Below are 144,179 nucleotides of genomic sequence, written 5' to 3' on the forward strand. Positions count from 1 at the left end.
CCTCCGGGGGTGCCACACTCCGCCCGCTTGACCCCGGGCGACTCCGTATCCCCTCCGGCAGGGCCGCTCCGGGGGCGAGCGGGGGGGCAAGGAGAGGCCGTGCGTCGAGGGGAGCATTGCACACGCTGCCGGGGGGTCGCGGGATCTCCTCCGGGGCATGGAGAGAGAAGATAAAATTCACTCGTAGTATCGATATCGTGACAGAAAAGCAGCCAGCACCGAGGCGGGGGCGGACACCGAGGCGGGGGCGGAGGGGGGAAGTGCTGTGTAGGTTTCTGCGCCTTTCCTGGAAATTATCAGGGTGGGGAGCCGAGAAGGCTGCTTCGAGGGAGGGATAAAGGTTCATCGGGATCAGGGGGTGCCCCACTGTGACATGGCCCATAGCCCTCCCTTTGCTTCCAAGGGCCGGGAAAATACCCTGCGGGGCGCAGGGCAAAGGAAGGCCCGTAGGCACTAGGAGCAAATCCGTGACAGCCCCAAACTTCGCCCAGTCCCCGGCAGCTTTTTGGTTACTAGAAACTAATAAAAACAGTATTAGAAACTAATCAAAGCTCGCTTGATAATAAATCTGGGTAAAGTCCGGGCGCGGAGCAAGAGCAGACGAGGTGTGCGGTGCAAAAAGGGGGCCCGGGCCGGGGCCCGACGCGTCACGGCCATTTTCCGGAGTCGGGTTTCTGGCGTGTCCCCGCTTTACACAGCCGTCGCGTTTCGAGTGGGGCGAAATAAGTTCCTGGGGTTGTGCCACGGTACTACGCCCGTCGTGGGGGCCGGGGACCGCGCTCCCGCTTTTGGGGAGGTGCCTAGCGCTGATAGCGAGGCAGGATAAACCCCTATTTTCGAAGTGACCACAACCCGCAGCCACCGCTCTTTGAATAGTCCTGTTAAAGTCCTCTGCGTTTTAGGATTGGCCTTAAACGGGATTGTTTACAGTATAACACATCACGTATGAGGTAGGGGAGCGCACAGACCTCTCGGTTCAAAGAGCTGTGCCTTGAAGAGAAAAAAAAAACCCCAACCTTATATTTATTTTTTTGACTGAACACACATTGAAATGTTGTGCGCAGCTCGGCTTTCTTCCCTGAAAAAGCGGATTTTGGATCCCGTCTGGGTAACAAGGGGCCGGTTGTCCGCCTGCAGCGCCCCATACGAGAACCATTGTGTGCCAGACTCGCAGCGTTTTTTGGGGGAAGCCGCTTTTTCGGCCTGTGCGAGGTGTGGGGACAAGGGGGGAGCATGCCTGCTAGGTGGGTCCGGTGTGGACCCGGGGGGAGGCGAAAACGGGCTTGGCCTGGCTCCTGTTCCTCCTCCCGGCCCCGCAGCCTCAACTGGGGCGGCTGCAAGGCAGCGTCAGCCCCGTGTGCCGGTGGGTGAAACCCCACATGTCCCCACTCCCGCGGGTGTGGGAGCCGAGGATTTCATTGGGGCTGGGGGAAAAAAAAAACCAACAACCACCCAAAAACCCAAACCAAACCAAACCAAACAAAAAAAACCCAACAAAATAACACACAACAAAAAAATCAAAATAAAAAATCCCCCCCAAACTTCAAAACCCTCAATCTACCCCAAATTATAATAGCGGCAATAATCTGCGAAGTAGCTCCTCACCGCGCCGCCGTGGAAATGCTCTTTGCTACCGGCATGAAATTCGTTTATTTTTCTTTCCGGGCAGAAAAGTAGAGACGGGCACCCTGCTGAGAACAGTCACCTTCTAGACTAAAATATCCCCGCTGGGACTCGCGCGTGGGCTGCCCCACGCCCGGCCCCGGCCCGGCTTTCCCTCTGCTCCTGGCAATCCCCCCGGCGTGGCGCGGGGCGATAAGGGGAGGCACCCACGCCCGATCCGGGCTGGGAGCAGTAGCGGTACTGAGCCCGAGCAGGGCAGAGGGGATCCCCCTCCGGGGGATACGAGTCACCGGGCCGGCAACCTCACCAGGACCAGTTCATTTCCCCTGGCTCTGCCGGGGAGTCTCTTTAAAGCTCTTGTTCTACAGCAGCTCCACTGCCGATTGTCCTCGGCTCTTTCCTAGGTCCCCCAACCTTCTAGATCTCACCCGAAATCCCGTCAGGGCGGTCTATTCCTTGGGGGGGGGGGGGGGGGGGGGGGGGGGGAAGACAGAAAACCAAACCAAACAGCCCAAACCAAAGCAGCCCCAAAAACCCAACGAACAAACCCAGACTCAGAACCCCCTTTGAGATCTCTCTCAGTAGGCCACCACCACCCCCGAGTTGACCCGCAAACGGGGGCAGGAAAAAGGACGCCCCGAGGAAACCTCCGCGACCCACTGCAGATGGGGCCAGGGGAGCGCGCAGGGGGGCGGCGGAGCCCGGCCCCCCCTTCCCCTCGGCACCAGCCTTCCCCCGTGAGCCACCTCGTCTCGCTTGGCCACCTCTTCTCGGGAGGAGGCTGATGTGGCTGCCAGAAGGGTAAAGGTGGCGAGTGGCGAGAGGCTGACGGGCGGGCATGGTCCAGCAGACACCTATTTCCTCCCCGGAGGAGCCGAGCGGAGCGCAACTTTTTTTTTTTTTTTCCGGTCTCTGCCCTCCGTGGAGCCGCCTCTCGCCACCCGAGAGCTGCCGTCACGCGAATTCACCTGTCCCCAGCACAAGGCGGGGAGAAAATCGGCGGGGGAAGGTTTCTCCCCCGGGGGGAGGCGGGGGAAATAAATATCTTCTAAAAAAAAAAAAAGCTGGCGGCAGGAGCGGCCACGAGTAGGTGCCGGGGCGCCCGTGGGTGTGTGAGCGGGGTGTCGCGGGTGGGACTGGCTGCAGCGCGGCGGAGAGGACCTGGCGCGCCTCTGCGTGTACCTGCGGGTTTTACGCGAGCAGAGAAAGCTGAGCGCTGCGGAAACTCCGCGACCCTGCTGACAGCCGGGCGAAGGGGGTTCTGTAGGTGGCGGATGAAGCAAAGAGCTCACCCAGACCCCTCGCTTATCTTTCCGGGGTATTCTGAAGTTTGTCGTGATAAATACCAACTCCCGGCTTTTAACTCTGCCAGGGTTGTTCCAGGTTAGTGATTGGGAAGGCAGAAGGGTCTCTGGCCGTGACTTTCGCCTTTGTTTTGCGAAGGGAACCTGCTTTGTTGGAATTATTCATCAGAATTTTCTATTTCCAAAGAGCTCCACGGGGAGGCTCCGATATGCAGCTAGGGCTGATCAGAGCCGGCAAAGAAGCGACGCCCGGAGCTGGAGGAAATTCAGGGACAATTTAAGTTCCCCAATTCGCCTCCCCTCCGGGAACAACGGGGCCGGGATGAGCCTGGGGTGGAGGGGTGGGGGGACAGGCCCGGGGACACGGGGCATTTTGTTGCCTGAAGCCCAGGAAACCTGCCGACACGTTTCTGCTCTGCCTTGTCTCCTTCTGCTCCCCCGAAAACTGGAGAGACGGGAATAATGTAACGCGCCTGGGTCTGCGGTGCCGAAACAAGCAGGGGAGAAGTCCTGGTGAAATGGAGGGAAAGTAGTGGCTGTTTTTTATAGTCCAAGTGTATAATCGGATTTTTTTTCTCTCCTGATAGAAAGCAGATAAATTTATGAAGGGAGAGCTAAGAGAATAATTACAGGGTGAAGGTAGTTAAATTTTATTTCGAGTCCCAAAGGCAAAACCTGACATTTTATTGCAAACATCTGGAAGGCTTAAGAGACTGGCATGGTGTTTGTTTAAACACTAATAGAGATTTTTATTCTGTAAAACACAAACAAAGCCCATTTAAAAACACTTGAGACTGTAAATATTTTGCTGTGGTTCAATTCTCAAAGCCTGAGAAAACCGGGGGAAGGGGAGGGGGGAGGAACGAATCGACGGCATAATAGGGGTATAATTATGAATTAGTTAATAATACGCAACAATACCGTTTGTGCAGACCATAAAAATAAATTGCAGGCTTTTTTTTTTTTTTTTTTTTTTTTTTTTTTTTCCGCAGTCACAATAACTGACCCCGCGCAGCCCGGGAACATCACCTCGCTCGAGTTTCCAAGCGGCGGCTTGTGTTCGCTTTAAACTCGCCTCTTACGAGAGCTCCAGCCTCGAAATCCTCCGGTCCGTTTTAAAAGATAATCGACGTTGTATTAAAGTCCAGTAAATCACTCCCTCACGTTATCAGACGGCCTTCAGCCCGCACCCGTTGACCAGTTTTAACGTTGTTTTCAATTACTAACTTAAAAAAAAAAAAAATCCCCAGGCTAGGTCTGGCTAAAGGACCTTCGGTAAGGTTTTTCTTGCGGTGTCGAGCAGGGTTTGAAACCGACTGGGCTCAGCCCCTGCGAGCAGCACATCTGGACAGCACTCCCGCTCCGCAGCCGGCTCCCTTTATTTCTCTTTTTTTCCAAATATTACCATACATAAACAAATATTTTCAGGCTCGCTCTGCGACAACTGGAAAGCAGGAGTGAATGATTTCTTTATAAACCCCGGGGCCTGGCCCTGCGACCCTTGCTCCTGCCACTTTATTCCAGGGAGCAGTTTCCTGGATTTAATGGGAGCTACCCTTGCGAGGAAGGGTCTGGAATAAAGACCAGGCAAAGGGACGCATTCATCTCTGGCGGCCGGGGGTCAGGGTGGGATTTGAATCCAGATTGCGCCCAGGCCGACTTCAGATTTACGCCGTTCGCCGCAGGGAGCGGGAACCCGGTCCCTGACACCGCTGAGGCTCGGGAGAACCCCGGGTGCCGGCGGAGCGGCCGGATTTTGGTGCAAAGGCTGAAACGAAATTCCGTTCCCCGGCTTGAGGAGCTCGCTCTCAGCGCAAGGGACAGAGCTCCCTGCGAGGGGGCAGCGTTGGCTCCCCCCCACCCCACCCCACATCCCCATTCCCTCCCCTTTCTCCCCCGGCGCATCCTCGTGTGCGTGGGGCCGCAAAATCGCCGCAGGGGCTGCCCTTGCCCTCCGCTCGCCCTGAGGAGCGGCAATGTCTTTGTGTTTATGGCTTTTGCACCGCCCAGAGCAGAGGGGCAGAGGGACAGTAGGAGGGCGAGCTGGGCTAAATCTCCCGGGGCATCGGCGTCGCGGCGGGGAGGAGGGAGAGGAGCGGCCGACGGCGGCTGCGTGTCCCCGCCGCCCCGGACACGGCTCCCGGGACAGCGGGCAGCTGCTCTCCCGTCCCTGGTGAAAGAGTCTGGTCCCTGAGGTCTGTCGATTAGGGGGCGTGTTGGCGTGGAAACTCCGCCGGGTTTCCGCTGGCTGCCGCGGAGGTTGTGGCCAGCCGCCGGGGCCGGACGCGGCGCGGCCCGACACGCGCGGGAACCTCCGAGGTACGAGACCCCAAAGGGGTCGGGGCGGCTTCGAACTGTCGAGCCGTAAAACCACGCTTAGGGAGGTGGAAAAAGTATTTCTGAGCTCTTACATCAGCCCCCAAATTTCGTTTAAATCGCTCGGCCTTTCCACACCGTTTCCCCTCGCTAAAACGCTGTAAATAATCCTCTGTTTTCTTGGGCTCTCTTTCTAAAATCTCCCTCCAGCCTCTTGAAAAGCCTCCCTCGGCGTCTGTCTCCCAGACGAGTGTTTCCGAGGCTTTCGTGAATAGGGAAAGGGATTTTTCGATTTGGGAGCCATTTCTTCTCCTGGGGAAGGACACACCGCCGAGGGATCCCCTGAAAAAGGACCCTGCGTGTCCCTGCTCCTCGGGGCCGCCCCTCTGCCGGCTCGCCCCAAGCCCCTCTACCCCTGTCGCTCCCTCTTCCCGCGGGTCTCCGCGGAGCGGGGGAGCGGGACAGTGACAGGGGGGGCCAAACACTGCCGTGTGGCAGTGCCGCCCCCCCGGCGCTGAGGCCCCGGCGAGTGACCTGTCAAAGGCGATGTACAAGAGGGGAGGGGAAAGGAGCGGCCGGGAGGGGGTGTGTGTGTGTGTGTGTGAGGGGGGGGGGGTGTAGGGCGGGTGGTGGGGACGCACAAAACCTGCTCCTCAGCTTAGATACCAGGGTTTAGCTTTTCCGGGATTTCCCGAATAAGCGGCGCTTTTTTTTTTTTTTTTTTTTTTCTCGCTGTTGATTCGTGCTGTGACCCCCGGAGGGCTGTTGTCCCGTCGGCCAGATCCAGCGCTTTAGGCCGGAGAGAAGGGACCGAAAGGCTCCACCGTACCGTGGGCACTGTCAGGGCACTCTGGCAGCTAAAGGAAGTGCCCCCCCTCCCCCCCCGCGCCTGCCCCCTTCACGCGTGTCCAACCCCATCGCAAAACTTCGCCTAAGAAAAATCTCCCCCGGCACCGCTTGAAGCAGCTCTGCGCCTTCGGGGAGCATCGGAGAAACAGCAGCCAAAACAGAATCCCTTCCTGAAATTTGGTGTGTATCCTCGCCCGCTTTTCCACCGTGGCTCGAGCCATATGAATTCTCTCCCTTTTTTTTTTTTTTTTTTTTTTTGAACCTGTGTTCGATCCTCGGGATCGAATTAACCCCCCGGCTGCTTTCCCCGCTGTGTTTTCCCTGAGACGGTATTTCGCTTGGCTTCTATTTTTTTTTTTTAATTTCCCGTGGTCCCATCAGCTAACGAAAACACACGGTGCGTCCTTCACCTTCTCGAACGCAGCTCTCGTTCCTTTTCCCTGCGAGTCCCCCGCCCCACGCGCGACCGAGTTGCGCGGGAGTCGCTGCGGACCCGCCTCAACCCGGAGGGGTTTTCAGGGCAGAGTGAACAGGCGAGAAGAAAGAAAATTATGAACGTCGTCCAGGCAGCCGGCCGGGATCTGTTCCTAGCGGTTTTGTTCTCGTTGTAGCTAAAGTAGCAAAAAAGAAGCGGGGGGGGGGGGGGGGGGGGGGAGGGGGGGGGAGCTAAGTATTACAAAAAATAAAATCTCCCTTCCCAAAGAGAAGGCGCTGCCCCTGCCCCGGGGTGTCTGGGTTTATCTGTCCAGCTGCCTGCTCAGCCCCGCCGCTCCACGGACACGCATCGTTTTGAAGGGAAACTTCCACCCCGCCGCACACCCCCATCCTCCTTTCCCCTCCCCGAGACGTTGTTGTTGCCGGGCCAAACACCCGATTCCGCCGGCAAGTGCGAGTCATACATGGCATGAATGACGTTTTAAAAAACCACCCTCTCATCCGGCACCCCCAGGCGGTGAAACCCCCCTCGGGTGCTTTGCGTGGGGATTAGCTGGCAGCAGCCCCTGGGAAACCTGGGTGCGGCGGGGAGAAGTGCGGGAGTTGTTACCTCTCTGCATTTAGAGCTATGGGTTTCCTAACGGCTCCCCGTTCTTCAAACAGTTAATTCTCCCGCCCGGTGCTCCAGGACTCAGATGCCCAAAATTGCTCGCCTTGAAGCCCGAGTCTCCCTCCCCTCGCCATTGGGTCGCAGCTTTTGGGTCTCTCCCGAGCTCTCCCTCCTATTGGCTCGGGACAGGTTGGTTTTTTTGGTTGTTTTTTTTTTTTTTTTTTTTTTTTTCTTGACAGGCGCACGCAGCCTGCCTAACTCTTGGAGGAAAAAAAAAAAATCCCAGAAGTTTGGATCAATCAGAGAGAGACAGAAGGAAAGGGGAGAAGAAAAAAAAAAAAAAAAAAAATCCAGCCTGCAGCCCCTCTGAGCAAGTGCTGGGGACCTGGGCTGAGCACACCCTCCCGGCTCTGCCTACGGAGTATCTGCAGCCTCATGTAGTGCCTTGAGGAGACTTGAGGGCTGGTTCTTCTGGGGGTACAGCTGGGGAGGGGTGGGGGGAGAAAGAGGTAAGAGGCTCTGCCTCTGGTTCCCGAGCTCTGCGCTCCCAGCCACTGGTCGCTCATCTGCCCAAGGGTCTGGGGGATAAGATGAGTGAGAGGCGAAGATCGGCCGTGGCCCTCAGCTCCCGAGCTCACGCTTTCTCGGTAGAAGCCTTGATCGGGACAAATAAAAAGAGGAAACTGCGAGACTGGGAGGACAAGGGGCTGGATTTGTCCATGGAAAGCCTCAGCCCCAATGGCCAGCTAGGGGACAATGAAGACCCGACTCAGTGCCTGGACCTCAACCCCGGTTAGTGCAACTCTTTTCCTCTTCGGGACCCCCCCAGCCCCGCTCCCTCCCCGCCGAGCCCTGCTCGCCGGGAGAACGGCGCCGGGCAGGGCGGGCAGCGCCTCCCGGGAAACATCCGGGACTGGGGGGAGAGGAAAAGCGGGGCGGGAGGGGGAAAGGTTTTGCGGAAATTCCCTGGATTTAAATTTTTTTTTTTTTTTTTTAATTTTCGGTTTAAGGGGACTTTTCTCCCATTCACTGCGGCTCTCCCTACCCCCCCACCCCCCTCCCTTTTCCTCAACTCCACGATCTCCCGACAGGGAACGGCGTGTGTCCCCCCCCGCTTCCCCCTTCTCCCGCTCCGTTCCTGCCGGTCGCGATAGTCCTTCCCGGGTGACTTTCTCCTTGTCCTGGAGCTTCCCGACTATCGCTGGGGTGCCGCGTGGGTCGGGGGCCAAGGAGTGTGGGGCAGGACACTCGCATCCCCGCGGGGCGGGGGGGATCACCCCTCTCCCTCTTCCGTGCGCCTTGCCGAGACACCGGCCACCACCCCGAGTCTGCCCCGCGGAGACCGTGCGCCCTAACCGGAGGTTTCGGTGGAGGAGGAGGAGGAGAAGGAGGGCGTCTCATAGCAGCGTTGAGCCGAGGCTAGGGTCGCCGGCTCCGTGGCGAGCTCCCACTCGAGACCTCCCCGGGCCGGGCTCAGCCGGACAGCGAGCGGCTGGGGGGGGGCCTGATCCTTCCCCCCGGGATCGGGCCCGCCGGGGCTTAGCTGCGCAACCTCGCTCCGCGCCCGGGACGTGGCGAGGCGGGGTGGGGTGTGGGGGGTGTATCCCCTTTTTTCGCAGGGACCCTGCTTCCGGCAGGGAAAAGGGGCAGAAGGTGAGGGGGCCGCTCCGAAGAGCCCGGCCCCTGCCACCGAGCCTGGCGCCTCCCGGGAACCGGGGCGTGTGGAGCCGCTCCGGGGGCCCTGCCCCCCTTGGCCGGCTGGACGGGATTAGGGGAGAGAGCGTGCGAGGTTCTCCTCGTGCTGTTTGGGCTTTTAATTTTCAGCTTTTGTTTGCTTATTTATTTTTATTTAAAAGGCAGCCGGTAGCTGGGAGTGATCGTTTGGCTCCAAGCGAAGCCCTCAGGGTTGCTCTTGCCCCCCACGGCCGTTTCGCTCCGGTTTAAAACGACGGTCCCGCCAAAGCAGCCGCGGACCCGCGGCCTCCGCGCCCTTCTCGCCGCCCCCCCGGCCCGCTCCCCACCGCCTTAAAATGGGACGGGGGGAGCGGCCCCGCTCGAACAATTATAGCATACGGAGAAAGCGAATTTTAGGTAATTTCTCTCTACATTTCGTTTTGATATTCGGGGCGGGGAGGGAAAGGTCAAGAGATTTCTGTGCACGACCCAGTAAGAGAAAGGGCAGAAATTCCCTCCACTCTCGCCAAATCCACTCCGCTGCACATGGAGAAGAAAACACCTTTTTTATTTATTTTTATTTGGTTTTGCGTGACGTTCCTCGCGCTATCAATAAGCATCAGCTGGCCAAAACGCATAATAAAAAATCTGAATCATCCAAAGAAATTAAAAAAAAATAAATAAATAAAAGAGAGAGAAAGTGTTAGACATCGAGGTGTAAAAAATATCTACTGTAGAAAAAAACCTGTTAAGTGTTTTTGAAGGGAGCGAAAGACCGGGAACTCTGGAGACCTCGCCCCGCTCCGCTCTCAAGGAACAGCATTTGAATTTGCTTGTAGCAGCAGCAGCCCTTCCTTAGCGGATCCTAAGGAGAAGTAGGTAAAATCTCCCTCTCAGCAGAGCGCAGGGCGTAAAGGAGACGGGACAGAAGCGATCAAAATATCAAACACTAAAAAAAAAAAAAAAAAAAAAAAAAAGCCTCACGGTTTCCGAGTCTTGCCCGTTCAAAATAATAAATACGCGAACGAAACGACAAAAATCTCTTTTCTAATAACAGAGCAGATATATGCACGTGTCTGCTTTTTTAGAACTGTTTCTCATTAATTTTTAGCTGCAATAGAATATATTTTTGGACGGTCTAGAAGTTTAATTTGCCCATTTCTCCATTAATTCGAAATAAATCCGGGGAAAAATTCCCCTGCTCCAGACTGGAGAGAGGGAGAGAACGGCGGCTAATGCCTGAAACCTTAAAAAGCAAACGTGATGTTTTTCATAAAGCAAAGGAAATCAAGAACAGTTTGAGAAATCATTTTTGGGAGGTTGATAGACTTTAAATAAAGTCCGCGACTGTAATTTGCACAGTCACTTCATTAAACCTAAATCCTCCGCGGTGTACCTTTGCTGCTGGGTGAAAATTGATTAGCGGCTATATAATGACCACCAAATTCCATCTTTACAAGACCCAATTAAGAGCAAACTTTACACCTGAAGTATTTTAAACTTGCCAAATCTCCGGCGATATACTAAAAGAAAAAAACCGGGAAAAAAAAAAAAAGATAGAAAAGGGAGTTTTTATAGCGTCCCAAAGGTTCAAAACTCAAAGTCGCTGCCCCCGAGCAGCGCAGGAAATAACACAGGGCTGTTCCTTCTGCTGGAGATATTACTGGTACGGGTGGGTTTACGGAGAGGCCCCAGATATTATGGTACACGCTGGGAAATTATGTGTTGATTTTGAGTGTGATAACATAAAACGGCCTAGTCCCATTTATCGATCTCTGCGCGTAAAACCCCCCAATTTCAGCCCAGGAGGGCCTGAAAAGCTGAAAACCGCTCGCCGCGGGGAACCCAACACCGCCGAGGGAAGAGTAAGGCTCCGCTTCTCCTTTCTGCCGTTCTATGCCCTGCAGACGAGTCTAGGGATTTCTCTCCCACGTGTTGGCCACGTCTCGAGGGGATTTTCCTCTCTGTCCCCACGGCGAGTGGCTCTCTGTGCCCACGGGCGGGCGCGGCGGCGGGACGGCCCCGCTCCGCTCCCGGCGTGGGGGCTCCGCCGCCCTCGGTGCGGCTCCGCGCGGGACGTGGGGACCCAGCGCTCCTCGTTTCTCCGTTTTGACGAAATCCCTCAAACCTTTACGTGCGATTTTCCACCTTTCGGTGACAGTATTGGCCATCGCGAGTCGCCTCGAGTGCCCGAGGTGGCAGGCCAGGAGGTGCCGGGTCGGGGGGGGTGGCGTGGGGGAAAGGTGAGAAAAGTTAGAGGATAAATTTTCCCAGGTTTGTTAAAAAAAAAAAAAAAAAAAAGAATCTCCCGAGCATCCGAGTTATTTATGTCTCAGCCATGAATCTTGTCGCCAGAGTTAATGTGCTGTTTTACGAGGCTCATTTAAAAGAGGGATAAAGCCGGATTTTAATCACGTGCGGGTTTTAATCACGAAGCTGTGCAAAGTAATTCGGAATTACAGCGGCTCTCCCGCCTCTCCCACTCGGGGCGCGCCGCGCGTGGGGCTCGGCGGACCCCCCTTTCCCTCCGCCTCCCTGCTGCTGCCCCGCATCCCCCGCCGGCCCTCGGCTGTCGCCGCCGCCGATGCGAGGAGGAGGAAGAGGAGGAGGAGGAGGGTGGCAGCGGGCGCCCCTCCGTCCACTTGGCAGGTTTGGTTTCAGAGGGCAGCAAAACAATGGGCTCGGATGTCTTCTGGGTATTTATAGATTAAACCTGAGCAGCGGAAAGGTCACGGGGGGGGGGGGGGGGGGGGGCAGGCGTTGCCTCCCTTGATGTATATATTCTTTACCACCGTTTACAGCGGGGACTTTCGTCCACCCTTCCCTCTGACACACCGCGGGCGCAGGGACACACTGAGGCGGACCCGAGCGCGCCCCTATGCTCGTCCAAAGTTTAAGACTTTTTTTTTTTTTTTTTTTTTTTACGGAGGTGGGGGAGAGGGACACTGGTCTCCCCGCTGATGCCTTTCCCTCCTCGAAACCCGGCTGCTCCCTTAGGCGGCCGGGTCGCTCCACAGGCGCTTCGGAGGCAGAGCAAAACGGTGCGGCTAAAAAGTTGTAATTTCGCGGCTTTGGGACAGTCCAGTTCCTCGCAAAGGAACCCGTTAGCGAGTTTGTAAACGAATTTCGCCAGGGCAGTCTTCGTATCACACATCACATCGGTAATTTTGATTGCATATATTAAAAATGCACACATCAAGTAAAAAAAAAACCAAAACCACCAAAAAAACCCCCCACCAAACCAAAAAAAACAACAACCCAAACCAAACAACATTTTTGGGAGTTATGTTTTTGTTAATCTGCGAAGACATCCCATCGCGAATGGTTTTTCGTTCCGTATGTTTTTCGAAAGCTACATTAACGAACTACCGCGAAGCTTTGCAACGAGAGAAAACACGGCACACATTTTGAGACCAACAACGTGTTTATTACAGCTGCTTATCCATAAGATTAAGATCCGATAGCTTGACAAAGCCTTCTGCGGCTAGCAGGAGTAAAACCTCCGTCTCTTTTCCCATGGCGTGTTGTTCTCCTGCTCGTCCTGGGAGGTGACACCAATACCCACCCCAGTCCCGCTCCGCCGTGGGGTACCTGCTCTTCCTCGCCCCCGGGCAAGCCCCCTCCCCCGGCGGGGCTACGGCAGCAGTGCCGCCCGCCGACCCTCCGGAGAGGCAAACAAATTTTAAGAGTAGGAGAAATGTAATGGATAATACGTGATTTTTTTTTTTTTTTTTAAATGTATCACCACTTCTGAATGTTCATGTTGACGAATTCCCCATTTTTAAGCAGTGGCTGTTAACCCTGTGAGTAGTGAGTGATTTAATTTGGTTCCAGACGTATTTTCTCGCTCCAGCTTTTGTTTGAGCGCTCAGTGACAAGGATTTCGAGAGCTGGCAGACAACTTTTTCTCATCTCTTCCCTGAGGTAGGGTGAATTGGGGTACACCGTCCTTTGCATGGTCCTCGAGGCTCACCGATGTGCAAAGCTCCATTACAACGAGGTGTAAGACAGAGAGCATCAGCTTTGTCTTGGGCAGAAGTGCTTGGGACTGGAATTTATGGATGCGATGCCTTTCTAACAAATATATGTGTGACTGGGATCGTATGAATTCATTCCACCTGTTGGATCATCGGTTTTCTCCCTGAAGAGGGGATACCGAGCTCGGATCCATTGCTCCCTGGTGTACAAGATGGAAGGAAACGTGAAAACCTGACCCTCATAGTACCTCTGCTCCCTCCGTACTCTGGCCACAGAGTTAATGCTCTGCCGCTTCCCAGAGGAGCCAGTTGCAGGAGGCAGATGGAGCTGTCCAGAGAAGACCCAGGAGAGCCCTGGGAGGGCTCGGGAAGGGGTTGCCTTGGTCAAGTTCGTCCAGCTCTGACCTTGGAGCCGTGGGGAGACAGAGAGCGAGAAGGATTTGGCTCTGCGGTAATACGCGTCTTACTGAATTGGGTGAGCTCCGGCTGCTGGGTTTGTGAAACTCTTCCTGTAGAGAGGTGAATTGCTTATGCTGTATTAAGAAGACAAGTAATAGAATGAGAGACAAACCTTACAGAACAGTAGAGTATTAGAAAAAAAAAGGCAGCGTGGCAAACAGCATCTTCCTTTCTTTTCTATGTATTTCATATCTGCAGCATTTATTACACAGGTTTATTCCATCTGCTGGGAAGGGAAAAGCTGCTATTTCAAAAGATTTTCCTTGTCTTTGACAAGAACTTTGGGAGAATCCAAAAAGCTTCTGTTACAAGCAAAAGTCAAGTAATTCCTTACAAACCATCAATCACTTCTCCCTCCTCCCACTTGGGACTGAGCGCTTATATCAAATGTCAGCCCAGCTAACCTCTCCTCGGGCAGAAGTGTCCTGCTTTATCTGTATCTGTCTTTAAGGAAAACTGATGTTTTTTTCAGATGGAAAACTTGAAAGATGTCTTTCAAGAGTGCTACATTCAGGAAAGAGCATTTACATTGTCTTACAACACAGTCAGTGCCGCTGAAGTCACCTCTATTCACACTGTTCTTATTTTAATCAGTTGGATTCTTGTACAAATCTTTGCTTGCAGTCTTACGTCTTCAAAGGTCAAAGCGTTTTGTATTTTTTTGACTTTTATTTTTTCCTGCCTTCTGAGCTAGATTAATAAGTTTACACTAGTTTAAAAAATGCACTAAAATCAGTCAGAGCACTTGAAAAATTCCTGGATATATTGAGACCAGCTCATATGGCATTTACATCAGTTCCTGTTGCAAGTAAAATCTATTCGAGTATGATTTAAATCACCCCAGGCGTCCATATTGAGACCCGTAGTTTACACCGGTGATGTAAAATCAGGTTCAATGAAAGAAGCTTAAGTTTTCCAAAACTGACAACGTTTCAGAGATTGACAGTCTTTCCCAGAGAGGCTGAGCTTGCTGGTGCCTGTTGATGGAATTACAGGATTTTATGCTAACCCTTAGCATTCTGACATCCTCCTGAACAATACAATTACTTTGTAGTGTTGGGATGGGGAGGTACGTTTAAATCCGGGCAGCGAAAGCAGGGTGGGTGCACACACAAATGGTCAGGATCTGCCAGGCTGGGAGCTGCGTGGCTCCTTGGGAGGAGCAGCAGCGGGCGCCTGGGCGTGCAGGGAAACGCAGGCAACCAGGGGCTTCCCAGCGCTCCACTGCCTAATCCTGCCCAGAGCAGCTCTGCCTAGCAGGACAGTGAAAGATTTGGCTTTTCTAGCATATTATTTGAACTAGAGTTTCCACAGGTAGAGAGAACTGTGCAGCAACGCTGAGACATTTTTATTTTCAGAGAAAAAAAAAAAAAAACCCAAAAAAAACAGTGTAGGTTTTTGCTGCTTATTTCCAGTACTGGTTAAAATAGGTTCCAATTCCAACCTTTCTTCCTTCTGTCTCAAAATACAATGCCGTTGCATTTCTTGTGGTAAAAGCTGTAGCGTGTTTTGGTGGGAAAGGCTAGGGAAAGGTAACATGGTGCTACGGTAAAATGAAATTGAAATATCTTTGAAAGCAGATTAAGAAAGTTTAAAACTCAGAGGAAATGTAGTGCCAATTCAAGTTCTAGCAACAATATTCATGCCGGGGGCAACTTTTAATTTCTTTAATTCTACAATATCAGAAAACAATGAATCAGTAAATCAATCCAAGAAGTAGCAAAAGCACTTGCTATGATAATATTTACAGTAATATCTCCATATGCCATTTGTTCAGATGAGCTATCGATCTGACGGTATTGTGAAGATGGTGAAAGGATTGAGTCGAACCCCTGTGACAGGGGGTTGTCCAACATTTGCTGCATATTTGCAGATGCAGACTTACAGCTGCTAGAGGGGAGGCTGCACCTAGCAAATATCTTAGGCCAGCGCATCCAGATGTGCAGCAACAGAATAATTTAGAGAAGGATTTTTCATTTGGGGACTGAGTGGAAAAAAAGTGAAGATGGTGAGCAGACATTCAGGTTGGGAGGTTGGGCTGAATAACAGCTTTTTTTTTTTTTTTTTTTTACTTTATCGAGAAACAGGAAAACTTAGGTTTTGGCCAACATTTAAATATTTATTTTTAAGTTTCATCAAACTACCTCAAGTTTTTAAGTTATGCAACCATTTAAAAAATGGATCCCCAAACCTCGTTGCTTAAAAAAAATTTAAAATCTTTTTAAAAATATGAAATTAATTTTCACTTTAAAAAATCTGACATTTTGATTTAGATAATAATGAAATTGAGCATTTGGACATTCAAAGCCGCTTCCCAATTTTTATTCTTTTAACAATCAAAGCTGTTTTCCACATTCTGCAGGCTTTCATAAATAAGTTTTCATTTCTCCAAAGCTGTATTTTCTTGGTCAGTTCACCACATATGTATTAAAAAGAAAATGTCCAGCTAAATTCTTGCAGGGTAGAATTCAGTCCCTGTCATAGGGGACAATTTCACTGCACTGCATCTGCACCTGCTCATTCTTCTTTAAGGCTTTTGCTTTTTTGGGAAGGAAACCTTCTATTATTGTTAAATGGAGATTTTCAGCAATGTCTACACACGAGCTCTTGGAAAGGAGCTGGGGAATAAATTATTGCCAACCACCTTTAAAAGAACCAATTTACAGTTTCTAAAGAGTACTTAATCAACTGGTTAAGAACTGACACAAATCATATTAATAATCAGCACATTTATACGAATGCAGCCACAGCAAAAATTGTTTGAAAATCAGTGGGCCAGGGCATGCAGAATAATTATGAATGAATGACTTACAGTTCTTTAACTTCACTCAGAGATGGGATGCACTCTTGGCTAGCATTAATATTTTTCCCATGACCAATGAATTAACAAAACCAAGCCTCTGCTTTTAGGAGCTTCAGGAAATAGAGAACTCCCTGATCAGAAATCTATCCCAAAACTAAGGGGGAAACTGAAGACACCAGAGTGTCTTTGCTTTTAATGAAAGTGAAGAATGGTGCATTGTAGACTTCTTAAGAACATGCACCAGTTAATAGGAGTATTCCTAAATAAGATATCAGAAGTGCTGGCTGACTGTGTGAATGTTTACAGACAGAAAATAAAGAGAACACATCATAACATTTAGAAATGTATGGTGCATAGGAAGAGTAGGTTAGAGAGTCTTCAAAAATAGGTTCTTATTGTTTTATCCCTGAAATGCCTGCATATCAGTTCTTTAAATTTGAGTTTGATGAGGAAGAAGGGACCTTGAGAACAGAGAGATTGAAAGATAGGCTTTTTTCTTCACCTACTTGTTGCACTGGACTGTCCTCAATCCTGCTCAGAGGATGCTATTAAAAGGTCAGTTATTAAATGTTCATAGGTGTTATGGTCATCAGTTCTAGAAACATCACTTAGTTTGATGAAGAAATTATCGCAGGGCTGCCCTGTCACCCCTCTTTCAGCTTTGCATGTAGATGCACTTTGCACAGAAAAAATGCAAATGTATTTTTATTGTGCTTTAAGCAGTCTTTCTTATCAAGGTGAAAAAATGGTAGAAGACTTGTTGAGCACTATCTTGTACCCCCTTGGATCTTAATGGGTACACTCCCACTTTTTTTTAAAAAAGCAGACTTCAGCCCTGAGGTTGTACTGGACTCTGCTGTTGCCTCAACTTCTAATAAAATACCACGCAATAATTGGGATTGGCAATCCTAAATTTTTAGTCAGCATATCCTCTTGCAAAGACATGTATTGCTCCTGAGTTCTTTTATTTATTGGCTATCCACAAAAGCAGAAAACAAAGACGTTGGAAGTGCCCTGTGATACTGCAAAATCCAGTAACACAAAGGCTGTGCAGAGGCTCGCTTAGGAGGCAGCTGCTAAAGGAGGGCCTGATTCTGTGAGATGCCGAGCATCTGCATTTCAAAGGACTTTATGGTGCTGATTTTCAGGGGCACAGCTTTTGTGACCTTATTTTCAGTGGCGTTAAGAATGTGTAATTGCCACAGAGATCTTGACCTCTCGCATGATTTCTGCTCTGAGATGCCCTAAGCAGACAGCAGTAGGCAGAAAGTAGCCTCCCCCTCAGCACAACTGTCAGGATTGGAATAATTTTAATTTATGTACGGGGATTTGTTTTTTGTCTGCTGGAATACTGTGTTAGTCTGTATGAGTAAAATAATCGTGACAGTGAGGTTAATGCATGGGTGATCACTTTTATGCTATGGAAGGATCATGTTTTCCTCTGCTCCTCAGTTTTCCTGCAAATACCTGATAGTGTGAAAACTGTCAGGCTGGATCAGAAAAAGCTTCTGGATTATGACCGTCTTTGCAGTTTCTAAGTGCTCCTGCCTTTTTATTGTGTAATACAAGGCAATGAGGCTGTGACTTTTAAACTAAGAAGTTGTTGTTTTACTTCAAAAAACTTAATATTTTTATGCCAGAAGGTTGTAGGAAGCTGCAAAAATATAGAATACAGCACATGGCTGTGGGTGCCTAATGGTTTTTATTTTGCTCCAGAATTCAAAAGATAAATAGAAGATTTATTATTATAGGATTTAGGGGTTTCCTGAGTCAGGCTCCTTGGAGCAAATAAAAAAAAGTCTTCATTTACCATCAAACAACCCTAGCAAAGTCTCCATCTGCCTAGCGGCAAGCCAGTCACGTTATTCACTTCAGGGCTGGGGAGTGTTACCCACATAAGACTGTAACATCACAGTTCTGTTATGCAGGTCCCTGCAACGCTGACAGAGCAGCAGAAAGCCTACACTGCCCCATTAGAGACTGCTCGGATTATTCTGTACATAGCAATTCTGTTTACTCCACAACTCAGGAAATTGCACCTGGGCTGGGGAAAGGGAGGGCAGCTGTGGAAGTGCCTAGCAGTGTGCTGTTACAGAAATGGACAATAATTTTATGCTTTTGTGAAAATATAGTCATACAATGCAGGTTCAGGTGAAAAAAAAACACCCTTGTTCTGTTTCTTGGAACGAAAGATTTGGTTTTGAAGTGGCTGTTTATTAAAAGTGTTTCATTACCGATTGCTCGAGTTACATTAAGGTAATGGGCATAATTTATGCAGGGTAATTCAGGAATAATTTGTTTAGAAAAAATTGAGAGAAGCTTGACAGAGTACACACAGGGCACATGAGTGAGTAATCCCGTATGGCTACAGCTTTAAACAGAAAAGCAGTTCAATAAGGGTATGGAAAATGTCTGGGGCATTTGTTGTCTCTGTTCTTTTGCCATATCGGATGCCCTGCCCCTAGTTGTGCTCTCAGACACTGGGCTTCCGTAGGTACTACCTTGTCTGTAGGCTGAGAAACTGTAGAGGAATAACAAGTGAGGAACAGGAGTGCTGTAGCTCAGCGTGGATGAGGATGGGTGCCCCTTGTTGCTCTGAGGGGCTCACTTGGCGGCACAAGGGCCGTAAGGCACCAGTGAATGGATAGGGTAACCCCTGTGTTACCTCCATTTTAATGTTGAGTGGTGTGTGTACACTACCCTCCTGGGGATGAAATGGTGGTGAGACCAGGAAGAGAGGAGTTAACAGGGGCAAAGGAGTAGAAAACCAGGCAGAAAGGGGCAACACTGTTGGGAAGGGGAGAATGAGGCAGGAAAGGGAGCGGTTCAAGGCTTCATTTCCTACCCACCAGCTGCTCGCAGCACGAGGAGGAATTAGAAACTATTTTCAGACTTTCTCCCTGCATATGAGTACCCTCCTGTTTGTTTGGTTTATTACCCCCCCTCTCCCAGTAATGAATGAAATATACTGTTAAAAATAGTTTTTGAAGGTAAATTAGTACATTATACCAGACAAACGTAATAATTTGGTGTAGCATAGATATGTAAGAGGTCTGGGCGGAAAAAAGGGAAAACCCCTCAAATAAGCAGAAGCTTTCAGGAAAAAGAAGAAGGTTTCTTCCCATGGTCTTTGTTCTTCATGGTTTGAGGTGAAAAAATCTGGAATTTCAGGAAAAATTATAAAGGCTCTTCTAGAAGAAATAATTTATTGACAGTGAAATCTACAGCCCTTTTTTTTTTAGAGTAATATTTAAAATCCTGTTTGCTACTCTTTCTACTTTTATTCAGGCCTTCAGCCTTTTTATACTCAATAGATGTTACAGCTGGAGTCGTTTTGTCTATTTTATACGCAGCTGCATTGCTGTACATTATTGTTTTCCATTGTGTATAAAAAACAGGTATTTCAGTGATTGGTATTATTAATATTTAAGTTGTCAGTATAAAGAAATCTTTTATCTGCCTGAGAGAACATGTTAGTCATTACTGCTATGAGTGTAGTGAGTTATTACATAGATATATCTACAGGCAATTTCTAATTGCTAATTAAATTATACATAGCACATTTCTTATTGTTAAAGAAGTAATTAAGATAATCAGCTGCTAGAGATAATTCAGTCTTCCTCCTCTACTGGAAAATTTCTACTTGTTGTTTTGTTTATTTGTGTGTTTTTCCTGGGAGTGGAGGTGGAGGGAAGAGGGAGACAGCTTTTCTGCACAGCAGCAATGTTTTTTGCAAATGTCACTCTGGCTAGAGCCACATAATTTAAATGAAGAATTACAAATAGTAGTAATGGTTTCTTATTGCAATTATTTGTAGTTGAATGAGAATATTTGTTTAAGAACTGACCCTTAATAATTTTATTTGTGAATATTCAGACAGTTACTGAGTATTCCATGAAAATACTTGACAGTCTTGAATTAAAATATATAAAAAAAATTGCATCTCAGATAGTTGCTATTCACTGTAGCATTTATGCAGTGATGTTTGCCGTGCAGAGAAATGGGAAGAAAAAGCTTGTTATTATTATTATTATGGCCATCTAATGAAGTGCATACTAGTTATTCTGTATTTCTTTCCTGAAAAATGTGTGTTTCTTTTTTAGTCTTTTTTCCCTATTTCCACTTCCCTTTTTCTTTATTCCGGATTCACAGATGTAGTATTTTTGACTTGTCTGAATCACGACTCTTCTCCTGTAAATCAGGACGCTTATCTTTTATTTCTGAAGCGAGGGGGGGTTAGTTGTTAGCACTTGGACTGTTGCATGTACTTAGACTGTTGATTCTTTGGGACAGCCCGATGATCTCCTTTGCTTATGTTTAACACTCCAGTGGAGCATCAATCCACATTCAGGGCTTCTGGACATTACAGTTGTACAAAGAATAGTATTTTGAAGGTGTTGCTGGTTAATCACCTCCCTTTAATAAGACAGCATTCACACCAACCATTTACACTGTGGTTGGCTAAATTTTTTCCCATGTACATAGTAAGATGTGATCTTCATTTTGTATGCCAGGCTTTGCTTCTTGGAGCATAGCAGGTCAAATGCTCTTAACTTTTCCCTGGTATCTCTTGTCATTAGGGAAACAGGGGCTTCAGCCAGGATTTGCCATTATTTTACTTGTGGTCTCAGTTTGACGTGATTTAGTAATAAATTCAAAGGGATGCTCAACAATATAAGGTAGGAAGTAAAATCTTAATGCAGTGGAAACTAAATAAAGAATGAAGAAATAATGAATGTAGATTTTTGTGAAGTAGAACATAGATCTTGTGTTGTTTCAGTGTACAATAAATTACAGGTGAAATCTCCATTTTATAAAGGAATATTTTGTGGAAAAAAAAATCAAAAATTCCTGAGATATGTTTTCTCTTCCACTGTCTAAGATGTTGGGAGAGAAACCCTTTCTTCTTGTGTATCTTAAAAATAAACAAGGGAATAGAAAGCAATATTTTCTCATTTGTGGGTGCAGAGAGCAATCTGAAGATGAAGGCTTAGTTTGCAGAGTTTGCAGAGCAATTAAAAATAACAGGATTCCCAATTCATATTGTTGGCTTGGAAGGCATCCTGATTTAGTAAGGAAAGCTAGGAATCAGCCAGTGATTCCATCCCTTACACAAAGGATTTGCAAAATTAGAGATCTAACAGTTTCATTTTCATCATTTAAATTTTGTCTATCCTCACACAGATATAAAGGTTATTTTTTATGAGGACAGGACTTAAAAAAATTATTCTGAAATATTTGGGCTTTTGTTTTGCTTCAGAAGAGTCTGTAGATACCCATTTGTGGCCAGTTTCAGCAAGCAGCTAAGAAATCTAGTCCATCTTGTTACTGTATTTAAACAAAAGCTTAACAGTGACAATGACTTACACCAAATATCTAATATTCCTCGGGTTTAGTGAATGTACTTCTCCCTCTCTTTTTTGTTTTTGTTCCAGGATTTATTCTGTTTAAGAATTTGGGGCTTTTTTTTTTTGCTTTTTTTTTTTTTTTTTTTTTTTTCTTCCAGGGAAGAAATTCCCACTGCTCTTACCAGTTCAGAAAAAGTGACTGTCTAATATTAAACAGCAAAGAATTTGGATTCAAATCCTGTTTTGCTTTCTATATACTTTCTCCACATTATGTGCATCTATAAGCCTCTCTATATACATAGATTTATAATATGTACATGTATATATTGTACTAATAATATTTTGAATATATATTATTTTTTTTTTAAGACTGTAGTCTAATCTTTTCCTAGGGCCACTGAACCCATGAATTTAAACATTTAACATATTTTAAGTATTTCAGAAACACCAATCTTTTCTGTTCCTATTTTCCACTTACAGTTTGTTATAGCAACAAGTATTAGATACTGGTGTTATATTTTAGATACTACATTTACATTTGATGGCTAGAAATAAGAGAATTGTGCTCTGCGAGAGGTTTCAAGTATTTGCTACTTTCATTTTACAATGAAATTTAAACACCTGGTTTTGTATAGGGCAGAAAAAAAATTCCTTGTTTTTTAATGGGAGAAGCATTGTTTTATGCATCGATTTATACAATTAAGTTTGCAGCGAGTACTTAATATTAAGGAGTTGAAGGTAGAACTGTTGGCTGTCTTCAGTGAGAACCAATCGGCAACAGGAGCATTCCTATTTATCCAGCAGATATATTCGTGGCAACAAGGGTTTCCCTCCAGGCAAAAGTGGAGGTGAAATCCTCTTTTAGAAGGGCAATTCAAAAAATTCCCCGTCTTAAACAGAAGTGCAAAAAAATCTTTTAATGAAAGACAGATTGCAAGCGTTTGCCTAAGATTATCACTCTGCTAAACTGAAGCAGAGCAGCCAAAATTCCTGCATCATTTACATCCCATGAGCAAGGCAAGGGCAAAAGCTGGAGGGAAAATATTTGATAGAATGGGAGCAAATAGCTGTGAGGAAGAAAAAGCTGTGCTTTTAGTCACTGAGTCTCTCAGCAAAAGAAAATAATAATTTAGTAAAAGCCAAACTAAGCAAACTCTGTGTTGTGCCATGCCATAAATCCTTAAAGGGACACTCTTAACTTGGACTTAACAAAAAAGACATCAGTTCTGAAGTCCTCCAGTTTCTGTTCCATTTAAATACTCTGGCTGACATTTAAAGTGTATAAAACCATAATTTTTGTTTCTGGGATCTTTCCCTCTTTGTGTTTGCAAAGGTGGTTTCTGTTAGGCAGTTTCCTCCTTGCTATCTGAGGCCCTGATCCTGCCAAAATGTATTCATGTCCTTTATTGCGTCGACTCTCCCATCAAAATCCCTCCCAGCAGGAAAGGTGAGCTCACATTTATGTGTTTGTAGGATCAGCGCCTAATTGTAGGGGAAATGGAAACTGCACAGAGTTCTGTCTGTGGCACAAAGTAAACAATAGAGAATATGGAGTAAAATGTATTTCTTTAATACTTCGGTTATAGCAATGCTAGATGTGGTGTGTAACTCTAGTAAGGGACAGACCCTTCAGAAATGAATGTAATTTTTCATGCTATAAGTATATAGTTTTAAGCAGAAATACCTATTAAAAAAGCATGTATTGAAATTATTGTAGTTGTAAGGTGAGGAATCAGGTTCTTTTTTTTCATTTTATATTTTCCTTTCGATGTAAAACTGTCAAGATCTTTTGTTGTTTCCCACTGAGCTCCAGTGGGACTTTGATTTTATTTCCCTGGTGCATGATCTCTTTTTGCATATTTAGCAGTTGTGATGATGGAACTTAAGATAAGTACATTCAGAAATTACAGTATTTATTGTCACCTTTTATGGTGGCAACACAAGACAGAATGTTAAACAAAATGAAATTGTGACCCTGAGCTGGGAAACAGACCAGATGCAATTTAGATATTTACTTGAACCTAAAAGCTTAAACTGCATTTGAAATTAAAAAAAAAAAAAAAAAAGAAAAGAAGAAAGTGTGCTTAAAAAATTTACATGCTTTCAAAGATGCTATCAAGATTTAAAGTATGATACTGGCATGCATGACCATAATTGAAAAATCCAGTCTAAACAGAGCATATTACCTTTAACTTATGCTTGAGCTGGTTGAGAAAAAGACTGCAAACCTGCTGTCACCTTACAGACAGTAAAGTCACTGCCCAAACCTCTGTCAGACCCAATATGAAGAATGCAGATAATAGGAATTGTTAGGTAAGAAATTATCTTTCTTTCTAGGTATCAACCTGGAATAAAAGTTGGGGGAAGGTGTTTTGTTATTACTCAGGTTTTGGACTTCAGTTGCAGGAAAGTTGTGAAGAGAGGCAATCTTTATTTCTTGTTCTCTCTTCTCCCACGCTGGTGCAACTGTTTTGCTGAGAGCCATTTGCTGAGTGCAGGCAAGATGTTATTATTTAGATCTTGTAAAATAAAATACAAATGACTGCATAGTAGCACTTCAGAAAGATTTTAAAAGCATTTTCTAGAACAAAGGCCTAGTTTTGCTTTTCTTCTGGGCCCTGAACTCTTGATGACTTTTAAAAGGTATTTTGGTGAAAGCAGCAAGCTTCTTTCAAGCAGCTTGACAAGTACCTTGCATTATGTCCTGATGTGTCCATCACAGAAATGTTAGTTCCTCCTGCCCCTTCCCCAATCCTGTTGTTTACCAGCATTTTCAGCTCTACATACTTCTCCCTGAATATCCCATAGCATCCTGATTTTGGTCTCAACTCCCCTACTACAGCCAGGCACAGGGTTGTGTTTTCTCTGTTTGGCTCCTGTCTCTAGATAGAGCACATAAGAGCTACTAGCCAAGAGAGCCTCTTAGCTGGGGGTGCTAGTATGTTTAGCCATTGATTTTCACAGAATTTGTAGAAATTTTGTTACTTTGAGATCTCTATCCCTCTGTCAAAGTTGGTTGTAGCTGACCAGTGAGTCAATTTGGATCAGTGGGTCCAAAATATTAAGAGGAAAGGGAAAATTGACAGCTGATGGCCTCCTGTGAGCCCAATTTCTGAAGAAATAGAGCTAAAGCATTTGATGCATAGACAATCTATCCTGTTACCTTTTATATCCCAGTATTCAAAGGAAATGCCTTAGGGTAGAGTTATTTTATGTGCTTATGAAAGAATGACGAAAAAAATAATGTTCCACACTTTCACACAGTTTTCAATATTTGTAGAGCTTTATTCTTCAACTTTCAGATCTGAGTGCCACTTTAGGAAACAAAACCAACTGCATGATGCTTATGCACATGCTGCTAAAAGGCAATGATTCTCTGTGCCTTTATTTTCCTGACATAGGTCTTTTAAATGTTTCCTCTCCTTTTCCACAATATTCGATAAGGAGCGAGAGATAGCTAACAAAATACAGTGTATCACGATTAGTGAACAAATTAGCACCTGAAGATATAAACAGGATTTCAAAACTCAAAACTATTGGTTTATAGACGCTCTGCCTGATTCACAGATATCCGTAAGGTGGTTTGCAGGCTTGATTGGCAGCTTGCTTTGAAGGATATTGTGCTTCCTGATGGCAAAGGTGAGAGGTGTGGGCAGTGGTGAGTTTGGCCCCAAGTCCTGCTACTTACCTGCTGCTTGGCTTTAAACCGGACTTAGGCCATATGGGTTTTGATTCAGTTAATTTTGTTTCTGCTGGTATTTGAGTGTTCAAACTATGATAAATAAACTTGTTTGTCTGTGTGAGACCCATTATCCTATATTTAAAGTACACTCAAATACAGTGAAATAAAGATTACCATTTGAATGCAAAGCTTCAGCCTTAACTCTTGTTTTGAGAAGTTCAGTGTATTAAACTGTATTATTAAAACACTTTTGGGTTTTATGAATGTTATTTTACTCTCTTCATATTTCCAGAAGGAGATTTGAGTGGTTACACATTAACTGATATACAGTAACACTATCTTAATGCTAACTCTGACAAACCATTCAGGAGCATTTTCCTGGAGATCACTGTGCCTTCGCCACTGCCCTGTTCCCTGGGCTGTTTTAGAAGACCTGGTAACTCGGAAGGAAACACTTTCCCTTATTTGGTAAATATTAACATTTTTCTAACGATAATTAATACAGAATTAACCTTTCATAATTTTTTTTTCAGTGGTTTGATATAAATAGTTACCTAATCTGAGTGAAAATCTCTCTGGCAGGGAAACCCAGATTAAGAACCCATTTACCACATAAAACTAATTTAAACCCCATAGTAAGGATTTAGTGTAGTTTGCTGGCTCTTGTGTGGAACACTGGATATGGATTTCACCAGAATATTTATAGATACAACATTCCTCCTTTGTATCACCATCTGCTCGCCACCTCTGTTTCTCTAGCTGAGCTTCAGGGTCTGTACCAATGTCAGCGGAAGCTTTAAAATCTGCCATTAAAATAGCAACAACAGCAGAGATCTGCTGTTAAAATAATAGCAACAACATCCCTCTGTGGGATGCTAGGGAACACACGACTATGGACAGGCTTGATCCAGCATTCCTTCCCTGCCCTGGGAGCTTTTTTGAGGGGGAAAAAAATAAGAAAAAAAAGAATGCATGGGCTGACTCCATCTGTGTATAGATAGATGGAAATGTGGAACTACTTTCTCCCATTGTCCTTCTAGCTGCACACTGGGGAGAGAGTGGAACAATGCATGGAAATGTCATGGAGGGGATGTAAAGAGATGCTCAGCAGATGAATTCAATATAAATAGAGATAAAATTATCGATAATATTAATTTATAAGCTTTTCAAATTACTCTCCATGTCTGACTGAGCCATCTTCTAAACATATAACAGTTAATGGTAACAGGATTACAGTTGGTGGGAGCAGTCATATCTGATAGCAGTAGGACTGAACTTATGGGTCATGTGTGAAACACCCTGAAAACACAGATACAGTTGTGAGCAAGAGAACAAGATGTGAAAATGAAAGTAATAAACATTAAATGTTTGGCAAATTTTTATTTGGTTTTAAGGGAAAACCAGTGTGGCAACATCATTGGGTTTTGTCCATGACTTGTTCTTTTTTTCAAAGGGTCTATGTGGCCAATGATATAGAAGAAATTGAGAATCGTTCCTGGATAGCATCTCAGCACATGCACCTGTCTAATGAATTCACATCATGTTCAGCAGCACAACTTCTTAGCACATTTTCATGTGTTTGATTAGAAGAACTTCAGAGACAGTGTAATTCCTGACATGAAAATAAGATTGTGGTGGCTAGTATGAAAGAAAAAGATGATCACATGTTCAGTAATATATCTTAAGAGGCTTTATTTTTCATATTTTGATGGTGCTTTGACAAAAAAATAGTGTAACACTTTAAGGAGACAATCTGAAATGTGGCATAATATGCTTGTTTGAACAAAAAGGAACTAAGGACTTTAAAAACTGCCTTTTTCACAGAAGAATTTAGGACTGAAGAACTAAGATAACCATAACAAAAGGGCAAAAAGGACAAATCAAAACAGAAAGTGCCTTTGGATGATTTCTTATCCTGAAAAGTGTATGAGTGACCATTTGCAATGGATATTAATGGTGTAAAATCAACGAGGTGTTTTAGGTGCCTGGGGTGGAATAGAGCAAAGGATGTCTCTGGTGCAACAAAACCTGTGAATTCTCATCCTTCCAAAAAGAAACTTACTCTAATCAATTTGCATATAGAAGTAGAGGAATTTTTCTGATTTTGATGCAACTAATTTCTGAATAACTACGCAGAAAACCAATTCCGTGTGTAATGCTCACTGGAGGAAGCATAAAAAATAAAGTCTGGAGGACCAAGGCTGTTGTTAAGTATCAGCTGTATGTCAATGAAGTGACTGTGTAGAAAATATTAGTGCTAATTGATAACCAGACATTTCAGAACAGCAGCATTGTTGGTGGTAAAGTGTTCAGTCTCTAAAATACTCAAGATCCTGCTCAGCTATTGCATGATACAAATAGACACTTGAGTTTCATGGCATAGAAAGAATATAAACACAATTAATTAACAAATAGTGACACAAAATGGCAGCATATTAAATATTGTTTTAACAATGGTGAAGAGTAACAAGAATACTATCTTTGCATGCAACTTTATTTCCTCTTATATTGTGCAGGATTTTTTACCTTGCTTCCCTTGGGCATTCAGAAAGCACTGTTGGTTAAGTGGAACATCGGATGAAGGTGTGACCTGCTAGTGTCTCTACTGTCAGAGGGACAAAGCCTGCTGCATTTTGTTTTCGTCTAAACTGCGCAAATCTGCCAGCAAGAATATGTGGAAATGAACAGGAGACCAAGACAGGAGGGGAAAATAAGAGATCTCCATAAGATAAGGGAACACAATTTATTATTTTTAATGACAGGCATATGGAAGAGACATGTATACCACAGAAGTAACAAGAAACAGTCTACAATTTAATAACTGTAGAAGATAGCATTTATTTTTATGGCAGGTCAAGAGCCCGATCCACAAAACAGATGAAACTTTGCTTTCATGAACTCAGCAGGCCAGACCCATACCATGCAAGCCACCACTGCAGTTGGACTGGTCTTTGAAGTTAGTTGTATCTGCCTTTGCAGTATCAGGCACATGAAGTCCAAGAACATTAGGGAAAAAAATGTTAAAAAAATTACTGTAGAGAAAAGAGGAAGTAGCATAAAGGAAAACAAAGACAAAATCCACATTCTTGCGGCTATAAATCAGTTCCAGTGACCTGAGTGAATTTTCCCTTGTTGATATTATGTGAGGTTGACTCAGAAAGACAGAAGTACGAATACAGTAGCCAATTGGGCAGAACAGCAGTGAGATAGGTATTATCCGTGTAATCTGAGATAAATTCCTTTTATTTTTGTTCAACAAAAGTAAGAATTGCGCAGTGCAAGCCATACAGATGGGATCAAACTGGGCTGCATCTCTACTGTGTGCCTATGACTGCTTGTCAGTAATCTGCAAGAGCCTGAGACATGGGTTTGAGGCTTTAAATTTGGTCTTGCACATCTAGTGCCTTTTACTTCCTTGATCTATTAAGACACTGTAGGATCTCTCCTACTCACTCTGGGTTTTTGCTGAGAAGCAAATCAGGATGAAATGCCCAGAAGGTTCCTGTCCAGGCACACCTTTTCTGTCAAGGGTGTACCTGCCTGGCTAGGAAGGTTTCCATCATTATACTCGGGTACATCAACTCTGCTCCTGCTTGCTTATTCTTGGCTACTTTAAGCTACTTTCCATTCAGCTTGTTTCTTACTATCTTTTCCCCAACTGTCCAACTTCCCCCTTTTGTTTCAGAATCCTCTTTCTTTGCTTTTCCTTAGGAAACTCACCATGCTCATATTCTTAGTCCATCTTGCCTAGAGCAACATTGCTGTTTATAATTCTCTCCAGATGTTGTCTGGCACATGATCATCAGGTCAGGCATTTCCTAAGCTATTTACCTTCCATTAAAGAAAAAACCAAAAACAAATACATTTTTCTGTTTAGGCAACTGGAAAAACAAGACCAAAACACAGCCAGAACATGCAGAAATTGCAAAACAAGATATTGAAGATTCACAAAAATATTAACATGATACAATTCATGTAATGGGAGAATTATGTCTGTTAACAAATGTAAAGAAAAGCGGCATGTGAATAATATATGCAGTGTATGTGAATAATCAATATTATTAATTAAAATTATCACAGCTAGGGACTTGGGCTTATTACCTGGTGAATTTCTGCTTTCTGTGTAAGTAAAGAGCAGAATCCAGATTTTCAAACACTTTTTCCTCTTCTGTCTAATATCTAGAAATATGTCCTGATGGGGTTCTGCATCTGTTACCAAGGCATCCCAGAATTGGCAGTTTTCATCTTTAAGGAGGAAAGGAGAGGGCCGGTTCAAGGAGGACACTTGGCACCTTCTACATTTGATCATTTCACAGATAGGGTCTCACAGCAAGAAGGATTATCCTCTCTTCCTTCTGCACCAAGTGAACTCCATGTGAGGAGCAGGCAGCCCAGCTGGTCTGAGAGGATATCACTGTCTGCTACAAGGGCTAGGGCTCTGGTCAGGTCCACTCAGAATGTCTGGGTCCCTGGTGCAACCCAGGGTGACAGAAAAGGAGCTTACATCTCAAGAGGTTCTCTGGTGGGAAAAGCCACTGCCACAGACTATACATTGAATTGCTACTGAGATAGATATATAGATAGAACTATCTTTCATTACAGTTGTTTCTGAGCAAATCACTCCTGGAAGATGAGTAACCTGTGTGTTCTCTCTCTCATTCCTTATGCTAACATATCTATATTTCCATTAAAAAGACATGTATTTTAGAAATTATTCATTTTTTCCTTGAGTTCATTTATGTCAGTTGCTCAAAAGGGCAAAAAGGTCAGATCAGAGTTCTGATGTGATTATTACTGATTGCTATTGCAGATAGAAGAGAGGAATTCTTACTTTGTTATCACAAATCTTTTCATAAGATTTGATATCTTCCTTAGAAAGAGTTAATCTAAATGGGTGACAGCTGTCATAATGCAAACAGAACTGTACATTAAATTGGGTGAAAAATTCTTTATTTTTTAACCAAGATGGTAAATGGGGAAAGATTAAAGGAATTTTTTTTTTTCCTATTCATCTTTGTATATCAAAGAAGGCCGAGTAAAGAGGTGGCTTTAATTTTTTTTCCCTTAATCTCTTTCTTATGCAGCACTCATCTCAGAAATTTCCTTATACTGGAAGTCCTTATACTTACACATTCTCATTCTGTATCAGTCTACAAATCTGGCTTTGCCCACAAGTATAAAACATCCTTCAACTGAGTTCCTTATTTCAGCTGAGTTCTGTAATAATGTGCCACTCTTTCAGCCCTGCAAGATTTCCCATTGTGGGAGGCCTCAATAGTACAGAGCTGTTTGATTTTGGCTCTGTCTAATGCCAGATGAAATTCATGACAACAGCTTTTCAAGTCTTTAAAGTGCTGTCTGGTACACATACAAGTAAGTAGTGAAACAGGAAAAGAATGTGAGGGAGTATATTCATTTTCACAATTTTTTTTTTTTTTTTTTAGCCCATCTCAGAAATCTCTGTTCTTACTCTGTTTCTTAAAGCTCTTTTTTTTTAAAAAAAAGAAATTGAATATATTTAATCAGATTAACACACTGTGACATATTAAAAAAGACCTGCAATCTCCAGATATCTCATTGCATCTTTAATCCTCAAGAGTTTTGTATCTGAGCTTTTTTTGGGAAATGCAGAAACTCAACACTTTCCTTTTATCTTGACTAACAATTTTATGTGTAGAAGCTGAGCTGTATCCGCATGTTTAGAACACCACTGCTTATGACACGTCCCGGGCTGAAGGTTTCACAGTTATTGCAGTCTCTGATCTGTCCCCCAGTTGCTTTATTTTGAGAATTCTGCTTAATTCCTCATGGCCAAAATGAACAACCATCACCTGTCAGCAGGGCCTTGTAAACTGTCTTCCCCTTGAAGACGTTCAATCCACTAACAGATGAGCTGTAGGATCTTTATAGAGAGTAAGTGCAAGTCCTTAACATATCTTCAAAATCATACTTTTAGTGCCATGACTATAAGTTCCTGTTATTTAATCAAATATATTTCTACATCCAGAGAAAAGAAGTCCAAACTGTAGAATTTTCAAGCTTTGCAGCTGTCGGGGTCTTAAAATTTTTGTTTATTTGTTTATTCTGGAAGAAAAACTACCTCTTTGCATGATCTTGATAAATAGGTCTGATGACACTGTAGCTGGTCATAAACCCAGCTGTTCCTGCTGTCTTATTTGCATTCAGACTTTCGATAATAGTAGTCACTTACTCCTTTTAAGTGGGTTATCCAAGAATTCTGTGCTTTTCTTGTGGTTCTGTGGGTAAGAAGTCCTTAAAGCAATTTAAAAGTTGTTGGCTTTTGGAGAGTTGACCTGTGATCAATAAAACGTTTTGGTCTCAAATCACCCAGCATCTCTTCTCAACATGTTACCAGATGTCCCTTGCTGTCCCTTTTGAAGAAACTGACATATTATCCACTTTTTTAAAAGCATGTCCACCATCTTTCCCTTATATAATGTTTTGGTTTATGCATTTTCAGGCTGGTTCTGTTTAACAGATTTGCAGGAAATCCAGTCCCACCAATCACTGTGGATTGATATATTTTTTAACAAAACCTTTTAGTACCTTTCTGCTTATCTCAAACTGAAAGGGATCCACCAGGCCTTTTTCTTCACCAGTGCTTGATTTTTAAGATGGAAAGCTTTACTAGCAACTTTACCATTTATCTTTCCCTTACAAGTATCCCACAGAGTTTTCTTATCTCAATGAGCTTACTGTTTTCTTTTAGATAACTCTGAAAAAGCTATAGATATTTCTTTTGCCCTAAGCTATAAACAGAGTTCCATCCATTTGCCATCAATATAATTTGTTCTAAATTTCAGTCTTTCAAAATTAGGCATGAAGAGTGAGGGTACTGACTGATTACATCCAGAGAGATCAAAGTAAGAGGCTTTAACAAGCCACTAGTGACAGGGAACACATCAGTGACTGAATATGTATCACATGGTTGACAACAGTAAGAGCATCCCCTGAGCTTACTGCCTTTTGGACATTACTAGCATCTAACAAGGTGACTAGCTTTAAGTTGCCTTCTTATCTGCAAATCCTGATCACCTTGGTCTATCAAGGGCTGGATTCATGAACAGTTCTCTCTCCTGTCCTAAATTTGATTAAAAAATACTTAACAAAAAAAAAAAAAAAAAAAAAAAAAAAGTGAAATAAAAGAGGCTTGTCCCTGGATGGAACAGTAAGGATTATACGCTCTTTTAAGTCACCCTTTTAGAGGTCTTTGATCAGAATATATCTGCCATCTTCAAACACCGGCCTTTTAGGATGAAAAGGAGGTATTTGACTAATAAAACTGCCACCCCTTTTCCTTTTGATGGCCAGAAGAGCAGTATGGTGTCTGTTCTCGTATTGCATCTCAAGCAGCTTTCATTGTTGGGCTGCAAAGGAGCTTCTTGTAGTTTTACAGTTGGGTTATTATATATATATATTTAACTGCTTGTAAAACTTGTTGACCTAAGCTGGTCAACCATTTAACATTTAAAGGCATCATCTGAATTGGTTCATCTGTTCTACTGGCTTTCCAGCTGTTCCTTTTCTAACGTTTAAACTTAAAGGCTGTTATCCTACTCCTTTTATCTGATACTTTTATAAACAATTCAATGCTGCCTGTTGCAATAGCAAGTATCACCGTCTAGTGAGATACCAAATCTTCAGATAACTTTTCAGGCTTCTTACTATGTTTAGTTTCCTTCCTTGCTTCCTGTGTTTCATGCTCTATATTGTTGCCCTATCATTCTGCGTTAACTCTAGCTATTCTTAATTTCTCCTCTTTTAAATAACTTATTGTTGCCTTTCTGGGTCTCCAAGCACTGCTGTGTCCTGTGCTCTTTGCAGGCCAACTGCAAATTCGAGTGACAAGAAATTGCTTGTTAACAGAAGGTACCGACCACTAAAATGAAAGGTGCTTTCAAAATGGAGAGAGATGCTGAGAGAATAGGGAAGGGAGGGCATCGTAATTTTAAAAGCTTTACTGGCCTGGCCAGCAGGGTTGATTGCTACCCTGCCTGACAGTCTACACAAAAAGCAGCTGTTTGTCTGCCTATCTGTGGCAGATCATTCAAATCAAATGAAGGACAGGGTTTAAAACACTGCCTGAACCCAAGCTGCAGCATGCCCCGTTCAAAATGGTGTCTCTGCACGTTGCGCACCCACTGACAAGAGGAGGGTGTCTGCTAGGAGTTTTATTTTGTACATATGGAGGGGGCCTCACCATCCGGGGTAACTTGGCAGTGCAGAAGACTTTGGGTGTCCCCAAAGCTTTTGCTCTCTTTGAAAGTCAAGGCAAGGAAGGCACCCTGCCTCGCTAGAGAGGTTTCTGCTGCCCAGACGGGGGAAGTGCTGCTTGTTATTAAGTCTCTTGAAACTGAACAGTTGTGAAAGCATGTTTGAAAGCAGGATATGCTCTACAGAGATATCCAGGGCTCATAAGAGATTTTAAAGGAGTTTAAAGAGGAAATCATACCTGATCAAGAGAGGTTGAAGACAGTAATTTAACAGGGGAACTCTACATATTCTGAGGGTGTTGCTTTCCTGTGTATTGATTTTCTGTGATTCAGAACTGAAAAAATGCATTAGGATATTAAAACCAGAGCTTCTGGAGTATGGTTTGGATGAAATCATGAAGTGGGAGAATGTGGCAAATTTGCCCACGCAAAGCCCAGTGTAAGCTTTTCCTTAAAAAGTCACATCAAAGGCATAAACATTGCAAGATGTAAAGCATGACAAATGTGCAAGAAGAAAAATACCTCTCCCTGTTCTTTCCAGCTGAGCCTACAGAGGAGAGTATAGGATAAGCTAGAACAGTAAACGGTCTGGGATGCCAAAGGGAATAGCAAATCAACCTAATTCAGGATCTAATGCAAACATTAAATTACTCTTGCAGGCTTTGTTGCAAATTTACTGTCATATCCACCTATTTGAGAGCTGTCTTTATCATGAAAGCTGGTGCAGATGTGCCCTCCTGATAATACTTCTCCTGTCAACAGACATCCTCTGGTTTCATACCATTTGCAGGGAAAGGTAAAGGGCATTCTGGAATTTGGTCTGTCTGCATTGAAGGAAAAGGAAGTTGTTTTACCTGTCAGGGTTTTTTTCAGCTTTATTTCTGATTCAAACTTCCACAGGTTTTGAAGCTCAGAGGAGCTGAATAGATTAGATAACTGATCACTCCTGTGATCTGTGATGTCTTTATCTTCTTTGTAGTGCAACTCAGAGAGAATTTTTGGCCTTCTAGCTTTAGAGAAAATTCTTTCACAGTAGTAGCTTTTTATTTTTAATATGGGTAACCACAAGTACATTATGTACTTTAACACTGCAGATCAAACCTTTTCCACTAGCAGCAGGGATATGCTGCAGACCACAAGGAGTGTAGACTGAATAACCTCCTGGTGGCTTCTAGTGACCTTTGTAGGGTTTTCTTGGTATTATGCTGATTATCTATACTATTTTACTGTTTTCTGCCAATAAATGAAATTAGTAGCCTATATGTTTCTTTTACAATACAAAGCAATATTCATTGTTTGTATATTTGCTATCATATGGTATTAGGGAAAATACATATGTTGAACTTCTATTTATTTTTTTCCTTTTAATATTAAGAGGGTCAAAGCCTCATACAGAAAATGGGCTGTGAATCTCCTCCTAAAGTCATCATCATCATCATTATCATCCAAAGCCAACAGCTTCTTCACTGTTCAATGCTTTAATACAAAAGCCTCTAAACTCAGTGAGTGTAAGGACTGAAAGAGATATTCCTTCTTAGTGAAATAATCTGAGATGCCTGTAGCTTTATGGTATCCTTGTGTGGAGTAAGGACTGATCTTTGGTCCTAACAACATTCTTGGTTACTTTGATGAAAATCCACAGAAACCTGCCTACCTTCTAATCATGATAAGTAACAGCAGTTTAGATATATGGAGTTTAAGGACCAAAGAGATCATCACATTGTCTCATTACCTTTCCATCTATCACAGACTGCAGCATCTTACTTGGTCACCTTTTTGGCTACAGAGTATCTTCTAGAAAAGCATGTAGGCTTCATCTAAAACGTTCAGAAGCTGGAGAATTCAGCACTGCCTGTAGCCGGAAATATCACCCCACTGCTAAGAACATGTGTCTTCTTTCTCTCAGAAGAGGGCTTCACCTTCTTGCATCAATTCTTGTCATTCTTTCCTCCAGGAAATTAAAGAATTCTCTTAGATTGCATGTTTTATACTGTAAGCATATTCCTGCATTGTAATAAACTCACCCTGTCTTCCTTTGGTGTATAAAGCAGGCAGAGCTCCTTGCATCTTTCTCTGTAACACATTTTTCTCCAGACCAGAAGTAATTTTGCTGTTTCTTTTCTCTTTCCCATTGAGCTTTCATACATCCTTTAGAAAATGTGTGCACAGGACTGTATACAGTATTCTAGTAGTAGTGCTCTACTTTACAAAAGTAGATTAAAACTACCCCAAATCCCACTTAATACTCCCCAGTTTGAACACAGTTACTTGCTTTTGTTCCAGAGCATTAGGCTGGGAGTTCATATGGTGTTGCTTGTCACTATGACCCCCCACTCCTTTTCTGACACACCACCATTCAAAACACAGTCCTCAGTTTGTAGGTTTGGCTCCCATTCTTTGTTCCTAAACATACAACTTTGCATTTGCCTGCTTTAGCATGCCCTGTTTAACAAGATTTATGTTCCATAGAATTATGTGATATAGTTTTATTTATATCTTTATTCTTCTGTTATTTTATGAATGGGATCCCTTCCTGGCTTTCACATTCTTCTTGCCCAGAAGGAATATCAGGCTCTTCAGCAGAGCTCCTCTGCTCATCCCATTCACTTCATATCAACACTCTTCTAGTCTTTTAGCGTTCCTCTGCATTTCCAAGATAAGTTTAAGACCATCACAGCAGGCCAAAGTTCTCTTCAGCCAAGTCTTTTAGAATTGTTGTGCACAAGTGATCGTGGCCTGCCAAGTTGAATATGCTTACTCCTAGGGGACTAATCTGAATTTATGTAGCATCCTCCTCTGTTCCTAATAAATATAAATGTTCTTCATCATTCTTACATGGTGCTCTCTTACATCTGAGTCCCAGGCATGAGTAATTGTTATTTTGTATTTATATTAATGTATCTGAGTGCATTGATTTTATTAATTCAGCATTCTTAATTTTATAGGCTACAAGCTAATATTCATTACTGGTTTCTGATGAAGAATGTTATGCCTGTAAATTCCCTGATACATTTAACGCCTATTAATCCGGACTTCCTTGCTGATTTTGGCTAATTTACCCTTGGCTCATTCAGATCATTTAAAGCTCTAGCCCAAATTGCCTCCTTTGCCCATGGCTTCCCTCATGCTACGGGTTCCTATGGACCCCTACTTTTTTCCTTCAAAATTGTATTGGGATATTGAAAGGAGTCACTTCTAAAGACAAATACTCATGCACTTTTAACCAACTTTTCACAGGCTTGTGAACACAATTTGACCCTTAAACTGTTAACCACAAAAAAGTGTTAATCTTCTGACCTCTGCCTCAAGCAAACTATTTTTATGAAAGTGATTATCTCGATGGAAGCACTCACACATGCTATCAGGAAGCCTTGGTACATGCTAATAGTTTGCTGTAATACTAGAATTGCAGCTGCTTCTGGACTGGCGGCTCTCAGTCCTGCTGCCATTTATGTGGACACAGGACTTCCATTCTTTGGTCCTGCGCCCTGGTGTTGGTGACTACCAAGTCACCCCTGTTGCATGGTAGGGTGTCATATCCATCTTCAAGCTCTGGAGGGGATCCTGATGTTTGCTCAGTTCAGAGAATAATACTATAGGCTTGAATTCTTCCTAAGCCTACTCTTCCCACCTGCAGTTGGGAATCAGAGTACTGCTATAATTGCACACATTTAAACACTTATGGGAGGGAACTGTTTTTTTTTTCAGGTCAGTGATAGAAGAAAATGACAGGGGAATGGAAGAAATAGGGGAAACATTCAGTTACAACTGACAATCACCTAGGGGATTCATACTAATTTCTGCTCAGTACCCCCTCAAAAAAATTGGGGAACAGAAATTATTTCTGTCATTCAAGGCTTCAGAGGCTGAGAGACTGAAAAATTGCAACTACTCAGTGTAGAGAGAAAAGATAAATACCAACAAATGAATAGGAGACTAAATATTTTGTTCTAGTAATACAACACCAGGGAGACAGATTTAAGAACAAAATGCCTGGTGCATGTAGCAGGGATCATAACTCAACTGAGGGTTCCAGGTATGTCTGCAGTAAAAACCACAAAATATGCATAAAACACAGAATATAGTCTTTTTCCACATGAAATGGTTCAAAATGTTGGCACGTGTCTGTGTGAAATATCGTATTATATAAATACATAAATAGGTGGCACCGTGGTCTCTATTGTAATCCTAGAGAGCTGTTCCGAAATATACTGTGCTTGCTCTTTGCTCAGGCATGATTTTCCTTACTTTTCAAAACTGGACTAAAAATGGTTCAGCTGTTTGTAGAGACAAGGTGAGGATCCAGTGAGCAGTTTGTGCATCCTAAAACAGAAATATTCCCCCTTTCCTGAAGGCTTGTAGGTTGGAACAATAACTAGACATTTTACAGAGGGATATTTTCATTGCACTCAGATTTGGTACAAATTACCTCTGGCTCATGTTCATTTAAGGTTTCTCTGGGCTTGTCCCATGAGCACGCTGCTTTGGTGGTCAGACCCCAGCCATGCAACTCCTTTACCCTGCTATGGGAAGGAGTTTGGGAAGATGCAGCAGTGGCAGGGATGTCTACTGCTATTTCTCCTTTTTCCATGGAGAAAGCAAGAACTAGAGAAGGGGAAAAATGGGTGGTACCTGTGCATATGAATACACATACATTTTCATTTACACAGAACACTGAAATACAGGGAAACAAGTGGATTTTTCTGAGATTGCTTCCTTTGCTTCATTAAAAAACAAACATTTCCCAATCTTCTTCCATGTAAAACACATCCCCAAGCCCCGTATTGTCTTTAGAAACAGGCATATGTTCTGCTCAAGTTCACTCATTTCACTTAAGAAAGCAACATATGCCAAACCTGATCCAAAATGTTTTTCACAACACACATCAGCATTACCTCATAAATCATGAAGGGCAGCACAACCAAGATCATTTCCCATCTCCCTTAGCCCTTAGATGTATTTACAGTGTAAGTGACTGAAAATCTTTATTTTACCAAGAAAAATGTAAGGGTTCTTGAGGCTGCCAGAGTGACTAACAGTGGGCAACAAATGAGGCAGAGGACAGCAAGACAGGATTGAAATTTTGCACAAGCAAACATACATCTGTCACCTCAAAAGCATTCAGAACTTGAATATTATCCCAATTCTTTCTGTACACATCACTGGTATATAGACGACTTGGTATGGTGGCATTATGTTTGCAACATGGTGGTAAGAGATGGTGAAAATAAAGGAAAAACTATTAAAATCCAGACAGAAGTCAGACATCCAAATGGCAGGAGTGTGGGACAGCAGGAGCAAAAAGCTAGACGTGAATTTATAGTGAAGTGCAGCTGGACTGCTCTGATGCCTTCCTTTCAGAAAACTGGCAGGCACAGTGCATTCCCAAGTGGACTATAGGTATGTGGGAGGGAGTACAGAAGCGGTAGCCTAGCTTATGTATCTGGACCATCAGAACAATGAAAATCTCTCTCTGCTGTTGCATTTCCAACTATCCTCATGGCTTGGTCAGTGACAAGATTGCAGATGAAATGAGCTGTTTTGGCAGCTTACCACTTGGAGTCTTCTTGTTGGACCTGTCTTCCTACTGCCTCCATCCTATGCAATTAGATCATGTGCCAAAGGGCCTTCTGATCTGCTGTTGGAAACAGTTAAAATCACCACCACAGATGACAGGGTTTAAGGACTCTTTTAAATAGTCACGGTTAAAGCAATATTTTATAGTTTCTTTTCATTAACACAGTTACTACATACTCAAATAGTTACTCAGGAGCTCCTGAAATCTTTTGAACTTTAATGGTAATGCTGAAAGTACATTAACTAAGGACTTTGCTACAGAGGGATATGCTGGAAAGTAAATATGAATCAATTTTTAATGTGTTAGTTAGTTTACATGGAAATCCTGGGCAGCATTCTCTATAGATGATGTAAGTTAAATCAGATCAGGTTAATTTTAATTTTTGGTAGGGTTTTCCACTTAAGTGGCTTAATGCAGTTTAGCAAATCCACTTTGAATTACCAGCTACATTGGTTTAGTATAGTTTTCCTGAATGTCTCTGTAGATGTCCCTTGAAGAAGAATTCCTGTAAAGGTGGTCAGTTTTGAAGCAGCATGAATATTTTTCCCAGTGTTTTTGAGATTGATTTAAAAAATAAGGACCTGACTTAAGGAAAAGTGAAACAATCTACTCTTTACCTAGCTTGGAGAGTTCCTTGTAAGGTTTAGTGTTGTCTTGCTCAGTAACATTGCTTAAATAATTCTTTCTAATAGAACCTTTCTGAAGCCAAAGGAGGAGTTTTTCAAACACAGATTACATCCAGGCAAGCTTCTGGTGATCAAAGAGGGGCTAATATATGCAAGAAGGAAAGCTCTGACTGTATGAGTCTGGAGAAAGGAGGCTAAATGAGATGTTTTGCAGAGAGCCCTTCTTTGGAAGTGCAGTTTGCTGTCTTGATCACTGTAATTAACATGTACAGAAGTTTTCATTAAAAAAAAAGTCATGATGGAAAGGAAAGTGGTATGAAAAACAATATCATAAAAATAATGGAAAGCAGGGCATTTGGAAGATTGGAAAGCAAAACTACTCCTGCATAAGGGAAGCATCAGGAAGGCATAATTCAGGTCCCATTAACTATGTAAAGTGAATTACAGAGCAAAACCAAACCCGAACTGGAAAGGTTTTCTGTGCTAACTATACCAGCGGTTGCTGATGGCTCTAAATTAGAAGTCAGTTTTAGCTAATATGTTGCTAATTTTTTCCTCCTCTGTTAAAATGTTTTTCATTTTCTGGTGCACTGAAAATATCTCTGAACAGGACCTTACAAATACATGAACTTTTACCACAACCCATGGAGGCAGTGGTACGAAGAATGCTGGGGAAAATTGCTTTTGGCTTGAGGGATACAGAAGACAATGAGAAGCTTCTTTAAAAAAAGCCCAATCTAGTTTGCATTTTGTTGTGGAGTGGACCCAGGACCTGGTTATGGGAATCATCCCACAAAGAAACCAGGCCAGCATGTCTCACTACCAATTTGCACTATCCAGTGGAAGAAGCACCAATATTTTCTGCAATGTTGGTGGGGAACAAAAAGTGTAAGCGAACAGACTATCACATACTGCTCTGCAAGAGGAGGACAGCTTCACTGCTTCAGTTTTCCAAGGCAAAGTAAAAGGCTGGAATCCTTCTGTCCTCTGGAAGAGAAAAACTTCAACTTGCCTTCAATGCTAGAGCTGGGGAAAATGGTGTGTTGCTGGAAGAAATAGAAAACTAGCAGTTTATAGCCAGGCTGCACAGCATATTGCTCCTATAGATTTTCAGAACAGATTTTTTTTTTTTTTTGTCAGCATTCACAGAATAACTACTATTGGCCTTTAATAAGGAGAAAAAGCTATTTGGAGTAACTACTGTACAGAAACTAAATGTGCAGACGCTTAAATCCAGAATTCAGCACCTGGCCTGAGCACTTGGGCCAAGTAGTGGGCAGGGAAGTGGGGTGGGAGGAGCAGAGGGAAGGAGTCCCTGGGGACTGCTTTGAACCTTCTCCACAGAATCTGCACGGTGTCTTTTGTACCAAACAGCAGCTAAGCAGGCCCTGCTGCCAGCAGCCTCTCTGTTTATCCTCCTTGCAACCTTTGTCTGCTTTTCTGCCAGACCCCACACAGCCCCGGGTCATGCATGTCTCTGTTTGGGCTCCTTTGAACTGAACAAGTGCAGTGATGATTCTGAGTGGGGATTTTTGCCCATGAGTCATGAAACACGACATTTATGATTCACCAAGTCCTTCTGCAATTGTTTTTTTTTTTTTTTTTCTGAAAATTCTTGTGGCATTGTTTCTCTGCTGCTTTTCTGCTTTAGTTTGCTCTCCTCATTTGGCAACATACCTCAAGCAGTTTTTTGTCAGCCTGGCTAACAGTTGTTTTCTGTGTCTTCTGTATGGTACAGGACTTCATCAATACTTTGTGTCTTCTGCTGGTTTTCATCCTGATGTTCTCCAGCATTTTATGGAAGGTGAACTCCCCACCTTGCACACACTAGCCTTCATGCATAGTCCTGAGGCTTGTCTTTGGAGGCTGAAAATTGAAAAACGAGGGCAAAAAACCTCCTTAGAAACAACTTCCTCAATCAATAAATCAAGACAAATTTTTCAAAACTGCCTGTGGGTTTTTTTGAGGAAAAACCTGAATCACTGTGTGTGAGTATTTGGTTTGCATGGTGTTTTATATATTTCTCAGTGTTTGCCTTAAAAAACCTGTTTTAATTGAATGCAATTCCAAAAATTGTATGGGCAAAACACTGGTTAGACATTAAATCTTACTGTATGTCTGAACTGCCTTTGCGTGCAGTTGGATGGATGGTGATTACAAACAATTGTACAGCCAGAATGCTGTGCAATGCTGAGAATTCAGACCACAGGGTACACTTCTGAAATTCTCCTACTTCCCAGTTTTTGGTAAGACAAAAGAAAAGAAAAAAGAAAGGAAAAAAAGAAAAAAAGAAAAAAGAAAAAAGAAAAAGAAAAAAAGAAAAGAAATGGTGAAGCTGTTGTTATGAACTGAACTGCTTGTGTTACATGTCTAAACTACGCCATGCTTCTGCCCTGGAGTCTGTAAGTGCAGCTTCTAATGACATTGTTCCAGCTGCAGGAATCTGCTCAGCGAAAGAGGAGGAGGAGAAGGAGGATGGCTGCTGGCCATTTTTGTTTTCTAACGTGCATGTGTTGAAGAAAGAAGAATCCCTCGTGGGATTTGATTTAGATGATTTTGGCAGCTGTAAATTACTCACAGCATGCTGCAGAGTTTGTGCTACGAGATATTTTCAGTGCCATCAAAATCTCATGCTAAAAAAAAAACCCCTCACTAAACTCGAACAAAAATAAGGCAGCAAGACAGAAGATCGCTGCAGATGACTTTCAGCTGGCTCATGCCTGCCTGCTCTATAGGAGTTTTAAGGAGCTGGGTTTACCACTTAGGGAATCCTGAAGAAACGACAGTGAATGACACTGAAACGTTGGTTTTAATTCTTAATGACAAAGAAAGTATTTTTCTTTAGACTTTGCATTACATTAAGGTACACTCACAAAGAGTACTGTCTGTTTGTCTTAAGGTTATGCTGCAGCACAGGTTTTTAGAGGAATTGGGGAGTAATGAGTTAGTGCTTTCTAAAACATTGTTTGCTTCTGTGGTTATGTCCTGAAGGCCATTTAAGAGTGATTCTTAGTCAGAGGGCAGAGCTGCTGCTTATAAATTGTACCTCCAAAATAAACAAACAAACAAAAACCTGTGCTAAAATTAAAAATATTTTATAATCTTAGGAGTGCTGTGGGCAAATACACCTGTTTTATGGAGGGCTACTCTTAGAGTTATTTTTGCTTAAAAAAATAAAAAAAAGGGTATATTTTTAGAACTTCCTATTTCAATAGAGCCAGAGTAGCAAGAGAAGTGAGATGGCTTTTCATGAGGAAAGGTGTTGCTGTGATTGCAAGAATAAAATCTATTTCATCCTCTTGGAAGGAGCTCTGCTTGAGTGTCAAATCCCAGGCCAGCTTGAAGGGTTAGACACACACCACAACACCGCCCCCCCCCCCCCCCCCCCCCCCCGCAACCAAGAGAAACAAGGGCAAACAAAAAAAAAACCTCCCTAAACTTGCTTTGCTTGTAAATTGGGAAATTGAATTGATTTAACCTAGGAATGACTGAACTGTGGGGAACACAGATAACCTTGCTGATACTTTAGTTTTTCAGAGCAGTCGTGGTCTCTCAGGACCTTTTACACTGTAACAGACCTGCAGCCGTACAGCCTTCTGCACCCAATGGAGACTGCAGCAGGGCAGGGCACCTGCAAAATCAAGTGTTATGGTGGAAAAGGTACAAGAGCTGCTCACTTTTCCTTCCCTTGTCTGGATCATTCCAACATCTGTACTTACTCCACAGCTTTTCTCAGTATTTTTCTCTTTTCTGTTTCACTGTACATAATACAGAGTAAAATATTTTAGTAGGTGGGAATATACAAGACATTTCAGAAAATTATATGGATATTTTAATATTTACATTTTCACAAATGTCAGTACAAAAAGGGATGTAATAATCAAAATGAAACAGGGAATTAGACATAGTTTCAATTATTAAACAATAATAATACCTCTTTGATACACTTCTACTTCCACAAAATGGCTTTTTCTGAAGAAAAACTATTTCATCAGTGTGTTTTGACCAGCTTCAGTCATAGTTTCAACTTACCATCACTTTCTCAGATGGACTAGAACATCAAAGACTCAAGAAAAATGCTGGTATCTTGTATTACTGAATTAGTGTTCACGAATGTCCAGCCTCCTTGCTGCCTTCCTTCCCTCAGTGGATCCTTTGCTGCAGGTACAAATGCACACATACCCACACACTCAGCCCTGTGACTGGGCAGTGGACAGCCAGCCAGCTTTTGGTCTTGTTTGATGACGTGAAGTGCTTGACTCCTGCAGAGTTCTTCTTCAGGCTGAACAAAAAGCCAAAGAAGAAAACACATGTCAGGTGTTCATCCCACATTTTCCCCTCGGGGCCAGGGCAGGACTTCCAAAGTTAGTTTGGTACCATGGGTTATGGTGGCTACACAGGGTGAGAAGGGTCATCGCGGTTCATAGTTAACAAGCTTCAGCATGGTGCTGAGGGTGCACAGGTATAAAGACAATTTTTGGAAACTTGGATGTTTCAGTCACAATCTCTGTTTTACAAATGCTCCTAAATATTTTTGCTACTGAGAGTCATATGCGAAAGGAAGGCATGTGTGGAGGAGTCATGGTTGCCCTGGAGCCTGGTAAGACACTGTGGTTATAGGTTTCTCCTCAAGAGACTGATGTTAAGAGAACCATGGGACACAGCCAAGCGTTCTGCTGGCAGTCCCTCAACCTCTTTTGATCAAGAGATATTGATGGTTGAGGAAACAGCGGACAAACAATGTGGACGGCAGTAAATTCTGTTGTTAATGTTCCTTTTGCATAAGCTGTCTTGACCTTCCCTCTCCCTACTATCAGGGGAATTTTGAAGGCTGTGCAAAATGTTTACTCCTGTTTCTCTGTTGGATTAACAGCTGCAGAAGCTGGGGCAGCTAAGAAGTTTTAATCCCTGGGTTCCTGTGAGTGCTTTCTGATATTGGAGGCTTCTATTGGTGGAGAAGAGAGAGGTCATACCTCAGTTTGGGGACAAATGATATGACAGTGGTTTCCTGCTATCATCTGTTGTCTTGCACTTTGCATCTTTTTCAAATAAATCCATAATCACCTCTACCTGAGCGTCCGCAGGATGGTGAGGAAAGTTCTGGCTTTGGTTGTCTGAGTAGGTCCATTCCAAGGTCTTTTGCAAGAGCTTTATAATTTGAGATGGAGATGTAGAAATATTTTCTCCAGTATATTACACTGGAGAGCTCATTCTCCTTTGGTTTGTGGTCTGAGTTAATAGCTGTGCAGAAAGAGAGTACAATGGAGAATAATTAGAAACCTCTAATATCATTGTAAAGGAGGAAAAATGCCATTAAAATAGATAAAGTAGCTGTTGTGATTGAGAACTAGAATTCCTTTGTACTGAGTTAAGGGCACACAAAGAAATACAGTGGTAGATTAAGTTTCAATATTAGATGTTTTATAGATTTCCTCTATAATCCAGAATATGTGGCTTTGTGCCCACCTTAATGTCTGTTTCATACAATGTGGGCATCTCACAGAAGTATAGAAATTATACCTAGGGAGCACTGGGAAGGTGTTCAAACCATTTAGCATGTCAGAGTAATTTCTGAATTTTTTAGAGTCTTTTTTCTCTTTATGTTTTTCTTTCATGTTTTTTTTTTGTCTTTCTAACATCCTTTTAATGTCATTGTGTCTATTTTGCTTTATTTTTTGCTCTGTTTTTTTGTTGTTTTTTTTTTTTTTTTTTTTAAAGCTGTGCTGTTATAGTTCTTTACTGTCTTTTCTTCTCCTAATCTCTTTTCCCACTGATCTCTTTAGTTTTTTCCCATTCTCCTTCTCCTGTGTTTTCTCCCCTTTCTTACTGCTGTGCAACCTGCAGTGTTTCCTCTGAAAACATCTGGACTCAGGATGGTCTTAAAGAGCTTTTGGGGAAATATGAGCCAACAGATCTTTCAGGGAATCCTACAGCTGAAGTCTTAATTTTAGCAAATAAAAAGTATTGTATCCTTCCCTGCGGCAGGAGAGGTGGCTCCTGAGTGTTTGCATTGGCTTTCAAGCCACATAGGAAATTCCTGAGAATGTTTTCAGTGATTCAGTTTGTTGGTTAGTAAGTCTGGAGTCACTGAATTGTGTATGTGTGGGCAAATTTTCTTTTTGCTTTATTTTTCCCCTATTCCTTTATTTAATTACATCTTTGGCTTTTTGTTTTTACTTTTCTTTTCCCCTCCCTTCAATTATTTTTCTCCCTGTAACACCACCACATCATCTATTTCCATCCACTATGTTCTTCCAGGTTCTTTCATCTTGCTTCTTCTACCCTTTTTCTCTTTGGATTCGTATTGTCCCTATCATATTTTGCTTGCTCCACTTAAAACTACTGAGAGCAGAGAACCATATGCCTCTAAGGAACAGGTTTTTATGATATTAAAAATTAAAATTTGGAGCATTCAGCTTAGGAGGTCTGAAGGTTAACTCTCCTGAGACAATAACTGAATTTGACCTAAAATTCACCTGTGTTTCTCCTGTAATTGTCCCTGCTGGATGCTCTGACTTCTTTGCTAAGCGCTCAGGTAGCATGCAGCCTTAGAGAACATCAGCAGCTGTTGCTTGCCATTGCCCATGGCAAGGAAATGGAAAAGGACATGTAGGGATACTGGCTGGGAAAAGGGATTTGCTGCACAGGGTCCACAGTGGCTTTTAGATCTCTTTTCCCTTGGAGCCTGGTTTCTTCCTTCCACACCCAGGAGAGCCCTGTGCAGGGTGGGATGTCCTTTCTCAGTGAAATGTGTGGGTGTGAAAGCTATTGAACTGGTGCTAACATTAACACGGTGAAATTGTTTTAAGAATACGTGGTGGATCTATCTACTGTAAAGCCAATGGTGGTGCTGTAAGCAATAATGTGAGGTGGATTGTGATCAGCCCAACTCTGCCTTCTGTGGGAGGGTTTCATTTTGTACAGGAAGGCAGTCTGGCCAATGGTGAATGTTAATGGATTTACTGCTACTTTGAGGTAGCAACTGTGGATTAATCATAACCCCTATGAGGGAATGGCTCAGATTTGAGCAATTCTGGTAAATGTGATTCAGCTTGGACTTCCCCAGGATGCTTCTATGACAGCTGAGCACAGGCACAGGGGAATATTCCTGGCAGGGGTTTCAGTGCATTGTATGCAAGTAGATGTGTGTGTGTATGCTCTTGTGAATATGTAACCCTTGTGTAAACCCCCTCCGACCAATCTTGGTCTAAAATAAGTAAGAAATTTCTTGAGATCATTGAAGAAGCTGGAATATAATAGTTTCTGTGAGACATTCTGCAGAGAATTGCTTTAAATTGCTTGCAGAAATTAAAGCATTTATTGGGATATTGGGATCTGTACTAAAGCAGTCTGTGCTACCACAGAGGTTTTCGCTTTCTGGTGGTTTGTACTATCAAGGCAACCATGCTGCCTTTTAAAGTTTGAAAGCTCTGTTCATTCTTAGGCAGACTGTGCTGGCCTGTGTGACTGGTTTGTATGAAAGGTAATACCCTTTTTGCTCAAGAGCTGTACGTTTCTGACAGATTCTTTTGAGTGCTTTGCAAACCTTTGAAATAAAAAGCAGTGGAGTATTTGCATAAATAAATGGGAGGAAATCACATGCAGTAAATCACCAGGAGTGCATAGACAGACTAAGGATTGTGAAAGAAATAGCAAAAAGTGTGAAATAGCAATGATACTATAAAAGAGATATAATAAAATCAGAAAAAATAGTGGGTCAGGTGCTAAGCAGCCTGGAGGTTGCTTTGCTCCACTCCAGCAGCTCAATATAGCAGTTAAACAAACATTTTATAGCTGGAGGTATATATACTCTAGTTTCTCTGAAGCTGAGTGCTGTGCCACTCTCACTGTGAGAGTGAAATAGTAGCACACAGTCCTTGCATCGGCAGTCTGCAGGACTCATTCAGTGGGTCAGTGTGTGGGAACGGGACAGAAGCAGTATTCACTGCATGTAGGTTTTCCTGTTCAGCGTTCCTGCTCAGTTCCTTTCCAGTTCCCAAGCTCCTCTGCCCAGTCCTGTGTACAGCAAGAGTGGGGGAACCAGAAAGGGATGCTGAAGTCTATGGAGCATCTCCTGACAGAACTGAGGCAACTGGGAAGTTATTCTTACCTTTTAAATACATTGCCTCCTGCAAGCAAATATGGGTTTTCATGCATTAGTGGAATGTCATGGGAAATTAGGCATTAAAGGCAAAAAAAGCAGGGGAAAAGTTTCCCAGGTCAGCCTCAGCTCTGACCCCTGGTGTCTGCGCATCACAGAATCACAGAATTGTCTAGGTTGGAAAAGACCTTGAAGATCATCCAGTCCAAACATCAACCCAACATTAACAGTTCCCAACTCCACCAGATCCCTCAGCACTGAGTCGACTACTCTTAAACACTCCCAGGGATGGGGACTCCCCCCCTGCCCTGGGCAGCCCATTCCAACTCCCAACAGCCCCTTCTGCAAAGAAATACTTCCTAAGAGCCAGTCTAGACCTTCTCTGGTGCAACTCGAGGCCATTACCTCTTGCTCTATCACTTGTTACTTGGTTCAAGAGACTCAAACCCCCCTCTCTGCACCTCCTTTCAGGGAGCTGTAGAAGGCAATGAGGTCTCCCCTCAACTTCCTCTTCTCCAGACTAAACCACCCACAGTTCCCTCAGCCGCTCCCCATCAGACCTGTGCTCCAGACCCTGCACCAGCTCCGTTGCCCTTCTCTGGACACGCTTGAGTCATTCAATGGCCTTTTTGGAGTGAGGGGCCCAAAAATGAACACAGTATTCGAGGTGCGGCCTCACCAGTGCTGAGTACAGGGGCAAGATCCCTTCCCTGTCCCCGCTGGCCACGCTATTGCTGACACAAGCCAGGATGCCATTGGCTTTCTTGGCCACATGGGCACACTGCTGGCTCCTGTTCAGCCAGGTGTCAATCAATACCCCCAGGTCCCTCTCTGACTGACAACTCTCCAGCCACTCCTCCCCAAGCCTGTAGCGCTGCTGGGGGTTGTTGTGGCCCAAGTGCAGCCCCCGGCATTTGCCCTTAGTGAAACTCCTCCAGTTGGCCTCAGCCCATGGCTCCAGCCTGTCCAGGTCTCTCTGCAGAGCCTCCCTACCCTCGAGCAGATCAACACTTCCACCCAACTTGGTGTTATCTGCAAACTTACTGAGGATGCACTCGATCCCCTCGTCTAGATCATCAATAAAGATGTTAAACAGGAGTGGCCCCAAACGCGAGATTTCGCCTAAATGCCTATAGACTATTTCATCCACCTCTCTGTCCTGGTTGGGTGGCCTATAGTAGACTCCTACTACAACATCTGCCCTGTTGGCCTTCCCCCTGATTCTAACACAAAGACACTCCACCCTGTCTTCACTACACTTGTGCTCAAAGCAATCATAAGAGTCTCTAACATAGTGTCCTCCCACCACCTCTCCTGCCTTGTCTGTCCCTCCTAAAGAGCTTGTACCCATAAATTGGCACACTCCAGTCATGGGAGACATCCCACCATGTTTCTGTAATAGCAACAACATCATAATTTTCTTGTTTCATCATGGCTTCAAGCTCCTCCTGTTTGTTACCCATGCTGTGTCCATTGGTATACACGAACTTCAGATGGGCCGATGTTTTGTCCCCTTCCCCCTTCAAATCTAGTTTAAAGCTCTGTCAATGAGTCCAGCTAACTCCTGCCCCAAGATCCTTTCCCCCCTCTGGGACAGATGCATCTCATCTAATGCTAAAAGGTCTGGCATCCTGTATACCAACCCATGATTGAAAATCCAAAGCCCTGCTGGTAACACCAGTCTTGGAGCCACTAGTTCATCTGTTGAGTTCTCCGGTATCCTTCTTCATCCATGCCCTGAACTGAAGGTTCCCCCGACCCCTTAATCAGTTTCCCCAAGGACCTGAAATATCTTTTCATGGCTTTATGACTTCTCCTGGTAATATTGTCGTTACCTATCTGAAAACCCAAGAGAGGGTAGTAGTCCTTGGGTCTCATTAGAGCAGGGAGTTTTGCTGTGAGGTTCTTGACATGGGCCCCAGGGAGGAAGCATAGTTCCCTATGGAGGGGTCTGGTCTGCATATTGGGCTTTCATTACAGCTGGGCTCCCGCACCCCAGTACTTAATTTGTTAATTAATGATACAAAGTGATGTATTTTTTCCAGTTGATGTCCTTCGCTCACAATAGCTGGTGTGCATGTGTGTTTATGGAAATTATGCTTAAACTAGACTGTAGGAGTTCAGTTACAGAGGCATTGTTATACCAGAGTGTTTTCCCATTACATGACATTGATCAGTGAGTGATGGTGGTGAGCTCAGCTGTACTGTAGCTGTTTCCAGGTCTTTCATATGGGTCTGATGGGGTCAAGTCTAAAGAAAGGGTTGGAGGGAGAAGGATGACTTGTCTGTGTAAATGTCTCCTCCCATGTGTGAAAGGTGCCATAGGAGAAGTCACAGAGATGCTTGCTGAGGTCTGTAGCACGCTGGGAATAGCTGCTGGCACTGGGAGCCTTTCAATATCTTCTGTGGGTTTGGGGGGACAACAGAAAAAGTTGGGCAGGTCCTTGAGAAGATTTTCAGTTTTGTATAATGTACTAATAAAAGGAAAGAGATGGAGGGATGTGATACAGTGAAGAGGTCAGGTGACAAGATGGGAATTTTATCCTCACAATGGTATTTTACACAAATATAATTGTGGCAAGACTGTGTTAGGTCTCAGAAAAAACAATTTTGCAGTGAACAACATGCCAGTACTGACAAACCTTATCAATACTGGTGTTGACAGATCTTACAGATTTATCATAAGGTTTTGCTTATGCTGCATCCATTTCACAATGCAGAAACAGGTTACTGGCTGTACATGGTTTTTAACGAGTCAAGTCAAAGAGAAGGACTTCTCAAAGCCTTGCGAGAAATGTGTTATGCAGGAAACTCAGAGAAAGCTCCAGTTCTCCAGGGTGTCACACCTCTAAGAATGGGTAATCTTTTGTAATGGCTCATCGCAAATCTCACAGAGTGGGCATCTGACAGAGTTAGAAATGAAGTGAGATGTCTGTCTTAGTAAAGCTCAGTCTTATTCTTTTTTCATGCAGTCTTTCAGAAGGAGCATTTCAGAGAAGACATTTCCTTTTGTTTAATTATCTTCTTGTCTAATAGCCATGTAGTGTGTGCCACCCTCTGCAAGCTGATGTACACATGGCTTTTCTTGATGCTTCTCTCACTTTTACATGAAAAGCAATTGATTCTTTAGTCAGATATAGACCCAAGACTGTTTTTTACACCTAGAGGCTTCCCTTGATCTCTTGATGGGCAGTCTTAACAAGACTCCATTATGTTTGCTCATTTTGATATTAAATACTAGGCCAGGGGTAGAAACCAAAAATTTGATGCCCACTGTTTTCTATTGGTAGATTTATGCTTCAGTCATTGCGAAATGTAGTATTGGGATGTTCATATAAAGAGTAGCAACATGCTTCTTACCTATTATTTGATCTCCTGCTTTACCCTAGGAGTTAGAATAAAGTAGCTGTAAGTATAATTTCTTCTTTAAGCCCTGCTACTCTTTCTGTTCTCCCAAGTTTATTAAAAATGTACATTTATGTGAAAAAATCTGTAACATTCCTACAGCAATTATTAGTATGTTTATGTATCATAAACATGTGAATGTTGTGCTAGGGGTTTTGTCTGCATGTATCCAGTGTCTATTTAAGGTTAAAGGCATGGCAAACAGAACATTTGGACCTGATGCTGATGCAGTCTGTTATGCACAGAGAATGGAAGACTGTTTGGGTAGGCTCTTAAAATCTCAGCTTTGGTTCAGTCAATTTGTTCCCACAAAGCTAATCTGAGTTTTGAAAATGCAGCATTAGCGCCAGCAGGTCTTTAGTACATAGCTAGTGGGTTATAGAGTCTTTCAGCACCAGATCAGAATCTGGATCAAGTGCAGCTCAGGGTGTATAACAGTTATCCCCAACTTCATGGATACACAGTGATCCCTCTTTAAGGATGAGAATGATAAATCTCAGTTTCTTCTCCTACTGCACAAACTGGCTTCCCAGTCTTGTCCTCTGCAGCAAAGATGCTCTCTTTCTGTGAGATTTAACATAATGTTTGCCTGAGTCCCCAAAACCAGGACACTGTCATATAGGAGCTCCTATCAGGGTCAGAATTGCTCCGTGGCGATGTGATGCTTATGGAAAGCTATTCACACTCGTCATTTTACAACATTTGAATCTCTGGCCTGGTAAATCGTGAATATTTTGTGGGGCAGGATAGGTAAATTATGTCAGAGAAAAGCTTTGGAGGGTGACTTCTAAAGGTGAATTTTTCAGATATTTTTCTCCCAATCAGATGATGTTTTCCTGTGGTACCTTGTGGATAGGATTGGGACACTTAATGGGTGTCAGAGCAGAGGTGTGCTCTTGCTGAGGAGAAGGCTTGTGGTGAATCTCCAAACAAAGCTTTGTGAAGTCTGTTGAGAAAGACTTTGAAAGACTTTTGGGTTGATAGCGCTTAGGGATATGGTGGAGTTGAGAACAGTCAGTGTGAGGTTAATGGTTGGACTGGATGATCTTCGAGGTCTTTTCCAACCGAGATGATTCTGTGAAATTTGAGTTGTGTGAGTTTCATAAAGGAGGGGGAGCCTTGCAAAACAGCGACTAAACAGTGTCTTTACTAAATGGCAGGAGCAGCTGTCTTGTAGCACCCTCTGGTATATATTTTCATTTTCTCTATGTATAGCTGACAGCAGTTATTGCTGTATAATGGGTTACGTGGAGGGTGGCATGATGCCATGTTCAGAGGTGGAGTGCAACTGGCTAGTTGCAGGAGGTGTGTGCTGGTGCATGTGCCTGAGCTACGTGCAGGAGAGAACCGTGGCCTCTCCTGGGGTGAAGAAATGCTCTTTGTCACAACCTTTCCCAAAGGAGATGTGGCTCAGGTTTCAATGGTGGGGGGCAGCATATGCCTCCTGGCTGTGCCTTGCACGACTCCCTCCAGGAAGTGCTGCATGGCCACTTGCTGCTTGAAACACAAGGGACCCAAGAAGTACAGGTTTTGGGGTGTGAGGCTGGATGAGTGCTGTGGAGGTGGGTGGGATACCATAGATTGCCCTAGCAATATCCTGCATGGGACACTTGCTTTGTGCTCCAAGGGCTTCTCCACATGCGAGGTTCTTACTGAATTTTTTTGGTTGCCAATCAGTGTAAAGGTATCCTTCACTCAAGAAAAAAACCAAAACCAGAATCATGCTTGCTATCTAAGTAACCCAAAAGTATTTACGGCCTGTAAGTCCATGTGGAGATGCCTTACTGGATTTAGAAACACCAGAGTTATTATACAAAGCATGTCTCATGGATGTGACCTTCTCTGTTCCTTCCACTCAGTAAACAGTGGAATCGGTTATTATCTAGCTGTGTGCTCTGTGCAAGAAAGGCACATTTTTTAAAGATACATAAAAGGAAGTTAGCTGTCTTTCTGTAAAATACTTGATACAATGAGCTTGTGGGGGTCTTGCCCCTGTTGCAGAGAAAATAATGGATAGGCAAGGGATGTAATAGATGTAATGTTGGATTTGCTTTGCTGCCTTCTGGGGAAAACTTGTTGCTCCTATTTTCCAGTGAGGCCGCCAAAGTGCATTAGTTTACCTTTCTGTAAATATCCTGACTTGTTTTAGCAACAAAAAGATACCTGTGGCTGCAAAACTGGCATTTTGCAAAGACACCTTGAGATTCAGCCATGGAAATAGCCATTTAATTTCAGCCAGCCACTACTTTTTGTTTTGTTTTGTTTTGTTGGTTTTTTTTGTTTTGTTTTGTTTTGTTTTGTTTTGTTTTTGTGTATGCCTCAGTGGAACTTGCCTGCACCTGTACTGTGTTGTTAGTTAGGAGTGTTGTGAGACATGCTGTCTGCTCAGGGCTGGAAGAAGAAAGAGTCTGCAAGTGGGTGAAAGGCTTTTTAGTACTGTTTTCTTTACGCCTAAATGCCATAAGGTTTAAATAAAGAACAGAATCTCCAGTCAGGACTCTGAGTGCTTCATGCAACAAAGGGGGTCTTCTTGAAGCATTTCTGTATTATGTTCATATTTTCCTCCGTCATGAAATGGAAATGGGCAAGCAACCTGCTGAGATGGGTTAAGAGGTCCCTACTTACCTGGCAGACACAGGAGGAAATAAGCTGATCTGCCTGAGCAGATCACACCTGCTGCCAGCAGTAGAAAGCAACTGTCTGACAAGAGCTGTGGAAAGGGGAAGAACTGGAGGGCATTGAGGACATTAGCTTGGTTCACTCTGTCTTTCTGCTCGGGTCTTTTGTGAGAAGGTGTAAGGTTGTAATTCTTCCTGAACGGTCCTCTCTTTACAGCATTTGGTGTCAAGAAGCCAATTCCAACAAGCTGTCCTAATCCCTAGCCCCTTCCTTATTCTTTCTTACTCTGTAAATTTGTTTAACTTCTGTTTTATCCTTCTTTTGTTCCTTTCCCTCCCTCTCCTTCTCTGCCTTCCATAATGCATCTCACTGAAGAACAGTCCAGATGCTTCTCAGACCCTGTTGGGTTCCAGGCTGGAAGGGCTGGGTCACAGTTTTGCTTTGAAGCATCCCTGTGGGGCTTTGAAACTGTACTAGGAGAGGAAATTGCTGCCTCCTCCTGTAGCCACATGGTCAAGCTCAGCAGCATTAGAGACAAGCTTGGGCTGCTTTTCACATCAAATTTTACCACACAAGAAGAAGGTGACAGAAGTATGATTGAAGGGAAGGTGGAGAGAGGGGGAGGAAAGTACGCTGTTTTGAAACTATCTTTTTCTTTTCCCCCATGAGAATTGGTGGGTCTCTTATTAGTTTAGTGCTTCTCTCCAAACACCTCATGCTGCCGGATGAGAAAGCCTGAAGGGATCTTCTGAGCCAGAGATGGCAGCATTTCAGAAATAAGGAGGGCATGGGGGGATGCACAAAAGCACAAGAGATAATAAATTGATTAAATAATGTTTAGAGGCCCAATAAGGGATGTGCTAATTGGTTGCTTCTACAGTTATGCCCTGCTCATAATGAAACCCCATTGACAGTGAAAACTCTGCTTTGCCTCTCTGCACTTCTTGAGCTGACCAGTAGGAAACGTCACACACTTTTTTGTTAACATCTTTCATGTGCAATATGCTAAATGATAACAAGCACTGGTAGGGCTGGCAGATACTGGATTCTTGGTGTCTTGGTGTCCACAAGTGTCTTTCCATCTCTGGGCTCTAGTGTGAATGATTTTGAACTTCCATTCTGTGTTTTCTGCAGTAGTACACTATCAGTTTTCTCTGTGCCACAGTTGTTTGTGATGGAAACCCCTAACTGCGGGAGGAGTGTCTCAGTGTGCAAGCTCTAATGCTGGATTCAAGGCGAGGTTGAACAGGGCATTTTAGGAGGCACAAGGACACTGCAAATTCAATGTGTTATCTGTATATCTGTTTATTAGTGAAATGGTTAATAACATTATCACTACATTTTCCCTTCAGTTTCATAGTTAACAGCACAGTGAGCTAGATGGAACAAATCACATCATTCAGAGCTGATATTCTAAGACACCCAGAACCCTGAGAAGTTGCTGTTATATTAAAGTATATTCATCTATCTGTCAGTGATTTTGCACACTTGAGATCTGGAAACTTAATTATTTTAAAGTCATATCCTGAAGGCTAAAGTAGCAGTTAATAGTGATGTAAATTCTTCTTGTTTTCTACTTCAAAAATATATGGACTATTTGCATTTCTAACTGTAGTTGACATTGAAAACCTTGAGAATTTTGCAGCTTTCCTTTCCACATAAAAATTTTCATCCTCATTTTCTAACTAGAACTTCTAAAGTGATTCAGTAGAATGTACCACATTTCTTATCATCTGCAGTAAAATACAGCAAGCCATTCTTCCTGCTGTCAAAAACCCTAACTTTTTTAGACATGGTTGGAAAAAAACCTCAATAAACTCCAAATATGCATATAATTTTCCAAGTGTAGTACATGCTTTTAAAGGTTTTAAAAGAATGGGTTATGAAATAGTTTAGTTCTGCATGGTTGAAAATGTGTGGGTATTCATACACAAAGAAAATTACTAGCCCTGTTTTTGACATCCATGAAGGATGCTATCTGAGGTCATAGAAGCCAGGAGGCTTCTGAGTTCACCACTGGTGCATTGACATAGCTGATGGGGGAATCAGACAAACCTGAGACCTCTGCAACTTCAATGCTTCCAGACTGTGTACTTTCCATCATATTTTGCTGTAAGGTAGACTTTGCTGAGAACATGACAGTGGGGCATCCCATTGTTTCGTGTGTGCTGAACTGAAAGCCAGGCAGGCACAAGCATTCTAAATTAAAGTATCTTTCATAAAATGTCAACACAAACTATCAGGTTTTGCCCACATTCTTCTTGGACATGTCTTTTAGATTAGATGCAGATGAGGGAAACAAAGGAAAACAAACAGGAAATTTCTGACATCCAGTAATGCTGAATTATGCAAGTATCAATTTTAGTGTTAAGCAGTGGGATGTTTTTACGTTAGCAGATATTTGGATATTTTGGTGTGATTCTTCATTTCCTTTTATCAGTTTTATTCTTGCATGATGTCAGAAAGTGGGAAAGCAAGCCTCATAGCAGATAAGGGCATGTAGGCACACAAACAGGTAAGACTGAGAAATAGAGGTGCATATCTGTATGCACTTTATGTGCAACACCTGTGAAATGTTTATGTCAAGACCCATTCATGCCCTGTTATTCAGAAGGGACTAAATGTGTGCTGTAAGAGTAAGAGCTTGCTGGTATTTCTGTGTGTGACTGAATGCCAAGTTAAGAGCACATACTTCTTTTGGTGAAGTGGAAAAAATTATGCACCTCTTCAGTGGATGTATAGATGAAGTGTTTGTGAGTTTTGTAAAGATGAATGAAGTTCATGGAGTTATTACAGTCAGCTTATGATCGCCAGGTGTTGGAATATGTGTGTGCATGCTTGCTGGTGCATCTGCTGTTTGGATAATAGGATATGCACATATGGGACAACTGTGCAGTGTAGGTGCTATTACACTCAGGACCATGGCTTCAGCTGGTGTAAATCAGGGTGGCTCAGTGAAAGGCACTGAAGTCCAGCAGTGTGTACTTCCTAGAATCAGTATGTGTGACTGCCTGTAAGGCCTTTGACATGTGGGATTGTGGTTAGCAGAGTGTGTCAGGATGTGACTTTGGGAGCTTTGCTGAAGACAGTAAAAGAAAAGAGAAAAAGCCAAGCCACAAATAGACATCCAGGGAGCATGGATGTTAAGGGAAAAGGAAAGAATACATACACTGAGACTGATCCTCCAGGCTAAGCCACCAGTTTTGTGCTGCTGTTTCTCTGCGAAAGTAGGTGGAAGCTGTGGCATTTTAGGAGACTGATCTTTTACATAATTCAGTTGCTGGCAATTTCTGCATTAACAAGCTATGCAACCTGGCAGCAGTGGCCTGCAGGGTGAAATGGTTGCTATTCAAGATCTGATGTTCAGACTGTCCAGACTGTCTGACTTCTGAGTAGGGTTAATTTAATTTAATTGCTGTGCTGGAGCTGGTGAGGACCTGGAGTCTTTCTCAGCCATGACCTCATTCCTTGTTGCATTGCTGCTCCATAGGGTAACAGTTTATACCTGCTGTTGTATCACCTCTGAGCATGGACATGAAGCTTGTGCTCCTCTGTTCCCCATCCTTTCCTCATCCTCCCTGTCTGCTGGATTGAGGAGGAACATAACTTGGTGTCTCCTTCCTCTGCTGTACATGAAAAGGGAGTCTCCAGCTACAGGGCTTCCTCATGCCGTCGTTGCTAAACGCAGCTACAGCACAGCTCTCACTGAAGCATTGTGTTTGTATGCACTGCCCAGAATTGCACAGGGCTCTTTTGCCTGGTCAAATGACATAGCATGGAAGTCTGTTCATCTGTCCTTTCTTACCCCTAGGTCTCTTTCAGAATTCCCTTCCCTGTCTTCTGTCAGCTATAGCAGCTGTTGATGTGCTGCCTACATCAATCTTCCAGCTCATCTGGGCAGTGGTTTAATTATTAAGATGTTCTTAAATATCAGTGCCTGGTACCACTCCCTGGATGTGGAGTGAAGCATCAGCTTTTGTGACTTTGAAAACTTTTACAGTTTTAACACTTTCTGTGAATAACCTCATCCTAATCATTGTTCACTTTTACAAGCTGCCTGATTATTTTAAAGTTGTTAAGATAATTGTTTCAAATTGATATGAGGTACATTCTTGGTTGTAGTTGAAGAGGAGAATCCATTTACGGCTTGGCACGTGTGTCTCATATTTCAGTTTTCAAATTAAATTGTTTTTATATGGCATGGTTGCTTTTCACAGTGTAGGCTGGATCCTTTCCAAGTCCATGCACCACACTCTCATAATGCAACACTGTAACCTGTTCAGTCTCTTGTGGTTCTGTCCCCTGTGAACTCATATCAACTCCATTCCCTGTTTTATCACTTCTAAAAGTAATTTTTTATGTTCCTGGGTCAGTCTTGAAATACTAGAAGTTAAAAAAATCAGTGCCATGCTCAGGTGCTTCTGGAGAATCTTCTCTCTCAAACCCACCTGCATGGCTACATAGTCAGAGGCAGGAAAACTGACTGGTTTGGATGCAAGTGAGTTGTTTGTGAAGCAAATAAAAGTAAGAATATGTTTATCACTTGTGAAAAATGCCCCAGGCTCATTGTTTAGTAAAAACATCTGGTCACTCTGCAGAGGTGATTAAAACAGCAAACAGAATGTTAGGTTGCAAGAAACTTCCCAGTGGAAAGTACCATTGAAAATACTATAATTTCTGCTATGTGAGTCAGTGGCAGATCACTGATTTAAATGCCAAATACATTTTTAAGGATTCAATCCCACACACATATTTATGTGTCTTTGTGTGTGTATCTGTGCGCATGGATATAATAAAAATAAAACAGATTCAGAGTGACCAATTAAAATGTTCAGAGTCAAGGAGAATCTTTGTTATGAATAAAATCTGACAGGATTTAGATTATAGTCCAGAAGTTTAGATAGGGGGCAATCAAAATTGTACTAGGGCAGATAGTCTTCCACAGTCTGGTGGGGCAGAGGTCTGAGGACAGCTTGGCTAAGGTAGGATGTGGATGAAAAAAAAAGTAGTTTAATGATTTGTTGAACTATTACAAACCCAAACATCAGTTCAACAGGACTAGTTTGATAACTACTCTTTTCTCAATAGAAAATTGTAGACAGTGAACAAACTGAAAAATTTAAACTTGAAACTTCAGCTTAATGGAGAGCTGCATTTTTCTTGTAAAGCCATTTCCATGAAAATTTCCTAATGATTTCCTTTTGAAATGGTTTCCTTTAGAAAGGAAATACAAGTAATACTTAGATTGGTATTTATCTTATTATAATCCTGCAGCAAATGAACACTCATACTAAAAAGGCAATGCATTTTAAAATGAAAAAGGACTCTTTCTCTTCTTGTGTGCACAGTTATACGGTAGAACTCACCGCCATGTGAAAGCAGTGCCAAGAACTCAGTAAGACTCAGGAAAGGGTTGGACGTTTCTTGCTATTAAGATGCCAGCTGGCTCCCTGATACTGCTGTCATGATAACCACCATGGTATAGGGGAATATATGTAATGTCTCTTTCCCTGTGGTTTGTAGGCCACCAAATATTTAAAATGTTAATCTTCATTTATTTGAGCTGTGTTCATACATGCAAAAAAGATGGCAATATTTTCTGGACTTCGCAGTCATTTTAAATTTCTTGGCGATTTCACACTGGTCTCAGAGAGTATAGGTGCTTTTGCAGCATTAATCTTGTATCATGTTTTCCTTTTTTACAAATGATTTTTTTTCCTGCCTGGCAGAGAGTGGTCCAAGCCACAGAATCCAGAAACAGACTGTCCCAGAACTTTTACTCGCTCCCATCAGGGAAGGGCCTGCCGCAGAGCTGGGATCTAGTTTCAAACTCCTGCACAATTTGTGGTTATTTAGAGCCAACATTTTGGTTTAGGTTGGTCTCTAAATATTTGTTGTATGGTTTTATTTATAAGAATAATGACTCTATGTTTATGGGCATATAATGCATCTAATGCCTGGTCTCTTATTTTTTTTAGCTTTCCCTAACTTTCAAGTGCATTTCCACTCTTTAATTTTACACAAGCTCTTGGACATTGGCCAGACAAATTCTTTGTAGTCTGTACAGTTCAGGATCTTGGCCAGATTAAAGTTGTCATCAATTTCACCTCCCTCTTCTTTTAATAACATGCCACTTTCTCCCTAGAACTTCTCACATTTTTAAAGGTTGCTGTTCTCTGTTCTTCTGCATTTTCTTGAATATTATAGTCTTTTATTTTATCTCCTAATTTCACTTAATCTTACTTTTCTGCATGCTCTTTTTAAGCCCTTTACTATTTTAAGTATGAGCTTTTTGAATATTCACTACTGAGCAGACTTTGTATGAGGCTCTGATGGAGATTCCTTGTCCTAAGGCAATGCTGACAGACAGCTGCAGAGAACTTCCTCAGGAAATTTTAGGAATCTCTTTAGGTTTCTTCTATATGAAAATTTCAGATTGCATTTTCCACAAAGCTAGTGTAAGATACTGAAGACTCAAGCTATCTTTTGCTTTCTGGAAGACAATAATATAACATCAAATATTTTGAGCCCAAATCTTGCTGCTTCAGTGGGGTTTGTTGTACTGAAATATGATTGCCAGGAGCCTCTGATGGGGAAAGGTTATGCTTATAAAATACTGTTAAGCAAACAAGTTACCTCAATCCAGAGATGGGAGAGTTTATAGAACAGGTTTTTGGTTGACATTCATTTAGAATAGAATAGAATAGAATAGAATCATCTAGGTTGGAAAGGACCTGGAGATCATCTAGTCCAACCGTTCGCCTAGCACAGTTCCCACCTACAGCATATCCTTAAGCTCTAAATTGACCCTACTCTTGAACATCTCCAGGGATGGGGACTCCACCACCTCCCTGGGCAGCCCATTCCAATGCCTAACAACCCCTTCTGTAAGGAAATGCTTCCTAATATCTAGTCTGAACTTTCCCTGGCACAACTTGAGGCCATTCCCTCTTGTCCTGTCACTTTCTACTAGGCTAAAGAGGCTCAAACCCAGCTCTCTGCACCCTCCTTTCAGGTAGTTGTAGAGGGTGATAAGGTCTCCCCTCAGCCTCCTCCAGACTAAACAATCCCAGTTCCCTCAGCCTCTCCTTATAGGACATGTGTTCCAGACCCTTGACCATCTTTGTAGCCCTTCTCTGGGCATGTTCAAATAACTCTATGTCCTTTTTGTAGTGAGGGGCCCAAAACTGAACACAGTAATCAAGGTGCGACCTCACCAGCGCCAAGGACAGGGGCAAGATCACTTCCCTGTCCCTGCTGGCCACGCTATTGCTGACACAAGCCAGGATTCCATTGGCTTTCTTGGCCACATGGGCACACTGCTGGCTCCTGTTCAGCCAGGTGTCAATCAATACCCCCAGGTCCCTCTCTGACTGGCAGCTCTCCAGCCACTCCTCCCCAAGCCTGCAGCGCTGCTGGGGGTTGTTGTGGCCCAAGTGCAGCCCCCGACATTTGCCCTTATTGAAACTCCTCTAGTTGGCCTCAGCCCATGGCTCCAGCCTGTCCAGGTCTCTCTGCAGAGCCTCCCTACCCTCGAGCAGATCAACACTCCCACCCAACTGGGTGTCATCTGCAAACTTACTGAAGGTGCACTCGATCCTCTCGTCTAGATCATTAATAAAGATGTTAAACAGGAGTGGCCCCAAAACCGAGCTCTGGGGGACACTACTTGAGACCGGCTGCCAGCTGGATTTAACTCCATTTGCCACAACTCTCTGGGCCCGGTTGTCCAGCCAGTTTTTAATCCAGCAAAGTGTGTGATTGTCCAAACCTCAAGCAGCCATTTTTGCCAGGAGAATGCTGTGGGAAACGGTGTCAAAAGCCTGGCTAAAGTCAAGGTAAATTACATCCACAGCCTTTCCCTCATCCAATAAGCAGGTCGCTCTGTTATAGAAGGAGATCAGGTTTGTCAGGCAGGACCTGCCTTTCATAAACCCATGCTGACTGGGCCTGAGCATCTGGTTGTCCCTCATGTGTTGCATGATGGTGTTTAGGATGAGCTGCTCCATCAGCTTCCCAGGTACCGAAGTCAAGCTGACAGGCCTGTAATTTCCTGGATCATCCTTCCGACCTTTCTTATAGATGGGCGTTATATTGGCTAATTTCCAACCAGTCGGGACCTCCCTGGTCAGCCAGGACTGCTGGTAAATGATAGAAAGCGGCTTGGCGAGCACCCCAGCCAGCTACTTCAGCACTCTCGGGTGTATCCCATCTGGTCCCATAGACTTGTGTATGTCTATGTGATGCAGCAGGTCACTGACTGTCTCCTGGATTGCAGGGGGGTCGTTCTCCCAGTCTCTGTATTCTGGCTGTGGAGGGTGGATTCCCTCAGTACAACTAGTCTTGCTATTAAAGACTGAGGCAAAGAAAGCATTAAGCATCTCAGCCTTCTCCTCATCACTTGTTACCAAGTTTCCTCCTGCATCTATCAGGGGATGGAGTCTCTCCCTGGACTTTCTTTTGCTACTGACATAGAAACTTTTCTTGTTATCCTTGATTGCAGAGGCCAAATTAATTTCCAGCTGAGCTTTAGCCCTTCTGATTTCCACCCTGCATAGCCTCACAGTCTCTGTAATCACTGTGTGTGGCTAGCCGCTTCTTCCAAAGGCTGTAAACTCTCCTTTTCTCCCTGAGTTGCAGCCAAAGCTCCCTGTTCAGCCAGGGTGGTCTTCTCTGGCGTTGGCTTCTCTTAGAGCACCTGGGGACCGCCTGCTCTTGAGCCATTAACACTTCCTTCTTAAAGAGTGCCCAGCCTTCCTGGGCCCCTGTACCCTTCAGGACAGTCTCCCAGGGGATCCTTTCAAGCAGGTGCCTAAACAAGAGAAAGTCAGCCCTTCTGAAGTCCAGGATGTCAGTCCTGCTTAGCTCTCTCCTGACCTCTCTAAGAATAGAGAACTCTATTATTTCATGATCGCTGTGCCCTAGTCAGCCTCCAACCTCCATGTTGTCCACCAGCCCTTCTCTGTTCACAAAGAGGAGATCCAGCAGGGCACCTTCTCTGGTTGGTTTACTCACCAGTTGCATCAGGAAGTTGTCTCCCACACATTCTAGGAATTTCTGGGACTGGTCTTGTTCTGCCGTGTTTTATTTCCAGCAGATGTCTGGGAAGTTAAAGTCACCCACAAGAACAAGGGCAAGAGATCGTGAGATTTCACCTAAGTGCCTATAAAATATGTCATCCATCTCTCTGTCCTGGTTGAGTGGCCTGTAGTAGACTCCTACTACAACATCTGCCCTGTTGGCCTTCCCCCTGATTCTAATGCAAAGACACTCAAACCTGTCTTCACTACACCTGTGCTCGAAGCAATCATAACAGTCCTTAACATACAGCACCACCCCACCACCTCTCCTTCCCTGTCTGTCTCTCCTAAAGAGCTTGTACCCATCCTTGGCACACTCCAGTCATGGGAGACATCCCACCATGTTTCTGTAATAGCAACAACATCATAATTTTCCTGTTTCATCATGGCTACAAGCTCCTCCTGTTTGTTACCCATGCTGTGTGCATTGGTATACATGCACTTCAGATGGGCTGATGGTTTGCCCCTTTCCCCCTTCAAATCTAATCTAAAGCTCTGTCAGTGAGCCCAGCTAACTCCTGACCCAAAATTCCCTTCCCTCTCCAGGACAGGTGCATCCTGTCTAATGTCCAAAGATCAGGTGCCCTGTATACCAACCCATGATTGAAGAATCCAAAGCCCTGATGGTAACACCAATCTTGGAGCCACCCATTCATCTGCTGAATTCTCCTGTAATCTTCCTCATCCATCCCCCCAACCAAAGGGATGGAGGAGAACCCAATTTGTGCCCCTGACCCCTTAAGCAGTTTTCCCAAGGACCTAAAATCTCTCTTCATTGCTTTAGGCCTTCTCCTGGTGATGTCACCACTACCTACCTGAAAATCCAGGAGAGGGTAGTAATTCTTCGGTCTCACTAGGGTAGGGAGTGTTGCTGTGAGGTCCTTGATGCGGGCCCCAGGGAGGCAGCAGACTTCCCTATGAAGCGGTTCTGGTCTGCATATGGGGCCTTTGACACCCCTTAGAGTGGAGTCACCCACTACAATGACTCTTCTGGGGTTCTTTTCAGAGCTGGTTTTAATACCTGGTTAATACCTGGTCTGAAGTGATCTGGCCTTGGTGGACCTTGGTCTTCTTCATTTGTCTCATTTTCTTACTCCTTCTCTTCTTTGTTCAAAAGTTCCAGGGCCCGGAATCTATTGTGAAGGGGCACCATGGAGGGTGAGGGAGGTGGGGAGAGGATTTTCATGCCTCCCCGAGCAGGGACCTGTTTCCAGCCTCCCTCGTCTCTTAGTGCCCCTCCTTCTGCCTGATAGCAAGAGGCTGAGGGATTATCTGCTTCGTTTGGAGCTTCCATTAGCTCCTGTTGCTTCAGGGGTGCTAGGGTGTTACTCCACCAGTCAATTTCCTGTTCACACTCCCTAATACTTCTTAATCTCTCAACCTCTTCTTTGAGTTCCGCCACCAGGCTGAGCAGGTCACCCAGCTGATGGCAGCGCACACTGGTGCTGTCCCTGCTGCCCTCCGGCAGGACCGATAGGCTCAGGCACTCCCTGCAGCCTGAGACCTGAACCTCTGCATGTTTGTGTGGCAGCTCCGTCTGGGTCGCCACGTTCTTTCTGGCGGTGGTTTTGATGCAAGTGGAGACCATGGTTTGGTCTACTCGTGGAGTGGGATTTTTTTATTTGATGGGATATTTTCAGTTGTGATGAACAGTCTAAAGCACAGACCGATGAGTTGCAGACAGTTCTCCTGAGACAATATGGTGGGATTTGGTATGAAGCCTATGAAGAAATCCTATACTGTGCCATTACTCAGAACACTTTTGGTCACCTATCTTACACTTCTGTAATGAAAAAATGTATTTGCCAAGCATGACTTCAGAGCCCAGCAGCCAGCATCTCCATTTTTAGCTGATGCAGCTTCAACGTGGAGCTGGTCTCTTGAACGTCTAGTTCTGAACTGTATGTTGTCAAAATGCATAAGTTTTCTTTATCTCCGCATTCTTAAAAAGTACCATTGATTGTGAGATAAAAAAAAAAAATCATTTTAAAGTTTAACTGTGGCTGATATTCTTTATCCTGGCTGGAGTAAGAGTTAACTTTTGAGGGCAAAGCCCCAGGGCTAACTATACTAGTAAACTCCATCTGCTTTATACTTCTTTGCCAATACTGAGAAGCCATAAACCCAATTTTACTTGCTGGTTAAACCAGGTTTACAGCTGTTTTGCATTGCTGGAGTGCAACAGAGCAGCTGGAGCATACCAGTGAATCAGGGTGATTTTTTTCTTTGCTGGGTCTTGTGTCCTTTTGTTGAGTCTTACATGGAATAAGCCAAGGCAGAGGCAGTCAGTTCTTGGCAGTGCACAGTCAAGTTGATGCAAGACTTGCATTTAGAGCCAAAGCCACCACGTTTTTTTTGTCTTTGTGTTTGTTTTTATATTCTCCTACTAGCTGTTTTTGCCATGGGGATATAGATGTGTAATAATTCTGTGTCATACTGGCCTTATTATATTCAGTCTTTGTTTTGGTAAGGGCAGTCATCAGCTTGAATGTATTTTACAAGCTTTGCTGGCTCAAGTCATGTTACGAAAACACCTTATAAAATTATAGTTCAGGAGGATGAAGAAGTCTTTGAGATTAAAGTGCCAGAGGAATTCTTCACTTCAGAATCATCTTGTATCTCATTGATTTCACCTGTGACTGTATTAGGTTTCTTTATTTGTCTATGCCAGATTTTCCCATTTGTACAATGTCTTCTAGTTTGTGTCACTTTGAGTCTTGCTGATATTAATGCAATTTTGTGCTGCTGTGGTTTCATAAAAGAGTCTTAGGCTGAAAATTAATTACTCGAATACTTGTTTTGGCTGTCTGAGATTGCACTGTAGCATGAGTATAGATGGATTTGGTTTGGACAAGCTTGTACTGTCTCCAGATCAGTAAATCTTGATATTGGTTGCAACTTGTAGTCACTAGTTTAGTAATAATAAATGTTATTTGGGGATAGACAAGATCTTTAAAAGGTGTCTTCCAACCCAAACCATTCTATGACTCTATTATCAGTAACAAACAGATTACAAATTCTAGCTGTATGTAGTTGATAATGGGCCTAATGCTGGAAAAAGGAATGATTAATGTAGTAGGGTATGGCAACGAATAGAAAACAGTTCAGGAGGATAAGGCAGCATATAAGAACACCTGTAGAACTTTCTTTGTGTAATTTGTTGTGTGCAGCATGTGCATATGGTTACAATTACCTGGGAAGCATTTAGAAACATTTGCCTTCAGCAAAAGTCAGATCAGCTGCATAAAATGCAACCATGCTAATCTGCACGGCTCTGTTGAACTCCAGCCTGCTTCACCTCTGCTGCTCCTGATGTCTTTGCCACAGTCAGGCTTCTTGTGTAGTTTTGAAGTTACTGAGGTCTTTGTTTTAGCTTCTGCTCAAGTATTAGTTATCAGAGAAGAGCCGTGTGTACCTGAAATAGTTGCACCAGCAGTCACCACACCATAGCCAGATGAACTTCCACTCTTTGAAACTGTTCTGACTTAATGAGTTTCTGTTTTTTCACTTTCATAGGGTTGTGACATTTTGTATCCAGATTTCAGTAACGTCACACTGCTATATGCATGGTTCCTATGTGGCTGATTTTTTGGGGTAGCAGTAGACATTTAAAAAATTAGAAATCTAAAAAGAACCATGATATCTGTCTGGAAACAGCAGCAAAAGAAGATGTCTGGTCTGTTAATTTCAGCTGAGTTCACAGAAAAAAAACCCAAACCAAAAACAGTGACATCCCTCAAATTTTCTCTGCCCATGCACATCCAGGATTTTGTACCTTCTTTGCAGTCTTTAGATTGCCAGCAAATTGACTGTAGGGGAGAGGGAAGGACCACCTGTTGCACTAAATGTTCACAAACCTTGCAAACAAAAATAAACAAACCCCCCCCCCAACCCTAACAGCTTGTAACAGCTGCCACATTCCACTCAAGAGAAATATTTATGCAAATGGAAGCTGACAGAATCTACATGAGATATCTACACATATGCAATCAAAAAAAAAAATGGTTAAAAAAAGAGAAAAAGAAAAAAAGAGAAAGACATTAAGTGGTTTTGGGCTCCTATGGGTAGGCAGTGTTCTATGTATGTAATGTTTTTGCCATTGTTCTCACTCCTGTAGTTTACATTCTTTGATACCTTGGAGTAAAACATTTGTTGGGTACATGAGCTACTTGATATGATCAAGGACTAAACTGAGCTCTTTTTGTTTTATTGGTTAAATAAAGGGAGCAGTATCCCTGCTGTGCTCCAGCTGCAGAGAAAATTCTGCTGAAGATTCATGTATGAAGTTGCTTAGAAAATTAATGTCTTTTAATGTCTCACATTAAAAGACTGATGAAAAAGCAGGGTATGTATATGAGTAATATTAAGCAGCTGAGTTGTAGAAAGAAGTCCAGCAGTAGCAGCTCACTGTTTTGTGTATGAGGGCTCTGATCCCAGGACACATAATGTTGGTGCAGGAAGCCGGTTCGGGTTATTTTCCGTCATCTTGGGGCACTCAGTGGGGATGCTGACCTCAGAGTCACCATGCTTGTGAGAATTATGTTTTCCTTCCTATCTGCCAACAAGAAGCCTGGGAATTTGTGGATCAAAAGAAATGATGAGCTGAGGATTTCCAGGGTGATCTGGAGATAGTAGAAATGGGAAAGCGATTAAGAAAGAAAAAATCTGAACTAGTTTAATTTCCTCTGTAATCTCAGCAATGGCCATGGTATCCCTGGGCACTCTGAAAGTGACCGTGTGGTCTTGTTGGCAGGCTCAAAGGTTGCTGGAAGTGCAGAGAAATTTTGTCTCCTCTAGGCCCAATAGGTTAAACTGCAGTAGCTGGATATGTGGTCAGTGTGGTAAGAAGGGATGATAGGACGCCATCCAACAGGGCAGTAGAAAGGGAACAGCCTTTTTGCACAGTGGCAGTGAAAGAGAGCTATGCTTCAGAAGTTTTTTTGCATGTTGAGCCCACGGGTCTTCTCCATGAACTTTTCAGTAGTGTCACATGAGATAGTTTCAAACTCCTTGAAATACAATGCTTGCAAGAGCCTGTCTGGTTTTGACAGATCAGGCCAAGTCCCGTGGTCAAAAACACTTGGTCAGCCTGTTTGTCCAGCAAGTTGCCTGTAACAAGGAACAGTATTTTAGGAACTCTGTATTGTCTCTGGTGAGAATGTATCAGCCTAGAGGAGTTAAGAACTGGCATTCCTCTGTGATTACTGGGTTCTTCTCCACACAGACCAAAATGGCTGTGTTTTCTTCTGGCTACACATCACTCCATAGAACAGCAAAAATAATTGGTGGAAACAACAGAAAAGAAAGAACATAAGGAATGAGCAAGAGTGGAAATGGATGCTTTTAGAATAGAAGGGGGAAAAGAAAGGGGCAGAGTGATACGAACTGTGCAGTCAGCAGGAGCTGTGGAGGTATTAACCTCAATAGCTATGGTGTGGCAGGAAGGGGCTTCTTCAAGCAGACAGGTGAGAAAAGTAGGTAAGATCAGAAAATGCAAGTTCATCCATGCCCATAAAAGCAATGAGGAACATTTTGACCTGAGACTGTCTCTGAAAGTCCAGTGGAATACTGTAGATTTAGAAACCTCAGTTGCATCTACTTCCACTTTTGCTAGTTACCAACAATGGATGAGCTTGGTTTTGAAGTATCCTTTCTCAAGGACTGTACCCTAGCAAGAGAAAACTATAAAACTGTTTTAATTGCCATTTGCCTAATATATGTCAAAAGTGGCAAGGATTGCAACCTAACATGGCACCATAGAACCAACATTCATATGGCAGTAGTCTGATAAGGTCTCCTAACTCTGAAAGGAAGTTACTGCATGGTGGGGTCTGCATTTCCCTGTGGCTGGACTTAGAATTCAGCATGTGGGATTTTGTTCAAGGCACCTCTTTAGGGAAAGGCAAATAATCTTATCTTGTCACTTTGGAGCTAGAAGAAATTATAGAAGGTTTATCTTCCTCAGAAATCCTTCTTCAGAAATCCTTGTCCTTCAATCGGACACAATCTGCACCTCAGGGTGTTCACAGACATGTTCTGTTTTGTTGGCACTTCAGGAGCTATTCCCAAATTCCCCTCTGCTTACACCAACGTAAAGTAGAAATGTCTTTGAGCTTAGCAAAGTTGCACTCCACTGAAGCTGTTGCATGAAGAATGCCAAGCTCCCAGTTCCCAGAAGAAAACTCAGACCTTCCTGTCTTGTTTCATCATGAGCAAGTATGTGCAGCAGAGTGGCTTGAGCTGTGCTAGCTGCCAGACCCCACAATTAATTAGTACATATTGAGACTGGTTCACTCTGCACCCCTCTGTATGTTGCTCACTTATAGATGTTGACACCTCTCTCTTGATTAATTTGGAATCCTAACACATGCAGAGAATTCTAGTTAAGAGTCACAGAGTCTTATGGAGCTGGATGTCATTAGGGATGATTTTCATATATCAGATGCACTTAAATTCCCCCAAATTCTCTGGGTATGGAATGAAGTCAGTGTCTCCAACTGGATGACACCATTCAGGAGAGTTTAGCACAGGAAAAGCTGAAGAAAACATAAAAGCCATCTCAATGCCTACTGAGAGTGAACTAAGAGCAGCAATACTAGTGACTCTCCCTCTTCCATTTCCAAAACTGGAGAAAGGAGAGGTACTAGCTATTCTGCGCACTAATTTGGGGGTAATTATAATTCATATTTCACGGTGCAAAAAATAGTCCTTGGAAGAAAACCAAGTTATTTCCTCCTTCATGTTGTACTGCATGGCTGGGTAGATACTGACTAGTGAATTCCTTTTGTAATTTTTGATTTGTGCCAGCATGGCAAATTATATCCAAGGTTGTGGCTCTCCTTCCCTTCCATCATTGCCAAAAGTCTGTAAAGTCAGTGGAGTGATATCAGCATAAAATCAGTGAGAGGGATCTTAAGCCTCTGATACTTAATTTTCTGCAGCATGTAATTCCAGTCAATTTCCGGGGATCCCCAAGGCTCCAGCCACATACCCAATTTGAAAGGCTGTCCAGGAAATGCTAGAATGATGCGAGGACAACATCTAGCCAAGTGCCATCTGTTGGCCATTTACCATACTGTTTCAGGGATGCACAGAGTTTGTGTGCCCGATCCAAACACAGGTGATGTGTCCTAAACCTATCTCTTAGATTCAAACCTATGGGTTGGTACCTAATTTCGGGAGGAGGACTCCATAATGGAAGCTTTTCCCTAGGTCCAGTCTCTTCAGACTCCCAGTATAATTTACTGTTACTTTCTTAGGACCTCAGAGAAGATGTAAGACTTTTGGTTAATGGTTCAGCACGAGTGATGAAAAAATTCTGTGATTTGTGAAGCATATTCTTGCTTTTTGTTGAAGGATAAAGTGATTAACCATCACTAGGAAAACAAATGTCCTTACAGTCGGGTTTATCCTCTCCAACACTCTGAGGTGGAATAATTTGAGCAAGAGGAAGTAGATAAGTATCACATTGCTCCTGCATCACTGGGCTCCTGAGCCACAGAGAAAATGTCTCAGCCCCTCCGTACTCTCAGATTGATTCTCTGTCTTGTGACAGAACCCTAGCAGGTTATCTCATCTTATCTTGAATCATCTTGCATCTAGGATATCAATTTTGGGTGTGGTACTGGTCTCCAGGTAACAATCCTCTCTTGGTAGGCTTGTGCTACTCCTTTAGAGGGATGTATCTGTTATTGCTTCAGTCCACCTTGGAAGTCAGTGGGAGACATAAAGGACTCCATATTCAAAACGGATTGGGAGAAATACATACTGAACCTTTCTAACGTCCTACAGAATTGCTACATTGTACTGGCAGATTATCTGAATCATTGGCAAAGTTTACTGAAAATGTCCTTCAAGCAAAATGTCCGCTACCCAATGACATATCACTTAGGGTTCTCACAGAAGATAAATGCTTCCTGATGGCACCTGGGGCTGGAAGTTTCTCATATACTGTCAGCCAAAGAGATTATGTCCGTGCCACTGTAGCAGTATGAGTTTTCCAGAAATGTTTCCGTGTTGCAGGAAGTGGGGCTGGTGGTTCTGCAGAGGCTGGTGGTTCTTCACCCCCAGCCTCTTCTTAATTATTGCCCTCTGCAGCGATGTGCAAGCTGCTCCAGGAAACACTGTCTCTAAGAAATACTGTAAATCTGAGACTCAGTCTGCATGACCTCAGGGTTATTAAAGAGTTTCTGGCATTTGCTTGGTATGGAAAGAATTTTAGCTGGGATGATTTCATCACATTTTTAACACAGATAGTTACTTTTTGTCTCCTCAAGTTTCCCCAGCAGAGATATGTCTCTTAAAGAGCAGAGAATACATATAAATAGCTGTTTAATTCCTTCATTGACATGCTTGTACTTATGTGATCGATGAGGATACTCTAAAGTATCGTTTCTGCATCTTCTTTGAAATCCACAGAGCTCTTCTTGAGCCACTTGACCAAGTGCTTCACTGATTTTATTCCTGTGGATCATCTATATAAAACTAGTGCCAATTTGTTAAAAATCAAGTTCAAAACCTAAACACCTTGCTTTGCAGAATGTATTGTGAATTATTTTGATGTTGTATGAGTGTGCAGCCTGTTGCAAAATAACACTGCTATTTGCAAAATTCCATCTTAACCCTACCGTATGAGAACTAAGACCTTGTATATACCATGCCTACCTAATACATATGACATATTTTTTCAAAGAAATGGCCATCTTACTCAACATGCCAACCTGGCCTTTTAAACTAGTCCAACCTCTTTTTTGTTTTGTTTTGTTTTGTTTGGGGTTTTTTTGTTTGTTTTGTTTGCTTATTTTTTGAGCAAGCCTACTTCTCCCCCATAGAGAGGTGGTTGTCTCATGTGCTCTTTTCTGCAGTTTGCTTCAGTTGCTTTCCTCAGTAACATATTCCATATGTTTATTATCTCCGCTTTTTGTCCTTCAGTAGCCTAGAGCATTTTCCGCACTAAAAGCTGCATGGTTATTTTCCCAGGAAATAACATTGTTCCAAAGAAGATATTATAAGAGCAAATAAAACACATTTCCAAAATGGTGCTGCCAAATAGCAAAATAAAAAAATGCTCATTATTTTTGATGACAAGCATATTAAAAGGAAAAAAAATGTGTTGTTTAAAAATAGCCAACTCTTCAATAGTAGTGCGGGAGGATATTCAATTAAACAGAATGGAGTTTTCCAGTGAGCCCATCTAATCTTGGATTGAAACTATGGGTTGAATTAGGTTTTTTTTCATTTCTATTTTTTTAATCTATATTTTGTACTCCATTCCCAGCATTGTTTGATGCTATTTATATTTTATGTTAAGTCCTTTTTTCAACTGTTTCTAAAACTTTAAAAAAATGCCAGATGTCATGTTGGAAACCCAAAGCCCCACATCAGGCCATAAATCACAACAAAACCATAAATGTATATGTGTGTTTATATGCATAAAAGGCCATTGTAATGTTCTTTAGCACTTCCCTTGTTGGCTTTTCTCTTCCCTCCCTTTACCACTCACAGCAGGTAGAATTGAAGTCTCTTACCTGTCTTGTTTACTTTGCAGACTCAGAGCAGAGCACTGGGTCAGACACGGAAGTACTGGCAGAAAGGACGTCCTGCTCATTTGGCTCCCATTCTGACCTTACATCTGGTGGTTCAGGCCCTCAACCTCCTCCACCTTCATCCATGGAAGAGATTCAGGTAGAGCTGCAGTGTGCTGACCTCTGGAAAAGATTTCATGACATTGGGACAGAGATGATCATCACGAAAGCAGGCAGGTAAGAGATCTTTGGCTTCCCATCCAGTTAAAAAAAAATCATAACAAAACGTTTTTTTTAAAAAAGAACCTCCTTTTTTTTTTTTTTTTCCTTCTTGATAAACCAAAGGAATATGCAGGAAAAATTAAATGGCTGACAGAGTTTCACAGCTGTATCTCCTACTAGCTTTCTTAAGACAGGTAAAGTTGTTTCGTATTGCTTGAATCAGTGGCTCCAAAGGAAAACTGGCAGCTGCAGGAAGCTGTTGAAGATAATCTTTCCTTTGAGCAAGTAAGTCAGGAAATGATCATTGTACTGCTGGCTGTACTGAATTTAAGATGAGTTATGAGTTTGGGGGTGAGCCATTTGAATTTCCTTTCAAGTTCCTATAGCACTTCATGATCCAGTTGACTTAATCTCAAATATAGTGAAATTCAAACTCACCTTTGCACCAAATGAATATCTTCCTGCAATTCTAAATAGATAAAATGTTAATGACTTCCTGTATAAAAAATGTGCAGATTTAATGTTTCCCTCTGCTATTGCAGTGAATACCACATCAGCTGAGGTTAGAAAGAGTCACTAATAAGACAGATTTTTTTAAAAAGAATACCTCACCCTGCTATGCTGTTAGTCGATCTTCATTGCTGTCTACTGTTAAAAAATGGCTAGAAATCTGTTCGCCAAAACACACCCTGAAGGTAGTTGCAAGTTTCTAGATCCCTCAAACTAGCACTTTCAGCCATGTTTGTGTTAACAAAATGTTCCTGACTTCCACCCAATGCCGTTTTAATGTAAGATTGATGCTGTGACCGAAGTCAGGACCATGGACAGAGCCGGCAAAAGCGAAGAAACCACGTGACTGTCCCAGGAGCTGTTCTGCTCCTTCCACAGGCCTGCAGAAGGGAATTTTCCTCAAGTTTTGGGGAAAAACCACGGTGCTCTATGGTTTATAATTTTGTTTCACGTTTGCACTCCCAGAATTTGCCAGAACAGTTAGACTTGTTTCACGTTCTTGTGAAGGGAGCGCTATTGCTCAGTAACCCCAAGAAGTCCAGATAATTTGAGGAAAGTTATATCGGACAATCAACCCAGATTATCCCTGAAGAAGATTATCAGAACCAGGTTAGCTCCCGATTTTAGGTATATGATCTCATTGGCACAGGAAGCGTCTTGCATCAGTAGAGTGGCCTGTGGTTTTTGCCTTTCTGCCTCAAATGGAAGAGGCAAGTAACGGGATTATAACACTGGCTACTACGCAACACCTTTTCTCTGAAGATGTCAAAGGAGATGTAGAGAAAATTGTTATTTTCCTCTTTTTATAGGGATTGAAATTGAGATCTAAACAGATTAAGTGATCTGTCCAGCATCATTAAATATGACACTGGCAGAACCAAGTTCCTTGCTTCTGACTTTGTTGTCCTGGTGCCTGGGCCATGCTGTTTCGGAAATTGAAATAATGTAATATTAATTGTTGGATTAACACATATTCTGAATGAATTAGTTGATCTTTCTGGGATCTTAAAAAGCCATAACCTGATTACAAAAAAAGTCACCAAAAAAATTGCAACATCAATGCCACTGCAATTTTGCAAATAGTTCAACACAACTTCTCACAAAAGCCTTGACTGCATTGGCAGGGGTCCTGGAGAAGAAGTGTTCATAGAAAAAAATAGCAAAATATTCTGTGGAGACAGAACATAATGAAATTAAATTCTTTGTATCCATTCAAAAAAATGAAAATTTTCTATTTGGTCAGACTAATTTTGTAGTTCCTTAAAAGACTTTAGGAAATTACAATATTGAATACATTGCTTTTTAAAACAAAAACAAACCCAAACTTTTTTTTTTTTTTTTTTTTAAATTTGTCATCTGCTGTCTTCAAGCTATAAACTCTTATTTGTTGATTGGAACTATATATTTTGACACTTTTGATATAAAATTGTTATTCTGACATCTATGAATTGAAATGTTTCATGTCGGCAATGGTTTATGGAACCTGACATTCATGTTGCCTTTCTGACAAATATGGTTTCTCCCATCACATATAATCATAACAAACAATAGATCTAATTACACAGTAATAAAAGGAAGCTAATTAAAAATTACTGTGAGATGTACATAGCTCCGTCCATGTGGATACATGATGCAGCTGAAGTACAATTTCAGTGAAGAACCCTGCCAAGAATAATGAGCCCCATTTAATAAAGAGGAATCCCAAATAAATGTTCAGATTCTCTTCCCCCTCCTGATTTTTTCTGCCCTCCTCCCTCCCCCCCCAAAAAAAAAGTTTATATTTTTTTACATTTTAGCTCAAAGATTTTGCTTTTCATGTTTTGGATGAGAGGTCTCTATACTCTCAGAAAATCCTTGGTCTGAATTTTGTGATTCTGAATATGTCTTTCCCCATTTATGCAGCTGTCAGATGTGTTTAATAGCACACGTTAAGAAAGAAGGACACCCTAACTTTATTTTAAGGAGCCCAATACAATATGTATTTCTATAATTTTTAGTAGGGAATAGACATAGGAAAACCTGTAATGACTGTATAAAGAATATTTTTCTTTCCAAGATTTTTTTCTGTAACACCATTAACAGCATTCTTAAGTACCATTGCAAGCTCCAATCTCGATAATTTTTCCAGTTACAAAAGACCATGTATCACAATACAGAGAATAACTTACTGTGCAAATGATTCTTTACAATCCTAAATAATATTCTTTCTCCCTGAAAGGAGATGTTTATCATTACTTGAGTCCTGATGGTCAACTGACTCATTGCTGGCTGCCCACACAAAATCTGCATAGCTACTAAATATATATATTTTTTCTGCTTGATGATGTTCTTCTCCAGAAGTGATGTTAACAATATTGGAGGGATTTTTTTTTATCCTGTTGACTACATTTGTAAGTTAATCATTGCAAAGCATAATGAAGAGTTGGGCAGTTTCTTTAGGTAGTACTTCCGTATTGGGAATGGCCCTTCGAGATATGATAAAATTCAGAAATTAAATATTTAACCTCTCAGGTTAAACATTTTTCTTTCAGAGAGGATGTGTCTGTGATGGGTGAGAGCTGAGTCTAACAGTTCTGTTTCTCCGTATGGGATGCATGGTATACAATTAATCCCATAGATTAGACTATGATTTCTGGCAAAAATAACAGAACTGGTGTTATTTTCTGTAGATTTCCTACTACTTATCAAAATTGTAAAAGACACACAGTATAATCTGCAACTTCTTCCTTCCCCTGGGAAGATTTTGCTCTTCTTGTTGCTTTCTCTTTGGAAACCCTGTTTTGAGTCCTGTAAGGCCTTGTTTTGAGAGCCATTATAATTACAGATGCAGTTGCCTATAACTACAGCTGCTCCTTAATTTTCTATGACTCTTAAGGCACTGCTTCGTTCCTGCCTGACCCCACAATGTCTTTCTGCTCTTACTGTGTAATGCTAGTTTCTAAGCTAGGTTATCATTTTAAACATATTTCTGGAGCTATATCCTGCCTACGTCAGTCCTACTATGCTTTTTAACTTTCAGACTCCCACTCCCACTCACATTTAATTCTGCTTTGTCTTTTCTTGATGCTGTATTTATAGAAGTCTTTTTTTGTCTGTTTCCATGAACCTACTTCAGTCCTCTTAGAACTTTTCCTTTATTCCTTTCCATCATAACATTTTTATTCAGAATTTAATAAGATGCTTATAACAAAACTCCTTTGTTCTTTGTGCTAAAGATGCAAATGGCTTTTTGTCAGCTGCAATGCATTCAAATCTGCAACCACCTTTATCTCCTTTTTGTTTGAAAGGCAATCTTAGAGTCTGTACAAAATAAATTCAACTTAAGCCCCAGGTCATACTGAGTTAAGCAACTAGACCTAAAACCATCTTGAACTCCTTTTCTCTACCTTCCTTCACCAACAGTGATCACGCATGCACTGGCAACATCAGCAAAGGAATTTGAGTCCCTCCCCACACCCCCAGCTGAAGTTCATGGTCATCTGAGCTGCAGGGGTAACAGTTAGGTGACTGCTTCATAAAAGTGCTGCTCAAAGTGGGAAGCAATGTGCACTTAGCACTAGGGCAATACACTATAAATATTGCTTGGAGTCTTGTTCTGGAAGGGAAGCGTTGGCTACTGTTTATGGAGGTGGCTATATGAGTGTGGCCACACACACAAGCACAGCCAGGAGGTGTTCCTCTGCCAACCCAGGTTCTACCTGTCACAGAGCCAGGACCTCATCTCAACAGTGAAGGAAATGATCTCATCTGTCATGTTATAGTTATCATATCTCTACTGTGGGATGGCTCCAACCTATATACTGAGGCCAGGCTCAGTAATAAGAGTGGAAAAATCTAATGGTGAGTGGAACAGGTGATCTTGCCCTGTCCTGACAACTCTGTACCTCTTGATAGGTTGGTTGTCTGGAGTTTCTTTGCTTCCCTGGAACCATGAGCCTGAGTTGTTTGAAACGTGTACTAGGGGCTGTTTACATTACTAAATGAGATTTTTTTTTAACTCCAGAGGAAGGAAGGAAGGAAGGAAGGAAGGAAGGAAGGAAGGAAGGAAGGAAGGAAGGAAGGAAGGAAGGAAGGAAGGAAGGAAGGAAGGAAGGAAGGAAGGAAGGAAGGAAGGAAGGAAGGAAGGAAGGAAGGGAGGAAGGAGGGAAGGAAGGAAGGAGGGAAGTAGGGAGGGAAGGAAGGAAGGAAGGAAGGAAGGAAGGAAGGAAGGAAGGAAGGAAGGAAGTAGGGAGGGAAGGAGGGAAGGAGGGAAGGAAGGAAGGAAGGAAGGAAGGAAGGAAGGAAGGAAGGAAGGAAGGAAGGAAGGAAGGAAGGAAGGAAGGAAGGAAGGAAGGGTCCCACAGTGCTATTCAGTTAGAGATAGCAGCAGGGATTTTGTTGCAAAGCTCTGTTGAAGCTGAAGGGGCCCATGGAGAGGACTTTTCAAAGTGAGGGCTGGCAGGCTACAGCTACCAAAGTGCCACCCAGAGGTCTTGGTCCAGTGGGCTAGATAAGATTTCTGCAGCTTCCAGAAAAAAGTCCCCTTTGGGAGCTACTGAGAAGATCTGCTGGGCTCCCTCTCCCTCATAAACAATACATCCTTTTGCTCCCAGACCCTGCCCTCAGCCTTTCCTCTCAACACAAACATCTCCTCTACATGATCCCACTCTGCAGAGGAAAACAGAAAGGCATTCCTCCCTTGCCTTGCCTTGCCTTGCCTTGCCTTGCCTTGCCTTGCCTTGCCTTTCTTTCCCTTCCCTCACTTTCACTCATCACAGGTGTCTTTTTATAAAGAAATATACATGTGGCACCAGTCTTAAATGCAGGGAAATATGAGGTATAAAATAGCAATGATAACCTCAGGCTGCCCTGTAAACTCATGCACATTGTAAACACCATGCATACTTAATCTGCAAACCTAAATCAGATTATTTTGCAGTGTTCTCAATCATATTTTTTAATGACTAGGAAATGATTACTCTGTTGCTGTCAATAGACAAATTGTCTTTTGCTACAACTGAAGAGCACATCCGTTCATTTTAGGGTTTGTATTTAGCAGATGTTACCCTTAGGCAAATTTAATCTTGTTTAAGTTAAGTTGTTTCTTATGCAGTGTATAAATCATTACATTAAACAGGCATGAAAACTGTACAGTAAATTGTGTCAGCCCTTTTAAACTCTCATCCAACTTCTGCTCACTAAGCTGTCTCTACAGGAGTATTTCCAATGCCTGAAGAGCTTCAAGGAATTTTAATTTTTATCCCCTAATGGAGAATTGTCCTCTCTAAAGCTAAGCTGTGAAACGAAGAATTAAGTTATGTTGGAAGGAATTTTTGGAGGTCATCTGGCTCATGCCTCCACTCAGAGCAGGCCAACTTTGAAGACAGATCCAATTTGACACAAGCTTCATATGTGTTGATTCAAGGGACAGGGACAACAGTTGGGAGGCTTCCAGGTGTTAGAAACTGAAGCTTTATAATATTGGGGGAAAAAAAATCCAGTTTGGGGATATACCTGTGATCCTCCTTCTTTGAAGTTTTCACAAAGGAAAATTGAGCTATATTTTTGTATTAAATGAAAATTTTAAACAACAACAAAATAATGCTGGCTGCCATAATCTATGACTTCTTTCTATTGCTGAAAGTTCCCAAACATGATTCTTAATATCAATACACTACTGTGCTGACAAATACTATTTTAATAAAATTTTAGAGATCTCTGTATATAATTAATTTTCTTCACATTCAGAGTTTTGTTAAATTAATTCTCATTATGGAAGGAGATGGGAATTCAGTAGACTGAGGTACAAGGATGTTACAAAAATGCTTTTAAAAACACTTTTAAATGGTCCTAAAATAATTGTAATAACTTATTTCATATCACATCATATTTCCCCTAAAAGGGTACTGTGTGTAAATTCACAGTCTAAGTTCAGAAGACTGTTTTCCTGCTGAGTGGAAAAGTTGGCATATAAATAACTTGATCATCTCAAACTGCTGCTGATATAAAACCTCTTCCTGAAATCTATCAGATGTTGTCACGTGTCCCCTATGAAAACAGACTTGATGTCTGTAGCTGTTGACTATAAAGTTAGCTGATATTTTTCTAGATGAAAGGTTCTTGACTGTTTATTAATACACTCATATTCAAATGGCCTGAATTCCTTCCAAACCTTCAAGCCTCCCATTTTCTATAGGGCTGGTGCCTCTGGGAAGCCAAGAGTCAGCCAAGAGGAAACCCAGAGCACAGGGACTTAGCCAGGATTATACCTGAGTACATCCCTAAATCGCCACTCTTTGCCTCTGACTTTTCCATTTTCCCCTTTCCACACAGCAGCGCTGCTGGAGACCTGCTGTGACAGTTCCAGGCCACATCCTTATGGCAAAGAAACCTGAGTTACTTTTACATCCCCTGAAAAAGAAAAACAGTAATAATTTACAAAACTTTAAAAGTACACTTAAACCTTAGAGAAAGCAGTGGGATCAGCAGAGCTCTCTCCGATCATTTTAGAGATTAGCCTCTAAGCCAGCTGAATGGTCTGTGGTAATCTTTTACAAGGTATTTCATAAGCAAACAACCCCACCGGCTATATGCAACTTTACACAGGGCTGCAGATTCAGAGAGAGCTTCTTGGGACACACAGCGTTCAATTTTCCCAATACAGTGCGCAGACTTAGACCCGAAGAGACTTAGATTTAATCCTGGGTTTCTCATCAACCCTCTGAAACATGACCTACCTCTTAAGCTGCTCCCAAGCCACTTCTCTCCAATTAAGGAAAGCTGGACTGTAAAATGCCACATCCTGTACCCATTTGGCTTGGCAGATTTAATGAGCCATTGTGGTAGAAAAAAGGTAATGCCCTCAAGCCACTGAAGACTAATCCATTATTCCTTTTTTTCCCCCCAAATCATTCAACTAGCACACTCACACTATTAGTTGCACAAATGTCCTCTCTCCTTGAAGGGTTTCTGCATAAAAAAATTCTGACAGTTTTATGTCTCTCATAACTGTGGTTAGCTGTGCTCCAGCAACTGTGGGGTGGTGCTCTCCCTGCTCCCCATGATAAATGCCCATTTCTAAGGCAGATGTAGTTACTAATAGGTCAGAACTTTACTTCTTAGTGGCCTGAAATGGAAGAGCTGTGGATAGGGCGAAGGCTGAGCAAAACCTTCTCCTTCCCACCCTCTTCTGCAAGTGGGTATGTGTGGCCTGAATGGGAAAGAATAAAATAGTTTCTCATGGTTGCATCCCTTCAGTGCAAAGTTCTAAAGAGATGTTTGGAGATCTTGACATAAGATTTCTTGTTTTCTTCCTCCTTCAGGCTGTGTCCACTGATAATACTTTGAGAAACAAAAATATTGGGAGGAGGTCTAAATCTTCTTCTCTGATATTTCACTGCTCCTTACTAAATAGAAAGGAAAGTGTCTTGATGGTTTCCAGGGATGACCTGTAGAAACAGTGGACAAACATTTTTGGTACACTTTTCCACAACTCTGGCATTGCAATCTTAAATTCCCCTTTAATATCCTCCTGCCATCCAAACTACCCTCATTCCATAAAGATATATTTATTAATCAGTGAAGCAGAATGTAGTTTCATACGAGTATCCAATACTTTCAGCGTTCCTCCTACCAAAGCTCTGTATCTTCTGGGCAGAAGTCATGCAATCGAGTAACACCATCCTGTAGGACCTCAGCTCAAGATTTTCTCCAATAAAGGCTGAGAAGCCACTCAAGTAGAGCTCAGGTTTGAGTTAACAGTCAGTGAAACAACTCAGGATTTCTTTCAGTGCTCTGCTGCTCATTTCCTTTTGCATTTCACCCAGTTCTGCTCCTCAGATTTTATGAAGATGTTAAAATACTGCATTAGTTGCAAATATAATATGGCAAAAAAATTCAGCTCAGCATGCTGAGGACAGTGTAGAATGGCAACTGGACTATTGGCAACCAGAAAATTTTAAAGGAGAAATTATGCCATAGCCACACTAACACTGACATGCTTTGAGGTTCATATTGCTGTTCTCTTCTGAAATAATTACCTAGCTACAAACACTTCCAGAACAGTGACTAGTGCATAGCAGAGTTAGACTTGTGCTCAGACAGGAAAAGAGAGGCTGGGAATTGATTCTTGCTGGTGTAAAGTTTCATAACTTGCCTATCAGGAGAAAATACTTAAGATAGATCTGGATCATATGATGTAGAAAAAGCAACACTTATGAAAAAGATTGCACAAAATACTACCAGGACTTCAAGGAAACCATGACGATAATGACAGTGTTTCTGTTAAATGTGTAATATGTGCCTAATAAGTAGATTAATTTGAGGGACATTTTTTCTTAAATAACTATAAACATAAGAATGAGAGGATCTTTTGGGATGATGGATTTGCTTTAAATATTACCCCAGTACTATCAAACTCTATACTGAAATGTTATTTTCTCAAAAAAGAGAACTAAAGTGATCCTGTGTTTAATGAAATATGAGAGAATAATTGTATAATAAATAGATGGATGGCCAGTGGGAAAACAGCAGGAAGAAGGTACACTGCCCACCCTAGAAAGGCCTAGAGAGGACATTTTGTGTTGAGCATAGCAGAACTGTCTGATAGGAGCTGGGACCAGAATGCTCGACTAGGAGTGTTTTATTTTTACCCACAGGTTGTTATCGTGCTACATCTTTTCTTAAGTGGTAAAAATTTGAAGCTTCAAACCACTGCCAGCACAGCCTTTGCTACCCACACCAAGCCCGGAAGAGTCATGCCAAGAGCTGGGCTGTGCAAAGTAGCGTACTCCTGGTGTCAGAGAGAGGTCTAAGAAGCCCGTTCAGCTTCCTTATTCACCATTTTCTTCTTTATTTCTACTTTTCCTAGGAGAATGTTTCCAGCCATGAGAGTGAAAATTACAGGCTTGGATCCTCACCAGCAGTATTATATTGCCATGGACATTGTGCCTGTGGATAACAAGAGATACAGGTAAACTTTTTAGGTGCAGAGGTAGGAACCTTGTGATAACTCACTGTCAGTGACAGAAGAGGAAGGACACATGCCACTATACACCATTGCAAAGGTGTGCTGGACGAGACCATCTTGATTGACACCAACATAGTTGATTTGATCAGAATTGTGAGATGCAAACCCAGATGTTGAATACACTCTCTTGCACTTCCGTATTGAAATCTTGCTCTTTTCAAATAGCGGTTTTTAATAGGGGAAATCCATAGCATGCATTTCACAACTGACTTGATTAACTGTCTGAGGAAACATAACTGGAGTTATCAATGGGGAGTCTGGAGTCTCTCAAACTACTTCAGCAAGAAAGGAATGGGCAAGTAGCAGCTGAACTAAGATGGGCACCTCCAGTCTGGCCTGAAATGAATTGGGCACAGCAGCCACAGGGGTTATAGGCCCTGACCTACAGTGTGGAGCCATTAAGAAACCTGCTGGTGAATCCTCACCCCTAAGCTGAAAGATGAGAAGTGATTTCTCTGATATTAATGGGCTTCTGATCCTAAAAAGTAGTCTGGAAAACTCATGGTCCACTGCATCCCAGAAAACTATCAGACAGAGGTGATTTATCTATACTCATTAAAAGATCCCTGAGAGCAGGTCTTTTCCCCAGATAGTCTTGATTGCACCACATTTCAAGGATTCAAGAACTGATCCTCTGCTTCAAATACTAAATATTACATTTTTGCTCAGACTGTGCTGTGTTTCTCAGGAAAATGTTTTTCCTGGGAAGCATCAAGGTAGTGTCTGATACTCAGCTAGATGTTTTTCCCCTTTCTTAGAGTATGGTTCTGAACAGCAATAATGTCAAAAATAAATATGTTGTCTTACACTTCATTTCTCTTTGTTAGCTTCTGTAGCAATATGAGCAAACTAGCAGTGAAAGGAACAGATTCTTTTTGTTTGGTTGGTTTGGGTTTTTTTTTGTTTTCTTGTGAAAGTACAGGAAATGAGTCACTGTTTGTAGGTAAGGACTGAAATAGCTTAGTAGAGCTGAGTAGAGACCCAATGAGGGGCAGCACAGGGCAGCACAACTCAGAGGTGTTAGCAGGACTGTTTGTGAAATGCTGTAGGCTGAAGGAGCTACAGGATAGAAAGAAAAAAAGTGTCTAGGCAAATCTATGGTAGGCAAATTTATGGCATATATAGAATGGCTTGATCAGGAACACAAAATATTACAAAAGACCAGGAATACAAAAATTATGTTTTCCTGTAATCCCAACATCTATAATACTATATGGAATTTCCTATTTTGCAACATTTCAAACCAGAAATTCTCTTTTATCAATTGTTTTAGTGGTATCCATTGGATTTTGTTCTTTCTGGGTGAAGACACATGTTTTGCACAGTCTGGCATGGCAGCCAGTACAGACTTCCAGAATTACAGGGCATTTATTAATGTTTTTGGAGAGGGCTTTGTTTACACAGATTTTCTAGCCTCTTACTCTGGCTCAGAGAGGGTTAAGGAGTTGAGAGGGCACATGTGGCAGAGTTTTACAGGGAAAATAACTGCAAAGGTGGTTTTAATAAGGAATCAAGTCTGAACAAGTGGCTCAGGGGTAATCTGGCTTTCATTTAGAAGGTAGGAGGTTGCAATAAAGCACATTCTCCGCTGACTGCAAATGAGAGCTTGGGGTGTGTGCGGTAGGGTGGCAGGGGAGGGGGAGCCCTGGAAATGTTCCTCCAGTGAGTGAGTGAGAACTTCCCTTAGCCATCTACCCTTCCTCTTTCAGATATGTGTATCATAGCTCCAAGTGGATGGTGGCTGGCAATGCTGACTCCCCAGTGCCCCCGAGGGTTTACATCCACCCCGACTCACTGGCTTCTGGAGACACTTGGATGAGGCAGGTGGTCAGTTTTGACAAGCTCAAGCTGACCAACAACGAGCTTGATGATCAAGGCCATGTAAGTTAGAAGCTAATCCTGGTGCTTGCTGCTCCAGCCTTCCTCCTCTCAGACTCAGAAGGGTGCTGTTGCTACTTTGATGTCCTGCTGGGCATGCTCTCCAGATTTATGGAGCTTTTTTTTCCCTACTTCAGTGCTTTTCCTCAAAATGTTGCCTGACCCTGTAAAGCAATATGGTCCCTTTCTCTCTGCTCATAGCACAAACTTTGTTTCATACATGCTTGTAAGGAAAGGACACTTTTCTTCATATTAGACCTTACTCCACCCCTGCTTCCTTGTACATCTGGATGTAGCGTAGAATATTTGGAAAAAAACCTCCAACAATCCTTTTTCTTCTCCATTTGTTTTCTCTTCAGATAATCTTACATTCAATGCATAAGTATCAGCCTCGTGTTCACGTCATCCGCAAGGATTTCAGCAGTGATCTTTCTCCTACAAAACCAGTTCCTTCAGGAGATGGGGTGAAAACCTTCAACTTCCCTGAGACTGTCTTCACCACAGTGACAGCCTACCAAAATCAACAGGTGAAGTTTCATGCCTTCGGTCTCCTTTTATGTTAGATGTTTGTAAAAATATCAGTGTACTTTTCATATTTGAGACATTAACTTATCTAAGAAATGTAGCTCAGGAAGAGTACACATTTTACAGGCTCACTGGTGGGGTTTTTTTTCTGCACAAAAAGAAAATGCTTGCAATGGAGTGGTGTGTAGACACAAAGTATTTATCCAGAAAACCACCTTGCAGATAAGGTGTCCACAGTTTCTTGTGTAAAGTAGGTGAGATCAACCATAAAGGTGTTGTGTTCACATTTCCTTGCTGCCTCATGGTACAAACTACAGTGTTCTGTCCCCACTGTAATTTTAAGGCAGTACAACTAGTCTGGAACTGTTATCTCACGAACAAAACACGTAGTTGTGGGTTTTTTTAATAGTGAAAGAAAGTTTTAGAGAAGCGCACTTTCATCAGTTTGCTGACAAAAGAAGCCTCTGAAAATCACCATCAGCAATCAATGTATTTAATCTGAACTGAAATTGTCATGCATAATTCATGCTTGATTCAGACCTTGCACAGTTCCTAGTGAAGAGTGCTACTATTGACTCCAGACATCATAAGGAAAAGATGTTGCCACACCGGGATCCTATCTATAGAGACCTTGACTACTGAGCTTTGTTACTGATCTGTCCTTTTTCTTAAACTAGACTTCACAGCACTAAAATATAATCTCAGTGCACAATAGTGTTTGATTACAGAATTCCCTATCTATCTCTATTTCCCCCAAAGATATCTTTAAGAGGAAATTAATTGCTGAAAAAGTGAACATTTGAGAATATAAGCATTTGAGACACCAGTAAAGAGATTTGGAAAGGTCTTGCTATGGATTACACGTTTGTTTTCCCTTTTTCTTTAGTGGCCAGTGAAAGATGGTGCCCTGATCTTTAAGGAGGTAGCCTGCTTCATTGTTTCTGCAGGCGTGTTCCTTGCACACATTGAGAGCTCCTTATGTTCATCTGTTCCCTTCGTAGTCTCCTTATGTACTGCTCAGGGATTCCCATTAACCTTCACACCACCTCTGTCATGCTTTGGGCTCAGTGTGCTCCTCTTCTCTTGTTCGTGTACACATACTCCCTATTTTATTCTCACGTGAGAGGCACTGTGCACATCCCATTTCCCTTTCCTGCCATTCTCCTCCTTACTGGAGTGTGGGTTGTGATGGCATTAAAAGGGCTGTGGAAGGTAACTTTTTCCCAGCCACATGAAACAGAATCTCAGTTAGGGAAGCTTTTTGCTGTGTTAATAGTGTGTCCGCTTAGAGAGCACAGGGTACTATTTTGGAATAAAAATAATCTGTTATCAAGCCTGTTAAGGAGATAGGTTATACAATTTTCTGACATAAATTGCAGAGGAGTCTTGAATCAGAAATGGTGAAGTAAATATTTTTTCCATGACAACATCTGTGCTTCTGGAAAATTACTTCATGAACCCAGTGAATGTCATTATATTTAGTATTCTTGGACTGAGAGACAGACTCACGTCAGGTCAGTTCAGGGCAGATTGTAAGAGTTAGCCAATATGTAATAATCGTGAATTGTAACAATTTAGTAAATTGCTACAGAGTTTTTATTTTGCAAGGTGTAAGAGAGAGCACACATACTTACAGTGCTCCCATGACTGCTTCTGGATACCCACTCCTAAATTTTTCTCTGACTGGTCCCCTTGAATTAAATTTGGATCCAAAATGGATCAACTTCCAGGAGAAAAAAAATATTGCAACACAATTGTGGGTTTGCTGTCATTGCAGCATTTGAAATTTCCTGCCCCCTTGCCCAAATGCATTTATGTACTTCAGAAACTTTTAACTGTAGACCAGATATGGAAAGAGTACAGAGAAAGGAAAAGTAATTACAGGAAAGAAGCCTGTCATTCTTTCCTAATGACCAGACCTATAAGACATAATTATGCAGGTAAGGGGAGTGCTAAGGCAGGAATATCTGTCGGGCACTGGCTCTGTAAGGCCACCTCACTGTAAAGAAGCACTGAAATTTCTTCCTGTCACCCTGAATTCCAAACATTTGGGCATTTTGCACCTTCCCAAAATTGGGGGATGAATTTTTATAATACAAGTAAAGAAGATTCTGATGAGTTGTAGAAACCTTTTCATTAAATATAAATTTAAATCCCCTCAATCTGCCTGCATGCCCTCCAGTGGTTGTAAAACTTTGCCCTACTGGGAGAAGAGTCTCTGGAAACAATTGTAAAATGTTAGCAAATCCACCACAGGGATTCCCTCTGCTGTAATTCCATCCTCCACAGAACATATCTGTCTCTGTATGCACAAGTCCCAGGACAGCTGCAAAGTCAGGCTAGCGGAAATTAAGTTCACAAATTAAGCTTCTGCAAAAATAGGAGCTGCATTCCAGATCTGAGGTTAATATCCAGAGTAAGGGCTTGGTCCTGACAGAAGCAAAACACCTGCAAATCCCCTTCAGATAAGTCTGTATTAAACTAGTCTCTTTTGAGCTGTTTCAGCAAAACCACCTCAAATCTGATAGGATCTGGAGATATCTCTCTCTTTTCACTCCAGAGACTCAGGGACAAGGTAAGGCTGGCAGAGGCAAGCTCTCGTGCTGCAGAGGTTGGGGATTAGCCAGCAACAGGGAGTATGATACCATGGGCTGCAAGGTCAAAATCCCAGTATTATTTTCCATATTTACCAGCATTAAATTTAAGTCTAAAAATAAAGCAGGAAGGAAGGAAGGTTCCCCAAAAGCACTTAAGTCTGACTGTCATCTTCTTTGTTTAGAGGAGGGAAAAAAAAAAAAAAAAATGGTTTCCAGACCATAAAACCCTTGAAGGGCCATCCAGATGCTGACCAGAACAGTAGCACCTTGCACATGGGACTGGGTGTCCAGCTGCCATCTTTGGAGACTGTAGCCTGTGTTTTACTTGGCCTTTACTTCTTAGAATTGTTTAAAGGTCCATGCATGCATCCCACTGCTAGATATCTAGAGTGCTGAGGTGGGGATAACCCAGATACCAGCCAAACCTGAGCGGTATGTCTGCTTCCTGAATCACACGGCCATTGATGAGTTATAGCTCCTGGGGTTCTGTGCCTGGGTCCAAGGTGTGCTCCTCCTTTCGGAGCAGCTTCTCAGGCCCAGTGTTGTGCCATGTGTCCTGATGCTGACAGATTTCTGCCTCTGGAACCATTCATTTGCTAAGCAGATAATTTGTTCATGGCTAACAGAAAGGCAACTTTAATGTAAATCTGGGGAAATAAGTATGAAAGATGTACAGGTGATTTGGGCAAGAGTGGTAATCATCAGTAATTTTCATTTGTTGAAAGAAAAAACGAATAGAGAGATCAGCTAATTGTCTTTTTCTTCCTTTGTAGATCACCAGATTAAAAATTGACAGAAACCCCTTTGCTAAAGGTTTCAGAGATTCTGGAAGAAACAGGTAAGAGGAGCTTGTTTGTGTTTCCTCACTGATCTCATCTCTCCTTCCCCTGATGAGTGCACAGGGCATGCATCTAAGGCTGAGGAAGGCTTTTTGTGATTGTAATTAATTTTTACAGGAGAAGTTTGCTGTAGACTATTTCTTAGAGGAATTAGAAGGACTGTTTACCTTCTGATTACCTAAATCAATGTATGATGATGACTTCCTACTTCCCAGGTTAGCCAGCTAGACTGACCCTATTTCTCTTCAGAAGTCTCCTCCAGTGCTGGTCCTACCTCTGCCTGGATCCTACAGTCCCAAACCCAGACAGAAGGCTTTAGATATTCTTAGACAACATATCTGTAAAGACAGCTTATTTCTTTTCTGCTTGACAACATTTTTCTGTGACTGTATTTTTTTGCTGTTATATGTTTCATTTCCTGTTTGCTGCTACCTCAGTACCCCTTGTGTTACCAGTACTTGCAAGGCTGTTTTCTTCTGTATATATTTTGCTGTTGTTTTATTTCCTGCTGGATAATTTATTTATGCTCATTTCTGTTATTTTCATGTTCTGCTGAGCTTTTCCATTTGTTTTTGAGATTAAAACATTATTTAGGATATCTGGTAAGTTACTAGTAAACTGTTTGTGTATAACTGATATGGTACCACATACATTAGGTAAATGGACTTGTAAAGATACTGTAGAATTACTTCTTTTTTTTTAAAATTAAAATGAAGAACAGAGAGAAAATTTCAGATTGTAAAACAGACTAATATGTCATAGGCTAACATTCTGCAAAATAATAAAAGTTGTAGGTGACCTAGGGACCTAGACACTTTTGTTTGTTCTTTATTATATGTAGATCTGGCTGAAGGGCATTTTAAAATTTGAATTTTCACAGGAAATTCTAAAACTTGGAGCACAAATGCTTGCTTTATATTAGAAGAAAAAAACTGAGTTTCTAATATGTTTGCAGGATAAAAGTGCAAAAATGTCCTAGTTTCAAACAACTTCAGCTTTTCTTCAGTGATGTCAAATTGTTTTACTTTGTGTCACTTAATTTTGTCAGGACTTTCATGAGAAGATCAAGTAGAGTACCTCAAACATTATTTAGAATGCCTTGTATTGTAATAACACAATAGTAAACCAGGAACTTTTAATCAAAAAACCTTTTGTATTAGTAAAAGACAGAATTATCAAAGAAGAATAAGAAAGTCCAAACAAAAATTTCAACTTTTTCTGCCACTCATGAACCCAGCAGTGTGTGCAACAGATCTAAATATTTCAGATTACATGATGTAGGTATCCTTTAAATCAGTGTGACAAAGGCTTTAAACATTAAATTCATTATAGAATTAGACATATATGACTACGTTACAAGAACCCTAGGGTTGTAAAGCAAGGTTCTGAATGTGCAGACCAGAGTGAAAGTCATGTGCATAGCCCTCATTTGCTGTCCCCACGGGCACTGTAATTCAGTTTTTACTTGCATGCTTCTCTCGCGTGTGTTCGCCAGGAGTGCTCCCTCACTCATGGTTTGGTGTGGGAAATGTTCAGTGAATGGGCAACTGCCCCATGTTTCCCATCACCTGTGCAAATGCTACACTCTCCATGATCACCAAGAAAAGACATCTTACTGACCTAGCAACTTCCTAGCTCAGTGCCTCTGTTTTCATCTTGCTGGAGCTATACAAAAAGATGTTACTGCCCTTATTTAATCCCTGCCATGAATGTTAGGTCTGATACTTGAAGCATATGTGACTTTTACTCTGCTCTCCTGTCCTGTGTGGGGGGAAGTAGTATAGGCTCCGGGTACAAGGTCTTCCCTGTGTGCAGAGATACAGCTGTGCTGGAGGCTGGGTTTAGAAGAGGGATTGATGCAGTTCCAGGTACATGGTGGGCTAGATTAACGTGGAAGGCATTAATAAGGTCCTAGGCCGGTGAATTTGGACAGTTTCCTGAAAAGGTTGGGAATTACTGATCTTTGTAGCTCATTGATTTAAGAAAGGGCAGGAAATTGCTACACGGCTGCAGCTGTGGGGAGGGCTCAGTAAGACTCTCTGCTGATGTAAAGAGGAATTAAAATCTTTAAGGTATTACACATCAAAGAGAGCAGCCTGAGGCTTTAGGAAGAAAAAACAGGCAAAGGTATTTGCAAGCACATATAGCAGTCAGGCGCCTGCCTCACAAGTAGTGGTCTGGCTAAGGCTGCACTGCTGTTGTCAACTGGTGGAGGACACTAACACTCAGCTGCTCCCCTTAAAGAGGATGTGGATATAGATGTACACATAAGAAGGAGAAAAGCGTTAAGGTCCAAGCTGCATGTGGAAAGGACTCTCCAAACTGTGCTGGCTGGCTCCTCTTCCCCTAGTGACTTTCTAATCTCATCAGGATCACTGGTCAACTGGAGTGATGACGGTGATGGTCTGTAGCTTCCCATATCCCCACAACAACTTTGGTCAGGTATGGTGCATCAGGTTGGAGAACGTCCCACTGAAAGTGTAGACCTCCTTTGAAAAAGAAACAGGGTAATTTGAAAAAGAAGCCATCTGTGAAGGCGGCAAGTGTAGAATGTCTAAGAAGTTTTCTGTATAATGTCTTAAAAGAAAAAAAAAGTGTGGCAGCAGCAGGGGCGACAGAATGTCTGAAGTTGTGCCAGGGCATGGTATCCCAGCGACACTGGGATCCTGAATTAGCGCTATGGTTAGAGTTTGCCAGCAAATGATGGAGGAAAAAAACAAACGCTGGAAAAAACAGAGCATGGTGGGAGAAGAGGAACTCTTAGGCCACCTCTTCCCTAGGACATTCCCTTTCTGCTTTGTGTTGAGGCTTTTCCATGAAATGAGATGGATGTTTTTCCTTCACTTATTTTTTATTCTGATAACACTGTTGTTGCCTGCTTCAGAAATTATGGAGTTGACTGTTGTTTTTAAAACTAGTTTCCATTTTAAACCTTTCATTTCTGTCAACTCACAGCCTTCCCATATGTTTCCTTATGACTGTGGTTTTCCTTCACTAGTACAAGAGACTGCTAAAATCCTGCTGCCCTGGGGACAATCCCACCATGCTGTAACTGCCAGTATCCACCCTGGGGAGAGATTTTTTTCATGGATCCCTTCTGGGATCTCCTTCAGTTTTTTGCATGGTTGTCTCCCTTCACAGCTGGCTGCCTCAGTCCTTGTGCTGGGAGAAGGAGCAGTGAGATATTTCAGAGGAAAGGATGCCAACACCTCAGCAGCATGACATTGTTTTGCAGTCTTTGAGCACTCAAGCCATACTAACTAAGGGTGTTCAGCAATCTAGCCATTACTCTTGATGGATTAGGGAGCTAGCCTGTGTTAGAAGGCCAATTCTTAGTTCTCACTTACTAGAGATTCCCTCTACATGATTTTTGGTCCCTCTTTGCTTTATCTGCAAAAGCACGTAAAGCATGTGTAAAAGTGAAACAAGAGACCAGTACTGGTGGTGAAAGGATACCTATGTAACGTATGTACGGGGCAGGTATTACCTGGCTGCTTTCCTGAACTTCAAGAGATTGAGAACCAGAGATTTTGACATATGGAGCTCAGCTACCCAAATGTTTGGGTAGCAAGGGTGCACGTTTAATGCCACAGAACCTATTTTTGGAGACTGAGTAAAGTTCATTTGACGGTGGGATGCTTGCAGGAGCTCCTTATCCAGGAGGAAGCCAGAACGGAGAACAGTCAGGAAACTCAGCAGGGTGATGGAAAAAAAAAAATCAAGCTGAAGGCAAGCAACAGCACTTTCCTTTCAGATGTGGGCAGCTGAGGTGAATAAAAGTTGTTTGCATTGGAAATGCTCTTTGAGCTTTTGTCTAGGGTAGGAGAGCCGGGAGGCTGCTTGAAGCCAATAGTTTGGCTTCCCCAGTGAAAAATGAAACAATGACCTGAATCCTGAGTGCAGCGGGAATGTCAAGGTTGGCCATATGGAATGGATTATGGAGGTGCACAGATAGCTAGTCCATCTTTTTTCATTTTTCAGACAATGGAACTGTTTCATTTATTGCCTATTATTAAAACTTTATAGCACTAAAAATAAAAGAATGAATGAAAAAGAGAGAGCGAATTTTGGATACCTTTTAAAGGACTGACCTTATTAAAATAAAGCTGGCAGTGAGTCCTCTTCTGATACTTTTTTTACTTCCTTCATAAAGATGGTGTGAGAGGGGAGGGTTTATGGCCTGATAGACATTTTGAAGTCAATCTTTCAGTGCAGTTCTTTGGAAGAGAAAGTGGATGCCACATGGATAATGTTCAACACACTTGGTACCGGCAGCCCTCACCAAAGTCCAAAAGAAGTTGCTGAGATTTCAGAAATGCTGAAAACAAATAAACAAATTTTTTTTTTTTTTTTGGTCAGCATTTATTGCTGTCCCAAAACATCTCTTCATTGTCCAGGTAGAGTATGTTTTCCCTGTTACAGGCTGAAACACACACAGAAAGACACTCCAGTATTTTTGCTGACTAAGAGAGTACTACTTTCTGTCCTGTGGTGGAGGCCTGTGATGTGGCTCTGGATATCTTGGTACCACACCAGTGCCATAAACTGTTATGGGAGAGAGGGCTGTTAGAGTTGGCAGTGATAGAGTTTCTTGATTCCCACTTCCTTACCTCAACATTTTCTTTCAAAAATAGGAATACATCACAGACAGAAGAAAAAAAATATATATTGAAAGGCTGGGGATAGAGTTGTAAAATCAGTTACTCAAAGGTGGTGTGACTTCTTGCCAAAGCTGTTTTTTGCAAAGCTGCATATTCTTTCTCTGCAAGACTCCATATATGGGGTGGTAGGTGCCCCATGGGTAGCAGGTTAGCACATGAGGCTGCTGCCTCATGAATCTTGTTTGGTTCATAGAAGGATGTGAATGTTCAGTAAGGATGTGTTCTGCTTAGATACTATTCCAAAAACATTAGTTCTGGACAAATAAAAACCTCCAAAAAACCCAACAGGAAAAAAGGATGATATAGTATATAGGGACCTAAATTTGTGCATAGGAGAGCTGGACATAACTTTGAGATCTGTCACCCACATACTTAGAGAGGGTGTTTTATAATTCATGTTCCACATATGCATACCTCTGGGGGAGTAAAGGGGCTGGGGCAGGAAGAGGAAAGAGGCTGTGAAATTTGGCATCTATTCTTCAGGTACCTGTGGCTGTGGTGTTGCTCGCAGCATTACAGGGGAGTCTGTGAATTTGGTGAAGCCACAGCGTTGCTGCCAGCAGTTGCAGTGTGGAAAGGGAAGGGTGGCAGGAGCCATGTCCATAGCAAAGGGGTTATTGTAGACCTGCTCCCCTGGAGCAGGAGGAGGTAAGACCCTGGTGGCATCCCTCCTGTCCCTGGCATACATGGCAGGAATACAGAGCAGCTTGCTTATTTACCATTTATATGCCTATTGCCCATTTACCATCACCTATTTATATAGTGCTGCCATTTACCCTCTATCAGCTCACAGGCACAGTGGAGTCCAACCTTTCAAAGCAGTAGAATATTCCTTTTTTTTTACTCTTTTATTTCTTCTTTTTATTATCTCCTGACTATTCTTTCCCCCCCCCCCCCCTTTCCTTTTAGAAGTATAAATTAAACGGTACTTGCAAGAACTGTATTGATACAGGGGAAAGTGGTAGTGTGGGAGCTAGAAACTTTGAACTGTGAGTCAAACTGAGTTGAGAATGATGCAGGCTCCAGGCAGAGGCAGGGGTAATAGCTTTAACTTGCCTTTACTGTTTCCCTGAGCCACCTCCCATTAGGGGTTGGATTTTACTGGAAGGGAGACATAAGAGGAGAGCTAGAAGTCAGATGCTGGCTTAGAGTGGGGTTATGTGCACAGGGATCTAATGACTGAGCCAGACTGTGTGAATACTGGTTTTAGTGAGCTGGCCTCTCTACTTCCCTGCACAATCCTTGTGGCAGATGCAGAGCAGCTGGATTAACACAGCTGGATCTTTCAGTCTGCATTTCTGGATGTGTTACTTGGTTTTAATCATCAAGACAGGTCTTTACAACAGCAGGTCTTGTTGCGTTGCAACTTGCTCAGGGCATTTTATGCCCCCTGGATATACAGTACCAGAAAGCTCTCCCTCGGTGTTTGGGCTGGGCATTGGTTCATGAGAATGCAAAAAAGGTACTGTTCTCTTCCCGATTGTGTGTGTCGAGAAGCAGATGGAGTCTGAACATACGTGGCTTTCTCACACAGGGAGTGAAGGAAATCCTGGGGGTGGTACCAGTAGTCGAAGAGCTGATTCTGCACACAGACCCCAGCTTAGCAGATGGGTTCGCTTTCTGCGTTGCCTTGTCTCTGAGCTCCATGAGCTGGCAGAGGCCACTGTATTAACCAAATAGTTTTGTTGTAATGTGCTCAGCACTAGCGTGAGACTGCTATGCAGAGATGTCTTCTGTTTCTACTTCTAACAGCTTAGCAGCTAATAAACACCATGCAACAACCTCTCTTCTAAACCTCCTCTTAAAATATAGAGTTTGGTTTGCCAACTCCAATGTATTTAAAGCATCCGAGCTTCCGGGGAGACTTTGGAAAGTTAACTGAGTGGAGGCACGTGCAGAAAGACATTTTCAGAAGCAAAAGGCAGCTCCAGTATCAGCTCAACATCTGATGAGAGGCTCTGGGGATGTTAGAGCCTTTTGCATTGAAAGGGGATATGTTCTCACATTTGATGAAGCATCTCTAGTCGAGTTCGGTCAGTGCGAGGTCTATAACCTACTGCTGGAAAAGAGGCAGGGGAAGGCAAGAAATGGGGAACAGAGCAATGTGCAGCTTCCACAGAGGAGAGCCTTTCCTGGGAAGAAACTCCAGGGGGTTCTCTCGTGAAGAACATGGGAGTCTTTCACTGATAATATGTGTATGTCCTCACTGAGCCTATGGAGTTATAGACTTTCAGCAGAGCTAGCATTCTGTGGTGAAAATAAGAACAAATCTGAGATCACAGCCTTTCGAAAGGAAAATTTCTCACTTGATTTTTGGCTTTTTCTCTTTGGTACTGTCTTTGCAGTGAATTAGGTCCCCAAAGGAGAGACCCCACAGATCCTTCATAAAAAACTTCTTATGAAATTTTATTTGAAGTCCAAAAACCCAGATTCCCATTTGGACAGCTTCCCATAGCACTTCAAAGCAGTGTCCAGAACTAGGAGGTGGCAGGGAAAGGCAATACACAAAATCCCTCTGATTCTGAAGGCTGAATCCCAGACCTTCCTCATTTGCATCACAGCTTGCATCCACAAAGTGTGGAAGCCTGCTCTATGATAAACCATGCCTTGAGGAGCTGACAGTCATGTGTCCCCTGCAAAGCAGACAAAAAATTTGGGATCCTTGTTAAAAAAAAGAAAAAGGTGCTGGAAGACTGTTAGGAGCTTTTGAAATCCGTGGGGAAATTTCTTTTTACTCTAGTGGCTAACACCTGTGCGGAAAGGCTCGCTTGAGGAATTCACAGATGCCAAGGTGACCTTTCAGAGGCTGCTGGCAGCCTGTCAAGCAAGGTCAGAGTCCTCTTCCCCCGGCACTGATACTCTTGCCGGCTGACTGACATTCTTATTTCCTTGTTTTATTTTCATTGCACAGGACAGGGCTGGAGGCCATTATGGAGACCTACGCCTTCTGGAGGCCCCCCGTGCGCACTCTCACCTTCGAAGATTTCACTACCATGCAGAAGCAGCAAGGTGAGCATACAAAGAGCATGCAAAGAGCTGTAGAATAAGCAGGAGAAGAGGGTATAAGAGCAGCAATGTGCTCTGCCATGCATTCAGTGGCTGGGATGTGGATATCACACACCTTGCTGAGCTCCTGACTGCTGTGAAAGGACACAGAGCAGAGAGGATGGATGGAAATGGTGGACAGGCTGTGCCTTATGAGGTGAAATGGAGCTGCTTCATCTCCCTGGTGTTCCCAGTGCTAGAGCTAGAGTCCTAAGAGCTGGAAGGAGGAGCAGGAAGGAGCGCAGGGTTAGGTGAACCAGCGCAAGTACTTGGCATGAGTTAAGCATGAAAAAGGCACAGAGAGACTGAGGAAATGCTCCAGCATGTCAGACACTATGTTCTACATTTACAGTTAACGTTTACCATTTGTGCGGAAACACAAGGGGAAGGGGTGTATGTCCTCTGGAAACTTTAGGAGACCAGAAATGGGCCTTAGCCCAGGATCACGCTGTCTCACTTTCAAAACCCGTTGGCCTTGCTGTAAAGACTTTCTGTTCGTATGAGTTTGGGAGGAATTATTGGGTAGGCCAAGTGTTTTCCGCTTACTCATGCTGTGTCTTTTCATAGCTTCTGCCCTTTACATCTTTCATTTGTTAAGTAGGGCTTTCATCTCTAGTTTCAGGATGTGTTACTTTTTTTTTTTTTTAAGAATAGGGCTTCCCCATTCACTTCATTGCAGCTATTTCTAGTTAAAAACACAGTGATCACTGGGAATAGAGGTATTAAGGCAATCTGGTACTTTTTTTTATTCCAATATACATGCAAGAAAAGAAAAAAATCCAAAACTGTGTTCAAATGTGACACAAATGTTAAACAATCAAAACCAAACGCATGCCCTGTGTAGCAGATTCTCCAGCCTGTCACACTTGAGCTTGATATCACCCAAAACTTCCTTCTGGACCTTGAATCCACCTGGTCATGGCGGGCGTGGTCTCCTCTAGAGGGAGGGGAGTGGCAGTGTCTGCAGGGGGTGTCCATCACCAGGGCAGAATCAGAAGGGGATCCAGAGCAGGAATCTCTTCTGGCCCTCCATCCCCCACCCCAGTTCCCCATGCAACATGCCAGAGTCCAGCTCACCCACTAAATCATTTTTCTGAAGTCACAACACCAGAGGACAGACCACACTCCTGTCAGCTGTGTGAGACTCCCTACGCCTGGTCTTTCTACAACTACCCAACCCTTCTTAAACAGTACAGCACAGGGCAGGCGAGGTTTTGCACAAGCTCAGGGGCTTTTGTTGAGGAGCATTTGTGGTGGGGCGTGCGGTCAGAGATGGGTTAAAGCAGGGATTCAGAAATGTTTGGATCACCCACCTAAATAGAAACATAACAGCCTCTCCTCCTGGTCACGGTTGCTGAAGCAGCCCCCGTCCTCTGCCTCACCCCCTATTCGGGCTCACACGTCTCCCCTCCCCTCCCATTGGTTATCAAATAACATCCTAGTGGCAAGTCCAGCTAGTGCTTACATGGTAAGGTAATATTAGTAAAGGAAAATATTTAATGTATTTTTAGATTGTTTTAATATAATTTGGCAGCTGAAAAATCAGGAAGCAAGCCAGAACCCTATGACCAGCCAGCTCTGTGCAGACCACCACTGTCACACCACAGACCACTAGATTTAGGGCAGCCCTTAACTTGTGTCCACAGGTCAGTCTCAAAAGCTAATAACTCACTATAAAAGAGTGCTCTCGAACTCTGCATTTAGCCATGTGAAATGACCTCAAGATAATGAATCAGAAATATTCCCTCCATCATAGTGCTCACCTCTCCAGTGGCTGCTGTAATGAGCTGACACCTGGTCTCAGTGATAGGTGCAAAGCCAAGGTACAAACCCTTTTAAAAGCTCTTATAATTTCTGGCTGCCAAGACAGCCCCCAAGGGCCAGCACAAGTACACTGGTCTGGAGGTCTTGGAATTGCTGGCAGAAAGAGTAAGTAATGCTGAGGTGGCTTTAAGCCACATGTGATTCTTCTCTCCAAACCTAAGACGATCAGGATGGATGGTGTCCATACCTCTTTATCTCCTTGCTTTCTAGCACATTAACTGTGTGACAGGTGAGTAAATCACTGGTGTTTAACAGCTGACTTCAGCATAAGCTATTGCAGCTCAGATCCTCTGAGACTTAACGAGTTTTTCAATATAAGGGACTTGCCTGGGACTCCAGTCCTCTCTCCCACCTGAAGCATCAGTGCTCTGAGCTGTGTGCTGTTATCTTGTACCCTTGCATATTTATGAATTAGAGGTCTTCAGGGTATTATTTTAATAAACAGACACTTTAGTTCTAGGTCACGCTGTTGTCTCCAAAGCTGGGTGAATATGTGGTTCTAAATAAACACTCAAGGGATTGCAAGACTCCATTTTATCCCTTGAATTGTTGGTTTCTATAGGCTGCATCTAATTTAGGGTGAAGTTCTTTGGGATTGACACCAAAATGGATATTTTTAGTTATGGCTATGGATGAGAAGCAGATCAGCTCGTAGGAGGCTGAACAGGAAGGCACCAGGAAAGAGTGCTACATGGCTGACTCTGGGAAACTGCTCTGGGTCTACAGGAGACTTTGAGGATGTGTGAACTATTCTTCCTCACTTCTTGTCTCTGCTGTGGCTCTACATGAAGCCTAGATGTATCCACTGCAACTTAAGAGGAGGGCATGCTTACTGTGGATATGAGATGATGAGATGAGATGATGAGATTGGCAAAAATGGCCACATGACTAGGAAGAAACATCACTGATGAGGAATGCGTTATGGTTATTCAGCTGGGAGAGGAGGGAGGATTTCACAGTACCGAAATAAGATGCTGTCTGTGATGGATAGGAAAAAAGCAATAAGCTCCAGTTATATGAAATCTAGAGAAGTGATGAAGCAGATATCCTGTAGGAATGGTGGAATTCAGCCCTGATTTTTGAGGGATGAGTCCCCCTTACTGTGGTAGGAAAAATGATGCTTTCTGGGGCAGAAGCTTGGGATTTCAGCCGCCTAAATATGGTACCTTTGCTGCTTTCCAGCTAGATTTTTATGTGCTATGGACTGCTATGGATTCTTAGCTTTTCTTGTCACTTGGTAACATTTTCATGAAATAAAAGTTACCTGCCTTTTTCAAAACATTTTTGTTAAACAAATCCAACTGAATTGTTTTGTTAGGTTAGAGATTTGACTGACAGAAAATAACTGTATAGGTGTGTTGTATTTTTGGAGAGCATTTAAGTTATTGCCACATGTGCCAGCTTGGAAAAATTAGCATTACTGTGTATTAAGAAATGAGTAACTGACTGATCTCAAAGCTGATGTGATAACTGTGAATATACCATCCAGTGAGGACAGTCCCAGTGTTGCTCTGCAGAGACTGGTTTCAGTATTAAGTTGTCCAGAATGAAATGAAACAGTGCAGTTGCTAAAAGGTACAAATCTCATAAAGACTCCAACGTGGTCAGTAATGATGGGCACAAAGGTATGAAGAGCAATAGAGATTGCTTGGTAACCTGCATGCATTCAAACAAAGCATGACTTTTAGTTCAGGTGGATACAATATCCTGTGTCTAGAAACAAAATTTAGGACATACATACCCACTGAGTGTGCTGGAAAATGTTGGCACTGACAAGAATTTGTAGGTCTTGGTGAATAAGCCACAGGCAAGAGACAGTGTATGTAATACTGTGATAAAAAGGGACATGCAGTCTTTGGTGTAGAAAAAAATAGTGGTAAGCAGTGGGGAGACAATATCCTAACTGCAAACTGACATTACAATATGGTCTTCTACTGTATGTATTTTTAAAGGGCGGAAAGAGATTGAAGAAGATTCAGGCAAAAAAAAAAAGTAGATCGATTTGTTGAATGGAGCAAGTGCCTGAGAATGAATACTCAGTTTGCATAGTTAATCAAAAAGAAGACCAAGTAATGAATCTTTACAGCCTATACTATCTTGCAGAGAGAAGAATACACAGTAGTTTTTTGTCACCCATCCTCAATAGACTCTTGTGACTCCAATTTCCACGTTTTTATGACACAACTGTGTGGAACATGTTTCATTCAAGTGGTTCGTTCTGATTCGTTCCGATTTTCCTACTCTAACTGAATGTTCATCCCTTTTTGTGGGATGTTAAGAGAGAAGGAGAACAGAAGTTCCCCCTCATCCACGTTCTTCATATATTTCATTGTTTTACAGGTTTTTATGCTCCTCTTCCGTGCTTCTCACAGTGAATAGCACCAGTCGTTTAATTTCTCTTCAAGTGGGAAATTTTCCAGGACCTTAATTGTTTCTTTGAAAACAAGTCTGCACAGAGTATTCCAGCTGTGTCCACATGATACAATTATCTAAACGTATTAGAATTTTTTCCACATTATCCTTTCTGCCATTCAACATACGTCCTAGAGCTTTGCTTATTTATTTGGCCCAAACTGTGTTGAGCAAGGACCACAGTGACACACTGAATCAAGACTTGGCGCACTGGTTGCAGCTGTTTCATACAGGATTAAATAACTTTCTAATCTACAGAATGATAGGATTCAGCTGCCACACAAACTGGAGAGCCTGATATTATGACTGGTCACACAGATGCCTGGTGTGGTTGAATCTAGCAGTCCACAAGCTTTATTTGCACATGCTGCCATTGAAGTAAAGTGCATCAGTAAGTTTCTACAAGTCTGTGACCTGAGTGGTCACAATATTGTCCTACCAAGGAGAAGAATGTGCTGTTTCTGTCAGTAAAACCCTCTGGCCTGAGAACAAAACCTCTGTTTTGGAGCACGCAATCCGAAAATCATCACGGCTTTACAAGGGCAAGCGCCATGTTTGACACAATCACAGCAGATCTGCAGCCAACTTGGAAAAAAAAAAGTCCCATCTGAACAAAACCTTTGCAAGACATGCTTAGAAAACAGCAGTCCAGGAGAGGGTGAACTTCTGGAGAATGATGTCACCCGCTCTGCAGTCTACTTATTACTAGGGAAAAAGGGGGCTTGGGATTATTGAATGCACATGGCAATGAGATGTAGGGAAAGCCAAGAATCTATTAAAGTCTTTAATTGGAATATATTTTCAAAATTTAGATTGAACCTCATCCAGATTCTCATTATTAAAAATATGTGGCTCAGTTTCTTGATTTTAACAGGGAACATAAAAAAAAAAAAAGCAAAAAAAAAGAAGAGAGTGGGGAAAAAGAAAATAAGAGTTCCAGTAACTCTGGATTGTGTTGCTTTCCAAGAGTAAAAAGAGTCATTGCTGGCTCCTATGTGATATACAGTTTCCCACAGGATATTGTGATGAGCAGAGCACTATCAGTGACTGTAAGTTTTGCCAGGACATAGAGACTAGAAAGGCACTGTGACAATGCTAGACAAGTAAGTATCTGATCCTTCCTACAAAAGCTTCTGACTTATGCAAGAAATAAAACTGAAGGTACCCTGGCAGCTGGCAAAAACAATTACTTTCTAAGCAGAATTTCAGGACTAGTATGAGAAACACACAATGTAGTATTATCAGCAGGTTTGCAGCATGTAAAATTTTACTTCACCATTAAATTACTGTTTTGATACATGCATACCAAATCCTCAAGAGTCAAACGTCTTAGCTTTGACTGGTGAGTTCTCAAGAAGACAGCTTTCCTTTAAAATAGAGTATCTTTGATTGAATAAGTGCCTTTGCTGAGGACTCTACCAATTGATTTCAGTAGATTCAACCTGTTCTTCATCAACTTGAGCATCTGCATTGATCTTGAACTCAAGACCTGAGGTAGAGATTCTGCAAAACTTTTAATGGTTGTTGAGATTAGCATCAACAGATTTAAATTTGTCTGAAAGGGTAGTGGAGGCAAAGAGGAGTCCAGTCAGACTATCTCTAGTATCAGTAAGTGTCTCTGGTAGCAGCAAGTATGCTGCAATCTCTAGAGCAGCATGTGTGTACAAGCTGGTGATTGGGTCCAGTGTCTTCCTCTGTGAGGGAACATCACAACCCCGCAGTCTTACATCGACAAGGATATGCACAAAAGGCTCCCTCTTCTGTGTGGAAGAGGTTCAAATCTTCTCATTTAGTGCTGGAAAGGAACAATGTTTTCTTGTAGTAGCACTGGGTCCAGACAGACCCTAAGGCTGCATCAGCAGATGGGAGACAGATACCCTGAGCTGAGGTGTTGCTGCTTTTCCATCTTCCCTGTCTTAATCATTACCCTTTTCGGGCAGGCATCACCTCTGTTTTGCCAAAGTTTGTCTGTACTGTTTGTTAGTCATCGCTGCTTTGGTATAATACTCTTCTCCTTGCTGGGGCTGGTGCTCAAAGAGCTGCCCTGATTGCACCCATCTGAAAACAATATTGTGAATGCACAAATGTGTATTGGTGTCGAGTGGAGGGAAGACTGAGCCCTCTAGAACTTCATCTGAGGCATCCTGAGGCAGAAAGAAGCAAATAACTGTTAAGATCCTTTTGGCTTTATCTGAGGTCCTGGATCCCTAAAATAGCATCTGCTAGAAGAGCGGAGCTGCTGATTTCAAAGGAGGCTGAACAACCTACAAATACATCTGCTTGGCCACTTGCCTCCCAACGGCAGCCATCAGTTCTCTCAGCAATGCCACCAAGACAATCTGGATGCTGCTTCCCTTTGAAATCAATTGTGAACAGTCTAAGCTATTGGCAGAGGTCAGATATCTGGGTTTGGTCTCAATTATCTTCTTGATTCTTTTGACCTTGAAGAGGAGATTGGAAACAGCAGTTGTTGCCAGAGTTATTGGGATCAAGCGCTGATTTCTGCTGCATACTTCAAATGGCTCATAGATTGCCTCATTTAAACGAAGCAACAGGGAACAAACCGTTCCAGCTTCTTGGTTGAGCTGCAGACAGTTTTTCTTTAGGGAAGGGGTGTTTCTGGTGCTTCAAGGTCTCATCTTTCACAGTGAAAAGCTAAAATACCCTCCCAGATGTGACATAAGGGGCTGAGAGTTAAAGTCTGTGTCACTCCCTGATGACCTGAAAGGATCCTGAAGCACTCTTGTTACTCCAAGGAAGTGTTTAGCCCAAAGTCTAATTACCGAAGCCAAAATCTCTGTTATCTCATGGGTGGTGATCATATTTCACATGAATGACTGGAGGGGAGCAATGATACATTGAAAAGTTGCGCAATTTTCTCAGAGCGGCACATTATTTTGTTATGAATACAAAGTGGCAAGTGCTTTGAGCATGCCACAATACTGTGACATTTTTCCTCAGTTCAGAAAGTTTGAACTACAGTGTCTCTGGGTTTTTATAGTTGTTTATCATATTTTTAATTATTTAATGTGCTGGAGCTTCCAGGGCCTGTGTTGGCCCAAAAGAGACTCCATCAATATTGGCAGTAGAAGTTTACAATTCAGTTTACTTCTGTCACCACCAAAGAAATCACTACAATTTCAGTTAATCTCAGCTGCACAGTTGCAGCAGCTTCTGTTGTGACTTCCTGAAGGATTTGTGCCACGGGGAGTCCTTTCCTGCAATCCAGCTTTCATTCAGTGTCATCTCCTGGGAAAGCTTTTGGTGCGTGACCCCCTTGTCAATGTCTGTGCCCAGATGATGGTTGTAAGTGTGAGGGACAGTGCATAATTATCACCGATTGGCAATTTTCTCTGCTAAAGTGAGGTGCTCATCATCCTCCAAACCTGAGTTGATTTGATCTGTCTGTACTTAAAGAAAGGAAACAGGAGACATTTCTGTAGGAGCTGACATATAGCTCATGGAAGTGTGTACGCTGCGTTACAAGTGTCTGCGCAAAAGACGGAAAATCACACCCAAGAGGCCTTTTTCTGAGACAGCATGGAGCTGGCACAAGGATTCCATGTGTTTATATGAAGAGCAGAAACTCTTGTATTAAAGACAGTCTGGGGCGACTGGGAAGGGGTTGTTGTCTCTTGGGTAAAATCTCTTGGTGCTGTGGATATAGATAAGAATGGAAATCAGACATTCTGAATTGTACTTTTTGGGCACATCAGAAAAAAGGGTTGTTTTTTACCATTAGATCTTGAAAATATTTTATCTTCAAAGGTGACTATGTCAAGTTTCTCTAACTTTCTCACAGCTCAGTTTGTGTTACTAAAGCTAAAGGGAAGTAAAGTGTTATTCTGAGTTGTTCTAGATTTACCATTAATTCCAGTGATTCTTGTAATCCGAGGCAAACTTATGAAAAAAGGTCTTTATCTATAATTTACTAAACTTAAACAAAATTTCCTTTCATTCTTCACTTTTGTGCCATATAGTACATACTTTCCCCCTTAAATCTATTGTAACCATCTTTTTTGCGTTCTGTGAGCTGTATCTCAAAGAACTACGAAGCACTCTTTATGTTTCCTCTACCACCCCAGCAACTTGCCTTGTGGTAGATTTCAGGTCTCATTTGGGCCTTTAAAAGATTTTACCAGTGGATTCATAATTTGATAATTGGCCAAGGGCTCTAGAGAGAAACAGGCAGCTACACTCCGAGAAGACAGAAACAGCTCTCGTTCCCATGGAAGTGGAAAATTTTCATTCCTGGAATGTGGAAAGAACAAAGAGAGAGTCCAGCACATCACAGATGAGGTGGCCCTGCCCTTGCTGGGTGAGAGGATGAGGAAGAGGCATCAAAGCTGTTTAGTTTTCCAAGGTGGTGAAGAGGGAACTCAGAGGGGTAGTGATGGCGCAAGAAGAATGTGATGAAGAATCTTTTGGTCCTTCTGAAGTTTTAGGCTCGAGTTTTGGAAAGCTAGGAATGGGAAGAGAGACCTTGGTCTGTCAGTTATACTTGCAAGGCAAAAGTTGTCATGATATTGAGAACAGTAGTGACACCTGATTTTGTGGCATTTATAGATGCCTGGAGATGCAAGTAGGTGCCCAGGGAGGTGGTGGAGTCCCCATCCCTGGAGGTGTTCAAGAGTAGGGTCGATTCAGAGCTTAAGGATATGCTGTAGGTGGGAACTGTGCTAGGCGAACGGTTGGACTAGATGATCTCCAGGGTTCTTTCCAGCCTAGATGATTCTGCGTGATTCTGTGTTGAGTAGGACTGAGGCACGTGTTGCTTGAAGCAGAAATGAATCCAGGTTTGTGCTAGGCCTGGCTCTTAAAGGACATGAGATCAGATGATTACAGTGTCGCACCCTCTGGCCTCATAATCTATCAGTCACGTCACCTGGCAATCTGCACAAACTCTCCCTCATTACTGTCTCAGATTTCCATCTTTGGGCAAATACTTAAATTTTGTTCTGTGACCAGAGGTTCAGTAACTTGGAAGACTGGGAGTAAGTTTCATAAACCATACTTGGGGTGCATGCATATACAAGTGCACAGAACAGAGGTGGGATTTTTGTTCAAATTTGTTTTCTTGTATGCATGCCATCACATTTATTTACTGTTGTGTAGAACACTGGAAAAAACTGGGAAGAGTTGGTCACTCCCATGGTTTAAAAAGTCCCTTTACATATGTGTATGTCTGTATAGTCTTCACAAAACCCAGGCCTTTCAGGAATGACTTAGAGTATGTCTGCACGGACAGGCTCCTCTGTCTGTGCTCCATGCTGGCCAGACACATGCCAGCTCCCAGCCAGCTCCATTTGGAAAGCTGGAGAGCTGCATTAGCATGGCTCTGTGCCCAGGTGAATAAAACCTGCCTCTCAGGAGGGCTTATTCGCTCAAGTTAATCGCCAGAAGGAGAGCCATGAGCCAGATGAATGGCTAGTGGCCACAGACCCTCTTTTCCACACACTCAGGTGCTCGGACACATGCTTATCACTTGGTGGAGATGCCAACATGTTGGGCATGTGTCACAAGAGGGACTGTGGCTCCTCCAGGAGACTGATCAGCGAGATTGTGCACTTATCACTCCCAAGGATCTGGCCTTTGGGCTAGGTCCTGCTCACATCTGAAGGTGGGAGAAGATGGCTGGGCTGAGTTTGTGGCCCGACACTGTCCTGTTGGGCTGAGTACAGCCTACAGGCCATAGGCTGACCATGCTGAACCCACAGCTCATATGTGAAGCCTTGGTAAGCTAAACTTGCTTCTATGGGGAAACAGGCTGGTCTGTTTAAGAAGCATTTGAACTCAAGGAATAACAACTTTGTGCTGACTGACATGTCAAAATGTAAAATCTTAAGACAATCACCTTGCTGTTCCCATCCTTGTTAGGAAGTCAAGGCACAAGCTCTGAGGACCCTCAGCCACAACTGTTGTTAACGAGACAGTGAATACCAGGTTATCACTGTCTGAGCCCAACCATGCTAAGAGCTGTAGGCTACAGATGTGATCAAATAACGGCAGTGATCAAGTTGCCCAAGCTACATTAAAGCTCTTGGCTGTTGGATGAGACTTTGCCATTGCGGAGGACATGGCACTTGTGTTCAGTAACCTTGTGCTGACTGCAGCTTCAGCTTGCACTTGCTCTCCTCCTCTTCTTTAAGCAAGGACTTCAAGGACTGAGAGGTTTGTACGGAGGCACTGCAGGTGATGGTAGCAACCGATGCCTGGAAACATTAGCAAGGGAAATATGCTGCAGTGGAGTCCAAAGCATGATTTATGTGTACCTTTCAGATAAAGGAGCTTGGGATAAGTTTTGGGTCAACTGACTAGTGTGGTGTCATTTATAAGAGAGATCCCAGAAAATTTTCCATGCACAATTGCTTCAGACTCCCTTGACACTGATGCTCTCCCCACTATCTTCCTGTTGCCAGAAAGCTTCCTTGGCTAATGCTGGCTGCTGGCAGATGTGTTTTCCATCTACACTGCAGTGTTAGAAGTTCTGTATGTGACCTGCCCCGTGTGGAAGAAGTCTCAGTTGCCTTTCAGATGCCCTAGCATGCTGAATACTTCAAGAATACTCTAGCCCCTCATTTTAAGGCACATCATACCCATGGACTGGGTATGTTTGGGCTTGCAGTTTACAGAAACTGTCCTTAACACAAGCTCAGTCTAGGTGAAAGCAAAAGCCAAGGTCTATTTGGAACATATATAGAGACAGCACCATTACCAAGGCTTAGAAAGACAGAGTCAACAGGAAGGAAAGATCAGTCATAAGCTACTTGGGATGAATTTTTAATGGCAGATCTTACTTGTACCCAGATGAGAGGACGTAGTTTCTTCCCTAATCCTTGTGGACAGGTATTTGACACTGGTGCACAGCCAGCACTTCTATATGGTGTCACGAGAGGGAACGCTGTCATGAGGAAGAAAGTTTGCCTTTACATTGCACCCTCTCCACAGGGTTTCTCTGTCTTCCACCATAATTTCATTCTTCTTTTTTCCCACCTCTACTCCTTACCAATGACTTCTTATTCCCCGGTCCAGTTTGCAAGTTTTGACCTTTCTTGCACTAGATCATTCACCACTCCCCCTCTTTGGAAATGTTCCTGTCACTTTGATATAAGGTTAACTGAGTTATCACTTGCATGCCCAGACAGAGCGCAGGCTCCTTTCAGGAGAGCACCAGTCCTTGGCTAAGCCCTGAACGTAACAGCAGGACACTGTGAGGACAGACACTTTGATCTGCGATGCAGGACAGGGTTCAGATGCAAAGGAGGTGGCTCTGAAGATATGAACCTTGTATTTTTTTGTACAAGAGACTTGCTAACCACACATATGTAGGACTGATGTATGCAGGGCCAGAAATGATCTTTTGGAGACCAGACACAATAGTAATTCATCACTTTGGAATCATGGTAAGTGTGGAAGTGAGAGATACTGCGACAGTACTGGCAAATGCTGTTGGTGTTGGCCACTATTTCCAGGGGGAACAGTGGGTATAGAAAAGGAACAGGGGAGAATATTGAGGGATTCATTTTGTTCTTGCTTAAATGTGGTTTCAGTTGACTTAAACCAGACCTAAACATAAGCATTGAGTAACAGTTTAACTAGATTGGTTTGTATCCATGCCTTCCATTAAAACGACATACGCATCTGTGTATCTGATACTGTAGTATGGTGTGGATATACTTGCTGGGCTTGCTGCCATCTCTAGGGGTATTTGGCTGACTGTAATAACTATAGTCCAAGTTATAACTTCACAAAAGTCCAGGTTGTGTTTGGCTCATACATAGCGCTGCCAGCAAAGACGGATAAGAAATATAATGCAGAGTGGAGAAATATAAAGCAGAGTGGAGCTGTTTGCCTTCTGAAGAGAGTGAGCTGAGATGGACCTTGCTTTGTATTATTTTCTGTTCCACTTGAAGGTGTAAAGATTATTCTGCAAATGATCAGGAACTTTAGGCTTCTGTGTTATGCTCTGTTGCAGCAGAAGCATGGTGTGTTCTGTGCTTGTGGTTGTCATCAGTAGCGAAGCATTCTTGAAAGAGAATCATCAGGTCTGGCTTTTGGTCCTATTGATAGATCTCTCACTGCCTCATCATTTTAAAGTTACAGAGAAAAAAAATATTTTTTTTTACTTTGTTTCCTAATTGCTGTGTTGTCACTTCAGGGTTTTTCTGTTGGACCACAAACAGGGATAATTCAGAGCAGAATCACTTCAGTCCATTTTTGGGGGTAACATGAAATGTGCAGTTCTCAGTTTTAGAACCATTAAACAACTCTCACAATTGCTAATCAGAGATCCCTACTTACTCTTATTCTGTGGATCCAAAGCCTCAGTTAAGGTACGACTCAATCGTAACTCCTTAGCAGATGTTTAAAGCCTAATGCTTGAGGTAACTGGTGTGTGTGCTCTTCTGCATAGTTTTTAAAGGTTAACTATGGGGTAAGGGAAGGCTGAAATGAAGGCATTGCAGTTAATCATCTATTCTACGTATTTTATTTCAAACAGATCATTAAATGCTCATACATATATACATATGTATTTTTACTTATTCTCCAGACACTGTCAGCAAGTAAGTCACCGTCTGAAGTTTGTTCATGAAATATGTGGTGTAAAGAATCAAGTGCGGGATTACTGTGGGTTAAATACATCTCACTTTGTGCTGTATTTGTTTTGTGATTATGTGACCTCTGTATTTTAAGCTTTGATAGCTAAGTGATGATATATGAACTCAGCTGTCTGCTTGCCCTCTCTGTTGGAAGTTACTCTCTTCACTGCAGGGCTGACAGGAAAATGTGTGTCTGTAATTGTGTACCTCAGTTCAATCTCACCTTTATCAGCAATTTCAACTGAAATAGACTTTGCAGTGAAACGATGTGTGTAGAGACATTCCCTCCTGCTGACCCTGCTTCAGTATTGACAACCTGTAACAGAGACAGGGAGAAAGGCTGGAGGAGGTACCATCTTAACTTACCACAAAAAAATTAGCCAGAGATTGTCTTTTAGAGACTTTAACAAACCAGGGAAGTGTACTTTTAAAAATAAATGCTAAATTAGAAATTCACACAAAAAGCCTTTGAACTCCGGAGCTAAAATATGCTAGCAAATTTGAGCTTTTTGGTGTTGTCAAGGAGGGAATATAGAGAGTCCATGATGCCATTTGAAACTTCAAATTTTCTTGTTAATTTTAATGGAGATTGATGCAATGATTCTCTTTTATGCTTCTGAATGAATGACAAAAGGAGTCAGTGGCTTAGCAATAAGCATTCCTCCCCATGGCTGGTAATAGGGATGACTGTTTTGACTTAGCAACACAGAAAGATCCAATTTCTTGATGCTGCCTGAGTCAATGACAGCCACTCCAGGTTGTACTTACCCAAGGCTGGTTTTTTTTTTTTTCTGGCTCTTGTTTGGGAAAAAAAAAAAAAATCCCAAATATTATTAATGTCTCAATGTTACATTTTCACTTTAATGTCCCATTCTGTTTCATCCTAGATATGTCAGAAAGAGTCAGATATAATCTCATTTACATTCTCACCATCATATACTGACAAAGAACCTGTCTTTCTAGTGCATCTCTTAACCATTAACACCACCTCTTCTCTTTTCATCAAGCAACAGACCTAGACTGTTCTCAAAATTCTGCTGGTTTTTTTTGTTTGTTTGTTTTTTCCCCCCAAGGCAACACAAGAGAAAGCTGTCCCTTACTTTTGATCCTCAATGTGCGATCTCTGGCTTGGTTAAATTTCAGCTGCCCACTCTAACGCCTTTTTTTCCAGTCCCTTCACCTCTCACCTGTAATTTTCTAGCTTGTCCAAAATGCTGCCTCACCAGTTGTCTTCCTAGTTCCTCTGATTCTATTTATCCCCCAGTCAAATTTCTTCACAACCACCTCTTTGCTCCTTTTACAAGAGTCTTCGGTACTAGTTGCAGAAATGGGATCTTATGCAAAGAGAGTCATTCAAACAAACAAACTGACAAAAAAACAAACAAACAAATTTAACACCAGAAAACTGCATTTCCTTAAGCACAGAACTGATTTTTCTGGTTGATCAAGGAAACTTCCTCTAACTCAGAATCTTGCCTATTAGGCAAGCTCAAAACGGTGCCATCAGCTTTTTCATACCATTTACTTTCAGTTTATTACTGTTCTTGGAGGTATTATTCAGTATTATTTTCCCAGGTCAGAAAATATGAGCATTCCTGCTGGGTGAAAGAATAAATTCTATCATTCATAGCATCAATACTGTATAATACATCAATACTACCAACAGGCATATATCTCAGTATTTTGTTAACACCAGTGATACAACATTAACTTTTAAAGTTAAATACATGATTTAAAAACTCTTTCTCTGCTCTGTAGAACAGTCTATAGCTTGAAACTGTGTCCATTCATTTTAGTGTTACTTCTGACTTAAATAACTACCACTTCACCCTTCGAACCATCTGAAAAAAACTTCAATGGTGCAGAAGTCCAACATGCTTTCAGCCACTTCCTGCTGCAAGCCCCCTGAGAGGATGATATAGCATGTTTGTAGCAACACCATGTGAACTGACTGGTGGTTTTCTGCAGATCAGGAGAGAGGAGAAAAGAAAGACTTTTTTTTTTTTTTTTCCCCTAAAAAAAAGGACTTGATAAACATGCTTGGAAACGGCAAATTTCTTGAATGATGGAGCAGTGCTTCCTCACAGCTTTTCGCAGTGCTTTGGTTGCTCTGTGGCAGGCTTGCTCCCCTCTCCTGTTTTAAAAGGGAAGAAAACTTCTATTGAAAAACAGTCATAACAAAAAAGCAGCAGGAAAGATCAAGGGATGCTATTAATAAAGTGAGGGTCCTTGCCAAGAAAGGCTGAGTTTTCCAGCGGCCATTTTGCCACCCTTGTTTCTTTATTAAACTAAGCTGTTTTTTAATGAGACTGTATCATTCTGCAGATGTTTATCCTGGGCCCTGAACATCCTCCTATGTGTTTTGTTTTGCAGGAGGCAGCACAGGCACCTCCCCGACCACCTCCAGCACAGGGACCCCATCACCCTCTGCTTCCTCTCACCTTCTCTCTCCATCCTGCTCCCCTCCAGCCTTTCATCTGGCCCCCAACACTTTCAATGTTGGTTGCCGGGAGAGTCAGCTTTGCAACCTCAACCTGTCTGATTATCCCCCGTGTGCCAGAAGCAACATGGCTGCCTTGCAGAGCTACCCAGGGCTGAGTGATGGTGGCTACAACCGGCTGCAGAGTGGTACCGCTTCCGCCTCGCAGCCCTCCGAAACCTTCATGCCTCAGAGGACTCCATCCTTGATCTCAGGAATGCCGACTCCTTCTTCCCTGCCTAGCAACAGCAAGATGGAGGCATACAGCAGCCAGCTGGGATCATTCCCCAGCTCCCAGTTTCAGTATGTCATGCAAGCAGGCAGCCCTGCCTCCACTTCCTCCTCTTCACACATGTTCGGTGGCGGCCACATGCAGCAGAGTTCCTACAATGCCTTCTCCTTGCACAATCCCTACAACCTCTATGGATACAATTTCCCTGCTTCGCCCAGGCTGGCAGCGAGCCCGGAGAAACTCACCACCTCCCAAAGCACTTTACTCTGCTCTTCTCCATCCAGCGGGGCCTTCGGAGAGAGGCAATACCTTTCCACAGGGATGGATCATGGGATGCACATGATCAGCCCTACCTCCAGCAACCAGCAGACAGCCAACACCTGTGACAACAGACAGTATGGTGCGGTTCAGGGCTCTTCCTCACAGATGTCTGTGCACATGGTCTAACAAGCCATGCCTCTCCTTGGCATCAAAGGCAGCTGGACCTTCGTCATTGCCAGGAGTAAACACATCCCAGTACATTTTTGCCTTCAAACTTATAGTGGAACTAGTATTGTAATGATAAATAAGAATACAAGCCATCTAGGTATGTGCCACAGAACCTTGTGGAAAGCCTCGACTGACAGCCATTGCAACTTGTAGCCCAGGGCCTCCAGACCTGGCATGGAGTGTCTGCTCTTTCTGGACATTGCAGAGAGAAGGGCATGACTTTAACGAGAAGCTGGAGAGAAGCAGCTGAATATACTGTTTATGCATTAACTCTCAGCTAGTGTGAGCTCTCGGCGTGGAGGGAGCCGTGCCTCTGTGCTGTCTCGTCTGGGTGTTGAAGAAAGGCAGTCTCCCAAGGCTTCGTCCTTTGAAGCTGCACTGCCCATAGATTTAAAGACCTCCCCCTTTCCAGACTGTTCCTCACTGCTGGAGTGGCTTAGCCCATTTCTGAAGCCAGCAGTGACCCGTGGGTCCTTCTCCTACTGTAGCACAGGAATGGCACTGCTGGGCTGGAGCTTCTCTTCCCAAAGAGGTTTCTGCATTTTCACCACGGCTCTGCCCGACCTGTGGATCTTTGTGAGGGTCGAGCTTACCAGCACCCAGCCTGCAGACGGAGATGGGAGAGAGAAGAGAGAGAAAAGTTTTAACCCACACGCCAGCCTCAGACATAAGCAGGGAATGATCTTCAGAAAGATGCATGGGGTAGAGAGGGATCACAGTTGACGTGACCCGAAGTGATGCACCCAAACTGAATGGATGATGGCCTTTGTGGAGAACGTGTGTCCCATAACACTCAACCCAATGGGAGGAAACTGTTCAGACTGAGCTCACAGGGAAGAGCAATAAGAGAGCTCTGCTCTACAGAAGTGCAGCCGGCCTCCCTCACCTTGCATGCAAGAGTTGCCATAGAAAACCATTAGCATTTCAGTAACAGTGAGGTCGAGCATTCGCCAACCTCCCGCCTGCCACATGATCTCTGTTTAACCAAATAGATCATTGCCTTTTGACATCTTTCTTCTCTGTTTGTTTTTTTTTTTCTTCTATTTTTTTTTCTTCAAATCCTTTAAAAATAAGAAAACAATTGTAGCTTGGTGCAAGCTATGCATTTAAGTTGTGTGAAAATGCAAATACCAAGTAACAGAATACAGATATTATTGAGATTTGTTTTGAGGTGTTGTAGATAAATGTATTTATATGCCTAGTGGGGTATTCAATATTATGAATATAAAAGAGGGCAATAAAAATGGTATGTAAAATATGTATGAAGAAAAAGGTGTATAAAAATTTGCCCTATGCACGGAACTCTGTTTCTAAGTGCCAAGCACAGAATGCGCTAAATAAATCTTTGCAATTGTTTCCTCTGTGTTTTTTTCTGTCTGTGAGGCTTCCTCAGTGGTCTTCTAGAGACAGACATTTTCAAAATACTGTCACGTGTGTTTGCACAAGAGAGGAAATGAAAACACGGTGCTGAATTGTGAAGTCCAGGCAATATTACAATAAAAATAAAAATTCTGTCTTCTCAAGAAATTTTAAAAATTGCTTGGGATCTGTCAGGTGCCTGCTTTCACAGAAAGTGTGTCTTGCAGAGAGCTAGAGTTGTTATTTTGATTGTCAAAGACTAATAAAAAGCTCTTTAGAACAGTTTTTCACAGTCAATATAGAAAATAATACTTACAGATAACAGTATAATTTGTTTCTCATTTTTAAATGTCATTTCGGGATACGTGTCAGCTTTTCATTTGTACTACCTTTCTAATATGAGATTGAGACATTAATACTGAAAGCAGTGGGGAAGCTGAAGCCCCATACCTGGCTGTAAGTTATGGCTGCAGAGTTTACAGCTTTCTTTGTGTCAATGTGTAGGTTTAATTCCTGCTGGGATCTGAGAGCAAGTTGCTGTTGCCCCTCCCCCACCCACGGCCGGTCAGGCTGGAAGTTAGGCACAGACCCGGGCTAAAGTAACGAGGAATTTAATACAACAGAGTGATAGAACAATCTGAACAACAACAGTAACAGTGATAATAACAATAAACAGCAATAGCAGTGAGCAAGATAAAAGATATACAGAGAAATACCGGTAGCTGGTTCACGGACAAAGGATTCCCGCCAAAGAGCAAGGTGAAAAAGGTTCCGCCCCTGGACCTGACGCCAGCATGGTATGAATAACCCGGCTGGAGATCCCTTCCCCCTCTCTCTCTGTTGGGAAGCTTAACCCTATCCTAGCTGAACCAGGACAGTCAATAAACTTGTTTTTCTGAACTGAAAAAGCACCAGTAAGGTAGAAAGACCTTGAAAGATAAATTCTGCAAGCATATCTTAACTTTTATTTTCACAGGGGAAGATAAATATACCTATACCATTCCCAGTTATGTGCCTAGTCTATTCAACTGTATTCTGGCTTTTACTGTGCCTGGCTGTGGATGCTGCCAAAAAAGCGTTGGAAGGACTATGGATGGGAGAGAATCTGTCCCTCCTCGTGTTGTCTTCTGTTTACCCCTAAAAATTAATTCTTGGTTTAATCTTGAAACAGGGAGTTTTATAGCCTTTCTAAAGTCCTCTCAGAATCTTTCAGAAGTACTCTTCAATCTGTGCTTTGAGGTTTGCCATGCATTTGGGTTTGACTCCATTCTATGGCAATGATTTCTACAGGTTAATAGTATGTTGTGTGAAACAGTATTTCAGTCTGCTGGCTATTTGCATTAGATTGCTCTTTGTTATTTATTCCATTTAATTCTTTGTGAGTGAGTCTGTATTTCAGCTAAGAAGAGAATGTGATTAAAAAAAAAAAGTAATTATCAGAATCAAAATATATGTTTCTATTCTTGATTAAAACAAAAAAATAATTTTATCAGAAATTATCTCTGGAAAGAGTCACTGAAGAAAGCAAAAGACAGGTGTAGGGCACAGCCTACAATACTAGTGTGAAGAACTGGAATCCCAGTTTCCATGCATTTTAATAGGAATCTGTGGGGAAGAGCTTTGAAATTGTGACCGGGACTCTTCAGCAATGTGGTCCTCCAAGCTACTGAGCGTCCTGTCCCTGATCCAGCCGAGGTCTTCAGCATACTGAGATAATTCTACTCCATCCAATTCCTTCAATATGAAACTTACTGACTTAGGGTGAACATTTATTGACCATATTTATAGGCATATTTATTTAGCTCTTATGTGGCACATATATAAAATTAAACAGCTTGGTTAGCTAGTTATTCCTTCATTTTAGCATACGTTTAAATGTTTTTTTGACTCAGCATCAGAATATTCAGCATCCAGACTGAAAAAGAAGAGGAAAAAAACCTGACTTCCCTGTCCCAAGATGTAAAGTTGTAAGTGCACAAATATGACTCTGTGTGAAATTTACACTGACAGTCTATGAGGATTAAAAACAAGCTAACAGTGAAGTGGAAAAAAAATAGTAAACTTTTCCCTTGGTTGTAACTGTGCAAAGCAAAAGTAGATCAGTGTTTGGAGGACAGCAGCAAAAATAACAGGCTAAAGCATGTTAAAATCATGCAGTTAGTGTTCAGTTAGGTGCAGAGGTGAAATCATCCCAGGATAACAACTTCCCTGAGCAGACTACCAGCTTAAGGCCTTGACACTCCCCAGAAACATGAGGTGCGCATTGAATCTGAAGTGGGCCCAAGTACGACAGAGGTGTCTCAGATACAGCAGTGGCTCTTCTCCTGCTGCCACCCCTGTAGGGATACAAGGCTCTGAGCTATTTGTCACTTTTTACTGAGGCTTCTCAGAGAAGAGATGATAGCAAAGGGCAATGGGAGAGATGCACATTCTGGGGGATCAACCTGGGCCCTGCTCGCCTACTGGGCAGCCCAGGTTGCAGTACACATAGCAGCCACTGCTGGAAGACTCCCTTTCCTTGGGTGACTGCCCTAACCACAGATCTTGAGAGCCCTCCTGGCATGGTCACACACTCATTCAGGAGCCTTTTGATTGCTCATTTGTGAAGTGTGTGCGCATGGGAGGCAGAGGCAGCAGTTATGTGGATCCTCTCCCTCCCCTTCCTTCCTTCCTTCCTTCCTTCCTTCCTTCCTTCCTTCCTTCCTTCCTTCCTTCCTTCCTTCCTTCCTTCCTTCCTTCCTTCCTTCCCTCCCTCCCTCCCTCCCTCCCTTCTTCATCACCAACATTTGAACCTTTTGCCCAATTTTAAGCAGCTTTAATAGTGTGGTCACAGTTGCAGAAATGTAAGTTCTCACATTGTTTCTTCAGAACAGGCAAAGGAAGGAGGACAGGGGCCGAATTAATTTTCCCAGTGCAGGAAAGACTACTGTGTGACTTCTCCTCATTCAAAGAAGCCACACAAGGAACAAGTATCCTTCATGCACATGTCCCCCTGCCCCAAGTTTCATCTGGCATATGCATGTTGTTACACGCCAGAGGATCTACTAAGAGCTTCAGAAAGGCAGGGTGTCTTTACCCCACCACTCCGGGGCTGACCCATCTGCTCTTAGCCCATGCAGCCTTCTGACTTTCAGTCCAGGAGAAGAGAAGACTCTATTTCCCAGTTAGATACGGCAAATTTAAAGCATGAAACATCATCTACCTCTTTGAAGATGTACCCTTTCTTAAAAGCCTGATCTAAATGCCAGGAAGAGTAATGGAAATCTCAATGATAGGAGACCCCTTGTCTTGCAGCACAGACTGTTCCAAATGCAAACCTGGCAACTTGTTACACAAATGAAAAGGATGGGGCAAAATTAATCAGAGTGGGTTTGACAGCTTTGCAAAGTTTACTTAGCTTCATTCCTTAACACACTGACAGGCACAGCACATATATATTACTGTGACCGCAGTCTGTGCAGCTCAGCAATACCAAAGCATTGTATTCCTGTGCAACATAGTGTTCTTGGAGGTAATGTAAGTACTATGTGCTAAAACAAGGGCACAAACATAAATAGAATTAAGGTATACAGCCTACGACTTTATGTTAAATATACTATGGCAAAAAATACAGCAGGTGATCTGCTAGTGTGGCTTATTTATTGCATACTGGGTAAAGCTTTACTGATGTAGGTGAGGGCTGACAGTCATATGCCAGTAAAATTCAGTGTTCAGACTTTTTCCCCCCAACACAGCTAGGTGTATTGACCCAGAACACACATTCCATGTTAGACTAGGACTAGCAGATGAGTTTTGCTGGGTATTGTTGCTTGTTGGGCATTGTTCCGAACAAAACAACAATAATGTGAAAGTGCATCCAAGGACTGGGCAGAGGAATGCCCGAGCATGCCAATTACATACTACAGATGCACTAGAAACTCATCTATAAAAACAGTGGCAAAACTTTGTGAGGAGGATGCTGTTGTGGCTAAGGGGTAATTTGCCATAAATAAGCCAGTTTCCGTCCAAGGAACATCTGACTCCTTCAGCACCTTTTCTTCTTTAGAAAAGCAGCCTGCAAGAGCAGGTGTTTTGGCCAGGTCTGTAACCCAAGTGTTTTGAGTCCACTGATGGGACTGTTTGTGAGAGCTTGTCTGTTGGTCAGGTGGGAGGGGTTTGTGTAGCTTGCTGCTGACCCACAAAACTTCTGTTGGAGAAGCAGCTCCTTCTAATTTGTCTGTAATTGCTATCTAGGAAACTGTATAGGATACAGCTAAAATCCCTGGATCTCTCTTCAAGGGTTGTTTTTCCATGTCAGTAACAGTTGCTTATCACTCCAGAAGTGTAACATGACCACAAATGGCAGGAACAGTACACAGAGCACACTTCTTTAAGTATTAGCTCCTTTTTACAGTAAAAATAATAATGCTACCCTGCCTGAATGGAGGACTAGGCTGGAAAAGAGCGGTTCACATGGTTGCATGCTGTTGCGTTGCGGCAGTCCAGTGACGAGCACAACTTCTGTGCTGGATAGTGGTTGGCATAGACTGATTCAGGGAGGAGCAATAAACCTCCACAGTAGGGTTAATTGTGTAATAGTCTATCTCTGGAGCACTGAGCTCGTCTATTTTTCTGACTCAATGTGGAACTCATTGCACGCTGTGGGAGAGAAGGATTAAGAGCCTGTATAATTTTACACCGGTTGAAGTTCCTACCGATGCTGATTTTGTTCCAGTAACATTCTAAATTTGTTGAGCATTTTGGAAGCTCTGACATTCAGCTGGATAATGCCATTCTCTGCTGAGACAGGGTGACTTCTGCAGGCTCCTCTCAGCTGCTTTCACAAGCAGTCTTAGGCTCTGCTAGGCCATGTGTCTCCTTGAGCATCCAACACTGTACACACCTCAGGCACTATTTTCCATCTGACTGGATGCAGCAGCACTGCAGACACAAAGTGTTGGCCCAAGTGGGGCTGTGGGCAGAGACCATCAACCCTTCTCTTTGGATGATGGGGAGAGTGGTGCTGGTTCAGCCAAAAAGTCAGGCTGCCTGTAGTCATTGTCAGTGAAGGTGCCTGTGCCTGAGAAGGGCTTTTGCCTCCAGACTACAGAGATAACAACCCTGGGGACATGTTGCCATGCCCACTGTCTTCCCAGTGTTTCCTTTGTAAGAACCAGGAGTGCTCAGGGAGTGGTGGGAGGGGTGACATGTCCTCGAGTTCCTCTCCTACCTGATCTGGTTTAAAACATTTCCCTTAATGTCCAGTCAGATAACTGCACATTAATACAGTTGCATTTTAAGCACAAAGGAAAACTGCAGTCAGTTTGTTATATTAAATAGATAATGTGGTCTAGTGATTGGAGACATGATGTAATTACCTGCATCTGCCTCTCCCAGTAAAGCTGGAACAAGTTGCAATGCAATTAACCCAGCATAAACTTAAGAAGAGCCTGCCAACCATTCAATCCAGGGCCAGCACTGTACTCCATGGTTTATATTATGTTGCTATGCAAAGGTCTGTATACAGAAATATTAAGGTTAGTTAGAAAGAAGTATGAACACAGATGTGTGTTTAAATGCACTAGAGGAACATGAGAGCAAGGATTCAAAGAATGGCCTGCACCAATAGCCAGGGATATGATCAACAGCAGTGAAACTGGTAAACAATAAAGAATATGTTGCTTTCACCAAAATCACAGCACTGATCACTCAACAGCAGAAAAACTGGAGTCCAGTAATGGGAGAATGGCGGCAAGACCGACAGCACACTGTGTGTGCCGTTTTTCTTACTATAGCCCTAATAAGAAGTCAAACTTTACTTACCTAATACGAGGAAGGAGAAGACAATGTGCAGCAATGTCACCCAAGCTTTACAATGGATAATTAACCAAGATTAGAAGGTAAAAGCTCAATAGCTGTGTCTCCTGAAACATATAAAAGACCCATCCAAAACCCGATACATTATCACCAGTGAAAAGGAAGCCAGAAGATGAAGTGAAGGTTCAATGACAGTGGATCCTTGCATGCAAGTTACTCTGACCAAAATACTGGAGACATACATTTTGGAGCTTCTGAGTCCCGTGTGTGTTGGCAGTGTCATGTTTTTTAGAAAACTAAATAAAAATCACTTCTACTTCTATGAGGTCTTGCACTTTTTTTTACATGAGTTCCTACAGCTGTAGTATTACCTAAAATACTTCAACTCCTAATCCTGTGCACATTACAGAATAAAGTTTTGCAGACCAGAGGAAACCAACACAAAAATTTGGTGAACCAAGGGAAAAAAAGTAAAAGAAAATAAAAGGTTATGTAAAAGGAGGGTGAGCTAGCCTGAAGAAACCTATATAGAAATGAAAAATAAAATTCACGCATCCAAAATAAGAGAGAATTGGCCATGCACACATAGCAAAAGGGACAACATAGATTCTGTAAAGATGTTCTGTAAATAGCTCAGATAATTTTGGATAATCAATAATAAACTGCCCTCCTTCTTGAATAGAGAATTTGAACTTGTCTAAAGGAGCTTGCAATGCTACATCTGACCACAAACATAAGAATTGTATCAACAAAAAAATCAGCATTTGAAAAGAAGCACATTCACTCCTTAAACATAAAATGTGCTGTATTAAATTTGTTGTTTGCATCGTATACACTATTCTATACACTGTTTGTAGCTACTAAATGCTTGAAGCAACTAATCACTAAACATTCAAAGTTAAAGGCACATAAAATTGTTTACATTGTCTATACACAAACATAAATATTTTTATGCTGTGCCTAATTGTTCTTTCTTTGTTTAGGGTGACACAAACACCATGAAGTGTTAGGGGCTATCATCTCATCTGTCTGTCCCTGTAACAGGGGATTTGTGAAGCATTTTCCATCACTGCCATGATCTGGGATGGAAACCATCTGATTTAAAGAACTTCTAGAGTTAAAACCCCATTTAATAGTAATTCTTGATTTATCATACTTGGTTTCTGTTGAAAAATGAAGACCCTGGCTCCTGTCTCATGTTTACTCAGGCACAAAGCCAAACTGGGGAACTAAATAATTCTGGTGTCTGTGTTTTCCACCACACAGAACATGGTGGAGAGGTTCTGTGATGACATAGGAGAAATGTAAGGCTAGAAACATCTGTCTAATGTGACCCTAGTTCAGGCTGTCAACTAAGGTTGTAGTAAAGTAATAGTAAAAAGTGAGAAGAGCAGAGAGGGGGAGCAAGTCTTAGCTGTCATACGGCCTTAGTTCTTTGCCTTCTGCTTTCTAATATTCAGCTCATATTCACCTTGTGAGTGTATGAGTGTGCCGTGTTACCTGATGTGAAGGGATCTGCTGATGTCCATCTCTTTCACATCTGAGCTGGTAGACTATTCAGTGTTCATTGTATTGGCATCAATGAACAATAGCTATGAAACGCAGCCATAACCATGTACAAATCAGTGTGGCCTATGTTCAGGGCAGTTTGACACCTCTTGACACTGAGTTTCAGCAATGATTTACTTTTCATCGTATACAAAAAGTTGTGAAGAGAAGATATGGCAAGAAGAAGGAAATTCAAGGGGAATATAAGGGGAAAGTAACTGAATTTAGCTGTGCAACAGAGTCACAGCTCTAAAGGTCGGGAAAGTAATACAGGAGCATTTCTGGGCAGGCTGTGGACTAGATGCCCAGTGTTAATGCTATTTTCCACTTCTAAGTCCAACAGTTCTACAATAGAAGGAACACCATACAACATCCATGAGTAGCCCCTACAAGGCAAGCAGGGAGTTCACAATTTCAACTGATCTTGAATCCAAACCAAAAAAATTCTCTAGGTCCATCCATCCATAATAGCTATGTTTTTTTCTCCCTTCAGCTGTTGCCACAATTGTGCCACTGGGGGGTTCTTTAACTCAGTTCTCCACTACTTTTATCCATGTTTCCCAGAATGCTAACAGCTGCAATATAATGAGATTATTTATGATTTCTAAATATCATCTTCTAATGTATCTCCCAGGCCAGCAAAGCAGCAGCTCAGCAAATCTCAGTGAACCAGAGCTGCCTATAACAATCCCAAAGTGTCCAGCCATCCATTTCCTGGCTTCACTGGTTTCTCACTGCACTTTTTCAGATTTCCTTCTGGAGCTTTTTTTTTTTGAACAGCCATAATGGAAAGAAAAATGTTATTGGCTGCGGGTGCTCAGTCCCCAAAGAGGCGTTGCAGCAGGAACCTCTCTTCTAGGACTACTTTGGTGGTGTACAGAAGGAAGAATATAAGTTCCGTCCTCAATGCTGTCCCCAGACATGGACACAGTGACCCGTGACCCAGCAGCCTCTGAAAGAGAGTCTGCAGTGACATGGGTGGATGCACTCTCACAACCTTCTGGTGTGGTCTCAACAGCTGGCATTTCTTCCATTCCTCCATTTTTCTCACCCACTTTGGACCCTGCCCTTTCAGACAGGTACATACTTTAGGATGAACACTTTTCTAATGCTGCACATGAAGACTAATCTCTTTCAGTGTGAGAATGAGTTGACTGCTTTTCAGCAAACTTGTTAGGCATTTATATCTAAATAAAGGCTTTCACATAGTAACAAAACATAATTTCAGATTTTCCATTAAATTCTATTTTATGCTGATTAATTTTTCAGAGACCTTTTGCTGCTTTATATAGCCAGAAAAATACCTACAACCTCCTCTTTGTGATAGAACTTGAACATTTATCCTCTGCTTTCCATGGCCAAGGAAGTTAAAGAATAACTATGTAATCCCTGTACCTCCCTTGCTGGTCAAAGCAGTGTAGCCCCATTTTACAGACAGTAACCTGAACAAAAGACTTGCCCTTGGCTATGCATACCTTACCAGTCTCTGCTCCATTTATTGCAAAGCAGTAATGACTGGTACAAGTGATGACCAAGTCCCCATTTTTGCTAATTTGGTACTGTATTAAAGGTAATGTTGCTCAATATCTACATTCAAAGTTTAAGTCAGATGTGAGGAAGAGAGTGCTGTGTGATGACTGACACTACCAAGCATAGGTAGTCTGAGCTATATTTCTCACGTTGCTGTTGCAACATCATCCAGACATGCAGGTTTAGTGGGACCAAGCTTAGTATTTTATCATCGACCCATGGCAAGGCAGTGGTAAAAGACTTTCCAGCTGAGGCTGCAAAGCCTGTGGGTTACAGAGGTAGGAGAACTTGACAATTGCATGCTGCTCCAGAGCAGTCCTGCTGCTGGCCAGCAGATATCTCTGGGGCACAATTGCCAGCTTCTTACCACTATGCAGAGCTGAAAAGTGCACCCCTGGAAACACAGTACTTGTGCCGATGGTGCTCTTCAGTTTGGTTTTACTCTGCCTTTGTGTGTGGGTAAACACAGCCCTGTGCCAGCAGCCTTGTGTAGGTGCACATGGAAAAAGAGACAGTTGTCCAAACAATATGGTATGGAGGTCTGGGGTAAAGGCATGTTGGAAATGTAAAGGACATTTACATTAAAGGAAGGTGTGAGAGCTGTAGGAAGAGCCAAATTACAAAAAAAAGAGAGTACTTCAAGCAGCCAAATTAAACAAGACACAATGGGGGCCAACTTTGCCTCCCAGGCATTTCACAAGCCCACACCCTAGAGTTCAGAGGGTGCTGGGGGGAGAACCATTTGTCCCTCAAAGTCTTATTTAACTTGGACATGTGTAAGGAACTTTAACTCTTTTGTGACTTGCCTGTCTCCACAGCACTGCCATCTTCCCTTTTAATTTTTTTTTATTTCTGGGTGCTTTTTGTTGGATGAGTTTTAAATCCTTTTTGAAGGCAAATAATTTCTTTCTATTTAGAAAAATAATCAGTGGAGGCAAAGCGTAAAGTCACTTTGGTTATAGTCTCTTGGAGGAAAACAGATACAGTATTTTGGAAAGAATTTGAAAGGAAAACACAAAGCCTGATGGGATTTAAATGTAGAAAACCAAAAATTCAGTCTCGCCCCCTCTTTTCCCTCCCCCTATTCATGAGGTCACCATTTCTCATCTCACAGACTATGGCACCTTGCCGGGATCCTGAGGCAGCCACCAGAAAAAGTGTTCTTGCTTCTGCGAGCACAAAGCAGGATCAAACTGGCCAAGCGAAAATAATCAGAGCGGTTTCTTGAAGCTACAAAGAGAGAAACTTTGTAGAACCTGAAAGAAAAAGATATCCAGAAAATGCAGGCAACCTTTCTTGTCTCCTCAGAAATTTGATGCATAAGCATTTGAGAAAAAGGAGACTAGGTGAAAATGTGTGAAATAGTGAATGTGTACTGAAATTCAGCATTGTTGCTTGTAAACAGATTAATTGTAATGGAATTGTGCATGCATGCATACGTGTGTGTGTGTACAAAGTATGAGAAGCAGGAGAGGGTCCCTGCCCATGCAGGATGCAGCAGACCTCAGTTCAACAAGTTTAATCCTGCTTGCACTGTGCTGCAGCAGGCTGTCTCTCTGAAGAGGGAGGACTGATGCTGTTGGCATCTCAGCTCTACTCCCACTTCTTCAGCAAATGACTTTTCTCACAGGATTACTCCTACTGCCTCCACTGAGACTTCCAGAGGTGAACATTTGTTCAGCCCTGGCCCAGTGTGAGCAGCACCTGAGTTTTGTATCCTGTGTAACTCAGTCCACCTGGAAGGGAATTGTTCACTCTGACACTGCATTGGCCTTGTTTAGCTACAGATATTTCCCCTTTTTTTAATAAATTGTGAGCCATATGGGGAGCAAATCAAGAGCATGAGGGGAGTAGGTATTGTGAATATTCTTCTTCCCTTGAAGATTTCTCTGCAGAAAGACCCTGCTAACTGAAAGGACCTCCTGGACTGAAAGGACCTGTATGGATGGCTCCTAATAACTGTCACAGAATCATAGAATATATTGTGTTGGAAAGGGCCTATAAGGATCATCGAGTCCAAGTCTCTGCTCCTCACAGGACTACCTAAAACTAAACCATATGAGTGAAAGCATTGTCCAGTCTCTCCTTGAACTCTGACAGGCTTAGTGCAGTGGCCACTTCCCTGGGGAGCCTGTTCTAGTGACTGACCACCTTCTCAGGAAAGATCCTTTTCCTAATGTCCAGTGTTCCCCTGACACAGCTTCATTCCATTTCAATAAGAATGGTAAACAAATATGTTAACAGACACTACTCAATTTAAAGCTTAACTGTTAAAGCAGCAATCAGCCAGTCCTTGGTGTTCATTCTAGATTCTAAAAACTGTGTCTGTACTTATCATAGAACCATAGAATTATAGAATAATTTGGGTTGGAAGGGACCTTTACAGGTCATCTAGTCCAACCCCCCTGCAGTGAGCAGGGACATCTTCAACGAGATCAGGTTGCTCAGAGCCCCGTCTGACCTGACATGGAATGTTTCCAGGGATGGGGCATCTACACCTCTCTGGGCAACCTGTGCCAGTGTTTCAGCACGTTCATCATAAAAAATATCTTTCTTACACCTAGTCTAAACTTACTTTTAGTTTAAAATGTTACCCCTTGTTCTATCACAATAGGCCCTGCTAAAAGTTTGTCCCCATCTTTCTTATGAGCCCCGTTTAAGTACTGGAAGGTGGCTCTAAGATCTCCCTGGAGCCTTCCCTTCTCCAGGCTGGACAATCCCAACTCTCTCAGCCTGTCCTCATAGGAGAGATGTTCCATCCCTCTGATGAGTCAACTCAGTTTCTGGGACAACAGTGGCAAAATGAGTGCTCTAACTCCTACCAAAGTGAGGCTGTAGCACAATTATTTTCAGTGTAAATTTCTGAGGGTTTTTTTTGCTACTTAAGAGTGGACTTGAGTTGAAGATCCAGTTCAAAAATGTGTCCTCCTGACATTTTCCCCAGTGCAAGACAGAAGGAGAACTTACTACAAAGCAAAAAATGGGTTTGTGAGAGAGACAGATTTGTTTGTTGAATTTTGGCTCTGGATTGGAATTGTCTCCGAGGAAAACTGATGGCATTAAGAGTATGGAGTCTGTTTGGCTAGATGGGATAGTCCTCTGAAATAAGGGAAAGTCTTAAACGTGCTCAGCATCAAGCACATTCCTAATATTCTGTCCATACTAATACAGATGTCCCTATGCCAAAGCCTGCAGCTCAGTAAAAGCACATCTGGTGCCCATGGGCATGAGTCAGCTACCAGTGAGGAGCACAGCTCCTATCTGTACCCCTAAAAGCTCTGTCTAACAATCACCAGTCAGGGATTTATCACCATGCTGACTTGGTTGCTCAGGACAAGACAAGCTTTAGCTGTACCTGATAAGACTTCCAGCCTACCATGCTGTTAATCACGTACTTGAGTATAATGTTATGGGGTTCTCCTCTTAATTTTCCTTTCCAGTATGAAAGCTTCCACCAAGAATGTTCTTCTCAGCTTCTTAAGAGCAAACAGTGTTTATTTCTACGCAATGCCATGCAGCACCTTGGCTTGAAGTTGTCCCATACACATCCTGGACTACACACTGGGATTTTTACTGAGGTCTTCAGTTGTCCCCAGTATCTCTGAAACGCAAATTATTTGGTTTTTATTCTTTTATTGGCCTTTTCTGCTACTTTTGTCATGGATCAGATGGAGCTCCTCAGTCTTGTAGTGATACTTATTTTCATTACATCACTTGCAGGAATGTAGGGATGAGCACAGAGGGTCTGGCTCTGACACTGACAGATCTCACACTGCTCCCAGGGAGATGTCCAAATGTTACAAAGATGAACCATATGGGCAGCCCCAGCATTTGAAGCCATTAATAGGAATTTTTAAGCAACTGTGATTGATGGAGCAGCTCTTACAAGTCTGAGATCAATGAAAATGCAACTTGATCTTTTGAACCCAACTCCTTAATTTTTTTGTTCCTTTTTCTGCAGAGAATCTCATAAAACCATTTCTGTGCAGACAAAAGCTGTCTGGGACACTTCATGTGGATTTGTCATGCATTTTCCTTTTGCTTCCCGCTCTGCCTCCTTTGCAGTTTCACACGCAGTTTGGTTTTGAGTCTTTCTCCATGGTCTGTACAGTCACTTCAAGATCAGCTTTTTCTATACTTGTGATTGGCATTATCTTGAGGGTCTTTTTTGAGACTCATTATTTTTCATTTTTTCTTAATTGAATTAATTTACCCCTCATTATAACCTTAACATCAGGGAGAAAAAAGTGGTAAGAAAAAAGAAAAGCAAAAGTCATTGAGGACAGAGGAAAAGCTGAACAACCTTAACCAGAAAGCAGGAAGCCCAAGAAAAGAACAAGAGAGAAGACCATGCCTAATGAGTCTTGAATTATCTGATATTGACATTTTTTTTCCTCAGGATCTGCTGACACAGATTAACAGTATCCAAAACAGCTCCATCTTCCATCATTCTCTATCAGAGTTTTGACCAACAGAGCAGTTGCTTCTAGTAACAGGACTGAGCCAGATGTCAGCCAAGATGTCAATGGTCTTCCACCAGCTGCATGGTCCTGGAAATGAAAGCCTGTAAGAGGTTGGCAGGCCACTGAGAGATAGAGGAGAATGAGCCTAGAAAGGCAGAGGGAAGGGGCAGCTTCTTAGAAAGCCAGGCAGGGAATTAGAAAGAGCCTGGGGAGAAGGGAAAGGGAGGGAGAGTGACATGGGGAGCTGTAGTTAGCTAAGGTCACAGCCTGGGGACACACAAGAGAGTCGAGGATGCAGGAGGAAAGGGGCAAAACAATGCAGAAGATGTGAGCTGAGGCAGCACAGAGAAATGTGAGGCATAGCAAGAAGAGAGGGCAGAGTGGTCCAGAGTGAGGATGTGAACGGCAAAGGGCGGTGGAGGAGAGGAGAGGAGCACAGAAGTAAGGAAAATTGTGAAAAAGACAAGGGAAGAGCCTTGGAGAGCTTGGGATGGATGTAGTGGGAGAGAGGGAAAAGCAGAGAGACAAGCAGCAACCTTTCCTTCTCTAGGGAGGGGAAAAGCAGGAGTAACAGAATCACAGAATCATCTCGGTTGGAAAAGACCTTGAAGATCCTCCAGTCCAACCATTAACCTCACACTGACCGTTCCCAACTCCACCAGATCCCTCAGCGCTGGGTCAACCCGACTCTTCAACCCCTCCAGGGATGGGGACTCCCCCCTGCCCTGGGCAGCCCATTCCAACACCCAACAACCCCTTCTGCAAAGAAATACTTCCTCAGAGCCAGTCTGACCCTGCCCTGGCACAGCTTGAGGCCAGTCCCTCTTGGTCTGGTGCTGGTTCCTTGGTTCAAGAGACTCATCCCCATCTCTGCACCCTCCTTTCAGGGAGCTGTAGAGGGTGATGAGGTCTCCCCTCAGCCTCCTCTTCCCTAGACTAAACAACCCCTGTACCCTCAGCTGCTCCTCGTAAGACATGGATTTGATGGAAATGGAAATGAAGTCCATGTTTTATGTAGGATTGACAGCTGCATTTTGAACTTGAAAAAAACAAATATAAGTCAAGAGTTTGGAAAATGTCCCTTTGGGCACTAAAATGAAGAAATGGGTGAAAGCAATGAAAACACTGTGTTTAGTTACATGATGCTTAAACCAATGTAGGTTCAAAGGGGATTTGGAGAAGGAGTTGCAGGGGTCGTACTGACTCTTGGATTAATAGTGCCTGGAGTGAGATATCTTCCCTTCCCTTGACTAGCTGTGGGCTTAACTCAGTGCATGGTTCAAGGTAGGTAAGTTTTAGGAGGGTTTTGGGACAAGCTGCATATACTGGGCTTCCAGGAAGGGTGAGAATCTGTTCCCAGAAATCCCTGTTTGAATACATTTTCTAGAGTGCACCAAGACTGAAAGAAGGAAGGACTTTTTCTTTGCTACCCCTTCCCTCTTGACTGCTCGGCATAGGTTCAGGCACACATGAGTTTATGACAAATGGTAACAAATGGGAGCATTGGTGGTGGAGTATGCAATGCAATCCCTTGGAGTTATATGGTACTTCCAAAACACCATGAATCACCATTCGTGCCTTTCTTTGGGGCTGTCTCCATAAAGCTTAGTTAAGAGAGAAGCAGAGAGGTGGCATGAACTGATTGAGAATGGTGTGAGTCTAGGAACTGGGATTATTCAGTCTGTCTCAGTTGCAGGCTTAGCTCATCTGGCTCATGCTACTACCCTACTCTTGGCCACGATTGTCAGGGAGCAAGTCTGGGTTCAGAACATGCAGTAACTTAGAAAAAGTGTTGCTGAGGGTGCTGATGGGATTGGGAGCACCCAGCTCTTCATCACCTATCAAAAACACAAAGAAAATGGAAGGTGTTCCCAGGACTTAGTGACACAGCTCAGCTCCAGACAGATGGTCACCAAAGTAATCTGGGAATTTACAATATGTGACAAAATTTCCAGTGTAGGCAGGTTTTCCTTACAGCTGTGTCTCTTTTGTTAGGGAAAGAGTCAAACCTTCCCTCTGAACAACATGTGAGATTTTCCCTTACATTATCAGGTTTCCAAAACTAGTCCCTCCGGGATGTGGTCCTGGACAGGCAGAAGGAAGGGTGGCTGCAGCTTCAGGGTGGGAATGACGGGTCCATCACATTCATCTGGAACTCGCATCCCGCTTCTGGGCAAAGGGTAAGCAACTGCTAAGCAGTAGAAAGTGCTTGTGCACTCTGCAGACGCCAAGCACCCCAGAGTGCTCAAGTACCTTCTAGCAGTGGGCACAGATCCAGTTGCAACTGTATGCAACCTGGAGACTTTAATCTTCAGTGTCACACAGATCATTCACAATGTAGGTGACTCCCAGGGCCTCACCAGGGTCTTCTGGAGCACCCACATCTCTGGTTTGCAGTTCATACGTGACGATGTGGTATCTCCAGAGATACACTTACAGTAGATGGGTTCTTCCATTAAAAGCCTTAACGTTTGCAAAATGCATTGCTCCCTCAATAAAAATATTACACTCATTTAGCTAATGGTATTGACTCAGATGTTCCTTAAGCTCTGGAGTGTGCCAATAACAATGCTACTAACCTGAGTGGTTTGGACTTTACAGTCTTTTCTTTGTAACTAATACATGTGATTAACATTTTCCTTAAAAATGGTCAGGGGAGCAGTGAGACATACCAGGCTGGCAGCATTAAAAATTAGAGCTGTGTCCCCAAAGAGCAGATGCAGGCTGACAAAAGACAGGGCCAGCTTCTCACACCCACACAGGGCTCTGGACACACAGCTTGGCCTCACACCCAGCTTTGAGAAGTGATTGGCAAACCCAGTTGCCACGAGTTTCTCAGACGCTGGCTGCAATTACTGAGGCTGCCAAAAGCCACAAGCAGGCAGCCAGACAGCATCACCACATGCTGGCAGGGTTTGTCTCTTATGAGCATCTACTGACTGGAAGCCCTCTCGTTGTCTTCCACTTTTTTAGGTCAACAGCAAAACAGGGCTGAGCTTTAACAGGGGACCCAAACCAACCATCCACTGACCTAACTCACCTCCCTTTGCAGCTAGTTCCTCATCTGGGCACTACCTGAACCAGGTAAGTGTTTGCTTCATCAAAACGGCCTGGTCTTACACAGTCTCTGCAACTGGTCATATTTAGCTTTTCCCCACCATGAGCATTAGGGAAAGACTAAACGACTGGGGAGAAGATCTTTCAGCCTTGCTCTCTTTGAACCTTTGCTTCTTTCTTTCTTTCTTTCTTTCTTTCTTTCTTTCTTTCTTTCTTTCTTTCTTTCTTTCTTTCTTTCTTTCTTTCTTTCTTTCTTTCTTTCTTTCTTTCTTTCCTATCTTCTATTTTGTTTTCAAAACTTGCTTTAAAATTACACTGACTCTCCTACTTATAGTCACTGCTCTGCAGCTCAGTCAGCCTTGTTGATCCCTGCTGCAAGTGACAACACTTCTCACTGTCTTTTATATATCAGCTTAACAGTCTGGTAACAACTGGGCAGGACTGGATATTCCTGGCACTCGGTGCATATACTGTGCAAGGCCTGTAGTACAGCACTAACTATATTTTGCTGTCTCTTGCTCTTGAACTGTTACCTTCTGATTGCTTGAAAATGACTCATGAGGTTCATATGGTCCAAATTAAGTGAATGGCTGAACACTCATGGTGCTGTAGATTTCTTAAAGGATTTTAGGCAGAATCTTAATATTTCATTCTATGCCTGCAAATTCCTGAGATTTTTTAGTGGGAAACAAAATGCAGATTTTGCAAACTACAGAAATGTTTCATCAGCTGAGGATCTGAACTGTACTTCTACCCTCATGTAATACCTTTTGTAGCACACTATGTTTAATACAGCTATAAAGCAATGTAGTTACAGAAACTTTCATTCTCTGAAGGGCACTTCTCCATTTACATGCACTGGCTCAGCACTAGAATTTCTCTTAATTTAAAAATTTTCTTTAAAAAACATGGTAAACATCTATGGGACATTTCTATTATCTTGGATTGCATAAGAGATTATGTGTGTACAAATATCCATTTTCAGCTCTGCCTGGCAGAGTAATCTCTACTGTCAGCAGTTCTCTTCCAAGACATCCTAAGAGCTTCTCTCCAAACCCTGTTCCTACCCTTTAGCCTCCCCAGATCTGCAGCACTGGCCCTGCACTCTTGGTCCACCAGCTCTGCTTCTCATCATCAAAGCAATACTCAAGTATTTTCCAGAGCACATTTAGTGACGTGAATTGCTGAAGAATAGGCAAATACTGTTCCTGGTGTGCAAACTGTTACTGCACTCAACAACACTTTCTCAGAGCTGCTGCTAAATATTTGTCAAGTATGTAAGTGAGACTCCAAAAGCTGAATGGACAAAAGACTTGGCTCCTCTGTTCTCCATTACCCTAAAAACCTGACCTGCCTACTGTTTTGGGGAGCTGTACTGTTGGTTTGGAAGTCAGTCTTGCACCACAGAATTTGCCATGGAAAAAAATACTTGCCCTTCCCTAGGTCTTAATTCTTTTAATCTTGAGTCCCCAGCATTCCCAACGGGTATTCAAAATGCCTTGAGCCCTTGGACCTTCCTTTTCAAGTTTCAGCAAAGGCTGGAGGGTTTGCCAGTGGTTTTGCTTTCCTAGCATGTGCCAAATATGACTGCCAGATTTCTCAAGAGGGGATGTAAGATTTTCCAATTTCTAAATAAGCCAATGAAGCATAAAAGTATCGAAACATAAAATGAATGTGTTTTATGAAAGGATTCTCTGTTGTCAAGGAAGGAGGGTTGGCAAACACCTGAGGGTGCCCGGAACTTTTCTCCTCTGTGACCTGAGGCTCTCAGAAAATGACCTTTACCAGCCTAAAGGTGCAGGAATGTGGTGGTGCCAAACTTCCCCTCCACATGTGGGCAATTTAATGGAAAAACCTGTAAATATTGCAGAATGTGGTGAATTGTTAATATTATTACTATATCTTTAGATAGAGGCATGTACTGTGTGTTTTATTCTATGTAACTCTCTTTTTGTACAAGTTAACTACCATCTAACAAGAAAATAAAAGCCAGAGGTTTCATGCTTACAGGAAGTATATGGTGTCAATGGATTTGAATAGTATTTAGAAGAGTTAGAGTTACATTGCAGTGATGCAGTTCTACAGCACTTGCTAATTCCCTCTTCTCCCCAAATACTTCCTCCTGGCTCTCGTTTTTGTTTGTTTGAATGTACCCAGTCTGTTATTCCTCTCTCCATGTGCTGTGTAGTTACCAGACAATTGCAGTTTAACATATTAACACTGCATTTAATACTCTGAAACAGATCTCAGGCTGACAGTGCATCCAGATGGGGGTCCACTGCCCCATCCAGAAGCACCAGACACTGTCATCCAGATTCTCCAAATGAGAACCCCAGACATTTGTCTCTTGCTGTCTCTTTCCATATCAAAATGTTACTCTCTATTCACGCATCTATTCCAGCAATTGCAGTAAAATAGATCTTAAAATCCCACTTGACTGCCTAGCAAAGCGGAGTGCAAAGTGTTCCCAGGAGAGTTTGTGTGACAGTGATCTCCACATCAGAGAAAGTTTTATTTTTGTCAGATATCTATCCAGACTTCAAGATTCACATAGATATTGCCCCATCCTTACACATGCATGGCAGCTTGTTACTCTGCAAATGCCTGACCAACAGTAGCAGAGCTGTTGTACCATCTTCAGCTCTGATTCTGGTAAAGGGGCAAACCTCCCATGAACAATCTAACAGCATTGCAAGGGTGACCCTGGAAAACTCCCTGGAAATGCCCTTTCCTTTTTCCACCTTGAGAGCTGGTTTCAATTGCCCTTCTTTTGTGCCAAATGGGGGTAGAGGTGGTGACATCAGGCCCTTCTTGGCAGCTCCCTTTTCACAAGGAAGCATGCAGTCAATTAGAGGATTTTAATTAAAATACTTTTCTGTAGCATCCTGTTTCCAGGCCCTGCTGTAAATTTAACTTGACGTTCCCTCATTTAACAGGTGGGTGAGATTATTCTGAGAGCTGCCAGATGGAAGAAAGCAGAAACAGGGCTGGCTGTTGAGATAGAAGAATGAAGAGAGGAAGAGAGAGGGCAGAAGCAAGGAGTGGGGCAGATATCTGCTGCCTATCTGTCAATATTTACTATGTAACATGCTATCCCTTTCTGTGGTGCTTCTTCATTGCCATATGCACGTGGCTTCTTAAGTTTCTTTTGAAGGATAAAAGTGGCAAATCCAGGATCAACACAGTTGCATTTGATTTCCTTTCCTTTTGGATTGGAGCAGTTCAGGAATAACCAATGAATGGCAATTGATGCAAAATTCAAAGCACTTCCATTCTACTCCCAAAAAAGAAAAAAACCCACCCTTTAACCTGGAAGCTGGGAAGTGGAGTAACAGCTGTGAGGCTGCAGTGCTAGCCATGGGAGTGGGCAGTTTGCTAGCAGTCCCTTCTGCTGCTGCAGCTGTGTCAGCACCAGCTTCCAGATGCAACGGGTTAAAGGATATGGGAGAGAAAAGATTGTTTCCAAGAGGTTAAAACTCAGCGGCTAGCAGAAACAAGGATGAGGAATGTGGAAAGCTGCCAGCTGGGAGTCTGTGAGGTAGAAAGGCTGGAGACAAGGGGTGGCTAGGGAAAAAAATGAAAGGGACCAAAGGAAGAGAGAAAAAAGGGAAGGATAGTCTGGGAAGGAGGAACCTTAGGGAACAGGGAAGGAAGAACTGCTGTGTGCTGATGAGTACAGGGAGAAGACTGAGAAATCCACGGAGGCGACAAGGAAAGAAGTGGGGAGGAAGAGCAACAAACACCCTTATGCTCTCTTTTTACCTTTGAAAACAACAAAACATACGGGAATTAAAGATCGAACTTCAAGCTAATGTGGAAGGGTGTCTGCACTAATCTCCTTCCACTGTGCTATGTAGGACTGTAGTATTCTGACCCATCCACCACACAGCATGTGCTACCAGGGGTAAGACCTTCAGAGCAATGCAGGGTAGAGGCTATCTGAGCCAGCACAAAGCTGTGGTGCAAGCAAAAGGGATGTTATAAATCCTCAGAAACATTACGCACTGCTGTTATAGTGGTAGCACAACTAGTCTCACTTTTGCATTTCTCACCTGAACCAGCTGCTTTCAAAGGGGACTTCTGCAGCAGAAGGCTTAGCAGATAAGGGGTTACTAGAGAAAATTCCTCGTAAGTCCTTTCTTTCCATATGGTAGAGGTTGGTTTAGGCTCCAACTTCAGAGGTCTGGAGCTTTCAAAGCTGTTGATTACCTCTTTAGATCTACTGTTCTAACTCCAGAGGCCCACTGAGTGAATCTGCTCTCTGTGCGATGTGGTTGCAGATTGCTGAACTTGAAACTGTGTAGGTAAGTTCTGACAGTCCTCATAGTTTCCCTGCAAAGAATGGGATTTCAGACAGAGCTGTGGTCAGTGCAGGCTGGACACAAGAATATTTCATGGAGATATAATCCCATGGAAAAGCCTACACCTAGGATGGAATAACAAAATATATAAGCATATTACACCTACATTTGTGATGTGACTTTGCAGTATCATGGGTATGTACAGCTTTGCTTCTGTTTAGCAAACTGAAATATTTCAATATACACCAAAACCAAAACATATGGTTTGAATTTCCTGAATGGGAAAAATCCTATATAAAACAAGCTCCCATTAAAAAAAAGAAAAAAAAAAAGGTTCAGGTGAAGAATCTTCAACAAACACAGCCTAGACATTTGTACAAGCTGAAGCTTACGTCAGAAAGTCATCGCACAAAATCAAGTGCTTTGGCTAGGAAACAAACTTTTATCAGTCACACTGTAATCACTCTCTAAAAAGAGATCTTAATTTTTTCCAACAGGATCTGTTCTCCATATTATTGCACCAATGGTATTTAATTGCCTCAGTATCCTTTAATTCTTTACCAGTCATGTCTTATGAGTCTTTCTATAATTTTCCCTGGGATTTATGCCAGGCTAATGTGCCTGTGTTTGCTTGAGCAATCCCATTTATCGTCTTGAACACAGGAACAACTAGCTTGCTTCTTTTTTTTTTTTTTTTTTTTTTCCCCCAGACATCTGGAACTGTCTCAGTGTTCCAGGACATGAAATATCAACAGGAATATCTCAGAGCGCTCTTCAGCAAGTCCATTTTAATCTCTCCAATAAAATGTACCTTGTCTGTGGACCTTAAAATGTTTAATTTTAGTAATTGTTCAGAACCTTCTTAAGTTACTCTTGAAAGCATTTTCAGAATTTCACAGGGAAGAAGGGCCCACCAGGCTGTCTGCTGCGACCTCCTGTGTATCACTGACTTGTGATACATGTTGCCCAGCTACTTTTACATTAAGTTCTAAGACCAAAGCCTGACCAAATTCAAAGGCAAAGGCACGGCAGAAGCCTCTGAAAAGCCCTGAGCCCATATCTCTGCAGGAGCAGGGACATGATCCATGAAAGCCTTGCAAACAAAATGCACTTTGTACTGCAGAAGAAAGTGAAACCCCCTCCAAGTCTATGCCAGTGTGACCTTGGGGATTCCCCATCTGCACCTCAAGCCATGGACTGTGACTTTGAACAAAGTTGGCACAGGGTATCACCCCCCAGGCATCTGCTATCTGTGCTTTGGAGCACAGATCAGCTCCTACTCAAAGAGCTTTATTTGACTTTAGGTGGCTTCTCAGGAAAAAGCAAAGCAAGAAAACAAAGGTTACATCTTTCCCCAAGAGCCAGAAAGCACACCAGAGCATGTCTGGTTGGCTGAACACTGAGGAAAACCTCCCTTCTTGTACCTGCAGGGAACTAGAGGAAATCCTGATGAACTGTATTTGCTTTCAGCTGTTGCTCATTTACACAGTTATACAGAACTGAGGGGGGTTTCAGCATACTGAAGTCAAAAGGAGATTATTTTTTAGTGAGAACTCTGATGCATGTGACTTTCTCTGAGCCATTGCTTTCCAAACTGTGGGATCTCATGTTGGAAACTGAACAGGTATTTGTGAGTCTCAAGATTTTCTCATGGCTCTATCCTTTGTTAACCCCCAGAGCAAAAGTAAGGATCGTTCAAAACTTCAAAATTTTCCCAGATTCCCGAGATTTGTGAAAAAGAGTATGATTCAGGAAGTTCCTGTCACTACTTCAGGAAACTTTGTTCTTTAAGTACCTTCTGTCTCACACCTTCCTTTGCTGCACACTGCAAACATTTTACTCCATCCATGGTATCACACATAATAAACCCAACCCTCCTGCTTTATTTTGTCTGTAGAACTGAAATACCATGTGGACTGAACACCTCTAGCTCTACAATTTTGCTGTTAAATCTATCCAAGCAAGGCTTCTTTGTGTTGGTTTGGTTTTGTTCCTAATATATTTTTAAATGTTCTTTTCAAAGCCACAAGTGTCACTTTTACTTTAAAAACGGCTTTATTTTGACTTCTCACGCATGTATTTTTAATTTATAAATGGTATTAGCCACGTGCTACTTTATTATTTGACAGTTTATTATTTAATCACTCATTTCAGATAGCTTTTTAACCAGGGTGGTTTCCATGCAGCTATATTTCCATCTATACCCAACAAAATAGCATCTTGTGCATGCACACAATGAGCTCTTGTGAACATTCATCTGGTAGGGAATCCACAAAGGACTCCCAGGATTAGCTGAGCTTTTCCAAGTTTTCCAGTCAGAAATACAAGAATTGGGAAATGGCTTTTAGAGTCTTAAATAAAAATTAAGTTACTGTTTCATGCAATTTTTTTTTAACATGACACAGTTTTGCCATCGCTGGCATTGCGGTCAAGGATGACCCTTAGGTTAGTTATTAACTTCTTGTCCAGAACAAGAGTTGGTACTGAGCTACCTCATCAGGATACTGTGTGTAAAGAAATTACCACATATAATTTTTAGAAACTCTTAGAAGTTTTGTCACTAGTAACATGAGAAGTCCAGCAAATACTCCCCAGGTTCTCTTCAGCCAGATGTCTGCCATTTCTCATCCTTAGTGAAACTAGTTAGACCTTTAACCCATGTGCATTCAAATTTTGTGATTCTGAAACAACAGTGACACTTCAGTACATTACAGCCTCTCTGATGTCTGGAGACACAGTCCCTCTGTTGCTGTCCCTGTCATAATTGTGAATTTTAATACCTGTGTTGTAGTACTTACCCCATCCTACTTGCAAGGACTGCTAGGTTTTTGGATCAAGTTTTGATGTCACCCAGTTTGGTTATTATCTCATGCACAGGTAGAATGGAGAAACATTGCTTTCACTCATGCACATGGAGGCATCTTAGAACTTGGACCTCATCAGCTGGTTTGAGAAATGTGCCTCAATGTCTTTACTTTTCCATGCCACTCCTGAGTACACAGTCATCTCAGGTCAACCATAGCCATGGTGGTCTGACTTCACACTCACCCATCTCCTCTGGAAACAGATCTCTGTCCATGGTCAAAGCTCAAGGGGACACAACTGGGAAGAGTTCCTATCATTTTGGATGTACGAATGTGAGTTAAAATAATATTTTGAAGTTTATGTGAACACAGGTTTTATTTCTGATGCTATTACTGTAACAACATGGCCTACAGGATTAGTTACCCTGAAGGCTGCCAATTTTTAAACATTTGGACTCTGTTTCATGCCACAGACCACTGCTCAGACTTCTATATCTCACATAGCCTTGTTTTTTTCTGAGAAAAAAAAGGGATAAAGTGATTTAGGAAGAGTTAATGCCCCTGAACAGATGCACCAGCAAGAGATGTGACAAAATGTCAAGTGGAATGTGCCTGAGGGCTTGGAATTTGGCGTGGAGGCAGCAGATGAGTCCCCAGGATGGCATGTCCCCCAGAGGCCTGGCATGCTTTGGTGACAGCTGTGATTTTTATGACCCGGCTTCGATGACAGTTTGGGAGGGGTCAGCTCTGCTCTTTTCTGACAGGAATTTGGTTTGTCATCAGATTCTAAAATCCCTCTGATTTATGGCATCAACCACTGCTGGTGTTTTACTCAGATGCATGTCCTCTCCCTACTCCCTGCAGACTGGGAGGTTAAGGTGCAAACACTAATGTTCCAATTAATCTATTTGTAAGGAAAAGGAAAGCGGTAGGTCATGAGGTAATAGAAAACACCGAGAAGAGCTAGCTCCAGAAATCTCTCATTAAGAGTACTTCATTTGAAAACAGACAACTCTTCCATTACCATCTGAACATCAACTCTTCTACTAACCTCCACGGTCCGTAAGCTGACAGACTTAACGCACGTTTCAGGGAATTAACAGGGGCCTACCTCTTGGTACCATGTCCCCTCATATTTGCCAGTGACAAAGCAACCTCCCAGAAAGGTGATCTGCTTGGAACAAAAGCTTTAAGAGTAGGTGTTGAATACCTCCAACCACACAGGGTAAGGGCCATGTCAGCACAGCACTCCTCAACTCCTCCACTCCCATGTGGTGTGACGATAGTGTGCATTTCTATGCTCACTTAGCACCCAGCAGGGGACATATGTGGTACTTGCAGACAATCATGTAAGGCACAGGTAGCTCCTGTTTCCCTCCTGGGTTTTCTGACCACTGAAACATTTTTTTTTTTGCAGGCCTGGTAAGACACAGTAGCACAAACAGTTCTCCTGCAGGCCAACACTCAACTCTCACCAACAGCACTTAATTCACATCATAAAAGAAGATGTTATAGAACAAGGTATGTCCATTCTGATGACTCTTTCAGCTGCCACCACAGTTTAAAACAAGGGACAAACAAGGCTGCTGCTTCCAAACATTACCTTCTCATTCTTTACTTACTTTACAGGTACTGCTCTGTTACCAACCAGATGTGTTAACTGTCTCTTGCTGGGAAATCCAGTTCTGTTCAGGCTTCATAGCAGCTTGAAGATCCCAAGGTATGGGATATTCTTTGTGGAAGTGAACAGAGAAAGTTGAAGGCAACTGTTGTGGTTTAACCCCACCTGGGAACTAAGCATCACACAGCCGCTCCCCCACTCCCCCATGGTGGAATGGGGAAGAGAATCAGAAGAGTAAAAGTGAGAAAACTCGTGGGTTGAGATAAAGACAGTTTAATAGGCAAAGTGAAAGCTATGCACACAAGCAAAGCAAAACAAGCAATTCATTCACTGCTTCCCATCAGCAGGCAGGGGTTCAGCCATCTCCAGGAAAGTAGGGCTCCATCACATGGAATGGTGACTTGGGAAGACAAGAGCCATCACTCTGAATGTTGTCACCCCCCTTCATTCTTTTTTTCTCCAGCTCAGCTTTATATTCTGAGCATGATGTCATATGGTATGGAATATCCCTTGGGTTTGTTGGGGTCAGCTGTCCTGGCTGTGTCCACTCCCAACTTCTTGTGCACACCCATCCTACTCTCTGGTGGGGTGGTGTGAGGAGCAGAAAAGGCTTTGGCTCTATGTAAGCATTGCTCAGCAATAACAAAAACATCCCTGTATTATCAACACTGTGTTTCCAGCACAGATCCAAAACATAGCCCCATTGTAGCTACTGTGAAGAAAATTAACTCTATCCCATACAAGGCCAGCACAGTGACCATTCAAACACCTGAGACAAAAAGAAAATACAGGTTCTGAAGCAGCTTCCTTGCAACAGTGAGAAACACTGGCCTCAGACTAATGCAGTTGTGATCACAACATCATATAAAGTCCTAAAATGGGAACAAGAAGCTATGGGTACATCCTCATGTAAAGGTCTGCTCCAGTATTCCTCATGAACTCTGCTACAAATGTGGCTGCATAAGCCTGGGACAGGGGCTGGAGACTTCAGGGACTGCTTTTTGGGGTGATGACAACAAAATCGCAGGATACCCTGTGGCCGAACTCTGAACTCTGTGGGATAAAGAGAAGCTGAGTGGTGGGAATTCTCAGCATGGCACTTGACACTCTTTTAGCAAAACACATGTATTTCCTGCCTGGTTGCAACACTGTTCTCGCTTGCCATCCTCTTATGCTTGGGACTTATGCATTTACCTCCCTCTCTTCTGATTATATTCTGTCACATGGAGTTTTTAGCAGTCTGATTAGAAGTTCCTTCCATTCCCACTTAATCAAGTTCTTTACATATTTGTAAAGGCACAGCCTTACTAATTCTCCAGTGGTCCATTGGGGTTTTCAGGCAAAAGGTGTAAAGACGTAATTTTCTACTGTAAATTTCTAATGAAATGAGTAAAAAATAAAGAAAAAAGCCCCAGAAGGTATTAAACTCTTTTTTATCAAGCACAACTCAAAGGAGTGCCAGGCTCATATTTCTCATCAAAAGATATCTGATCACAGGGTTTTACAGGACAAACACACCCCTTTCCACACAACTGATTAAAGGGATTTTACATCAGTTTTCCCACAAAATTTGCTTGAGATGCTTGGTGAGTTTCTCTTTGCCCAGGCAGGGGAGAAAATGCAAATATTCCCAAAAGTAAGAGAAGCAATTCAAATGAATCAAGTGTTATTTCACCAAAATGAAAAAGCCTGGGAGAATCACGGTAGAGCAACAGCAAGAGGTAGCTCAGCTCAGATCATTGCCCATAAAGAATGCAGGGGACAGAGTGTCCCAGGAGGTAAAAAAGATGAAACAGCCCTTGTGGAAACATTCTAGTTCAGGTTTTCTTTTTTGTAAACCAGCTACAGTTTGGCCTGTTGAAAAACTTCATCTCAGTAAGAAATGTCAGACAGAGGTCAGTCAGGATGTCTCAGTACCTCTGGTGTGGTGGGAAATTGTATTTTGTCATCCATTCAGCAGTATGAAAAATATTTTGAAATATTAGAATTTTCTGGTGAATGGGTGCTACAGATTCCAACTGTATTTATGTAGAGTCAGTTTTTTTCTCCATTTGCCATCACAGGGCTCTAGTAGTCATGTTATAGCACTTCTCACAATTAGCTCTGTGTGAACTCTGTATATGAATGGCAATGGAAATATCTCCCAGAGGGACTGTTCTCCTTCCTTATGGCTATTTTGGTTTATGTTCCAGTTGTCATCCTAATATGTAACTGCCTAATCAGACAGCAAATGCTCCCTAAAGACCTCAGGATGCTGCATGCAGTTTGAGCACTGAGACATGAAAAGCCAGTGCCACATGAAATGGAAGAATATATTTTTTATCAATAGTCTAAATAGTTTTCCCCTGATTTCCAAGTGGCTGAGTTCAGTAGGCACAATCCTCCTGTTTCCTTAATTAGAGGGATAGCAATGCCATAGTGCACGCTTTGGGCTTGATGAGTGGCCAAAGAATTGTAGGGAAAATAAAGGACCAACTGATTACAACTGCTAACATAATCAGAAAGTATAAAATGCTGTTTTGAAGGGCCCAAAAGACTCCCAGGCTCCACAGTCATCTGAATCAGAATTTCAGTACCATCTATCTGCCTCTAGACTCCACAACACTTCACAGATTTATTTTTTTTTTCCCTGAGAAATGTTTTCCAGATTTCCTCTGTTTCTGCTTCTTGCCAGTGATACAAATACCACAAGAACAGTCTATCTCAAAAGTGTTCTGGCAAACAATTCAGGTGCTGGATAAGACTCTAATGTACATTGGCTACATTAGGCTTTTATAATGTGTCAGCTAGTCCCTGATAGCTACCATGTGGTGATAACAATTATTCAGTCCAAGCCCTAAGCAAGATGGAGAAAGCGCATGTATAAAGTAGGAATCCATCTCTGCAACCATGGTATCATTTCTACACTTGCTATATTTCCTGGAAAAGGGGTGAATTCAGGGTCCCAGTCTGTTACCACTGAAAGAGGTCCTGCTCTTCCCAGCCTTATATCTATGGGTTCATCACTACTACTTGTTACCACTATGTCTTCATCTTTTTATTTTTCCCAGCTTAGCGAAGCAGAGGTTGTGGAGAGCCTAGTGCAACTCGCATGTCTCTCTAAAACAGCTAGTGGTCCCAGAGTCCACTGGAGAAAATTGATTGTGTCAGAGCAAATGAGCCACTGCTGGGCTGATCAGCCTCACTGAATTCAAGGTTTGCACTCAAGTGCCGATATTTTGGAGTTGCACATCAGGTATAATTTAATACCAGGAATCTAGAAGTGTCTGACTGGATTTTGGAGAGAGCCTAACCACTCTGTTCTGCATGTCAAATTAACTACCCAGTAGTGAGCTCCCCTGGCTAAATGATCACCCGTTGGCCAGCTGCCACACCACAAAGCTCCCCATACAACCGTCTCAGAAACGGAAACTTGTTATTCTGGAGCTGCCCTGTGAATACCCGTTCTGTCAAGGCTGGAGGGAAATATTTGGGGCAGGCAGGCTGAGAAAACAGAGAGGTGTTGGGTGTCAGAATTGATTTAAATGGGCTGCAGCTTTGCGCGGGAGTAATGGAGCTCAGCAGCCAGAGGATGGGAGGTAGCTAGGGTGGGGGGCTCAGGGGCTGAACAAAATTAGAGATAAGCCTCAGATGCCTGAGAACATGATTTGGATGAAAGAAAAGAGCATTTTCTGTTCCCATGTGACATGTGAGGCCTTCCCAATCTTCACCAGCACTCACAGGTAGCAATTACCTTCTGATGCTGGTAAATCAATGGAGGTTGCTCCTCGGGGACTCTTGCAGGCTGAACTGCTAGGGGACCCGGTAAGTATGAGCGTGACAGATTGCACCTCAGCAAACGACCTTTATATAAGAGAACATGATTTGGATGAAAGAAAAGAGCATTTTCTGTTCCCATGTGACATGTGAGGCCTTCCCAATCTTCACCAGCACTCACAGGTAGCAATTACCTTCTGATGCTGGTAAATCAATGGAGGTTGCTCCTCGGGGACTCTTGCAGGCTGAACTGCTAGGGGACCCGGTAAGTATGAGCGTGACAGATTGCACCTCAGCAAACGACCTTTATATAAGTCAGCTGTGGAGTTAATGATGCACTGCACAGAGCAGGCAGTGACTGCTCACAAGGCCCTTCTCAAGATGCTTTGAGGATGCTGAGCACTTCTGGGTGCTTCTCCCTGAAGAAGACTTCTGTGTCCCTAAACCCCCTGCATTATCCAGACCAGGAGACCTAATAAAGCACACCAGATCTCTATCATTCCAAAGGTAACCAGGCTGAATAGGGGTTGGTAAGTGCCAGCTGTCATCCAAACATGCAGTCAGGACATAATCACACTGTGCCCAGGAGTCAGGAGCTGCAAAGCGGTTAATTGGGATCCCTTGATAAAGATATGACCACGACCTAGAATCACGGGATCCTGCCAACCTGAAGGAGGTCTCTAGCCCAAGACCCTGTTCAAAGCAGAGTTGGCTGTGAGATCAAATGGGATTGCTCAGGGCCTGCTCCAGCTGTGTTGTGTAATCCCTCAGCTCATCTGCTTTACTGCCCTCATGGAATGAGCTTCAGTTCTCTGAGAGGTTTTTAATGCTTCTATGCCACCAGAAGTCCAAGAAGAGGGACAACATATTCATGAGGGATGACAGAAGATGAACCACTGTAAGTCAACTGTTTGTTCTATAACCTTTTCATTGGCCACAGGCCACCCAAAACAGATCACATCAACTAACATAACACAACTAGTCTACACCAGATGGTTTTAAACTGCTGGCTGCTGTCACCCTGACTTCATGAAGCAAGTTCATGCATGTAAGAGCAGGGTAAAGCATAACTGCTTATGCACTATTAAGCAAAGAAACCCTGTTCTTGCAACTTGCAGTCTCAAATCCCCAGGGTTGAGCTGGGGTACACCACCCAGTTCTATTCTTTCTTATCTCAGGATGCTAGAAATAGACCATTCAGTGAGTCAGTCTTCTGGGGAGAAATGTCTTTCCTGCTGTAGGTTCATTACTAAGAAATACCACTCTTCCTCTGTCCTCCAGAAGCTACATGCTTCACTAACCCTACAGGTACAAGTGCCTAAATACTATGAGTGACACCAAAATGCTACCAGACTAGGACCAGTGCAACAATTACAAAAGCTATTCAGGTTCACAAGAAATCTGGAGAGATTGCTGTGCCATGAAACTAAGAGGAAACGCATTACATCGTTGTGAGCTAAAGTCTGCAGGAGTGAAACTGAATATGAGGAGCTCTTCTGTCCTTTGTGGTGTGTTGTCTGACACACTGTGCAGTCAGAGAGTACAGATCTTCTTGGAAACAGACACACATACCTGCCACTTTGTTCAAGTGGACATAGTCTACATGACTCTTTTCTTAGTCGTAAGAAACATTTCTAACACCCATAGAATATCTCCTCCAATCTGTAATACCTGAACAGACCTGGGACAAGCAACAGACACCCTAGAAAAATACGTTAGTTATAAATAGCTTTCACTCCTCTTACAAAACTGTTTTGAAACTGTTTCCACACTTGGCAAAGTTACCTACATTAAATTATTTCCTCCCTACTTTGCACTGAGCCATTTTCTTTCTCATTGTACACTAGTTTTCTTTTTCCATTCCACAGCCTGTTGCTTGAAATTCTGACCATTTTCACAAGGCTTTCTGGCTTACTCCACCTCACAGGAAAAGACCCTTTACCATATTTTCTTCCTCTTTTTCATATCCAATAGCATTACATACAAGAAATCCTTCTCAAATCCATTTTATATCAATATAAATCTAGTTATACGCTGTGCTACATATCACTGTTACATGTTTGCATTTATATTGTTCATCTGTTTATAATAATAAAGGTAAGTTTATTGTAATTTATTTTTACTTTCCAAATACGAAGATGCTCAACTCTTTGATGAGAACTTTACTGGGCACAACCTATTGTGCGACAGTCTGATCTGTCACCTCACAACGAGTTGAACTGTTTCATTTTTTTTGTTACACAGCTCTGTTAGCACTCCTGGTGACCTTGGTTCATCCTTTTCAAACATGTCACTCTGCAGACTCTGTGAGTCTACAAAAAGAGTGCCATAACTTAAAAAATCTTCAGCTTTAGAGAGGCCCATCATTGCAGACTTG

The 144,179-nt window shown here is 42.8% G+C and overlaps 1 protein-coding gene across 1 annotated transcript; it reads left to right on the top strand.

Annotated features, from left to right (window-relative positions):
* Positions 1-7,613: 7,613 nt before the first annotated feature.
* Positions 7,614-111,733, top strand: TBX15 (T-box transcription factor 15). Its single transcript, XM_074927680.1, has 8 exons — positions 7,614-7,929; positions 72,271-72,484; positions 81,828-81,929; positions 83,696-83,867; positions 84,224-84,391; positions 87,760-87,824; positions 95,398-95,495; positions 110,741-111,733. Exons 1-8 carry the CDS (start codon positions 7,728-7,730, stop codon positions 111,523-111,525), a joined length of 1,806 nt encoding a protein of 601 aa, XP_074783781.1. The 5' UTR covers positions 7,614-7,727; the 3' UTR covers positions 111,526-111,733.
* Positions 111,734-144,179: the final 32,446 nt, after the last annotated feature.

Source organism: Athene noctua, chromosome 1 (assembly GCF_965140245.1).
Source record: "Athene noctua chromosome 1, bAthNoc1.hap1.1, whole genome shotgun sequence".
In the NCBI taxonomy this organism is placed as follows: domain Eukaryota; kingdom Metazoa; phylum Chordata; class Aves; order Strigiformes; family Strigidae; genus Athene; species Athene noctua.

Coding starts and splice junctions, on each gene's coding strand:
- TBX15 (XM_074927680.1), top strand. CDS start 7,728: ATGAGTGAGAGGCGAAGATCGGCCGTGGCCCTCAGCTCCCGAGCTCAC. Junction 83,868..84,223: donor AGCTTGATGATCAAGGCCAT/GTAAGTTAGAAG, acceptor TTTTCTCTTCAG/ATAATCTTACATTCAATGCA. Junction 87,825..95,397: donor AGAGATTCTGGAAGAAACAG/GTAAGAGGAGCT, acceptor TTCATTGCACAG/GACAGGGCTGGAGGCCATTA.